The sequence below is a fragment of the Pelodiscus sinensis genome, chromosome 4, assembly GCF_052426305.1.
Source record: "Pelodiscus sinensis isolate ZL-2025 chromosome 4, ASM5242630v1, whole genome shotgun sequence".
Lineage (NCBI taxonomy): Eukaryota > Metazoa > Chordata > Testudines > Trionychidae > Pelodiscus > Pelodiscus sinensis.
The window spans coordinates 128,433,017-128,546,308 of NC_143055.1; the positions used below are offsets into that span (position 1 = coordinate 128,433,017).

Here is a 113,292-nt window from a genome sequence, read left to right on the forward strand (position 1 = left end):
CTAAGTCAGCACAGAGTACTACTAATCCAGTCTTACATTTATCAAGTGCCTTTTCCCCAGAAGGATCCAACTAAACTTTCCTGTACACCTTTCTCACACCCACAGATTTAATTAAATTTAATTATTTGAAATTAAATACATTTATAAATTATATAATTATAAACATATTTATACATTTATAAAATTTAAATTAAATTACATTCAATTACATTAGTAGCTGTTGGCAAATGTTGACCTTTATCAACAGTTACTACGGGTGGTATCTCAGATGCCGCATCCCTACACTCGGGGCAGGAAATAACTGCAGTAGCTCACGGTATTTCTGATGTATGGAGCTATGTGGTAATGGTTGGAACGGTTTAACTTTTTAATAGCCCCTGTGTATGGGTTTGGACAGACCGACTTGAACTGATTTAATCTGCATTAGTTTTACTCCTAAAATACTATAGTAGACGGGGGCACAAACATTTTCTTAGCATATCTTTCTATTAAGCTCTAGTCTCAATGGAAAAACGGTCTTGCCTCCCCTCCCATGACATCCCTGGCACATCTGCCACGATGTATGCTAATGAATGTGCTTTTACTCACCAAGGTTTGCAGTGTGGCTTTACTCTGAAAATATAGTGGCAAGCTCGTTCCCACTGAGTGACGGTCAGATCCAATAGGCTCTTTTTATACAAGTCCAAGTAAGGTTTTCTGGTGGACAACGCTGCAAACTTAAGACTGGGCTCCTAGAGCCAAGCTCTGTTCGTCCCACCATTGCAGACCCGCCAGCTCGAGGGGTTTTCCTTGCAGACAACAGGATTTCAATAGGTATGTGGGGGAATCTCCCAGTCTAGACCCTCTGATTCCCCCTTCCGCTGCCTGCTTTGCTGGGTAAGCCACAGGCTCACTTCTCAGGCCTTTGGTCTCAGAGGAGCTAGGAGGTGCCTTCTTCCTTCTTTGGCCTGTAATGGTGATAAGGAGTCTGCCATTGCTTCCCTTTCCCTGCATCAGAGGGCAAGAGAGGCTGCCATGCAGCAGCCCCTGTCTACGGGGGGGGGGGGGGGGCGAGGGTCTAAGCTCCCCGCAGACAGAAGCTACTCTGCATCCCATGGAGCAGCCTCCGTCCATGGGGAGCTCGGACCCTCTAAGAACAGGAGCTGCAGCCACCCCACACTGCTGCCTCTGTATCAGAGGCAGCAGCACAGGGCAGCAGGCAGCCAGTCTGCATGAGGAGCTGGTTTTTAAATTGGCTTCCCTCATGGACCGGCTCCCACCTGCCACCCTGTGCTGCTGTGTCTGATAAAGAGCAGCAGCACGAGGTGGCAGGGGACTCCCCAGGAGTGGGGCTGGGAGCGCACTGGCTGCTAGCCCCACCCCACAGGCAATATCAAATAGTTGTGTAACTGTTAAGATTTCACATGGTTACACAATTATTCAACTATATGATACCTAATATCCCTAATTTGCAATTCTCCACTCATGCAGTGTGACCCTTAATTTTACAGATTTGTTTCAAACCCTTGTTATTGGGCTTGCAAATTCATGTGCAGGTTCCTTTAATATTCTTGAACATCCTGAAATATTCTAATACTATCTGGCCCCCATGATTTGTTCCCATTAAGGTTTTTGCATTTGACTTTCACCTCAGATGTGGCAACCTTCCTTACAAGAGGTGAAGTAAGATTAGTTCTAGAGAAATTCTGCACTGTGTGTGCAGAATTCATGTCCCCCCGCTGATTTCTTTGCTTCACCGCAGAAAAATGTTCTAACAGGGAAGCTGCAAGAGCAGTCATGTAGCTCTCTCTAGCAGTGCAGGTACATTGTTTCAAGCACCTAGGGTAGCCGGTAGAGGGGTAAATCATGGTAGGGCTGGGGACACCATAACTCCTATCCTTAGTTGAGATCAGCTGCTAGTCCCATCTGGGCTGGAACCAGGACAGGACAGGACTTCCTCTTCCCCTACAAGGAGTGACTGGGGTGGTGTCAGATCCACCCCCAGAAACCATCCCCAGCTGCAGGAAGCTCAGCATCCTCCCCTGCTTCCTGCCCCCTTTGCTCCTAAACTTTTTTGGGGAGGGGAAGTGGGGGGGAAAGAGGTCACTGTATGGGGAGCTGCTCCCCATCCACCCAACCCCCATGCATCCAGACCTCCCTGCCAAACCACATCTGGTATATCCAGAACCTCCCCAGCCCTCCAGACCCGAACCCTACCCCACTCAACCCCTGCACCCAGATTCCTTGCCTCTGGACTCCAGCCTTGACCCACGCCAGGAGCACCTGGCATAGAGGGGACAGTGCCCCAGAGTGTTTCTGGAGTAGGCCCAGGCCTGCTGCTATGTCTAGGATGGGTGAAGCCTCACTGCTGAAAGCAGGGGGCTACAGGGGGATCTCTCACCTTCCTGCTGGCCTGCAGGCTGTCTGGAGGGGAGCGAGGTTCCAGGTTTGGGGCAGGAGCGGTCCTTACCGGTGTGCTGGCAGGCAAGATGGGAGCCTCAGCCCCATTGGACACTGTCTTGTCGCTTTCCTAGTTCCACCAGTTGCAAATCCTGTGTAACTGCATGGAAGTCATGGCAAGAACTACTGTAAAACAGGTAGAAAAAAGTGAAATAAAATAGTTACCAGCAGTTGGTCTGTTGCCTTTGGAGCAGTCAGAACCACGTCAACGTTTGGCTCTTGCTCCCTTGTTAATGCAACAGTGTATAATTTAAGCTGTAAATTTCATTCTAAAAGGATGGCAATTCTTGGAATATTAGAAAGACAAGGCGGGTAAGGGACCAACTTCTGTTGGTGAGAGACACAAACGCTTGAGCTCAGGAAAAGAAAGCTCTGTATGTGCTCAACAGCTGTTTTCTCTCATCTTTAGAAGGTATTACCCCACTCACCTTGTCTCTAATATCCGAGAATCTACACAGCTACAACAACACTGCATACAATTATTAGGATATGCAGACATACCTAACAACCCAGAGATCTGATTTCCATAACAATGCGTAGATGAAGACAAATGTGCTATAAACAGCCAGTGGTCAAAGAAAGATAAAATGTTCTCTACAAATTAAAAATGATCATTGCAATTTAAATGAATGGGGCGGATCTTCAGCAGGTGTAAATATGGAAAAGCTGTATTGAAGTCACTGGAGTGACAAGAATTTACATCCGCTGGGGATCTGGCCCACCGTTTACTTAATCTAAGTTTGCAAAACCACGATGCCAGGGAACACATCAGGCCCACACTTCACGACAGTGGCAGTTTGAATTCTGTTGCTTGATTATGCTAATAATACTCTAATACAAACCCTTCTGAAAAGGAATATTCATCCCTAATGAGAATTAAAACACTATTTTCAGTTTAGTCACAGAAAGAGAAAACAAAGTCTTAATTAGTAATGTTCTTTTTTTTTTTTTTGTTAGCTTACCTATGGCCTTATCCTCCAATATCTGGAGTACCTTGGCATGACTTGTCACTGCAAGCTGGAAACTTCTTTAAAAGCAAGAGGTTCTAAAAGCCAAATTGCTTGTGTAAATGGAGCCAAAGTGTTCTCGGTCAGGTTCTTGTGAAACAAAAGACCTTGCTCCAATAACTGTAGAGGGAAGAAAAAGAATGAACTTGATTTTAAATTGTTGTAGGATTTCAGAGTCATTAAAAATAGTTTTGGGTCTAGCAGGGGCAAAGTCCACTTATACAAGCCTAATACAATGGAAACTTCCACCAACTGCAGTGTTTGGGCTGACTGATCAGTCCCCAGATCTCTAATCAATCAGATCACTGCTTCCTGTATATGCATTGTCGCTGGTTGCTGTAACTCAGTTTCTAAATCTCAGTTTCTAAATCTTTCAAGTGCTACATTGTCCTGCATTTTGCTAAATCTATGACTAACGTTCTCCTTCAATCGATCAGTGTAAGTAACATCCTAATGTGCTGCTTTGACAAGACGCAGGTTTGTTTCACCAAAGCCATGGTGCCACCTCCAGGCAGTCTATAGTTAATGCAGTATTTTGACAGCTTCGTCACTCCTCAGATAGTTTTCCAGATCTTATGAATTCACAATTATTACAACTGGTTTGAACCATTCAGGGATTATTTCCCTTATTTTATTTATTTGTATTTCAAAGAGGAAACAAAGATCCACACAAAGACTCTAAAACAATGTTAATGACCCTACACACAATATCACATTCTGGAAGAGAAAACAATGTCAGCTAGTAGTTCCTCCCTGCAAAAAATCAATAGGAGTTGCACCCTTATATTATTAATTCCCTTGCTCGTAGCAGCACGTTAGGATGTAGAAACAGCTGTCAAAATAAAGGACAGTATCTGTGAGGATGGTGTGAAATTCTGGCTGATTTTAGGGTGTGCCCCATAACCAAAACTCTGTAGCACGTAGGAAATGTAGCGGAGATGAGAGTTTAGCATTTTCAACTTTCAATAAAATCGGGAGGGTGTTATAAGGAAGAGGTGCTGCCAGTCAGGGATGTCATTTAAAAAAAAATTGGTAGCAAGGAGGGAGATGTGTCAGCACGGAGACCATTAGATGTGATTTTATAGTATCCTGTTAATGGGGGGGTGGGGACTGAACATATAGGCCTATGAAAAGTTGGAGAGGCAGCAACAAATCAAGGCCTGAGAGGGATAACTGCCCCACTTGACTAGCAGCAGATGCATCACTTGCTATGTGACCAGCCCTGGTGATTTAAGGAAGCAGCTGCAGACCAACTGTCATGTTCTGAAGCGGGACATAGGTAGGTTTGGAAGGATTTGGCTTTAATCATTTATAAGTGTCAGTAAACATCGATTTCAACATATACATGCAAACCAATGAAAAAATATTTCCACCGATAATCATTAAAATTTACAGAGGTGAAGTAAGAAAAATGTTGCTTAAGAGTTTTATGTAAAGATATTTACTTTATTTTGACATATGATATTGACCGGTTTTGGTTTAGTGGGTATAAACCTTTAGAAATTCTGAATCTGAACATATATAGTCATTAAATAATTATTGTCTGACTCTTCCCTCGTAATTTCCCACAACGGTGATCAATGAAATAGGAAAAATATTGATTTATAATAATAGCTAAAAATAATAGCTCAATACCAGCTGCTTGAAAATAATTCTGCTGTATTTAGGCTCTTATGCTGCCCTCCTCACTGTAGTATCTGACTTCTGAAAACCCTCCATTTGTGCAAAAAGCAACGTGACTACCCACAGTGGTTTATAGTCCATTTTGCCTCTCAGCCTCTGCCTTCTAGCGCAGGCAAGACTCACCCTGAGGGCAGAAAACTACTGAAGACCTTAGAGTTACAACCTGGCCTTTGAATTTGCATTTGATAACACTGAATTTCTTCTTCCATTCTCCTAGGTTGGTTGCTAGGTTCTCCCGCTGAAGCTCTTCACAATCTTTTCTCATCTTGACTACCTCTCTGCAAATTGTCATATTTCTTCCCACCATCCTCTCCTGATAAAATCCAATGCAAATAAATCATTTAGCTTCTTAACTATGCTCTCTTTAATCTCTGATAACCTGGCAGGCCCACCGATTCTTTCCTAAACTTTCTGCTTGTGGTATACTTCAAAAATTCTATTTGTGTTTTGCTGTTACTCCTCAGGTGCCATTTTAGCCCTACTAAATTCCTTATGATATTGCCTGCAGAAATTGTGTGCCTTGTTTTGGCTTCACGTGGTTGAATTTCCATTCTCTGAAGGATCTCTCTTCGGCTTAAACAACTTCAAGCCCACTATTTCCTTTTGCAAAGCCCCGCTGGTTCGCACGTTACTCCTTAGCTATGTAAGCTGATTCATTTCTTGTACGCCTTTTGCTTTCTAATATAATGTATGAATTACAGATCGCAGGGGCATTCTTTGGATATGTTTTCTCACTACTTTATTAATTTACCCTGTTTTTGCAATTCTGGACAGTCTTTAAGGGTGTGTCTAGACTACAGGGTTTTGTCGACAAAAGTGGACTTTTGTCGACAAAACTAAACCTGCGTCTACACTACCGCTGAGTTCTGTCGACATAACGTCGACAGAACTCAGCAGTTTTGTTGACGCTGGTAAACCTCATTTTACGAGGCATAACGCCTTTTGTCGACAGAGTTCTGTCGACAGAAGGTGTTATTGCATCTAGGGTTGTGTCTAGACTACAGGGTTTTGTCGACAGAACTGAATATAGTCTAGACGCTCTTTGTCGACAGTATCTGTCAACAAAACTTCTGTCGACAAAAGCCTGTAGTCTAGACGTACCCTTAGTCTTTGCATGCATGTTGGTTGAGCTGTCGCTTAAAAAGATCTATGTCATTAGTGAAATCAAGATATGCCCATGTATCATTGTTCAGCCATATGATGTCTGTGTTATGTCCATTGACATGGTCAAATTCTGCACCAGTGAAGTTTTATCATTTACACCAGTGGAGCAGCATTGGATCCTATGCCTCCAAATCCATCTGGAAACACATCATGGGCCAAATCCTCATGTGGTGTGAAGCAGCCAAGCTCCACTGACTTCTATGAAGCTGTGCCAGTTTACACCAGTGAGGATCTGGCCTGGAAAGAAAAGACAAATTTGTTGATAGACAAACATTTAATATTTCCAGCCAGGTGCAGAGATTCATAAGTGCTTCCTTAGCAGATATGCTTCAAGAGTAAGAGGCAAAGTTTTCAGTAAGAGCATAGCAAAAGTGCTATAATGTCCTCAAGATGTGAATGATCAATGGGAGTTTTGTGCATTGTGAGCCAGGAGGGCCCGGGCACCAGAGGAGGCAGGAAGTGGGATACCTAGTGATGGGGCTTCCACAAAATCCCAAGGGTCTATCCCCCTCAGGCACAAAGGCACCTGCACTATCAGGAAGAGGCAGGGGAGGGAGAGTTAGAGGCACACATTTGAGGCATAGGCTGCAAACCTAGTGAAGAACAGGTATTGAATTTCCTCCTGCAACAGCAGTTAGAATCCACTGAATGAAACTTCAGAGAAACCAAACACTACATGCAGCTTCTATTGATTCCCGCACACCACATGACAGCTCCTAGAGGTGGGGTTTGTTTCCTAGGCTACAGAGCCAGCCAAAGGCTGGGGGCGTGGGTGAAGGGGAGGGCAGGTGCCTTTCAACGGTTCCTAGAGTTTAAGAGCCCCGGACTAGTTATCCGTGCCATGTGCAAACAAAGGAGCAGAGTGTGAACTGCCTCCGTATCCCCATAAGGAGAAGAAATCACAACACATGCTCGGGGCAGGGAGGTCCCATACCAGGGACAGCGGCCCCACCGCAGAAGGAAACAAAGACATTGCTCAGTTCAATATTTCTTTATGGCATGATGAGCTATCCAAGTGCTGCCAAAGAGTACGAAACAGACCCCACAAGTGCCTGTCAGAGGTAGGTATAATCTCTCCATAACGAGGCTTCATGCTGTGAGATTAAATTGTCATTAATGTCCAGGCCTGATGCAGCATCAGGCTGTTATATAGGTTGATGTTTCTCTGCTTTGTCACAGACTCACACACTATTTTTCCTCATCACTTTGTGATGAAGAGCCCTTAAACATTCCTGATATCATGAGGTAATAACTTCATACTCCCTCATGTCTGAACCAGTGGAATAGAAGGTGTGTCTATCTGGACAAAGTTTGTCTTTGTGTTTGTTTTTTTCCTGCGGGGGTACTGATTTGTACTACCACAATGTGGTGTAGTAAACAGCATGCTGGCGGGTGTTGTGGAGGTCTTTGTTTTCAGGTGGAGAATTCCCTCACTTCATTGATGGCAGCTTGCATTTTTCTTTCATTCTGAGGTGCAGCCCTTTCATTCTGGTTATATGGGTGCTTGCTTAGTTGAGGATTTCATACAAGTCTTCTGTGGCAATGCTGATGTTAGCTGCTGCTGAATTGCAGAGTGTGTTTACAAACCGTTCTCACATTTTTGTGACAGGAGTAGTCTATTATTTAAGTCTTGTCAACACATGGATTTCCTGGGTACTCTGTAGGGGTGCTCTGTGTTGCTGTTATTTGGTTTGATTTGTTTTGGTATAAGAGCAGTCAACTGCTACATTGAATGTGGTTTGGCTATCAGTACTTTGTGACTGAACTCTAGATAGGTGATGGAATAATTGATCACCATATTTCCAACTAGTTTCTGAATTTAAAGGCCTGCCCAAATTGCTTTCCAATGGAGAGTACGTAATCCCAGTCACGTTATCAATAATGCAAACTTTAGGCATTCAAAAAATATCTTAGGCACCTCTCGAAACATGGGATTACAACCAGGAAGAATTTTTTGGAAAAAGTTATTCATTGGACAGTTCAGGCTGCTTGTAGATTTGACATTTTGGGGGAAGCCAAATCACATTTGTGTGTGATTGTTTTGTGTTCAACTTTAAATAGATGACAACATGACAAAATGCAACCTGTCTCCCTGACTGCGCCCACGGAAATCCCAGTTGCCCGCTCCTGATCTCTGGGAAGGGGGTTCTCCCCCACCATCACAATCTTGCCTCCTTCCTTGTTCTCCTAGCCCCCTCCTTATCCCTTGCATCACCCCACCCCACAATTTACTGCTGCTCTCAAAGGCACCTTGTATGCTGCTCCCCCTCAGAGAGCAACAACCACAGAGGCACTCTGGGAGATAGGGGTTACAAGAGAGGCTGAGGGGACATGGGACGAGAGTCCCACTAGTAAAGGCCCCTGCGGTGACCCCGGCAAGGAGACTGTACTTACCATGAGCACCAGGCTCACGTCTGGCTTTGGGCCAGAGGTTCCAGCGCCCTCTCGTCCCCCAGCCCTCTGGCCTGCTCACGGAGTCGGAGGCGTTCCTGGCCGCCGGCTGCAGGACTTCCCAGCCCCGCCGCCGCCCGGGTGCTGAGGGAGGCGGCTGCCGGGGGGGCCTGGTCCCCAGGAGCCAGGGGAGGGGGCAGCGTGGAGACAGGGTGAGAAGCGGGGGCAGCAGAGGGCAGGGGCTGGCCCAGCAGGGCCGGGCAGCGTCAGGCAGCTCAGAGAAAGGCAGGTGGGGCAGCCCCAGGTGGCCTCCCCACATCCCGGGGGGGGGGGGGGGGCAGCAGGGGAGGCTGCAGTACCTCCTCCCCGCCACCGGGCGCTGCCCCTCGCTGCCAGACGCCGCTCGGCCTCCCCCTCAGGGACCCAGCGCCGCGCGGCAGACACCGCCCCCGGCCGGCAAGGTGGGAGCGCGCCCCCGACAGCAGCAGCTGGGCCCCCCCGGCCAGCCACCCGGCCCCTCCCCCGGCCCTGTCACCCGTTCCCCCCCCACACCCAGCCACCCTTCCCCCTCCACCCAGCCCCCCAGCCCCCTTCCCCACCACCTGGCCCCCCCCCAGCCCAGCCACCCTTCCCCCCTCCCCCTAGCCACCCTCCCTGCCCCCCGGCCCCCACATCCCCTCGCCCAGCCACCCTCCCCTGGCCTAACCACCCTTCCCCCACCCAGCCACCTGGCCCCTCCCCCGGCCCTGCCACCCTCCCCCTTTCTTTCCCCCCGCCCAGCCACCTGGCCCCCCACCCCGGCCTAGCCACTCTCCCCCCCCCCCCCCCGGCCTAGCCACTCTCCTCCCCCCCCCCCCCCCCGGCCTAGCCACCCTTCCCTCCCAACCTCCAGCCCAGCAGCCCTTCCCCCAGCCCAGCAACAGTTCCCCCAGCCCCTGGCCCCGGTCATTGCCAGACACCTCCCCCCAGCCCAGCAACCCTTCTCCCCACCTCCCCCAGCTCCTGCCCACTGCCAGAAATCTCCCAGACCAGCCTCCCTTCCTCCACCTCCACCAGACCAGCACTTCCTCCCTCACCTACCCCAGCCTCTGCCCCTTCGCTGCCCAGCTCCAGACACCCACCTGTCCCCCCACTCAGTGCCAGGCACTCACCCAGCCTGACATGCACCCAGACCCCTGCCCAGTGTCAGGCACCAAGTCACTCACCCCCATTCTGGACTCCACCCCACAGCACAAGGCATCCACTTGCCTTCCCCCCAGTGCTAAGTACCAAGCCAGCCGCACCCAACCAGCACCTAGCACAGCACTCAGCTGGCCCCAGCACCTCCAATCTGCCCCCCCCCCCCATCCCATGTACCCAGCTAAATTCCCACTAGAGTGCCTGGGTTCCTCCCCACTCTGTTTCTAGAAAGCAGAGAGCTAGGTCCCCTCCCACTCACGTCTGCTCTGACAGCTCCTGGCATCAGGGAGGGAGGAAGGGATCAGTGACTTTCTTTCACTTGTGAGAAACAACATTCATGAAGCAGCCCCATACTTGGCAATTCGTCTTGAAGGGGATTTAATGGCCTGATTCACCACTCAACAAGTGCATTGTGATGCCTGAGGAAGTGGCATAGAACTGCAGTAACACAGTGGTGAACTCCCCCGCCCCGACACCTAATGGGAAGGGCAACAGGGAGAGAAATACACAGAGCTAGGGAAGAGAAGAGATTCTGCTTCCCAAGAAAGAGAGATGGTGCCTCTAAAGTTGCCTGCAAGGGGGTGTAATGGAAAATCAGCCCCCTGCTGAGATGAAAATTAAAGACACTATTTTCCAACAGGCTATGACCATGTATGCAAATCAACTAACATACATATGAGCCTGAACTAAAGCTTTTTGAAGGCCTACTGCAAGCAGGTCAGATTCCTTTTTACTTCCTGTAGAGCCAGCAGGCTCCAGGTGCCTTCAGACTCTTAAACTTAAGCTTACTCTAGAACTTCAGCAATGAAGTGTGCACCCAGAAGGCACATGCCCATATCTGGAAAACTGAAAGGAGGAGTGATTCCCTCCTGCAAGTTCAGCACTGTGGGGTAAAGTTGCAAGTCAGCATTGCAGACTCCTTCCCCCCAGTATACAGAGAAAAAAAACCAAAGGGAGCTGCAGGTCCTCATCACCACTAAAAATCGGGTCATTTGTAATTTTGTATTTAGGCACCCAACTTGGACCTTCCGGTGCAAACCCAACTTGGACGTGTAGCATAGTCAGCCAGGTCAGCCTTCTTTAGTGGTTAAACTGGGGTTCTGGGTGGTAGTACTCCTGGCTTTTATTTCTGACCCTTCCGTTGCTTCATTAAGCACCTTGGACAAGCAACTTCAGTTTTCGGTCTCAGTGAAATTGGGACAATAATATTTATCCATTTGCATAGAACATACTTGGATAGTTTGGCTGAAAGTATTATACAATCACACATTCTTCATTTTCTTATATTCCTTGGGACAAACTCTGAACTAAAGGCAGCTCCAGTGTAGGTGGATTATGCAAGAGCTGATGTGGACCTGTTGTCTTTTTTATATTAATCCAGCCTCACAAGACTGTCTTAAAAATTTACCAGATCAGATACAAAAAAGTACTCACCCTCCATACTGAAGACACTTTACACACCCGTCAAGAAGAATTACTTGCCACAGGTGAGCAGATGATTAGAATTTTGCAAAGCTGAATAAAGCTTTAGATTTATTAGGGACAAGTTTTCAAAACTGGCTGTATAATTTATGCAAAAAAAAAAAAAAAAAAAAAAGAGTCTGTGCATAAGCCCCTCAATTTGAGCCATCCAGATAGGCTCTTCAGGTCAATGCATGCATATAAGCCTCTGTGCATATAGTTTATATGTGTAAATGTCCCCAGGACTTGTGTGTGCTCAAAGTCTGCATCACCAGTTTTGCTGTTGTAGTCTAGGCAGAGTTTTGACATTTTGACCTTTAGTGCTAATGCAGAGCATAATATTTAATACCTGACACCAATTGTGAGAAAGGTATGCAAAACTTACCATTTATTTTTGACTGGAAGAGGTATTTCATAGAAGGTGCCAGGGTCATATAAGATGGGTGCCATGCCAGATCAGGACTGCTAATGGCACAGTGTAGTTCTGAGAAACCCTGCCATAACTCCTGAATTCCTATTCAGGTAAATTACTTCCATCCAGAGTCTTTAAATAATATTCACTTTCTCCAGGGGCCTATAATTTATTTAGTTTAATCAGCTACCCCACAGAAGAGTTCCTTCTAAATCCCATCAGACTGCTCTATCTTTAACACTAGAGACCCACAGTCCTGCTTGTTGAACTGCGTTTATTTCAGACCTGCTTCTCCCCAGCTAGCTGCTCCCTTTCCCCTTACTGCATTTTTCCCTCGATTGGGAAACTCAGCAGGCAGCAACACTGCCTAGACTGGCGTCTCTAGGACTAAATTTCCCTCATCAAGAAGGCCTCTTTCAAGCTACCTAGTTGCTCTCTTTTTTCTTTGGCTCTCTGGAAGCTTCACATTAAACATCAGGCCTGGGCTGATTTTAATCACATGAACTACTAACCAATCATGGGGCTGCACTAATTTTCCCCACGTGGATGGAGGGTTTGAATGAATCACAAGCTGGGGCAGGACCAACTACTTCTTAAAGGGGCCAGACAGTTTCTTCATGGAACAAAGTCCCCTTCACAATATTAATTGCATTGCAAAACAAAACAAAACCTCCCTATGCAAAAATAAATAACTAATTGCATAATATTTGTGAAGGTATTTCTACACTGTTCCATTGCATCAGTTCAAAATTCATTTGATTAAAAGAGACAGTTGATTTTTGAAATGTGAAAAAAATAGATTGCTATTATTTTTTGCAGACACTGTTACAATGAGCAAGAATATCCAGGAATTAAGGTAGTGTCTGTCTTTTTTGTTTGTTTATTAATGACGTTATTTTTAAAATACCCCACTGTTTACCTTTACGGTGTTCACTTTGATTACTGACCATCAATGTGACTGGAATGTTAAAAGATAGTTTTCTTAGCAATAATGTGATCTCCAAAATAAGAAAGAAATGTATTACAAAGTGCACGTATATTAAAGCCGTTTTATGGAAAGGAATGAATTACATTGTTGATGTTAGAGCAATAGTTTGGCTAGGGGTATTTCCTCAAGCCACAGTAGAATTCTCACCGATGGCATTGGAACTTTGGCACAAAGATTTAAGGGTAGAATATGGCCCTGGGATAATAAATAAACTGTTGGGCCTGATTCTCATTTACTTATTTCCCGGATGGAGTTGATTTAAATAAAATTGATTTAAATCACTAGTAAGGAAAACTTGAGTCAATCATGGTTTTCTACATCCAAGTGAATTCTTGTTGGTTGTCATAACCTTAATACATATTCTTCACAACTCAGAGATGAACATAGGTTTCATTTTCAGAAAGCACATGCTATACATTTTTAAACAGTGATATATTTTGAAAACTTTTCAGATTATTTTTACAGCTATATCAGAAAACAAATGATTGTTTGGTTATTTCAGTTACCAAAGGTAATTGAAACAGATATTTATGAAGTCCTTGGAAGGTGAACTATCCCCAATTGAACAGGTTAATCATTAATACTTGGAAGATTTTCTTGCCATGCTGTATTAGGAGGAGATCATCACATTTAAATTGTTTTATTTAACCAAAACAGCAACGTTATGTATACTGGATTTTTTTCTTCAACAGCAAACATATACTATTTTAACAAAGAAGAATATGAATTTTTGGATGTACAGTAGTTAAACATTACAGTTTTTTAAAATCAAGTTTGCTTTTGTTAAAATTGTTTTTAACTAAAATGTTAAATGAAATATTTTTTTCAACACGAGAAACTTAAAATATTGGTTTCTATTCTTTGAACTTTTTAAAACTTTGCACGTCTAGAGAGAGGTAAGGGATTGACTCTGCGTACACAAATTTGCAGAAGTACAATAGGATTGAGGTCTGTTATTTCTCATCTTCATATATTATTTATTTATTTTAAAACATTTTTGCTGCTAACAAGCTTGTTAACTCGGGAGACACAAATCCACAGTTTGAGACTTCAGAACTAAGCATCTCTGATGGTATCTTCTGGACTGAGCACTGAGTCTCATTGATTATGTCTACACTATGGAGTTCTCCGGTATCCTGGAAAAACTCTGCCGTATCCAGGGAAAAACTCTGCCATGTCTGTTCTTCCGAAATTTTTTTCGGAAAAGCAGACGTGCTCTTTTGGAAGCCTTGTATTCCTCATTTTATGAGGAATAAGGGCTCTTCCGAAAGAAGAGGTTTTTCTGATATTTGGCTCCGTGTAGACGGGCCAAATGTCAGAAAAGCCTCTTCCGAAAGAACAATCGGAAAAGGCTTTTTCCGATAAAACCCTGCAGTGTGGACATAGCCATTGGGTAGATAGAAGGATTAACCTAAATAATCTATACAGAAACCTGTAGAACTCCATAAATTTGGGTCCCTAATCCATGAACTACTAGAATTCATTTACAAAACTTTTCTTAAACATTACATGGATTAGAATTAAAATTTATAATCCCTGTTCCATGATGAGATATCTTTGAGCTATGATGTATCTTTATTAAAACTATCTTTACATAGGTTTTTTCTTCAAAAAGCATTTTATCAAAAAATCTGATTGAAAAATCCAATTTTTATTTTTTTTAAATAATTGATTTTATCTACCCTGCTTATTTCTCACACTCTTACACTGAGGATCACTCCATGAAGTGAAAGTGATACAAGGCCCTTTTAGGAATCTTTCTGCCTTTTGTTTATTTGCAGTTCACTAATTTCTACACACAATTGTGGCAATTAAATGTATAGTTAGGTGCACAGTTACACATCAAATCATTGAAAGCCTTGCCTGAAAAGTATCACCAATAGGCTTCAGCTTTAACAACTGATTGAGATCCTTAGGTTGTTAAACACTCTTCAGGTTGGCTTTGCTAGTGCAGGGGCTTTCAGACTTTGGGTCATGGCTTGTAAAGGTAAGCCACTAGCTGGCTGCAAGACCCTTTTTTCATCTGAGCGTCTGCAGTCATGGCCGCTCGCAGCTCCCCGGGGCCGTGGTACAACGTTCCCAGCCAATGGGAGCTGCGGGAAGCAGTGCAAGCTGGGCCACCACTTCCTTCAGCTCCTATTGGCCAGAGATGCGAACCACAGCCACTGAGAGCTGCGAGCGGTCGTACCTGTGGACACTCAAGTAAACAAAGCATCTGAGGGCAGGCTAGTAGCTTCCCTTACAAGCTGCAACCCAGAGTTTGAAAACCCCTGTACTACAGGGTTCTGGATGCTTTACACCCATTCGGTGATGTAAGGCACATAGTATATTCATGAACCTAGTCCCAAGTTTATAAACTCCTCTGAAAACTTAACAACAGGCCTGGACCAATTTTAACCACATGACCTACCATCCCATCATGGGCTACACTAATTTTCCCCACATGGAGGGAGGGGTTTGAATGAATCACAAGTGGGGCAGGGCCAATTGTTTTACTTCAGTGGAGGGCTCCATCTGAGCATTTAATGTATCAGACTATTGAAGTGTGAGGTAAAGTCGAGGTGTTGTGTTGCAATATCCATATGGTGAATGAAGCACTCTCTAATTACAACTGAGATTCAGTAAGCTCAGGTCAGATTATAAGCATTCTGTGCAGCACCTGTCCAGCGCCACAAGTTTATGCAGAAGATTTAGGGATACAATCTTGCCTCCCACTACTCCAATTCTCTCACCGGGCAATGTGTACCCTTGAGGCCTCATGGAGGGATTTATGGGGTCTCTGGATGAGACAGAGGCTTGTTTGAAACTCATAAAGGAAGGGAGCTTCTTACTTCCCTCCCCTGTGCACTCATACCAGTGCCAGTAACAATCTGGCTATAACTGCATGGGGTTTTAGTCACACCCAGCACACTTAATTGCATATGCACCTATAAAAAGGCAAAGCTTGGCTGTAGGTTTTCCCTCCTGGCGCATTTTTAAAATCTAGTATTTTGTCCATTTTCATGTGCTCTATACACTTCAAAAATTAGAGCTTGATCTACATTTAGGAATATCTCTCTTCCTATTCTTTTCTCATTTTTTCCTTGCCTTCCTTGTCCTCCCTTCTTCACCAGATATGTGTTTTTAAGAAATGGTGTGCTCCCTAAGTGACTTCAAACAAATAAGCTTTTGAAATTCTGTGTTATATTGGTGATGTCATGCTGTGAGCTAGGAGTCCTTGTTTCTGTGCTGAAGATCACTTTACTTAATGAACCAAATGTTTTCTGTAGGGGTTCTTCCCTTTACAATCCTGAAGGGTCTTTACGTAATGTCTGAAAAATACAGACCCTCACAGCACTTGTCAGGATTCCGTATGAAATTTCTCCTTAACCCATTGATTGATTGACTGACCAGTTGACAAAAGCATTAACTCAATCAGTCATGCAAACTTTACACAGTGAAGCAGGATGCCTATGGTGCTGTGTCAGTAGATGGTAAGATGGTATTTTACAAGCCATTCAAGAAGTGGGGACAAAAAAAGGAGTCTTGTTGTGATATGATCTGTGCAGGTTGTTTTTATTTGTGTGATGGAGAGTTTTGTTTTGATGTATTTTGTGTTCAGCCCCCTCAGGACAAATCTTGGCTGGTTCAGTGGAGCTACACAAATGCACATGAGTTGAAGATCTGTCACTTTCTTGTTCCTGTGTGTGTATAATGTTACTAAATGGAGCCTATGAATGATTTTTTTAGTTATTCATTTCAGATACTATTTGTGGTGACACAGTGCAGATGGATACTCTTCTCTATTCAGACATTGCACTCTCAACAAATACTCACCTGTATGATTTTGCAGGGAAGCACTGGAAAGACAAACAAAAGAGACTCTGAAACTCCAAGAAGAAGCAACCAAATTTACCATGGAATCATTCACACATTCTCTAAGTCATGAAGAAACTTTATCAAGTGGTAATATGCCCAGTGGGGGTAAGTACTAAATATGTGTTAACAATATTGAGAAGTCATTTAACAGGCTATTTCGGGAGGTGCAAACTATCCCACTCCGGAGTTATTGTTAAAAAGGATGTGTAAGGCCTGACATTTTAAACTTAAGGTTGAAGCCTCTTTTTGCAAATATTCTCCTGTTGTTTCAAAACTGATGTCTTGAGAGAGAATCATCCTGTAGCCGAAAGACTGAAGCCACTGGGACTCAAATTACCCTGCACCTTGTGGCATCCTTTTCATCAGTGCAAACTGAGAGCATAGTGGGTTTAAAATGTTTCCATTCTGATGTTACAGTATCTGACACCCCTCTGCACTCACTTTGTACTGGTATACGTGGCAAGATGCATTTCAGGAATGGATGGGGCCTATACAACCCTTTAGAAAAAGCTGACTTCTAAAATACGTGGGCTTGGTTCTCTATTGCCTTGAAATCAAAGGGCAGAACGCTCCTTTGGCTCTCAGTTTGTACAGATGCCAATAATTATTTTTACATAAGGATTCTACTTGCAGGTTCTGCTAGCCCAACTTTCAACAATCAGAATGTATTAGCCTCTTCCATTCGCAGCACAGTGATGGAGACCTCTACCTCTGGTAGTGCTGGCAGTAGTCCACCCAAAACTGTCTTGTATTCTAAATATGAAGTGGACATTGATACCCAGAAGAGAAGCATCAATTATCCAGGGAAAGAGCACATTGAGAACATCTTGGAAGAGTACTCGCAGCAAGTCAGAGATCTGCAGAAGAGGCTAAATGATGTGAGTTGAAGATTTTGAGCCAGATTCATGGGTGTGGCTGGCATGGCTTTCATACATACTGGATTCGTGGACAGTTTGGTCACCAACATGTTTAGAGCTGCCTCTTGCCTGTTCCCAGCTGACATAGTTCCTAGGGTGCCTGTGAACAACAACTCTTTTGCCATGTAGTGCCCCCAAACACTCCTGCATCACAGCACAGAAAGACTAGCTGGGTACCTGAGAACATTAAAATCATGGATCTGGTTTACAAGTTCCCACATTGCTCTTAGCCACATTTATTTTTAATCAGATATTCAGTAATTACGTTGCTTTGTTTTTCCAGAACACTGAATTGCATGAACAGCAGAAGTTCAATTTAAGACAGACCATCATTGATTTGCAGACCAAACTTCAGGAGGTACAAATGGAGAGAGATGCTCTTGTGGATATCAGGTGTGCACACTTATATTGAAGACTGGTCCATTGAAGTGTACCTGGTAAATGGTACATAGCTCCTCAGTGGGCTTGGGAGGCACCGAAAGGACTCCAGGCGATTGAACTGGACCCCAGGTGCAAGGAGGGTTGTCCTGGAAAGAGCTGTGGGCAGCAGAAGTCATAGCAGAGTGTGAGGTCTGGCCTGTAGTTTCAAACATACCAGATTTCTTAATTTGCAGAAATAGCGTTTACAACCCCCCATATCTGACAGGATAAAAACAAACATTGTAGTCACTGTCAATATTTCTTAGCTGTCTTCTTCCTTTCTGAAATACAGACGAAGAGAATCCCAGAGCCAGGAGGACATCAAAATACAGCTACAGGCTACAGTTCATGAACTGGAAACAGCCAACCACCTTCACGAGGAGATGCTGAGGGAGGCCAACAGCCAAACTGAGCATCTGAAAAAGATGATGCATGGCCACGAGGAAGTGCTCCACGAATTGCGAGGCATCCTGGTGGACTACGAAGACAGCACAGGCAAGAGGGTGTATGAGCATGAGAACATCAGCGGTCTCCATATCCGCAACCTAGGCACAGCTTTTCGTAAAGTCCTGCGAGATTTAGACTCAGAGGTGTCGTATTTCAAAGGGAGGATTTTCCCGGTGAGTGGGGAGAATGCTGTTTTTCCTTTCAGTCAGTGGTGTAAGCTTCCAGCGGACTATCTGTTATGTAAAAACACTCAGAGCCAAATCCACAAGGCAGTGCCTTGCACAAGTAGCTAAGCTGTGCACTACCCAGATGAACGGTGTAGGCTGAAGAATGCTTCCCCCTGCATCAGAGTAGCTGAGGAGCCAGTTCACAAAGAGTGTGTCTACACAACAAAGTTATTTCGGAATAACTATGCGAGCGTCTACACAGCAATTCTGTTATTTCGAAATAATTTTGAAATAACAGATGGCTTATTCCAACTTCTGTAAACCTTATTCTACGAAGAATAACACCTATTCCGATATAGCTATTTTGAAATAAGGTGTGTATAGACGTTCCACTTCTGCTATTTTGAAATAGCCCCTCACCAGAGCCATTCTAAGTTATTCCTCCTGGGGCTCTAAATTGAGATAGCACATCTACATAACGGAAGCCTTCCTTGGACTAATTTTGAGGCTTCCCTGCAGTGTAGATGTGCTATTTCGAAATAAGCTATTTCAGAATAACTATCCCGGAATAGCTTATTCCGAAATAACTGTGCCATGTAGACGTAGCCAAAGGCTGCTTCAGAGTGCTGCATGATCCCTATGCACATCTCTCCCACCTCCTGCAGGCGAGAGCTCCACGGAATCCATGTCGTTGTGGATCCTCTTTCCTCTAGACCTGTCCACTCCACTGCTAGGAGTGGGCAGAGAGATTTGTCTGGGGATTGACTGCAAATACAGGTGCTGGGATATTGACTAGTGGGTGGGGTGGGTGTCTATGGCTGTCTGGGAGAGGAAGTTATAAAAAGTCAGGAGAAAGCCAGTAGACAGTGAGAAAAGCAGTCATAAGGATGGCCCTGAAAGAGCAGAGACAGCTCTTTGGGGCAAAGGGCTTGCTTAAAAGTAGGCTTGGAGATTGTGAGCAAGGAAACTGGCCACTAGTGTTTGTTCCTACAGGTCTTTGTATATATTCTTTGTTAATGGTATCCAAAAACATCAGGCTCCATCATCCATTTCGCTTCCTAATGGAAATAATTCTGTGACACCCCAAATACTGGCCAAACAGCAACAATGCTGATGAGTATAAATCAATATAATGGCCAGAATCTGTACAGTGATGAGCTCTGTAGTGTGTCAAGAGCCCTCAACTTCCATGGGCATTAGGTGAACTAATGTTCCCCTGCCGTTTTTAACTCAACCTGTTAACTTGGGTGAACACTACAAATGCTTTTACCTCAGGAAAAATTATAGTGAAGACAGTTCACTAGATTTAATCTTGCTTGTGTAAAACTTCACAATGCAAACTGTTCTAGAAATGAGTCTGGGTTTCTTAAACTATACTAATAAATTATTTAGATTGTGTTTTCATTTACTAGTGGGTAAGAGTGATTACTCACTATAAACAACACTGTAATTTACTTACAACAGTTGGAGGAACAACTTGAATCACTGAAAAAAGAATCACAGGTCAAAACAGAACTTCTGCTTCAACAACATCAAGATAGGTAACTTTTTTCTCCATTTAGTCACTAATAGAGTTCAGGCACTGACGCATCCTCACATTTCCAGGATGACATTTTTTTTTGTACGAGATGCTGATACTATAATAGGTGTGGGGTACAGCAGCAGTCACTATTATTGAGGGCTTATCTGTTTAAAGTCTAGCCTTGTGTTTTTAATTGCTCATAATTTCCTGACACATTTAACATGATCTCTGTTGAAAGGTCAATATTTTGAAAGCATCTGAGCAAAACTTTTCCCATTGTGTTATAGTTGGAGAATTTTCTGACTTTTGAATTCATTCCCATGTTGTGTTAATATTTTCCTAATATAGGCATGTTTGTTAATGAGTAGAACTAAAATCGTTTAAATCATTGTGTGGAGAATAGCACTATTGTTAAAGCTGGTTAGGATAAAATCAATAGCTTTCTAAGGGTGCATCTACACTGCACCCTTAGCTTGAAATAAGCTACGCAATTTGAGCTACACAAATTATGTATCTTATTTCGAGTCAATTTCAAAATATCTTATTTTGTAATTTGGTGCTTTCTACACAACACCAAATTTTGAAATAAACTACTATTCCGAAATGTCCCTTAATCCTCATATAATGAGGTTGACAGGGACGTCAGAATAGCGAGTCCGTTATATTTCAAAATTTTGAGATGAGGAATAGCTATTTTGGGATACCGGAAGTATCCCGAAATAGCACTGCAGTGTAGATGTATCCTAAGGTAAATGGAAAGTACAAATAACCAGAGGTATTTTAAATATTGCTGCAAAAAATCCTTACAGTGCTTTTTTGCTTTTTTTTAATCAAGGCTCTTTCCTTCACTCTGAATAAAATAAGTAGCTGAACTTGCTTTTTATGTAGCCAGTGCAGATTGTAGTACAGTTTGTCTGGTACATGGAAAATAACAATGGGTGGATGACACAACTTTTGCCAACTTTTATTTTCCTAGGATTTCCCCTCATCTCTTATTTTGTTTTGTTTTTTCATTCAGAATTTGGCCTTAGTTCAATAAAACTGCAACTTTTCCAACTTTATAAGGATACGTCTATACTTGCTCCCTAGTTTGAACTAGGGATGCAAATGTAGGTGACAGAAATTGCTAATGAAGTGGAGATTTAAATATCCCGCGCTTCATTAGCATGATCTCGCCTGCGTGTAATGCCATTCAACAGCTGATTCGAACCAGGTAGTGCTCTCCGGGACACGTTAGTTCGAATCAAACCTCTTGGTTCAAAATAACGTAACTCCTCATTTTTTGAGGAGTAACGTTATTTTGAACCAAGGGGTTTGATTGAACTAACGCGTCCCAGAGTGCACTTTCACTTTTGAAGCAGCTGTTGAGCGGAATAACGTGCGAGCGAGATCATGCTAATGAAGCGCGGGATATTTAAATCCCCGCTTCATTAGCAATTTCGGTCGCCTATATTTGGATCCCTAGCTCAAACTAGGGAGCAAGTGTAGACGTACCCTAATTGAATTATCTAGTTATGGCTGTTCAGCATCATCAAAATAAACTGTGGATTAATTCTTTACAATTGATTATGTTTGTGACAAGTCCCGAAATCTTTAAACTTGTGACTACTGAGAAAGATTTTTTTCCATATAGTTTACACAGTGAGGAAATCTCTTACCTTGTCTACAACTGTAACCAGTCTTTTTTTTTTTTTTTTTAACAGGATTGAGCAACTAATAAATGAACATGAACAGGAGGTGGCAGCACTGACTGAAAAAACAAACAGCGCACGTAGCCATGCAAATAGTATCCAAAGCCAGATGGAGATCATTCAGTATGTTTCTCAGTTATACTGTAGAACACATTAAAAGTAGCCTTGATTCTAGAGAGATTGCTCTCTCCTAGTATGCTCTGATAGTATGGAATGATTTCATAGGATACGTCTACACTGCAAGCATATTTCGGAAAAAGCTATTCCGGAAGATATCTTCCGGAATAGCTTATTTAAAAATAGAGCGTCCACTCTACAGGGAAGCCTCAAAATTAGTTCGAGGCAGGCTCCCCTAATGTGGACGCGCTGTCTTGATTTAGAGCCCCAGGAGGTACTGGGGAGGAATAACTTTAGAATACCCTGGTGAGGAGCTATTTTGACATAGCAGCAACGCAGCGTCCACACACACCTTCTTCCAAAATAACTTCTTCAGAAGAGGTGTTATTCCTCGTGGAATGAGGTTTACCAGTGTAGGAAAAAGCCCTCCATTATTTCAATTTTTTTTCAAAATAACAAAATTACTGTGTGGATGCTAGTATTGTTTTTCCAGAATAACAGCCGTTATCCCGGAATAATAGTGCAATGTAGACGCACCCTTAGTAACTTTATTTCAGAATTAATCAACCACTGCAGAAATCAGGGGAGGAGAAATCTAGAAAAGGGACTAAGTAAATGGAAGAGAACAGAGTCTTGTGCTTAAGGCAAAGCTCTGAGAATCAGGAGACACGGGGACTGACTCTCACTCATAAACAAAGTAGGTTGAATGAAATCACCAGAGTTACTCTGGTGCAGTTGAGAGGAGAATCAGTCCTGGGCTCTTTTCCCTACTGATGTAATTTTTATGTGTGACTTTGAGCAAATCTATGAGTCATGAATTATGAGCAATTCCCGCAACACTGCACAGTTGAGAAGGAGTGAATAAGAACATCTCCTTGGGGGATGGTCACAATAGAACTCCCTGAACTCCCCAGTGATGGAAGAGACTGTTTCTCTTCCTCTGCTCTTTGGGAAGTAGGGCTTCATAAAAGGGTTAGGAAGAGATGGGAACATGGCCCTGCTCACTCTCTCTCTCTCTACCACCAATAAAGCAGGAAAACATTTTGCACCAGCCTTATATAAATTAAGCAGAAGTGGGGCTGTTCAGAATGGAAAAGTTCCCAATGATTTACGTGTTGTCACTTGTATCATAAACAAAAATTGGTGAATTCTTGTGATGTTTATTAGCAGAAATCAATGACTCTTATAGAAGATCCTGTAGAAAAGTCACATATATGGCCAGTTTTGGCATTGCTGATAATTTGAGTGACTGGAAAAGGGCATGACAGTTCCCTGTTGATGGTCTCTTGATGGCTTGTAGGTCAGATGTGCTCACTTTACACCTTAAAAGATGAGTTTTCTATTTGCCAATCCTGCAAAATCAAGTTGTGGTCTGGAAGTCAAACTACGGTGTGTGTGACTTACAAATAATCACTCACTATAAACATTCTGAGAGCAGAATTCTGCCCAGAGTTCCACTTGTGTCGTACTCTGATACAAGTAAAGACAGACTCTGGCTCCCCAATTAGTTAACATGTATGTTGATGATGCATAAGCCAAAATTGTAAACAGAAATAAATGCACTAACACCTCGTTTTTCTCATTAAATGAACCACTTTGAATACACACAGAGCAGATCTGTTGAGTAAAAAAGTGCCTTTTTTATACTGTCCTATTTCAAACTATAACTACAATTACTACAGTAAACTCTAGTGATTGAATTCTTAGCATAGCCGTGACTATATCATGCTTTAGCTGTGCTCATAATTTTTTTTCTTTCTTTCAAAATTTTTCATAGAGAACAAACACGAAACCAGAATTCAATGTACATGCGTCAGGTCAGTCAGCTGGAATCCACTGTTTCTCAGCTGCGTTCAGAGCTGCGGGAAGCTAAAAGGATGTATGAAGACAAGGTGTGTGGGGGCTTTAGCGTTAATAACAGCACCCACTGAACTTGGTACATGGGCGTCTTCCTGAAATGCACCATATAGTTCAGAAAAGGATAATCATGGTCTCATTTGAAAAGATGTTTCAGAGAAATTCAATGGCTGACGAGGAAGATTGCTGTCTTTTCTGTTTTTCTTTCAAACCTATTGTATTGTCCACACCCTGTTTAAGCATAAGTTCTGCAGCACCCCCTCCTTGACATGGTTTCCATTATGTACAATTTGCAGTTTGGTCAATGGCTCTCAGCACCCCCAATATAAAAATTGTTCCAGCGCCTGTGTTTAAGAACAAACAATGTTGTTCTCTAACAAACAAATTAGAGGAGCACGTGGATCAAAATTAGAGGCAAATGATTTCATCTTGAAATAAATGCAGAGGGCCGTAGACTTTAAATGGTTTTAAATATATGGATCAAGAGTATTATCTCTCTCTATATAAATGATTTTCCTGCCAGGTGACAGAACGATGTCATCACACTCTCTGGCCACAAAAGTGCCCAGGGAGAGGGAGGTAGGCCAGTGTAGCCAGCATGGGACTCAGCCCGTTAGTGTCTCCTAGAAAGGTAGATAATATACCAAGAAGACCCAATTAAGCAAAAAATAAGAGCTTCTTGGGTGACTCATAGCACCTAAAACTGTCCTTCAGTAACTTTATTTCTTGAGAAATCAAAGGGAAAACTAATTTGCAGTAAACAGATCAAGAGACCTAATCTGCATCCGGCATGTTAATTTTTTTACCCATTAGTTAAAGGAAACTTGATGACTAAGTCAAATGAAGCTACTGTAATTGACTAACAAAGTGCTTTGGCCAGAGAAAGAGGGAGAGTAATGGCCACACCCAAAAGTATAGGCAGAGGTGCTTTGGTCCAGAAGCACCAATTACAGCAAATAAATTTGACCCAATCACCAAGCTTCCTCATTTTCTTTACAAATCTTTTATGCTGCTCCTGAGTCTTCTTCCAGTTGCTAGGTTTCATCTGGCTATCTGATAATGTGATAATCATGTCTTACCACAGGGGTTGTCTCAAAGGTTTTCATAGTGTTGGCTATACATCAAGAAAGATTGTGCTTTGACTTTGAGGCATCTGCCCTTGTGTCTTCCCAATCATGAACCATTTAGAGTCACATAAAACCTACAGTGGCTACTAGAGCAATTGCTTGTGTAAGGAAATAATATTAAGTATATCCAGGTTGGATATTAGGAAAAACTATTTCATTAGAAAGGTGGTGAAGCACGGGAATGGGTTACCTAGGGAAGTAGTGGAGTCTCCATCCCTAATGGTGTTTAAGTCTCGGCTTGACGAAGCCCTGGCTGGGTTGATTTAATTGGGATTGGTCCTGCCTTGGGTAGGGGGCTGGACTTGATGGTCTTCTAAAGTCTCTTCCAGCTCTATGATTCTATGATTCTATGATTTTGACCTGACCTAGCTAGAAAGACCAAGTATGTCAGCACCTGCAGGTTCAAGCTGCTTTTCTTCTTCATCCCAGCAAGTTTATTAGTACACTGAAAATCCCCAGCTCAGAATTTGTGCAGCAAATCATTTTCCTACACATCTACCTTTTGGTGATCAATTATCTTGGAAAAATGGAGAGAAGTTCACACCAGCCAATTCCCACTCCAGAATTTCACTCCATCTGTTCCCTTTTCAGATCATTTATTTTGTCTCTCCTCCCTACCTCAATTCCACACCCCTGTTTAAAAAATACAAAGAATGAATTCAGTGCCCTTCCTCAAATGACAATAGAATTGTTACTTCAGTGGTAATTGAAAGGGGTCTTATCATCATTATCTCCTCATTCTGAATTACATGGGCTCTACAAAAACTGAACACATCAAAAAAGTTCAGTTTCTGTGTGTTGATGATGGTAGCCCCTACAGTATAATTCTTTCTCTGGTTCCCAAAGTTATGAGACTGTACCCCTAAAGAATGTCTATTTCAATAATAACAACTAGTGCTGTAATCAAAAATATTTGAGGTTTTACATTAGGGGTGGGGAACCTAAGGCCCGGGGGATGGATGCAGACCCAGCTTGCCTGGATCTGGCCCCTGAGGCTCGGGGCTCCCCTCAGCATTGGGGAACCCATGCTGGTGAGGGGTGGGGTTTGTTTTTGTTTGTTTCTCACTCGCGTGCAGCCCCTGAGTGATGTTTTCTTTGGTCAGTGGCCCCCGACCCAAAAAAGGTTCCCCACCCTTGCTTTACACAAATGAAGACCAGTTCCCAGATTTTTCAGGATATGGGTGGGTCCCATCAAATATGGGTTGTGATTATTTCATGATAACTCATGTGGGTTCCAGTGTGGGCTGGTAGATTGCACAACTAGAGATGTGCAATCATTTCTCCCTTGCCTCATAACCGGAGAGGTGTTCATGGGCTCAAGAAAGTCCTGACAACAGCTCTATTGGCGCTCCACTGTCAGGGAACAAGGGACAGCTAGAATACCAGAGTCAGTAGAGGGCCTCTGTGCAGATGATCCTTGTCGCTTCTGTGTCCCCAAGCATCCAGAGAGCGCTGGTGATGGGACCATGGCTCACTGGGCAGGGAAACGCTGTCCTCCTCCCAAGATGATTTGGGACACTCAGAGGAAATGCACAAAGAGAACTTTCTTGCACAGCAGTAGATAACTCTGAGTCACTAACCACACATTTTGTGTGTCTTTTCTTTATAATTTCCATTTCCTTATTCCCTTCCCTAAGCATAGGCCTTTTGGTTTCTTAGTGAATACCGCTATGATTCTGAAATCTCATAATTATCAGAGGATAATTCCCCTTTTCCTCAGAGGCTGACCCGAAAAAGGCTCTCTGCTCCCTGTAAAATTAGAGCTGACAACTCATGTAGAAATGTCTGACTTCTGGAGTCAAATCCTACTTATGATACATGTCTCATTAACTTCGACAGCCTTCTACTTATTAATGGAAAGTTGCTCACATTATAGAGCTGCTGCAGGATTTGACATGGTTGTTATTCTCTGTTCAAGAAAGGCCCAGGAAGGGAATAGCAAGGATGTGATAGGTTAAGCTTGAGGTGGCATAATACAAATCTGTTAGGGTATGTCTACACTGCACGGCTTTTTCGGGATACCCCATATTTACACAAGCCACCTATGATTTCAAAATATTTTTTGAAATAATGGGTGTGCTATTTCACCGTCCCGGAAAACCTCGTGGCACACGGGTTAAGGGATGGCTCAAAATAGCACATTATTTCAAAATTTGGCTCTGGGTAGACATGCCAAATTTAAAAATAAGCTATTTTGAAATAGATTTGAGATAAGATACACAATTTGCATAGCACACGTTGTGTATCTTATTTTGAGTTTAGGGTGCTGTGTAGACGCACCCTAAGGCATTTGAAAGCCCACTCGCCTGCTCTTTGGCTCCACTTACTGCTCTGTTTTACATGCATCAAAATTCACACCTTACTGTTTCCAAACGAGCACCATAGATCTCAAACCAAACCCTGTTTGGGTCATGTATCTCTGTTATGTTCCATCTGTAGAAGGGAAGCAGTTTACTATGTACTTTTTCATGTAGATGATTTTAATAGAGAACTACTGCTCTATAATCTCATTGTAGAGAAAACAAAGTTTACTGCTTCTATTCTATGCTAATTAAAGGGAGGTTTTTGGGGGAGTGTGGGGTTAATGCAGAGAGATAATTCCATGATCTTGGTATGGCCAAGAAATATTTTAGATTTTACCATGTAGTTCTTAAAAAATGCTGCAGGTGGAACTATGTTTATTATCACACAGCAACTTCTTATCAAAGTACCTCAGTTTTCAAGTAAAATGTTGATTTAATCTAACTGCCAACCCTGCAACTAGCTCAGACATGACCAACATTTAGATCAGGGCTACTCAACTTTGGAAGCCTCAGAGGCCACATTGGCATTTATGGCACATGCTGAGGGCCACAACTTAAATGTGGTTGCATGTACATGCAAATATATGCAAATAGCTTCTTTCACACTAACGGGCATGAATACAAAGCACTTGCCACAACCCTGTACCTGTCTGTTCCAGCCAGCACGTCTGCTTGCGTCTGTCAATGCTCACCCCATCTGGGAGACACCTTGCCGTTGTGGAGCATGTTCCCAGTGGAGGCCACATTCAAAGGATCCTACCTGCAGGCCACGTGTTGAGTAGCCCTGATTTAGACTATAATTGACAATTCCCTTGATAAGGTGTAAGTGGGAATAGATTCCAACTCACTCTGCCCTAACTGTGGTGGTTATCCAGGACTAACAAGAGAAAAAAAATCATTTTAATCACTAAAGCAAGCAGATACATCTCTGCAAACACATAGCGAGCAGATCTGCAGAGTAAGGCAGCACCTTTTGTACATAGTCACTTTTCAGAGTAGACCCATAAGATAATTAGCACCAGATGTTACATTATTTTTTATTTGTGTGCATACTTTAGATAGAAGATCTGGAAAAGCAATTGCACCTGGCTCGGTCTGAGATAGCAGAGGCTCAAACTGAACGGGATCAATACAGTCAAGAATCTGGAAACTTGGATGATCAGCTTCAGCAGCTGCTGGTAGGAATTTGGGATATTGATAAACCATTGAAGAACAATTTATAGGGCAGTTCCATTTTAGTAATCAGATTGTCTAGCCATCAGCTGAATACATGGAAGAACTTTTGTTTTTATTGTTGCTATTGTGTTTGCCCTATGCTTACTATGGAAAGCTGGCAGCCTCTTTATAATTAAGATTGAGACTTATTATAAATATAATGATGATGCCTCAGAAAGGTCTGGCAAAGATAACACTCAATGCAGGCATGCCCCTCGTGGCTGGGCATGGCATAGCAGACTCTCCTTCTCTACTACCAGCACCAGCGCCTGCCTGGGAGAGGTCTAGGAGGCCCTGGGGCTAGGAGTCACAAAGCCCTTCCCTGAATGGATCCCGCTTTTCCACCTGTTTGTTGACCCCCTCAACTCTAGCAGATTAGTTAGGCATGGTTTCTCTTTACAGAAACGATGTTGAACTTTCCCCCAACAAATTATATTCATCCATGTGTCTCACAATTTTATTCTTCACTATAGTTAATTTATATACTTTGCAGAGTCCTTGCTTGCCTTATAAGATCCCAGATGTTTAACTGCCTTTTGAATGGGTGTTTCTCATTCACACTTCTTCACTCATTCCACAGATTACATACATATTCATAAGCTTACATTAAGCAATATTGTTTCTAGGCAAAGTCCATCCTTATGGCCTTAATGTAACGAAAAAGCTAACATAAATTATATGGGTTAACATAACAAGAAGACATAACAAAAAGCCTAACATAAATCGGATTGCTTAACATCTAAAATAAATTATAGCTAAGAGAAACAGGGTCAAGGGAAGGGGGGAAAACGGGTGTATCTCCAGCTAGCTAGACTCCAATGCTGAGGAGAGGGGTCGTGTCCAGCTGGCTACATATACAGTATTTCTTCCAAACATTGTGGTAATTATGTCCATTTCCTAATTATTGGGCTGAGTTGAGTCCTGTGTTTGAAAGTGTACCATTCCGTCCCCCATTCCCATGTTTAACTCTGACCCTAAAGCTAAGCTAGGTTGGTATCTCATCAGCCCTTCTTTTTTCCTTTCATATCTACTTTGTAAGATTTTTTTTTTTATCCAGGACTTTCCTTGACTGCTTTAAATGGTTCCTAGCTATAGACTGAAGACATCTTAAATTGGGGGGAAAAAACAAAAATAAAAACCCATGCACCTGTACAGCTTGCACAGATAGTAGCAAAACTGTGCATTAGAGATTACTGATTTCATACATACACCCCTTTTCCAGTGCTTAATGTAATACTTCATCATCACACTCATCTTTTGCTCTGTGTATGAGTTCTGTAATTTCATTATTGGGTTTTGGGAGATTAGTATGTGTCACTTGTGTAACAGGTAACACATGGAATGCAAAAAAGTGTTTTGCTTGATTGCAATCTGTATGTTGTTTATCTAATCTGGAATGTGTAAAATATATCCTTTTCTCTGAACTCTTTATAGCTATAGAAATCAGAATCAGAATCAAATATAGAATCAGGACAGGCACTATACAATTAAGAGTAAGCTATTCTAATTTCATGGTCACTGATTAAATGAAACTAGTAGTTTCTAATATTCTTCAAGGCATTGGGAGAAAAGTTAAGTTTGTTTCAATGCCTTGGCTGTGCAGGTTCATTCTTTTACTCCCTGAGCCTCTCATTTCATTCCCTTTTCCTTTGGCTTTGTGTAGTATTCTGCATGCTGTCTCCCCTTTCAAAATTTCAGCCCCTTCATTTTCTACTAAGAATTCTTCTAATGCCCTTTTTAAAATTATTGTTTTCCAAATTGCCTAATAATTTTGGTTTGTGGCTTCAGTTTTTGAACCTTTACATTCATTTCAGAGCTAAAAATGATTAAAAAAAGGTATAACAAATTGTCTGCAAATAGAGTAAATAAACCCAATTAATTACAGTTATTGCTGTTAAAAGTGGCCGATTTTCCTCTTTGGCATATACTGTAGTTGTATTTTGTTAACTTTTACTTTTGATACCATGCTGCTTTTTTCAGCCTCAGGCCCAGGGACCAGATGCAGCCCCTGGCTTGCCTGGATCCAGCCCCCGAGGCTTAGGGCTTCCCCCCAGCATTGTGGAACTCATGCTGGCGCTCCTGTACTGTCCCACCATGGGTCTGGAGCACACAAAATCTACTAGCTTGGCCTCTTCCTTGGCTCCGGTGTGTGTGAGGAATAGGGGGAGTGTCTTTCTCCTTCTCAGTTGGGGGCCAAATCAGTGAGGGATTGGGGGGTTTAAATGTTTGGGGGGCTTCTCACTTGTGTGCATCCCCGACTGATTTTTCTGTGGGTAAGCAGCCCCCAGCCTAAAAAAGGTTCCCCACCCCTGCATTAAAGGTTCGAAGTCTTGAAATGTTAAATGCTTTAAGATGGAGCAAGTCATAATACTAAGAAAAAGATTAGTTTAAAACTATTGCTCAATTGAAGGGAAGCACCTCACAGGCATCAGCCTAGTTGTGCACCAGAAGTCCCGGCTTTTATTAGGAGGAAAGATATAGTAATGATGACTTAACTATGTAACTGATTGTTATTAAAGAAAACAAACGGGAGGATGGCTTAAGGATTTAAAGAGGGAAACGACTGCTGTAATATCTTGTAGGCTGATCTCCACAAAAAAGAGATGGAACTGAGTCTGGAAAAGGAGCAGAACAAGCGGCTTTGGGATCGGGACACTGGCAACAGCATCACCATTGACCACCTACGGCGAGAACTGGACAACAAGAATATGGAGTTGCAGCGCATGGAGAACATAGTGAAGACAATGAAGAGTGAGTGTCAGGGACAAATGGAACGTCAGGTGAGGAAGCAACTGTTGGGCAGTACAACTACCACTTCCCATTCCCATACACTAGATATTTATTATAAATAGCACTGTTTTTGTTGCCTTGGTAGTTGGAACATGAGCAGCATCTATACTTAAGGTGCCAGAGTCTGTCATTCTATAGTCCTTGTTTTAATCACACACAACTTCCTGGAATTTTCACCTGCCAGTCTGACATTTGAAGTCCCAGTCTCTGGCCAAGAGTGATTTTATACCAAACCAGCCAGAATTTGAAATATGGCATGTTAATACACTTCATGTAGAAGTGACTTGGCGCATTCTGGTGAAACTTGGTTTGGCTTTGGTCATGTTGTAAGCCTCCAACAATCACATTTTGTCCATGTGCAGTAAATACAATTGCATGGGACTAATGGAAGCACCCGATGAGCCTCTTGTGGGCTGTTCTCTATGTTTCTTTCAAAACAGCATTTCTGGTGGCAGTCACTTCTGCAAGAAGAGTTGGGGAACAAGAGGCCCTCAGAATTGATCCACTCTACACAATATTTCATCTGGACATAGTGGGCTACGTCTACACTGGCCCCTCTTCCGTAAGGGGCATGTAAATTTCAAGAGTCGTCGTAGGGAAATCCGCGGGGGATTTAAATATCCCCCGCGGCATTTAAATAAAAATGGCCGCCGCTTTTTTCCGGCTTTTAAAAAAGCCGGAAAAGAGCGTCTAGACTGGCCCCGATCCTCCGGAAAAAGCGCCCTTTTCCGGAGGGTCTTATTCTTACTTCAAAGTAAGAATAAGACCCTCCGGAAAAGGGCGCTTTTTCCGGAGGATCGGGGCCAGTCTAGACGCTCTTTTCCGGCTTTTTTAAAAGCCGGAAAAAAGCGGCGGCCATTTTTATTTAAATGCCGCGGGGGATATTTAAATCCCCCGCGGATTTCCCTACGACGACTCTTGAAATTTACATGCCCCTTACGGAAGAGGGGCCAGTGTAGACGTAGCCGTGGTGTTTATGTCTGTGAGGGGGCCGACTCACCACTGCAGCGCCACCAGCCGTCTGTCCTGGGAATTAGCTCTTTCTTGCCAGCTAGGTGCCTTCCTTCTGGTGGTGTCTCCCCTCTTTCTTCCAGTCACGGCGTCCTCTTTGGGACACTGCCCTCCGGCAGTGCCCACATCAGTCTCTGAACCCCCCTTCCGGGGGTCGTTGTTTACTCAGTGTGCCATGTCTCAGGCCCTGCAGCCTGGGAGCTTACTCGGCCAGAGTTTCCCTAGCCCTGCTTTAGCTCCAGGGAGCCTCCTGTTTCCCTGGCAGCCAGGTCCTTACTGCCCTACGTCCAGAGCAGCAGCCCAACTTTTTCCTCCCTCCAGGAGTCCTTCATTTTATAGCCCCCAGTTGGGACCTAATCAGTGAGGCCTGCTTCAGCTGGGGCTTTACTCCCAACCCTTGCTCAGGGCTGGGGTTTGCCCTTAAAGGGCCAGTGCAGGATAAGCGCCCTGTCACAATGTCCAAGGCCTGATTATTAGGCTGAGTTAAGCCCTCTGTTTGAAAAGACTGTTGCTTTCAACAGAATAGACTCCTGGGTATCAAGCTCTGGAGTCAACTCCTTCCTTCACACTGCTGCATCCTCTCAAAAGTGTTTCGACTTCTAATAAGTAACCCAGGGCCAATCCTATCAGCTGCTGTTCTCTACTTTAGGTTAAAATAATTTGTTCATCGCTTGATTTCTTTATTTGCCACCAACCAAACAGCATCCACTTTCCTGCAACCACCCACTCTGTGAAAATTCCACCTTTCCTTCTTGGTATTTCTGGGTCTATTCTTGTCTTCTGCATCTGTACAGCACTATTGGCAGCACTCGGGTCATGGTGCTTTCAGGTGGAGGTTGTTCCGTGAAAGCTATGCACTTTGCTGACTAGAGCAATAAAACTAACTGGCTGTGTCTAGACTGGCCAGTTTTTGTGGAAAATCAGCCGCTTTTGCGGAAAAACTTGCCAGCTGTCTACACTGGCCGCTTGAATTTCCGCAAAAGCACTGACTTCCTACTGTAAGAAATCAGTGCTTCTTGCGAAATACTATGCTGCTTCCGTTCAGGCAAAAGTCCTTTTGCGCACAACTTTTGTGCAAAAGGGCCAGTGTAGACAGCTCAGATATGTTTTCCGCAAAAAAGCCCCGATCGCGAAAATGGCGATCGGGGCTTTTTTGCGCAAAAGAGCATCTAGATTGGCACAGACGCTTTTCCGCAAAAAGTGCTTTTGCGGAAAAGTGTCCGTGCCAATCTAGACGCTCTTTTCCGAAAATGCTTTTAACGGAAAAGTTTTCCAGAAAATCATGCCAGTCTAGACGTAGCCACTGTGTACAACTGATGCACGCATATTTCTTCTAGGATGTATTTGCTGTGACATTACACTGTCCAGGCCTTATGATGTTGAATGATTTAGACCTGTCTCCCCTAAATAATTCAGAGAGCTAATTTGTTTATTCTGCTTTTCACATCAGCCCTACATATTTTTTCTATATTTTACACTGTGTTCTCCTTACCAAGGAAGCTGTGAGATACTATAATGATGCATCCAATAGAAAATCCATAGATAGGTGGCTAGAAAGGTGAGAAGGTAGAAAAAAACATGGTTGTCCAAGTTGACTATTTTATTGTTTCCTTTCAGATGGCTGCAATTAAGGAAAAGAATGAAAGCATTGAGAGAGTCTCCTCCTTGACTGCCCAGCTAGAATCAACCAAAGAGATGCTCCGTAAAGCAGTTGAAGAGCTCACAGCCAAGAAGATAAATCTGGAGGCTTCTGAGAGAACAGTGTCTGACTTGACAGTCTGCCTGCAAGAGAAGGAGAGAGCCATTGAAATTACCAATGAGGAAATCAAGAAGCTCCGTTCACGGGTAGATAGTAAGTTGCAGGAGCTTCAGCATTTAAAGAGCGAAGGGGACTACTTACAAAACGTGCAGTCAGAGTGTGAGACACTGAAACTGCAGGTGATAGAAAAACAAAGAGTTATTGAGATCTTCCAAAAGCAAATTGATAACATGACTCAGATTGTGGGCCAGCATGGTCGAACTGCTGGTGCAATGGAGGTGGAGAAATCTCAGCTTCTGAAAGAAATCAGTGACAGGAAGCTGGAAGTACAAGAACTTAAGGTCTGTACATTTTACCATGTTCACCTCTCTTCAGGACAGTATGTTCATTCTATTTTAAAATACATATACTGATATGTTATGCTGCCTACGTTTGCAAGCAGGTCAGAAAATGGGCCTAGGAATCTATAAACATTTAGAAGACCTAGCATGGCTGGGAACATTATAATTAAATCAGTGTAATTTTGATCAGTTTGTATTAAATATAAGAGAAATATTTCTAAGGATACATCTAGACTACAGACTTTTGTCAACAGAAGCTTTGTCGACAGGTACTGTCGACAAAGCTTCTGTCAACAAAGAGCATCCAGACTACAGCCAGTTCTGTCGACAAAGCAAGCCGCTTTTTCGACAGAGAATCTAGCCGCTTTCTTTTGAAAAAGCAGTGTGTATGCGATGGCGCCTTTTGTTGACAGAACTCTATCGACAAAAGGCGTTATTCCTCGTAGAATGAGGTTTACTGCCGTCGACAAAACTGCCACGTTCTGTCGACTTACTGTTGACAGAGCTCGGCGGTAGTGTAGATGCAGGTATAGTTTTGTCGACAAAAGTCCACGTTTGTCAACAAAACCCTGTAGTCTAGACACACCCTCTGTCTGAAGTTAACAGATTATGGGTAAAATACTGGCCCCCCTGAAGTCAATGAGAGTTTTGCCATTGACTTCAGCACTGCCAGGATTTCTCTCTGTGCCTATGTGTCACAGTGGCAACTAAACTGGACTAAATATTAAAAAATGCGCACCTGAGTTGCTCATGTAAAATCATGCTTTTGCATACTTCAAAAGGATAGTTGCATGCAAATTTAAAAATGTGTGAAATTACCCAATTATGCACAACTAAATGTGTGTCTGAGTGCATAGCTTGGCTTTTTATTTTTATAATTATAGTTATTAACGGTTCACAATCCTACTGGAAAGGTATAACAAGTGAGGTTCTGCAGGGGTCTGTTTTAGGACTGGTTCTGTTCAATATCTTCATCAACGATTTAGATATCGATATAGAGAGTACACTTATTAAGTTTGCAGATGATACCAAGCTGGGAGCGGTTGCAACTGCTTTGGAGGATAGGGTCATAATTCAAAATGATCTGGACAAATTGGAGAAATGGTCTGAAGTAAACAAAGACCTCAGGGCTATAGGATACGCTCTAGATGTAACTAAACAAGCCCAATTTTTTCAGTCTTCCTTCATAGGTTATGTTCTCTAGACCTTTAATCATTCTTGTTGCTCTTCTCTGGACCTTCTCCAATTTCTCTATATCTTTTCTTGAGGTCTTTAAAGAGACATTCTAAGCTGCTGGCAAGATGCCTTAGAAAACAAAGGGTTGGTTCTTGGGGCTTACTCAGTTCCAAGGGGCTCAAATCTGTTGGTTCCCATAGTAATCATTTGTGCGGCTCAGCACTGGAGGAGCATTTGTGCCCTCTCCATTGATTTCTATTGGTTCAGGTTTGACGTCGGTCCAGCAGCCAGAGTTTTGTATGAGTCCTAAGAAGGAGTTTTCTACTGCATCATCAGATCCAGAGCTGACTCCCTAGTTCTCTTATAAGCATGGTCCTACGTCTGTTGGTATGGTCCCAGATCAGAGACTTTACAAGTGCTGTATCTGGCCCTATACCCCGCAGGTTTCTCCCTTCAGAGACTCCTATCCATGAACTTCCCACCTCATCTGCAGTAGCCATCAAAATGAAAGGACCTTGTTACTGAGATATTCTGATATACCTCTTCATTAGCTCTGTCTTCTCTCTGTGCTGGAATTCCTATGTTTAGTATGAAACCATCCTTTTCTCCTTGTACTTTTGCTGTTGTGTTGTATGTATGGAGTGCCAGAACTGAGCTATGACTCCTACAACCTTTGGAGCATGTGATTTTTTTGGTTTCAAGTGCCACTTTACCATGCATCTTCTCATAGTCACCTCATATAGATGGTATACTAAACACCTTCCCAAAGGCTCAAACCTAGTTTCCATCAACTTGGTAAGAAATCATTTCAAATCCCAGTTCATGAACAGGTTAAAAGGTGCAATCAATCTTCTTAGAAATCTTGTGAGTGCCTATAAGAGTTAAAACACAAAACATCCTTGAGTTAGAAATCTTGTAAACTGATTTAGCCACTAACTGAACTCTGACAGTGCATATGGCCCAAGCACATTTTGTTAAAGACAGAAATCAATTGGGTTGGCAGAGGTATAGCATAGGCTGCAATAATCTGTTTATGTATTTATCCCTGCCCATTTTAAGTAAACGTGTCTTTTCCGCCTTAGTTTTCATCTTTGCACCAATTTATTCCATGATAAAAATTAGATTTCAAATAATCCTGATGTGTGTGTATCTTAATTGTTAATTAATAGATTTATTCTAATTTATTTACATAAGTAGATTGTGATGGAGAAGAAAGAAGACAGAATCCGTGAAATGGAGGCCAGATTGAGTGAGCTGGAGCTGGAAAAAGTTAAATCAGTAAACACCTGCACTGAGAGGCTCCGTGCAGTAAAGGATCTGAAACTGGAAAGAGACCAACTAATGAATGAGCTGAAAGTCAGTCGCACTGAGCTAACTAACCTTGCAGGTAGGGAGCCCATATCAGATATCTGCTAAATCAGGCTGATGTTAAAAATAGAAGAGCTGCCTTCTCAATCCAAATACGGCTGCTAGTAAAGTCAAGGGAAAGGTTCCCAGTGACAGCGCACCCGTGGTCAGAGTGCTTCAGAGAGCTAATTCATTATTTGGATTTCTGCTATGGAATGCAGATGGCGTAATCAAGAGGCACAACGGTCAGTGCCTGGTGCAAAAATACCTAGCACAGCCTGACTTTCTGGAGGGCCCATATTAAAAAATCCTGGTAGGTCACAGAGTGTAAACTTTAGCAAGTCTTCCCTAGGTAATATACAGGGAAGCTGGATACTGCTATGTTCTGTCATTGAAATAAACTGATCTGGCAAATCCTATTCATGGTTGACTCTCAAATTATAGTGGGATAGGTTTTAAGTTTTTTTTGTGACTGGCATTCTATAAAATCTAGTATCTTAACTCATCAGAAATAGGACATTAGCAAATGCATTCCTTAAATGCTGTATGTGAAAGGAGCTCAGGATGCCAGGGACATACAGTGTGTGATATTGGCAGAAAGTGTCACCGCCGATAACAACCTGCTCAAAAACTCAAGAGTATTTCTTATTACCATGTCACCAGAACTCAAGGAAATCACCCAATAAGGCAGCATTAACATCCAGACCAACCACAATTCACATGCTGTACGATCCAGACATTGTAACAGCCACATGCATTCCCAGTTTCCCTCGTTTATTTCAGCAAAGACACACCCACAATACAAACGCCCAGCTCCCCATAGTCATGATCTGATGCACAGCCTTAACTGTGAGCTCAGCAAGATGGTGACCATCCACGTACTTTTACTTGGATAGTCCGTTCTCAGATTTTGTAGAAGATAATAACAGAGTTGAAGTGGCCTGAGAGAGTGTGGGAGAGGAGCATGAAATGGACTGCCCAGAGCTCAGGAGGGCACACTGTGTGGGAGCTAGAGCTGTAGCAGTTGTGTAGCTTTGTGGAGTGTGATAGGGGATGGATTTGAGGGGGATCAGAGCTATTTGAGGGATGAATTTGAGTTGGAACTGTGCTGGAATAGTTTTGCAGGTTGGGGGAGTGTAAAGAAGGGATGATTTATAGCTATGACAGGCCTGGGCAAAATACGGCCTGTGGGCCAGATGTGGCCAACCAAGCCACCGGATCTGGCGTGTGGAGGTAATGGGGAGCCCCATGCAGGCTTCCCTGCTTGCCCCGCACGCTGCTCAGAAACATGGCCACTGGGCCCCATTTCTGTTTCAAAACTGAAAGGGAGGGAAAGCTTCAGGGGCTGCCCCCCGCCCAAAGCACAATCCCATTGGCCAGTTTCTGGCCAGAAACTGGCCAATGGAAGCTGCCTGTTTGAATAATCGGCAGCCAAGAAGAACCATGCCCCCTCTCCTCACCTCAGTTATTCATACAAGCACATGGCTGTGCAGCCTGTGCATCTGCAGGGTGGGCGGGCAGGCTGGCTGAGAAACACTTTAAGCTCTACAAGCCTTAGCTCTACAGGCAGGCAGGCTGGTATGGCTGCTGGCTGGTAACTCTCCTGGCCAGAGCCTGCCTCTGGCTCCCAACCCCTCCCTACCCCAACCCTCTGCTCCCCCCAAATAACATACCTAAACCCTCTGCCTCCCTCTTGCATCTATACCCCCTCCCAGATCTGGCACCCCAATCTCCTGCCCCAGATCACAGTCCCCTACTACCTTAGGTCACATCCAAAACCCCTGCAGTCCAGTTCCTTGCCTAGGTCACAACTGCCTCTTTTACCCAAACTCCCTCCCAGATTCCATTCTTCCCCCTGAATCCCAATCCCTTACCCCCAAGCTCCCTTCTGCACCCAACCTCTATCCCAGACCCCACAGCTGGCCATGGAATAGTGCAGGCCTTGACCACTTTCCAAAATCTTGGAATGGCCTCCCCGTCAAAAATTATTGCCCACCCCCACTATGACAGGACATAGAGCGGGTTGGAGTTGTGAAAAAAAAACCTTGACAGCATGGGCACAGGTCAAATATTTTGTCTCGCTTATAGCTATGCCTACACCAGCTAGCGATGGGCAGTCTGATTCCTGAGCAGCACACAGTGAAGAAGTATAGCTTTACAGTCATACTGTAGAATGGTAACTTTAGAGAATAGCTAGGAAATGCATCTCATTTTGTTCCAGTAAAAAGCAGGCTTCTGATGACATCATAGCAATGCAATGGAACAGAACTTGTTCAATTTGTTAGCATCTTTTCTAGGTTAATTGCATGAATATTTCTTTTAAGGGATTAAACAGCCCATCTGTATAACCTTTGAGTAACAGGTGGTTGATTTGGAGGTTACTTTGCACTTTCGTTCAATTCAATGTGCTTACATTGAACAGAGGAATATGAAAATGTAAAGAGGAATTATCGAGACAAAAGTGAAGAGATGGAAGGTATCATAAGCAAACTCAGAATGCAATTGAAATCTGCCCAAGCTGAACTGGAACAAACCAGAGCCACTTTAAAGACTATGGAAGGATCCGATGGCCATGGTAACTTTGGAAGAGTTTTTAAGGGTTTTTTTGGGGGGAGGGGTCTTTTAAACAAGAGGAATATATACATATATTTATTCCTTCAATAGAACTTATTAATGGTATTTCAAATATTTTATAAAAGGAGTAAAAACAGTGACATATGCAGACACTTTGTTGTTTTATGGTTTACTAGGGATCAAATTAAGTCAGGAAATTTGGAGCTGAATTTCCTCAAAGTATGAGTTTAGATTCTACTATTTGTACTGATATCACAGTCACCATCTAGGCAAAACTCCTGTTGACCCTACTGGGAAGTTTGCTCACATAAGGACAACAGGATCCCAGCCCATAGTCCGTTTTTAGTGTATTATTGACAATTGATTTCTAAATAAGAACACAGAAAATATCATGCCTGTTCCATTTTGTTCATAAAGGACTAATCCACTGGGAAACTTGTCTTTTACAGCTATGAAAGTTGCAATGGGGATGCAGAAGCAAATCACAGCCAAGAGAGGACAGATAGATGCATTGCAGAGCAAGATTAAATTCTTGGAGGAGGCAATGACAAATGCAACTAAGGTCACAAGAGCTCCAAGTAAAAGTATTTAACTATATTTAGATAAATAGTTCCAAGTAGAGATCCAGGGCCAAATTCGGGGATAGTCCAAGAGAGACCAAAGGGAGTATTAGTTACACCTTCATTTGGCTTCCATCAGTTCTATGTTACATCAATCAGTCGGTCTCCAGACTTAGATTCCCTTAGACTTAGGGCCTAATTCTCATATGCACTAAGTTCTCTAGTGATGTAAAAGAGCCCTAAACTGGGTGTAAATATAATTTACTGCCAGAGCAGCTTAAGGTAACTTTGGTGTAAATTAGAATCAGGCCCCTAATTACTTATAAACTCTTTTAGACTCAAGCCCTATTACCAACTGACTTCCCTTTCTTGCACATCCCTCTGAATCTGGCCCTTGGTGCTTATCCTTAGTTTTACCTTCCAGTTTTGTTTGCTGCTGAGTTTAAGATACTTGCTCCTATCTGAAAAATCCACCCAAAAGTGATTTGGGTTTGTTCTACTCAGTAGCAGGCAATTATTATATTTATTAGCTAACATACCCTGATTGACAAAAATTGTCAGACAGCTACACTAACTTTTCATATTTTCTTTAAACATTATTGTTCATACGATAATGCCAGACCGGGTGCTTGCTTTGGAGACTGTTTAGCAGGTTTTGTCATAAATCAGATTCTCGGTATTTCAAGTTTTGGTAGGTTCTGCTTAGCAGTTTCTTAATAGTGAAGCTCTCTCTAGTGATTCCAAGACACATAAGTGATTTAGTAGAGTTGACTGGATAATCACGTAGAAGTGGTCACAGCAGTTCAGCCTCCTCTGCTAGCTTTAGATCTAGTCAGCTGTGTGGAGTTTGACAGGTTTTTCTTTGGTATTGGGCAATGGAAGAGCTTATAAAAGTGAACTGTGGAGCATGTACTCTCAAAACTTCAAATTTCTGATTTGAAATGGTTCAAGGTTCTGGGGGGTGACAGCCAAACTCTGAGGGGTCATTTTCCTCTTGTGAAAACTCCTGTTTCTAAGTACAATAACTGAGCTTCTGGAAAGATTCACTGAAAATTGTGAACACTATAAACTACTTCAAATCACTAATCTTATTGAAAAGAGATGTGTATAACGTTAGTAATCTCATATTCATGTTGGTCTGTATCTCTACAAATGCAGGAGAAGCATTATCTGAAAGAAGAGAAAAATAAGCTAAGCCAAGAACTGAGTTGCATTGCAACAGAAAATAACAAGATGGCTGGAGAACTGGAGATCCTAAGGTCACAGGATCGCCGCTTGAAAGAAAAGATTGCTAACATGGAGGCAGCTCTGGATAAGGTAGCTCTTGGTACCATCAGACTTTTTTGTACTACTTCCTATGAAGAAAGGGGATTGGCATTTTTATCCATGCTGCAGTAAGGAACCAGTGGGGTTGACAGAGGAGACAGAGACAAGGTGGCTGTCAGGGTGATTAGGATGAGGCACCTAGGGAGGGAGGGAGTTATTCACACAAGCACATGGCTGTGCAGGTGTAGGGCAGACAGGCTGAGAAACATTTTAAGCTCTTCAAGCTTTAGCTCTACAGGCAGGCAGGCTGGTTTGGTTCCTGGCTGGTAAGTCTCCTGGCCAGAGCCTGCCTCTGGCACCCCAGCCCCTTCTTTCCCCAACCTTTGCCTCCCCCCATCAACATACCCAAACCCTATGCCCCCCTCTTGCATCTATACCTCCTCCCAGATCTCCTGCCCCAGATCACAATCCCCTCCTATCCTAGGTCACATCCCTAGGGAGACTACAGCTGTGTACACTATAGGCTTTTAGCAACAAGGCTGTGACGACACAGCCCCCTTGCTAAAAGTCAGCACATGTGAATGCCATTTGTCAGCACTTGTGCAGACAAAATACTTCTAGCCCCCACAAGTGGCTTTCGCTTTGTCAGCAGAAGAAAGCTCCTGCCGACAAAGCAGCGTTCATATTTACAATTACCAAGGCAAAACTTTTGTCATTGGATGGGGGGTGATAAATACCTATGAATGACAAACATTTTGTTGACCAATTGCGAGAGTGGGGAAGATGGATCAGACTCACAGCTGACACTACAGGCATTGTTAATGTTTTTAGCACAGCTTTGTTGGGTGTAACAGAATATACATTAATAATACAGCCAACTAACAAAGGCGTAGGCACAGGGGAGACTGGTGCTGTCTGAAAGCGAGTGGGTAAAAACTAACTGTAAACAGAGTCAGAGCCTATTTAAAGCAGTGGGTAAAGATCACACAGATGGTCAGACAAGATAGATCGGCGCTATCTTACCTGCCCTGGAGTGCCTCCACTGTGTAGACATCATCCAATGTAATTGATCAACCTGCTGCTCATAAATTATTTCTGAGTTGAAGGTTGAAATGGAAACTACCATGCAAATAAGAGGCAGCTATTTATGGGTATGAACACACTTCACTGTTCTTCAGTGAACACAGAGAATCAGCTCCCTGTTTGCCATGTGGCCATGGTAAAGAACAACACAAAGAACCTCAGTTTCTTCTAACACTGAACAAGGAAATTTATTAGAATAATGAAAACACCCTTCCTAGAGCTTCCCCATCTCTCTCTGCCTCACTGTAGAGCAGGGGTGGGGAACATCAGGCCTGGGGTCTGGATATGGCCACTGGCTTTCCTGGATCCCCCGAGGCTCAGGGCCCCCCCCCTTCCATTGCGGAACTAGTGCAGGCACTCTGGCCACCCTGCTGTCCCATCACAGGGCTGGAGCAAACAAAATCAACAAGGTTGGGCCCTTCTAGGCTCTGGCGTGCAAGGGGAATGTGGGGGGTGTCTTTCTCCTTCTCAGGGGCCACATCAGTGAGGGGATTTTGTTTTTTTGCTTCTCACTTGTGTGTGGCCCCCGACTGATTTTTCTGTGGGTCAGTGGCCCCCCGATCCAAAAAAGGTCCCTCCCCGCCACTATAGAGCTTGGGCTCAGAAACTTCTCCAGCTCCTGTTGCTTACTTGCCTGCTACCGATTAAAAAACAAACAAAAAACCACACCAGGATCCATATTATCATATCTGCCCACATTTTGCTACTATAAACAATTTATTTAACAAGTTGTATTATTTAAGCGTGGAGATTCAAACAAGTCACTAACTCTACCCCCTCGCCCACTTCAAAGCCTGAGGAGGATTTGCCCTGTTAATACACTTGAATTACCAAATCCCGGAGGTGTTCAGGATTCTTTCCAACAGGAATACCACCTTTCGCTAAGATTGTTGTGTGGGTATCATTGTTACTATGGTCCTATGGCAATTCAGCAGTCTTTGGAAACTCTGCAGGGCCAGCATCTGGTCTTTTATTTCTAGAAAGCACCTACCACACTGGTGGCTCTGTACAAATAAAAAGTGTCTTGGTATGTCCCCGTATTCTTAATAGAAAGAAAGGATTTAAAACATTTAATAGAACACAAAAAAAAAGGTTAATTAAAATCTCATATTCTCTCTTGCAGGCATCTATGCAATTTGCAGAATGTCAGTGCATAATACAATGTCAGGAGCAAGAAGCTATGCGCTTCAAACTACAACACACTTTGGATGTAAAAGTAAGTTCTTTATAGCTAATATGTGGAATGAAAAGTATAGGCACTTCATCTTGATTCCAGTTTTAATACTGTCTAGTGCTATTCCGAAATAACTTAGTCCATGTCTGCACAGCAGGCAGTTATTTCGAAATAGTGTCAAAATACTGTCAAGCTGGAGACTTCTTACTCCAACTCCTGTACCCCGCATTGTATGAGAATAAGGGAAGTCGGAGGAAGAGTGCTCTATTTCAAAATAAATGCTGTGTAGACGCTCCAAATAAGCTATTTCAAAATAAGATATGCAATTGACGTAGCTCAATTTGCGTAGCTTATTTCGAGTTAAGCCCTGTGATACTCCTGAAATATTCTGACAGCTTCAGGTAAATTAGAATTGGAGAGTTTTATTGAATTATATATAAAATGTAATAATACACCCAGAACAGTAATGCTATTTAACTTGACATTAACATTTGGGGCAATTTTTTTTGTAGCAAGTCAACCAAATGCTGATTTCCCTGTCTTGACTATGCATCACTTCACAGGCACACTTCTCCCGTTAGCCCTCATCTGCAAGCCTGTAAGAACTGCACACAACTTTCATAGGGATGTGACCACACCCTGGCATAATAAGGGCTGGCTTAATAAGAGGATGATGCTTTTCCAGGTTAACATCACTCCTGCCTAGGGCTGACATAGTAGCAGAAACAATCTCTTTCTATATTACCCCTGCCTATGACCACTTTGATATCAGAAATAATTTTTAACCATGCCAGAGTCCCCAAATAGAGCCCTTCACTACATAAGAGTCTATATTAAACTCTGGTGTCTTCTCTCCTAGCCAGAGCTCTTATTCTGTCCCTGTTTGTTCTCACAACCCATCTTCCCAGCTCATCCTAGTTGGAGTTTAACCTTCCAGTACTGGCCTGTAGCTGCAGGCCCAAACTCCATCCAAGTTTCTCCACACAAGCTGCCCAGTCTCTGGAATTCTCTCCCTTCACAGCTCCCTTCATCTCAGGGTCATCCCCACAGGAGGCCTTCACATACTCTGCAATTTCGCTATGCTATGCTGTGCTCCCCCTCCTGCAGCAATCACCCTGTTCTCTCTCAGGGGTATCACTTTCTATAATCAGACCTGGCTCATCCCCAGCCTTTAAGGCAGGGGTGGGGAATCTCAGGTCAGGGGCCAGATGCAACCCCAGCTTACCTGGATATGGCCCCCAAGATTCAGGGATCTCCCCCCTCCCCCACATTGGAGAGTCTGCACTGGTGCTCCAACCTCCCTGCCACCCAGCCACAGGGCTGGAGCACACAGAATCTACTAGGGTGGGCCCCCCTAAGCTCTGGTGTGTGAGGGGAATGTGGGAAGTGTCTTTTTCATTCTCTGTCAGGAGCTTCTCATTTTGCTTCTCAATTTTGTGTGGCTCCCAACTGATTTTTCTATGGGTCAGCAGCCCCCCTCCCCCCCGACCCAAAAAAGGCTCCTCACCCCTGCTTTAAGGGATGAGCCACCCTGTGGCAGCTCCTAAGAATTGTTATCCCTGAGTGGTTCCCAGCTAGACAACAGATGGAAGCACCACAGCAGTGCATGGAATTGTGAGCACAAAGCAAATTGCTGGAAGCGTTTTCAGTGTGATTAATGGGGCTAAATGGGTCACTTTTGAGAATCTTGGACAACGGTCCCATTGTGCAACACACCGTAAAAAGCACCTAACAAAGACAATCCATGTCCCAAGTGTTTCATCTGTCACCATTCTTTCTGCTTGCACATGACTCCTGTTTTTCTTCAGGAGCTACAGGGCCCAGGATATACATCAGGTTCCACTTCTGGAAAGCCACGCCACATACTGCCACTTTCTCATCCCCACTCAACTGTGCCACCATCCCAAGCCTTTGCAGGCTTCATTCCGCACGTGAGTATCTGCTCTAGACTGTGAAGTTGGCATGACGACGAGTTGTGCTGAAGTTCAAAAACAGATGTCATTTGCATTTGGAGTTTTTCAAAAGAAGATTCTTCCCTATCAGGATTAACTAATTTCCTAGAATTTCTCTTATATTCTGGACTTCTTTGTTTTCTTTTTATTAAGCTAAGACCATCTTAAAAGCAGCTGGACAATAAAAACTAGCTAACTTTTTAAAACAAATATCCTTACTTCTTTCACTAACACCACTTTTCTCCCTTTCTGTTGTAACTCAGCACAAACAATGCAAAAAAGATTAATACGATTTCCAGCGTCCAGCCAATTGTGTTTTCTGGTTCTCATGCACCGGTAAATCCTGAAGTATTTGGACTGCAAATTCTGCAAAAGAATGTTTAAAATGTTTCTCCCTATACTGGCATTCTCTATTTTTTTCCTTTTCGTTTGGCAGGTTTTGTATTAATATTAGATTATGTAATCTTCCTCCCTTCTTTTTAAATACACCTAAATCATGGATTTAACCTACAACTTGTGCAGAAAATAATTCTCCATTATTTTCTGAGCAGTTTTTATAGGATTCTCCATAAAGGACATGACCCTTCTCCTACCCAGGTAAATGGGAGTCTGCATTACCTTTGGCAGCAATTGGATCAAGCTCATACACATTAAAACACAGCAGAGTGTGGGTTTATCAGTTGCTATGTGCACACTTTATTTTTTAATCAGTAAATATGTACTGAAGGACCAATTCTGTCCTCACACCGTTCCACTGATCTCAGTAGGAATTGCACTTAACTAAGGCCTTGAGCAACTCTCTGAATCTGCACCTGGCATGTCCCCTTCATGCCCAACTACTTTCATATGCTGGGAGGGCCCAAAAGTCACAGAGAAATCCACCTAGCCATGGGGAAATAGGAGGTACTGCCAAGAAAGTCTGCAGTAATTTTTTCTGTCTTGCTTGCCTTGGACATTCACATTTCCTACGGAGACAGCTGTGGCTCAGGGGAACCCCAATAGCACAGCTCCTATAGGAGCTATACTGTCCAAGTCCACAGATTTATGGGAGTGGGTAGCAGGCACCGGTGCCTAGAGGATGTGGCCTGGTGAGGCCAGAATTGGACCCTATCTATTTACAGTATATTCCACTTTATCTTTGCCCGGTCCAGTGTAAAACAAATGCTGACATTTAACTTTAAAACACTAATGCCCCCACTTTAGTAGCTCAAGTGCAAAAGGTTTTTATTGTTTTTCAGAAAAGAAATGGTTTGATCACTCTACATCAGGGCTAGTTTCCCTTTCACGCAGCTGAGAAAACATCATTACAGGATTATAATTTTGTGGCTAAGGCGTGTTTGTATACTCTAGCCTATGAATTGTCTGTTTGCTCTGTCCGTTGAATGATTGCAGAAACTGCTACCTCCTTCCGACTGAGTTTTCTCAGAACCGAGAGCAGATGGAAAATTCGAAATAAGCTTTGACCAAAGTTTAGCCTTCTATCACTTGCAGCCATTCACTAAAAAAGTTTTATTTACCAACTTCACTTGCTAACATGCCCCTTCTTCTGTATAGAAAGCATGTGAACCAAGTTTAATCAGTTGGCTCCAGTAAAATCAATGGAGTCATAGACAGCATGCAGTTGGCCTTTCTGAGTATGTCTACACTGCAATTAAAAACCTCTGCAGATCGGTGCCAATTGATTCTGCCTAAGGGGCTGTTTAAGTGCAGTTTATATGTCCAGACTCAAGCTTGTGCCCAAGCTCTGGTACTTTGTCCCCCTAATGCTCCCGCAGAGTCCCAGAGCTCAGGCTCCACCCAAGCCCAAATATCTACACTGCAATAGCCCCCTGAGCCCTCGCCAGCTGACATAGGCCAGCTGTTGGGCGTGTAATTGTAGTGTAGACGTAGCCATTCTAAGCAGGCTGGCAGCACTAGTAAGATTGTGTGACACTTCACATGATAATCTTCTATTATTAGAGGCTTATAATTTCACCAAATTGTAACCATTTAGGCTGAATATTTTTGTATCAGGTCTGTTTCAAGCTGACTTAAGGGGAAAAAATCCTTTACAGCCAAAATAGTTTAGCCATTGAGGCTAAAGAAAAATGCACTGTTGCGCCCATGTTGAAAAGAACTCTGGCAACCTTCTCTTTGGGAAGCACAAGCCCACTAATAGCATGTTCCTCATTTTCATAGTGCCTGACTTGAGCCCCGGGAGTCTTGGTTTGCAGAATTGCTGAGCATTATAGCTGCAGCTGAAGTCAATGGGGTTTGGGCTTCCAATATACACAGTTCTATACAATGCTAAATAATCTGAAAAATCTGATCGTAGGGGTCTCAGAATAAACACTATAATTAGAGGAAGCTTTTGACCTTGAAGTCCCTTTACCACTGCTCACTGTGTGTAACATGGAAGTAATACCAGCCCCCCATCTTACGGGAGTGTTGTGATAATACATTCATTCATATTGGTGAACACTCAGGCCTGGTCTGCACTGGAAGTTTAGGTCAAACTTAACCACATTAGGTTGATTTTCTAAACAGTGAGTCCACACCACCAAGCCTATTCTATTGACTTTAAGGGCCGTTAAAGTTGATTTAAGTACTCCCGCTTTTCACAAGGAGTAACAGTAAATTTGACCTTGCCTGGTCCACTTTAGGGTAGTGCAGACACAGCGCTGTGGAAGTTGATGTTTTGGCCTCTGGGAGGTGACCCACGGTGTCCTGCTGTGACCACTCTGGCCAGGACTTTCAACTCTACTGCTCTCCAGGTGCACAGGAAAATCCACGGGAAAATTTGAATTTCATTTCAGGTGTGGCCAGTGTGGCAAGCAGACCTCAGAGCAGGTTGCACACCTGAGCGCAGCACACCTGACCCATGAGTTCCATGAATTCCCAGGGTTGCAAACAAGCACCAGCATGGAGCAGGCGGGAGATCCTGGACCTCATTGCTGTATGGAGAGAAGAATCTGTTCTCACAGAACTACAACCCAGCAAAAGAAACACAGATATCTATATCAAGATTGCAAAGGGCATGGATGAGAAAGGATAGGCCAGGGATTCCCAGCAGTGCCACGTGAAAATAAAGGAGCCGAGGCAGGTGTACCAGAGGACAAGGGAGGCAAATGGATGGTCTGGGTCATCACCGCAAACATGCCAATTTTAAGAACAGTGTCATGGAATCCTAGAGGGGGACCTGACCAGTTTCCCAAGCCAGTTTGTGGATTCCTCCCAAGACACATCTCGGGCAGCAGCGTGGGGGACAGTGTGGATGAGGAAGAGTGGAAGGAGGAGAATGGGGAGGCATGCCTTATTCCATTCTCCGCGGTAGGACACCTTTCCATGCCTCCACGTCAAGCCAGCAGGAAGTGCTCTGGTATCACTGCAACACAAAGCATTGCAGCATACGGTCTGGTTTCTGGCCACATTCAGTCAGCATCCACTCCCAATCACTCTGTGCAATTTGGAGAAGACTGATATTGCACGTGGCAACCTGGATGAAGTAGGGAAACCTATTAACTGATGCCTCAGCAGTAAACCTCCTTTTGCTCATCCCCAATGAAGCATGGCTTGAGCCCCTGCCATGCCCTCACACCCAGCCCCCCTTCCACCCAGAGGCTCCTCAGTGTCCACGTGAGTCCACACCACCTGGACCTCCTCCCCTATCCTGCCCACATACACCTGCAGGAAGGGAAAGTTGCATTCTCCCAGCAAATAGGGGTGCTGAACTTTCGGTCACTGCCTGAGCCCCTGCCCAGCCTTGTCACCACACCAGACCCCATCCACCCTGTAGGCTCGAGTCCCAACCTGTCCTTTACCATGCCTGCCACCAAAACAAGTCCAGCTCCTCCCCTAGGATCCCTTTGGGATACCTGCTGCATAATGGGTGCTTAAATGCATAACTGTGGCCTTGAACATAACACATTCCTATGGCATTGAGACAGACCTCCCTTTAGGCTCAGAGATTAGGTTTTACACTCGACCGTTCATCTCCTGTAAAGTCTGCCCTTCATTTTTCATGACAGTGGGTGCGGCAGCACATGTGCTGCAGGCTCCCTGGCTCCTCCAGCTGTCCAGCTAGCACAAAGCCAGAGGTGAAAACACACTGGGGATGACATGTTCAAGGAGCAAATCAGTCCACCCACTTGGACAGAGAGCAGTTAAGTGAGTGGAAGAATGTGCTGCTGCAAGAGATGCGAACAGAGCGTGAGGACAGGAGAGCAAGCAGGGAGCCCGAAATGAAGAACCAGGAAAGTCTTGGCTATTATGGCAGATGTGATGACCCACATGGCAGACTTCCTGCACAGCCACATGCACAGGCATCCACACTCCCTCCTACCCAGATTCCATAGCCTCCTCTTCTAGGGGCCCTGGAACGCTGCAAGGGAATCAAGGGAAACCTCACACAACCCCACACATGCATCCTAGGGCAAAAGGCTGTCCTCCTCACACCTGTGATTTCTGCACAGGGGGATTATAATACGCCACTTTCCCTTCTCTTCCCCCCTCCCAAAGCTCTGTCCTGAATTCCTTTTCTGCCCCTACTTCCCTGTGTTCCCTAAATAAAAAAGCATGATTTCTGAGCAACGGTCTCTTTATTAAACTTAAAAAACAACAAATGGTCTGGTAGCACTTTATAGACTAACAAAATATATAGATGGTATCATGAGCTTTCCTGGGCACAGCCCACTTCTTCGGATGACCCGAGTTTTGAATATAGGATGTGCAGACCCAAAATAAATAGAGGAGAAGGGAGAGTGGGGAAGGAAAAAAAAGGAGGGGGGGGGGGTGGGAAACAAGGAGCAGAGGGTATAAAAATATCAAAGGGAAAAACAAGTAGGCAGAACTGGTCATCTATAAGCACCTGAAGATTGGATAGTTAAAAAGAAGCTGATCAAAGGATAGCAATAGCTAGGAAGAGTACTAACGCAAGAATCTACACAGACAAAGAGCTGTTTGCACCTTCATTGAATGTTAGGTTGATAATGTCCCAGCCATCCCTCATCTCGATGGAGGCCATCAGTGTGAGAATTGAACTTCTGGATGAATTGTAATTCTAACACCTCTCTGTGTATTTGACTTGTAGAATTGGTTTGGACAAGACAGCCACCTGGAAATCTTTTAAAGTGTGATTGGGTAGACTGAAGTACTCTCCAACAGATTTCTATATGTTCCCTTTACGTATATCTGATTTGTGTCCATTAATTCTTTCTCGTAGGTACTGTCCAGTTTGTCCAATATATATTAAAGTGGGGCATTGCTGGCATTTGATGGCATAGATGTGCAGTTGAATGATCCTCTGATTTGATAGCTTATGTTGTTGGCTCCAGTGATGAATTTGCTTGTATAGATATGAGGGCAAAGTTGGCACCGTGGCTGATTGCAGGGCTGGGTTCCTGGATGCTTATGATGTGATTGTGTAGCATGGTTACTGGACACTGTCTTTCCTCTCAAGCGGGCTGGGGAGGGAGGGGTGAGTGCATTCTGGGATGCTGACAATATGTACCCAGAACCATCCACTGCACAATTTTGGTCCCAGCATGCACTGGGAGCATAACCCACAATGCAAAGGTGCAGCAGAAACTGTAGGGTAGCTACCCACAGTGCATTGCTCTCAAAGTCGACGGTAGCCACCCCACTGGGGATGCATTATGTCAAACTATGTCAAACTCTTACACACAATGGGGACATGCACCTTGACTTTACAAAATCAGATGCTAGAAAACTGACTTTAATAAATTCAACCTTATCTCTCAGTGTAGACAAGGCCTCGTACACTGTAGTGAGGAGTACCTGAGAAAAGCTGATGAGGAAATTAATAATTCTGTCTTCTGAGCAGGGTTTGACTAGAGTTCACTAAGGCCTAGGGCCACACATTGCACAACCAGGAGAAAAGAAAATATTGAATTTAATAAAATGTAATAAATACAGAATTGACTTTTCATTGAGTGAAGGCAAAAATTTGCCTCTGTATGCAGTACTGTGTATATAATCATGCTGCATTTTTTTTCTTTACAATATTCTGAAAGAGGCACATGTTAGGATATAATATAGTCATATATATATATATATATATATAAAGTATTTTGATTAAATTTCCATATACCTTCCATTAAAAAAAGCTAAAAGAGCTAAATAACTAAGAGGAAAAAAGAAATGTCTGTCATTAGCTGAGTATATATAGGCTCTGGAAAGTTAAAATGCCATTTACATTTTTTTTTATGAATGAATATTTAATTCAGATGCCACCCAAGCCAGGCATTGTGAAGGAGGACCCACTGCGAGATTTAAAGCGGCTTCTCCAGGAATTGAGAAGTACGATTGATGAGATTCCCTCCATGGTTCTCAGTAAGGAAGACAGCGATGGCAGGCGAGAGTCACCTTTAGCTTCCTTGAGGAACACAATGTAAGAAGCATGTAAATGACTCTGGACTTATATAGCCTTCTGAAACTAAAATATGTCTGCCCAAATGCTCTGGGAGCAGTCCAAGATGCTACTCGACAGGAAACCTGGGTTTAGCACTGAACTCCAGGTACCCGGAGAGATTGGCCATATTGCTCAAATTCATTAGCCACTTTCTGGGAGAGGAGTAAGAGTATTTATAAGAGTGCAGAAAGAGAATGGTGGCCCAAATTAAAAAGATAGGCAAGGTATCTGCTCCATTGTCTACTGAATCCCTATCACAAGCTGATGATGAGAACAATGGCTGTGATGGAACTAGAAAATGACTGCATCCGTTGCACCCCAGTGATGCTTTGTTGATTTACATTTCATGTAAGCATTTCAGATTTTAATATAATTTGTGAGCCCCCTTCTTCTGTATTGCGGATGTATCCTTTCATTTGGGAGACAAGCAAATGGTTTCTTCATGCCTTAATGACGTCCATGATCATGTTAACTAACAAATCAACCCCGCAGCATTTCTTGTGAAAGCCTGATGCTCTGGCCAGAAACAGACAGTTTCTAAAGGTGAACATCATTCATGACTTTGAATTAGAATATATTCCTTATTTCAAAAATAATTCTCGCACAACATGTAAAATTGGGGCTTGTGAGACCAGTCATATATCCCATATATCATGTTCTCATGCTTTTTTGGTTGAGGGACTGTTTTGATTGAGGAAAAAAAATCAGCGTCATCAGTAATTCAGCATCAAAACTTCTTGAGAGTCTTCACAGTCATGTCAAGAGAAGAATGTTTCAGAACACAGTGGAATTAATGGTGTTGATTTTCCAATGTCTGGATTATATGATTGTTTGTGTTGTATCTTTCTGATGGAAGTGAGATAAACCACTGTTTTGTTTTTTTGTTACTAATTCAGCCATAAGTTAAAGAAATGGTTTTCAATATCTACCAAAAGGACCACAAATCTTTGACATTTTGCAAAGAACAGTTTCATTGGAAAGATTTGTCACTTTGGCTGTGTCCAGACTCAGGGGTTTTTTCGAAAAAAGTAGCCTTTTTTCGAAAAAACTTCCCCTGCGTCCAGACTCAAGCCGCGTTCTTTCAAAATTAAATCGAAAGAACACGGCTTTTCTTTCGATGGCGGTAAACCTCATTTCACGAGGAAGAACGCCTTCTTTCGAAAGTTCCTCTTTCGAAAGAAGGCGTTCTTCAATGTAAATAGGGCTTCTTCGAAAGAGAGCATCCAGACTCACTGGATGCTTTCTTTCGAAAAAGCAAGCCGCTTTTTCAAAATTTCAACGTGCAGTCTAGACGCTCTCTTTCGAAAGAGGCTCTTTCGAAAGTATCTTCGAAAGAGCCTCTTTCGAAAGAGGCTTGCAGTCTAGACATAGCCTTTGTGTGATACTTTTTTCCCCATAAAAGTTGACATGAGGACTGGAGATTCCTTTCTAGAACTAAATAATCCTCAGAAAGTGAAGGTATCTACCAACCCCAATAGTGGTGTTTTTTCTTGATATTGTTAACTGTGGTGTATTTTTCCCATACAGAGACACTGTGAGTAGAGAACCTGCTGGTACATGCAGCCTGCGACCAGATATTTACAGCCGGTAAGAAACAGTGTCATTTGACTGATAATGTCCTAGACTTTTACAAACAATCCAGGAATTGGCCTACTAGCTTCTCTGGAGTATGTTCAGTAGAAACAACTAAAGCTAAACATCTTTCAATTGGCAAGTCCAAATAACTTGCTTCCAAATGGTGTAAAAGAGCTGGCTTAGAAGCTCACTGAACCATCAATGTTGATTTTCAATGTCTTGGACCAATGGGGATGTTCCAGAAGACTAGAGGAAAGCTATTGTGCCAATTTTTAAGAAGGATAAAAGGGATGACCCAAGTAATTATAGGCCTGTTACTCTCACATCAATCCCTGTCAAGATAAAAAGAGTGGCAGACATGGGACTCAGCTAATACAAAGTAACATTATTAATGTCAGTCAACATTGTTTTATAGATAATAGATCTTAATATTGTGGGCAGGTGGCCCAGCTCTTAGTACATTTAAACTGCAGAGCCGCAAAGGGGGTAGGTCCCGGACCGAGCACGAGCTGGGACTGAACCAGGCTGCCTTCTCTTATTGAGTAATTTAGTAGTCGATAAAAATTCTATCGACTACTTGATTAGCCAATTAACCACATCTTGACATCCCTACTCCACATTAACAGAGCCTGCTTTGGACTACATTTGATTCTTCCCTGTAGTGAGGACATGTAACTTCAAATTTTTAAAACTGGGTGCCCAGAAGTTAAACTTAGTACATTAAAAATAATCTCCTAGGCTATGTCTAGACTGCAAGCCTCTTTCGAAAAAGAGCGTCTAGACTGCAAGCGGAACTTTCGAAAAAGCAAGCCGCTTTTTCGAAAGGCAGTCTGGATGCTCTCTTTTGAAAAACCCCTGTTTGCATTCAAGAACGCCTTTTTTCGAAAGAGCACTTTCAAAAAAGGCGTTCTTCCTCGTAAAATGAGGTTTACCGCCATCGAAAGAAAAGCCGCGTTCTTTCGATTTAATTTCGAAAGCACGCAGCTGCAGTCTAGACGCAGGTGACGTTTTTTCGGAAAAAGGCTACTTTTTCCGAAAAAAACCCTGAGTCTGGACACAGCCCTAGTGTAGACATAGCCTAACAGAGTTCTCTTCTCTCCTAAACTAGTTTCTTTCTCTCCCTTTCACAGATAGATCACTAGGTAGAATTGAGTTGCCAAATCAGGACCTGCTGACAAATAGCTGCTAGGTCACTGGCAAAGTTGATCCCAATTCCCCTTAAGAGCAAGTGCACACTGCTGTTGGGAACCAGCATGGGCAGGTAGACATGGGAGTTCTGCTCAAACTAGCATGCTAAAAATGGAAGTGTGGCTGGGGTTGCACAGGCCATGGTTTATTTAAATTTTTTATTTATTTACATATTTTTACCCCGCCTTTCTATTTAAAATATTCAAGGTGGCTTACAAGAACAAACAAAAAAAATACAAATATATATAAAAATTTAAAATATGAGACCTCAGAGGGACATAACCAGCTAAAAACGTATCGAGAGGAGGAACACACACATACAGACTCAAACATTAATAAAAGCACGAGTAAAAAGGGTGGCTTTAGCCTGACGCCGAAACAACGCTAGCATTGGCGCCGTGCGAATATCCCGTGGAAGAGAATTCCACAGCCTGGGAGCAAAAGCCGAGAATGCCCTGTTCAGGCTACTCACCCAAAATCAGGTAGGTTTGGACTTGGGTGCTGAGCCCGAGCTGCTGCCCATGCCACTATGGCTGCATGGCTGGTTTTGGCATGGTAGCTCAAATAGCTAATAGGTCTGATGAACGTGTATAACATGTTAGCAACTTTGTCTTCAGATCAGGATGTTGTACTGCTGCAAACTGCTACATCCTGGGAAATCGGCATTCCGATAGTAACATTCCAAGAGGTTTTAACTGGCGTATGTCTTTCCATACAGAGATACTGCCGTGAGAGATTCCACTCCTCAAAGCAGTCTGGGGCAGGATACTTTCAGCAGGTGAGAAGTGAAGAGACTTAACTGAGTTCCCTGCATGTAACCCCAATAGCATCAAGGCATTTATGTTGGTCTCATCTTTGTTATTTGTTTGTAGGAGGTGACCGCTTTGTTCAGTTGAGTTATTCTTCTGCTTTTTAGCTTTCAGACTTCTTGGAAACAGTGTAATAAACATGATCAGGCCAATTCAGTGCTGATTTACACCCGGTTCAACCCCATTAAAGTCAGTGCCACTTCAGGCTGTATGGCAGTATGAAGTTGTTGCAAAGCTATTTACAGATTATTGTTAGTGTGGTTGAGAAGCTTCTCATGGTGATTCTGCTTCAGAAACAGGCCCTAACAGTGCTTGTTATAGACTTAAAATGCCAAGCACTAATGATGGAATTGTGGATGTGCTACAAGTCCCATTTAAATCACCAGTTGCTCTGCCTCTCTGAAAATCAGACCATTAGTACCCTAGCACCAAGACACAGAAATCCAGAAAACTGGGAGAATCCAGAAATCATGAAAAAAAAATTTCTGGAATCCATTTAGGGCCAGATTACAATACTTTTCCTCATGTTAAGTGATACTTTACTTGAAAAGTGGTTCTGGTGATTTAAAAGTGGAACAGTATGTGGAGTATGGTACAAGTCAACATGACTTTGGATATTGGAATCTGGCCGTAAATCATAGCTGAGGGACAAAACAACGAATGAACTTTCCTTTCAAAATGAAACACTTGAATAATTCAATCAGATAACAAAATGATTTGATCTAGCTTTCCAGACACTGGTTGGAAGGCATGTTTTAGTCTTTCTTACCACCCCATTTGCAAAACAAACCCCTTATTCGTCAGTTGATATTAGTAGTACAGTAAATCAGTTCTCAGTCTATACATTGAAACATACCAGGAAATGATGGATGCAGTTATCTGCTTTCTCTGTTCTAATATCCACCACACATTGCTATTGAATAAAAAATCTCAGTGCTGGATTACAGGCTATATTTTTATCTCTGTAAATCCTTCTGGCCAGATTCATCAACTTATTTTCTCTGACAAAGCAATAGATTTTCCTCAGGATTTCCTTTTTTGCTGTCAAAAGGTCAAGAGAAAATAACTAGCAGTAGATTATCAATTGATAAAATGATCGATGAATATAAATGTACACGAGTAAAAAAAAAAACAGCCACTGTTTTGCATTTTAATGTATTGTAATTGAATTGCTACATATCTATGCTTCATGTAACCCCAACATCAGAGTATGCATGTTGATCTCACCATTTCATACCATGCAACCCTCCTTATTACTAGTAAGATAACGTTCCTCAAACAAGGAAGAATCAAAAGCAGGAGAGCACACCGAGATGTGAACCTGAACAGTTCTATATCAAATACACTGTGCTACAGACAGTCTGGAGTAAATTCAGGGCTGTTACACCAGGAATTGCATGTGTAGCCTACTAAATATAGTAAACTTATCATAAACAGAGTACTTGTCATTACTGCTTACTTAGAACGTTGACATACGTATGGAACAACTACCAGTGGTGTTGAGAACTCCATTCATAAAATGTGTGCCCTAATTAAAACTCAACTATTGCAGGTACTATTTATACAATAGCACGGATAAAGGGGAAAGGATTATCACTCAAATGCTGCCGATACCTAAAGCACTGAAGTAGCTAGTGCATAAATGTTGAAATAAGCTGCTCATGACAATATTTTGTGATGCTAGTATCAACTATTTATATCACTATGCTGGAGTTATACTGCTTTAGGCTCTGAGCAGCCCTCCCCACTTACAGTATGAATTCTACAGCAAGATTACTGCACAGCTCTGGCAGTTGTATTTCTGACTGGGTTTAACCCCTCAACTCTGCACAAAGACCCTGTTCCGGCCATTTGTTGTGTGTGGGCAGACCATTGGCAAAGCTCCATCCAATCCAATGAAGCTCCTTGCAGACTGACCCCTATTTTTGCCTGGCACCCCACTGACTTCAGTATGGCCTTCATGGACACAAAAGTCAGCCCATATAGGACACTTTGCAAGATCAGCACTGTAGGCTACATCTATGCTACAGCAGAAAGGCGACTTAAGCTATGTAATTTCAGCTACGTGAATATAAGTCCCTTAGGTGGAGTTACCACTCAGCTCCCCTGTTGACTTCCCTTACACTTCTTGTCTGGGGTAGACTAACAGGATTGATGGGAGAGCAATTTGCAGTCGATTTGGTGGGTCTTCACTAGACCTGCTAAATCAACCACCAATGAATCAATCTTAGGGTACGTCTACACTAGCCCCCTAGATCGATCTAGGGAGGCTAATGAGGGTGACCAAAATTGCAAATCAAGCCCGGGGTTTAAATATCCCGCGCTTGATTTGCATGTTCCCGGCCGGTCACCATTTTAGAAATTTACTAGCCCAAAGCGACTGCCTGCATCTACAGGTGGCAGTGAAACGGGATTCTGATTTAAAGCCCCTAAATCAAATCAGCTGGTAAACCTCATTGCAGGAGGAATACTAGCTAATTCGAGTTAGGGCTTTAAATCGGAATCCCGGCCGGGAACATGCAAATCAAGCACAGGATATTTAAATCCCGGGCTTGATTTGCAATTTTGGTCGCCCTCATTAGCCTCCCTAGATCGATCTAGGGGGCTACTGTAGATGTATCCTTAGAGAGTCAATCCAGGCTGTTGTGTAGATGTAGCCTTAGTCTTTACTCTACCCTTATGCAGCCAAAACTCTCCCTGGGAATTAAGAATGGAGTAAAACCTAAGCAAGGACTTCAGGGTTTGACTCACTGCTTACTCTCCAGGTAGAGCTTGTAGTGTGTTTTTCCTCACGGTTTGATGTTTCCAGTCTGTGGACTGAGTGCTATTATATATGTTAGATCTTTTATATAACATTAACCCAGTATTCTAAATATATGGGCCCTCTACGAAAGTCAAAAATCCCCATATTGTACAAGAGCACCCAAGAGTTAATCCAGCACCCACTGAAGTCAGTAGAAAAATTTAAATTGAACTCAGCTGGCACTGGATCAGGCCTTAAGTGCTTAAACTGAGGTACTAACATGGCTAAGAGTATGCAGCTTTAATTTGCAGTAAAGTCAGCAGAAGAGACTCTCAAATAGCATGTTTATGGTGGACATGTAAGTATGTGTATAAGGGCAGCTCATTGACCGTGGCAAATTTCCACGTCTCCCAGCAACATAAGCACCCCTTGCTCTCCAGGCAACGTTGCCCGCTGCTGGGCTACACTTTCTCACACACACAAACACTCATGTTCCTTTGTGGTGAGAGATATGGCCACAGTGCACCTCTTCAGTATTCTCCCATGGACTGAGCTACGTGCAAGTGTGAGGCCATACCATTAGTGTTTACATTATGCTAAAAATTGCATGATCTTTAAATGCCTGAGCACGCTACGGCTGTGATCATTCTTTCATCCCTCCAAGTCAGTTCATTTGAATCCTGCAAACACCCTGTACACCTTTCATGTTTGTGTATGAGACTTCTAATATGCATGTAATGCTTCACTTGGTCATTGTGGGGCAACCCCTCCACATGGCACTTTCAGAATGCTAGTCTTGCCGTTGTTCTGCTTGCAGGGAGCCTTTAACTTTACATGTTTCGGACCTTGAGCACCCAACTGTTACCATGTCTTTCACGTCCACTGGTAAGTTTTCGCTGGCTGCGCTAAAGAATGCGTGTTTCAGGTAGGCGTGGCTTGGGATAGAGCAGAATTGTATAGAGACAGGAAACGAGTGTTTTCCAGAGGTAAGTGTTACAATGTTTCTTAGCGGGAGCTAGTTACAAAAGCTAAAGCACTTATCAGAGTGCTTCTCCACATGCATTTTGTTGTTAATAGGTCAGCTCTGAGAGTGACATCAGCTTACTAAGAATGGAAAAGTGGAGGGCTTTGCAGTTAGCTATTGTCCCAGTTCTAGAGGAATTTCAGGAAGTTACTGTGGTTACTATGTTTTTTCCCATGACTCTCTTCCCACCCGACAAAAAAAATGTCCATAACAAGCCTTTGTTAGAAGTAGTGACCGTGTGTAATTACAAAGGCCAAAGTTTTACAGCTTGGGTGCCCACATTTAGGCACTACTCAACTACTCGCTTCCTCTCTCCCCTTGCTGCCTCTGTATCAGAGGCAGCAAGGGGGGAGCAGGACCCGGAGCTGGGGACTCTTACTACATTTAAAAACTGGAGCTGCAGCGGTCCCTGAGTCAGCATGAGCCAGCTAACACCCTTACTGACTAATCAAGTAATCAACGGAAATTAACCATTACTTAACGTCCCTAATAGATACAAGTAGCCAGTGGATGCATATTTCACCCTATTCACCTAGGGAAAAGGTACAAGCCATCTTCCAGTTGACAGTCCATGCAGCAATAGTACATGGGACTTGCAAAGGCGCTATCCCCTCCCACCCTCTGGTCTCTGGGATAGAGAGTAAGGTGGGCGCTATAGTCCTGGCTGCTGATGAAAAAGGGGAAGGATGACAGAGCGCAATGAAGAGAACAGGATTATGAAATGGTGGCATAGCAGAACTCACATTAAGAGTATCAGATGAGCTTTTATTGAAATTGCACTATGTTGATTTTCTAGCAAGCCCATCCATCTTCACTGCCACTCCTCAATATGCCTCTTCCCCAAAGAAGTTCTCCCAGGAGGAGAGATACAAAGACAGGTCTCCAGTGCACTTGCTGTTAACTGCTCCACTAGATGACCTGAAGGCTGGCCCTAGTACTTCAGCAGACCATCGACCATCTTTGAGGAAGGGAGGTGCAATGGAAGTGACAACTACAGCTGCCCAGAAAAGTAAGTTTGGCCCCTTCCTCCAGTCAAGAGAACTCTGCTGGCCTTTTTCTCCTGAATCATGACTGTAGTAAATTACAAACACTAGGCTGAATACATCTCAATTGTAACTCTACCGAGACCAGAGAAGCTATTCTGCCATACACAGATGTTGTGTTATATGGTCTATGACAGTGTTTCTCAATGTTTTTTTATAAAGTACCCCTTTTAAAAAAAGTTATAAATACCCCCCTTTTAAAAAAAGTTATAAATACCCTTTTAAAAAAATTATAAGTACTCCCCAGTACCTACAGTTTTCAGACACACACAATTTTTTTCTACCATTGCAACACATTTGTTTAAACAACTTAATCGTAGCCAGGCGGACGATGAAATTTTTGGGTGTAAAAAGTACAAAAATAATAAAGCGCTGTAAAACTTAACACAAAATTCAATTTTCTCCAAATTTCAGTTGTGTTGACGTACTCCCCAGACTTCTCTCGAGTACCCTTGAGCTTTCTTGTACCACTGGTTGAGAAACCATGGTCTATGAGGGCAACGTTTTTAAATGTTCAGAAATCTCTCTCATTTTTGCCTTTGTAATATTTAACCATTTAAATTGTCCCTTTTTGCTCAATATAAGCAGCGGCAATTCTCAAAATTACGTTTTTCTTTTTAAACAGGTGTCTCTTTCACTCCCAGTTCTCGTAAGTATGATTCCATTACGCACATTTGTTCCAAAGCTGTGTTCCAGAGTTCACAAACCTGCTCACCTTTCTAAAATCCATCTCAGTTATTACCGATTTTCTCACTTCACACTGCATTCATTTAAATGACAAAATGCTTCAACATTTAGGAAGTGCTGTATGGCTAGAGCCCATATGAAGAAAAACATTTCTTGTAGCGTATACACCCTGAAGTGCATCACAGCACCTGTTTAACAGTGATTATGATTAACATATGCCAGGTTAGGATAGAAAGTGAAGTACTATATCCCATTAAAGCTGCATGAGAAATTAACTAAACATTAACAGAACTGAAAGGAAACAATTGGGATGAGATCTTCAAAAGCATTCAGTGTTGGCCTAATTCTGCATCCCTGAAAGTAGATCCCGTTGATTTCATTGGCAGCAATTAGGCCAACATTGAGTGCTTTTAAAATTGCCAGTGACTGTATATAAGTTAAGTGCTTCTAAAACTAAACTTGACAATGCAGAATATAAAACAGATTTGAAGAGAAGGGGAGATAAACATAACTGAAAATCAACTATAGCTTTAAAAAGTCTGGACTACGTGGCCTTCCCTTATTAAATCAGAACAACATACAATTTACCAGGAACTCAATTCTACAGTCATTATCCAATCAAAACTCCATGCAAGAGATTTGCTGCCACATTCCTAAGACAGCAGTTCCTGAATACTTGAAGAAGAAATAAGTTACCCAAAAGATAATTTGGACAAACAGGTTCCTTCTCTCCATCTGGCAGAGAGCAGTTTTGGCAAATTCCTGTTGTGGCAGGTAGACAGACAATCCTATTCCTTCCTCAGTAGGAGCTGAGAAAACAGCACTTCCTTTGAGAGAGGCAAAAAAGAGGGCCCCCTTTGGCCAGTACGTTGTCATTGGACTTTTGAGGAGGGGTTGTTTTCAAAAGAAGTCCTGATTCTTCCTTTTGGCAATGAGATAAAAGCAAATGATTCTTCTTTCATCGGGGGAACATCACATACAAACACCCACCCCTCTCTCTCTACCTACCTCCTTGGTTGCAGGGCAATCAGTTCCACATCATAGATTTTAAGGCCAGAAGAAACCATGCGTTAAAGTGCAGCACCTTCCAATCAGCCCACTAAGCTAAGTCCCCTGACACATGTTTGTGGCTACATCTGAATGGCCAGAATTGGAGAACCCTTTCCTCTAGGCCTGAAAGTTATAGTATCATAGAATCCTAGGGCTGGAAGAGACCTCAGGAGATCATCAAGCCCAGCCCCCTGCCCAACTCCAACTAAATCATCCCAGCCAGGGCTTTGTCAAACCAGGACTTAAAAACCTCTAGGGATGGAGATTCCACCACCTCCCTAGGGAACCCATTCCAGTGCGTCACCACCCTCCTAGGGAAATAGTTTTTTCCTAATATCCAACCTAGACCTCCCCCACTGTAACTTGAGACCATTGCTCCTTGTTCTGCCATCAGTCACTACTGAGAACAGCCTCTCTCCATCCTCTTTGGAACCTCCCTTCAGGTAGTTGAAGGCTGCTATCAAATCCCCCCTCACTCTTCTCTTCTGCAGACTAAGTAAGCCCAAATCCCTCAGCCTCTCCTAATAGGTCATGTGCTCCAGCTTCCTAATTATTTTGATCACCCTCCCTCTCCAATGCATCCACATCTTTTCTGTAGTGGGGGGCCCAGAACTGGATGCAATACTCCAGATGTGGCCTTGCCAGTGCAAAAAAAAGTAGAATAATCATTTATCTACATCTGCTGGCAGTGCTCCTCCTAATGCATCCTATGCGGTTAGCCTTCTTGGCTACAAGGGCACACTGTTGACTCATATCCAGCTTCTCATCCACTGTAATCCCCAGGTGCATTTCTGCTGAACTGCTGCTTAGCCAGTCGGTCCCTAGCCTATAACAGTGCTTGGGATTCTTTCGTTCCAAGTGCAGGACTCTGCAATTGTCCTTGTTGAACCTCATGAGTTTCTTTTGGCCCAGTCCTCCAATTTGTCTACGTCACTCTGGACCCTACCCCTACCCTCTAACATATCTACCTCTCCCCCAACTTAGTGTCATCCACAAACTTGCTGAGGGTGCAATCCATCACCTAATCCAGGTCATTAATAAAGAGGTTGAACAAAACAGTTCCTGGAACCGATCCTTGGGGCACCCGCTTGAAACTGACCACCAATCTGACATTGAGCCGTTGATCACTACCCATTGGACTCGACAAACTATCCAGCTTTCTATCCATCTTACCGTCCATTTATCCAATCCATACTTCCTTAACTTGATGGCAAGAATATTGTGGGAGACAGTATCAAAAGTTTTGCTAAAGTCAAGGTATATCTCATCCACTGACTTCCCCACATCCACAGAGCCAGTTACCTCATCATTTGGCAATCAGGTTGGTCAGGCACGACTTGCCCTTGGTGAATCCATGTTGACAATTCCTGATCACTTTCCTCTCTTCCAAATGCTTCAAAATGGATTCTTGAGGATCCCCTCCATGATTTTTCTGGGGACTGAGCCAAGGCTGACTGGTCTGTAATTCCCTAGATCGTCCTTCTTCCCTTTTTTAAAGATGGGCACTACGTTTGCCTTTTTAAAATTGCCTGGGACCTCTCCCATCTCCACAAGTTTTCAAAGATAATAGCCAAAGGCTCTGCAATGACATCTGCCAACTCAGTATCCTCAGATGCATTAAATCCAGCCCCCTGGATTTTTTCTTTTTTCTTTGTGATCCCAAACAGATATTAGACAGGATCAGGATCACAAAGAAAAAAGTTTCTTGCCATTTCAACCAGAAAGGACACTGTCTCAACGACTTAATTACCTGCATCCTGCTTCAAAAGCCTTTTAAGACTGCACTTGAAAGAGAATCCTCTGAACTGTTATTCATGCTAAAATTCGACACTTTACACCTGAGTCTCAACAAAGGATCTAGTTATCTTACCCATTACAAAGATATCTTCCCCAATTATCACCTCTAATATCATTAGCTCACAGACATTTATCTTCCCCTCCCCTTCCCCCTTCTGTTCTGAAATTTGATTTGTCCTTTTCATATGTGTTCATTTTTTTAATTGTATGCTTTGGTATATATGGTTGTGACCATTTTCTTCCACTATTTGATCTGAGGAAGTGGGTCTGGCCCATGAAAGCTCATCATCTAATAGAATAGTGATAGAAATGTAGCCGTGTTAGTCTGGGGTAGCTTGCCATTTTAACCAGAAAGGACACTCTCTCAATGACTTAACCACCTGCATTCTGCTACAAAGACCTTTTACATCTGCACTTGAAAGGGAATCCTCTGAACTGTCATTCATGTTAAAATTCCACACTCTCCAAAAAGGAATGAACGAACACTCGAACTATCTTACCCATTACCAAGATAGCTTCCCCAATTATCACCTCTAATACCATTAACTCACAAACATCCCACTCTCCCCACCTCTAATATCATCAATTCACAGACACTTACCGTCCTTCCCCCCCCCCTTCCCCCCGGCATTCCCCTCCTGTTCTGCAATGTGATTTGTCCTTTTCATATGTGTTCATTTTTTTTAATTGTATCCTTTGGTATATATGGTTGTGACTATTTTCTTCCACTATTTGATCTGAGGAAGTGGGTCTGGCCCACGAAAGCTCATCACCTAATAAACCAGCTTGTTAGTCTTTAAAGTGCTACATAGTCCTGTATTTTGTTTCAGCTACACCAAACTAACACGGCTACATTTCTATCACTTCTGCCTACACATCTTAGGCAAAATTGACCAACTTTTCCATCCCATCACTAAACGGGTGTTTATTTTAACACCATTGTATCAGCCACCTGCCAGTAGCTCAGGTTGCCGGGCCTACTTTATTAATCTGGCATAAAAAAATCCCTACATAAATAGGGCCATTAATGAAACACCGATTGAGACTAACCATTGGAGTGAGCCCCGACTGCATGTTAGTTGCTACATTTTCTTTTTATGGTTTGTAATCCCTTCGAGGAGCCTGACATTATCACTGCCCTCTTGTCTGGCTGGAGCTTTTACATTTGCCAAACCTCAAGGTTTTCCCTGTGTGTTTCCCAAGCCAAAATAGCCGTGCTGGGCTCACTTCCATGCACTGAACACTCACATTGCGTTGCTGTGTCCCTTCCTGGTGGGCTAACCCTGTAACACCTTGTATGCTTATTGTTTAAAAACTAGAGTACACACGATCATATGCTGAATAAGACGCACATGACACAACTATGCTCATTGCTAGGGGACAGTCGGGCAAGTGCAAGTCCATTAATCCACAGAACAACACGAGCTTCTGCCACCGATGTGCTTCACCCTGGAAGGGGCTTCTCAGCTCCAGAAGCAATGAGTTGCAAATGTAAAGAAGACTGTTATGGGGTGCGCATCGCTGCAGTTGCAATTACACATAACCCACCACTTTATTTCACACAGACCACGGGACAGCCCGATGGCACTGAGGACATTCAGCTGCTGCCAGCGCTGGCTCAGTTCAAACCTGTAACTTAGAGAGGAAACGTTTCCCGGCCCATGCTGTTTCTATGTAGCTGTGTCTCCGCCTACCCCCATCTACCTGTCCCTTTCCCTCCTTTTGGAATCAGTAGCAGATATGAACAATGCAGCTCCTGACCAGAAGTCGTTTACTATGGGGCCAGCTGCAGAGTGAAACTACAATTGTGCAGTCATAAAAGCACTGATTTGCATGAGCATAGCACCTCCTCCATGTGCCATTAACCTGATAAAATGGGCTAGTCAAGGGCTACTGTACTGTGGAAGCCCCGGGACCACAATGATACTCACAGCACATGCCGAGGCCCACAACTTAAGTGTCGTTGCATATACATGCACATATATGCAAACAGCTTCTTTCACACTGACAAGCATGAATACAAAGCACTTCCCACAATGACATGGTGCTCCCAGCACCTCCTCCCTGGGAGCTAGAAATACTAACACCCTGTACCCGCCTGTTCCAGCCAGCCCATCCGCTTGCATCTTTCAGTGCTCACCCCACTTGGGAGACACCTCGCCGTTGTGGAGTGTGTTCCCAGTGGAGACCTTGTTCAAAGGATCCCACCTGCAGGCCATGTGTTGAGCCCTGTGTAAACCCAAACCGCACCATGGGCCACACGTTGAGTAGCCCTGGGCTAGTGTATCGTCCACCTCTTGATCTAACTGAATCCCAGACTGGCCAGCTACTAACTTGCTTACAGCTGTAACATCTGCACATTTCAAGTCTACTTCTGAACATCACTGTTCTGTCAGAGGCACTGTGGCCTAGAGGGTGGAGCACTGTACTGGTGCTGAGAAGACCTGGCTTCTGTTCCCATGTCTGCTACGTGCCTGTTAATGACCGTGGGCAAGACCCTTTGCTTCTGTGCCTTAGTTTTCTCATCCATAACATGGACCTCTTGCATAAAGAGTTATGAGATCCTCTAATGGAAAGTGCTGCACACAATTATTATTAAAGTAATTCTTATGCCTTCCCCTCTACACAACCACACAGCATGTTGGCTTGCTTGAAATAGAACTACTAATTACTAGAACTGATAATTATCTTGCCATCTCTTATTTTCTCTTTGATATTCAAAGTCGTCATATTTGTTTGAACTGTCTTAATTTTAGAACTAATTTTAAGCCTGTAATACGGAGGTTCCTTATACAAAGTATTTTTTGTACCTAATGATTAATCATTTTCTCAATAGCTTCTCAGCCTGTTGAAACCAGTGGGAGCACATGCAGGAAGCTACAGAACAAGATGGAAAGCCTACAAAACCTGGTGGAAACATTACAGTTGAAAAACCAAGGTACTGGAATTTATTCTAATGATAGCACTAGTATTTTTTAAAATGTGTTGATCTCCATTGTCTTTGTTGTACACACCATAGCTCCGGCCATGCTTGTCCATTTCTCTCTGTTTAGATGTGTCTGCTTTACTAAGAGCCACCTCGACATTATCCACCGCCTAGGAGAATAAACAGATTAACTCCTCAATGTACTCAGCCCCTTAACTCTAATGAGCTCTGAAATCCTAAATCTCTCAAACATGGCAGCTGTTCAGGGATGCAGACACTAGTTACATGGGGTTTTTAAAGAGCTGTTGACACTTTGTGGAAATTGAAAGATATTCTCTTCGGAGGAGTCTCCATTGAAAAACAAAATCCCAGTTTACCAGCAGTGACCGCATGGCCATAATGAATCCTCCTCCGCTCTTCCTTACTCTCAAAACAGGGAAATACTGTCGCCTCAGCCACCAATTGATTGCAGCTGTCATTAGGGCTAGGTCCTACTCCCACTCACATTGAAACCACCAGCAAAATTCCTCTCAACTTCAGTGACTGCTGTCTGCTGCGTTAGAGAATTCCTTTTGTCATTGGCCCTTTTTTTTCACTCCATGTTTTAATTCTCCTCCTTTTCCCCTTCACTTCTGTGCTTACAGACCCAAAAATGACTGCTTCCACACACCATACAATTCTTATGTGAAAGTCCTGAGTGATGGAAATGTATTTGATAAGACTCTACTGAAATTATTTACGTAAAATAAAAAGCCAAGTGGGAAAAAGTTTGAGCCAGCTGGATTGTAAATAGTCATTGATTTCAATGACCCCTCAGTATTTGCTCTCATTTATCTTCCTTGTTTTACAGCAGCATGTTTTCTGTGCCAGCATCCCTTCAATAATGCATTATACAACAGCTGCATCAGAGCTACAGAACAAATATATAACCCCTCTCATGCACATGAACAAACTCCACCTTGCAAATATTGGCACAAAGTCACTTACTCTTATGGGTTGTATTGAAATGGATTGAATTGTAATCAAAATTAATGCAGTTGTGCCCATTTACTTTCTGACTCGTAGTGAAGTTGCGCTGTTGGGTCCAAATGAACAGCTGTATGCCTCAGCTGAGGGGATATCCATTTATTATTAGGCCTCTTTTGTGTGTTAAACCATCAGCCTACTAAAATCGAAGCCACGTTTGTTCTGTTCAGGGCTTAGCAAGCACTGAGCATTGCAGTTGCAATGCGCTGGCTGACAGCCTAAAGCTGCCAGTGTCAATACCTGAGGCATCAACTGTTTTCTGCTCAATGTGATCTAGCAAGTAAACTTTTCTCAATGCTATTTTCAGCAATGTCTTCAATGATCAGATGTCAGGAAAAGAAGATTGAGAAAGTGAAGGAAAAGGAGAAAAAGCTAACAAAATGAAGAAACACTTTACGGTTGTGATCGTTTTAATAGACGCCGATTGTGCCCCATTAAATGTGATGTTTAAAATATAGGACACTGTTGAAGATTGATAATAAAGGTTCTTGTAGTTTTGTAATCTGTGTCTTGGACTAGAATACTAGCTGCATCTGCGGTTCTAAAAGAACGGGACATACTGCGACGTAAACCCAAGCCATGGAGCTAGTGGTGTTGTAGCTTTGATTGGCATATATTGGGAATAGTCACATATGCCAAGTGACACAGTTGAAAGAGAGTTATGCTAGTCATCCCAAATATAATCCAACAGAGACCTCACAAAACTGCCCCACACATACACAGCCTGGATCGGTCACATCTCCAGCAACTATAAAAGCTGTTAAATCTTCAGAAATGTAAAATGGGATGCCTTTTGATGGCCATCCCCTTCTGAAAGCAGTACTGAGTAGCTTTTTCTATACACAATGTCATGATAGTCCATATTTCAGAGGTAGAAACAAATGGTGCATCCCACCCCATAGGCAAACAGGGATCTTCCCTTTTCCACTTCTATAAACTAGCCATCTTCCACCCCTGCCAACTCTTGGATCCTACATCTGGCACTGGAGCAGGATGCAGCTCATGCTGCACCTCGTTTCAGTGTGATTGTGGCAGAGGGGCAGGGCCGCGAAGACACAGTTCCGTCTCAGTAGATAGAAGGTGCTTTGGCTGGCAGGATTTATTTTTAATCTAGTGGACACCTGGAGTATGTCTAGACTGCATCCCTGTGTCGGCAGAGGGATGCAGATTAGGCAGGTTGACATTGCAAATGAGGCAGGAATTTAAATATCCCATGCCTAATTTGCATAAAAATGGCCACCACGTTTTGCCAACTCAGCACTTTGTTGGCAAAAAGTGTCAGTCTAGAGTGGGATCTATCGAGAAGGAAAGCCTTTTTCGACAGATCTTGTAAACCTCCTTGCAGGAGGCATAAGGGATCTGTTGAAAAAGGCTTTCTTTCTCGACAGATCCCCTTCTAGACTGCCGCTTTTTGCCAACAAAGTGCGGAGTCAGCAAAACATGGCCGCCATTTTTATGCAAATTAGGCACAGGATATTTAAATCCCTGCCTCATTTGCAATGTCAACCTGCCTAATCTGCATCCCTCTGCCGACACAGGGATGCAGTCTAGACATACCCCTGAAGCTGCCATGCACTGGGACATCAGCAGTAACTCCTAAGGTCCTGAATTAGGGAGCAGAATGAAAATGGGAAAAGTGGGGTGGTAAAAACCTAATTTGAAACTACTGTTGTCTTCACTTCTGAGTAGTAAGCCATCAGTCAGATGTATTCACTTGGATTTGGCTGGCTAATTTAAGGTCCCATTTTTTATTTTTTTTTTGAAAGGGTGAGCTATCATCTTTATATCTTACTACCAGCTGAATTCACTGAAACACACAACACTGCATTAATGGCAGTATCTAAGGAAAGCGCCTATGAAGACCACCGTGGACCTGACCGGGAGCAATGCACATGTGAGGCATGTCTGTCAGACTCAGCGATTTATTTTTGAACTAACTTTTGACAGTGGAGGATTTTTGCATGAGTGAGCGGCCAGATGACAGAGCAGGTAAAGGTGCTTATTCAATCTGAAAAGGCTAAGCCGTGCTGCAGGAGGCGGCAGTTAAAGTAGTGAAAACCACCCTGACAGCATTGACCAGGCTAATATGTATAGGCCCAGTAAAATGTGACACAGCCACATAGGGAAGGAGTCATAAAAGAGAGGCACTTAAAACTTTAAAGCAACATCTGTATAACAATCAAAGCACCTTGGGGTAACATTTGCAAAAAGTGCCTAAGTCATTTAGGAGCCTCCATCTCATTTTCAATAGTGACTTAGTAGAGAAGGCTGTAGAGTCTACGGCAGCATAGCATCCCCAGCCCAGAGGTAGCATACACCAACCAGAGGAGTTTTTCTGCTGGCATAGTATTACCGCCTCCCCACCCTCTTCTGTCAGCATAGCTGTGCCTACTGTGATGCTTAAATTGGCATCACTATGGCACTAGGGAGTGGGAAGTTACCACTTCGGCCACCCGAGTTATGCCAGTATAAGTTAAGTGTAGACCAGGCCTAACTGTTCAATGAAACAGTCTCCCAAGTTCCTAAAACCGATTTGAATATCAGGACAGAGGCTTGGTCGCCACTTAAGTTTCATTGCAATAGTTAAATCAATCAGTTAGGGATGTGAATCAACCACTCCCACCCCCATCCTTCTGACCAACACAGTTATGCTGACCTAACCCTCACAGAAGCCCAGCTATGGCAAAAGAAAAGCGCTTTCGTGCCTAACGTCATTTGGGGAGGTGGTGTTTGTACACCTTCCGAAAAGACTCTTCTGTCAGCGTAGTCACAGCTTACACCAAAATACTTCACCAGTAGATTGCCCATTACCTAGAAATACCCTTCCCTTTGGCAAATTTTACCATGGGTCAGCTAAGAAGGTAATATAGGGGAAGGAAGGAAATGAAGAATAAGTCTAGTTTCTATGTGAGCATGATGCACCGTTCAGTTTTATAAAAGCCGTATCATTTGGAGGAGTGGCTCTTGGTAACCACAAAACATCTAACTTACTCTAAAATGTTTGGCTGGTCATAAAATAACATGAGACAATACTCAGGACAGACCAATCATCCAGACTTGCTCTGTTCATTGTCAGTTTCATTGGGGTTTGCAGGTTCCTTTATGCTTTTCAAAGACTGTAGTCATCGTCCATAGCAACGTCACACAAAGTCTCTCATTAGTCTCAATTCAGTGGCTCACTAGTTGATGCTTGTGACTCAGTAACATCTTGAATCTATTTCACAGGTCTTGATCATAATTAGATGCACCCCACCCCCATCAAGCACTTCTAACATCATGGTAACCTTAATATCAGTGCTTAAGTGATACCTGTGTTCTTGTTCTATAGTTCCTTTAATTCTGAAAAATGTTAAGTAGTAAAGGTTTTAGGGGAGAGGAAAAAAATCAATGCATTTTAACAGTTTAACACTCTCATTCCAGAAGAGCTGGAATGATCTGTGCCACACCTTTATGCACAGGAGGAATGTTCATAAGTTCATTTCCCTTTTACATGGGTTATCTGCAGAACAATTACAGAGCAGGAACTGGTAGTGCAAGCCTCTGTGGACTGCTCTACTGACCCGCCGCTCGGCTGCCAGAGAGGGAAGCCAAGTACAGACTTGGAGATTACTAATTACAGCGCGGGTGGGCCAATAACCTGATCCATGAACGTTAATTCATATAGGCCACTCCTCCCAAAAAAAACAAAAAAACAACCCACTCAAAAGTAACAACTTCTAGACATTATTAGCCTAGGGAGGGTTTGAAGCAGGGACCTAGAGTTCAATGGCCTTCTAATCCAATTTGCTGAGCCATCACACACGATAGCTTGTAAGACAGTTCTGAACAACTCTGGGTCAGGCCTTTTGCCTTCACAGCAAAGTTGCCACACATTTACTATGCCAATAGGGCTAAAATGGTGCATAACCTCCTCAGTATGGATGCAGTTACACAGGTATGAAGGTGCTTCTATCAATACAGCTTACTCCATAGAGGAATAAGTTATACCTTTACAAAGGACCATTATACTGGTCACCTGTGGTATTGTTTAAGCACGTATAATCTTATCATTGTGAAAAGAATCACTATCCCAACTAATAAAGGGACAAAATTGTGAATCAACTAAGATTTTGGACATTGAAATCTAATGGAATTCACTTCATCATACCATTGATGTTAGCCTGTTTGCTTAGTGCGGGGCTGTTAGTTAAAGAGTAATATCCGTTTGGGGTTCTTCTTCTGCCTACAGGGCTGGTCTTTGATCTCACAGCTGGTAGGATTACATCACATGCCATTGCAGAATTCTTGCTTTATCATTAACAATGGGTGTTGGCTTCTCAACATGGCTGTCCTGTCACTTTGAGGAGACTTTACTCCTTACAAGGGCTATTGTCTACTTGAAAGACATTCATTATCATATTAATTGTTCTATTCTAGTGATGGTTAAGTGGCTTTCTGGTGAACATCTTACTCTAATGCTGCAGGTTTTAGATTAGTTTAATCCTCTTGGACAGGCATCCAATGTGTCTATAAATCCATTCACAAACCTCAAGTCTCTACTATATATGCTCCTTTAAAATTCACAGTTCATCACCATTTTACCATTTAGTGACAATACATTAAAATTGCTAGGCAACTTGACTCAATATGTACTGAGCTGCACTGCTGGGTTAATGATGCCTATAAATACCTTCCTCTTTCAACTGTGTCCTTTGGGAGTGTTGGTCACTTTCATGACCAGGGTTTTTTTTTTGTTTTGTTTTTTTAAAGCTAATAGAGACACTGTTAATTAGTTACATCATTGCACAAAGTTTATTCTGCCTTGAATCAACTGGGTACATAAATTATTGCTTTAACCCCAACTAAGAACCCCAGCCTATTTAATACACAATCTTAAGTACTGGTGAAAGGTGCCAGATTAGCAGGCTTTAGAGCCTTCTAATTATATACTAGGGAAAGCAGAGTCATCGATAAATAAAAAGGACATGGTTAGGATGCACCAGAGCTGCCCAGGAATTGAAGTGAGCTTTCTATGATCAGCTGTTTCTCAAACCTATCCACAGCTTCCCCAAATCAACTATGCCATCTAGCCTATCAACTGAGCCTTCATCGCCCTAATCCAGATATCCTGACAGCACTGAACCAGGAGAGGGGCCCAGCTGACATTACCATAGCTGCTGACTATGCCTAAATTCCAAACACCACCTGCAGCGTGACTCTCACCCTGACCCCTTTTGTGTAACCTTTTCCTTCCCCACCTTACATCTATTCTTTCCTATCCCTCTAACACCAGTCTGGCTTAGCCAGCCAAAACTATTTTGAACACTAGTGTAAACCAGTGACCAGGAAGCCAGCTAACAGCAATGCCCTAAACAGCTCAACATTAGTACAAGTGTGCCAGGTTTTGGAGTGGCAGGTAAGATCACAAGTGCACTGGTTTTGGAGTGGCTCGTCTTTCTAGCAGTGAAGTTGTAAAGAAGAGTCCACACCAGGGTCAGAAGGTACATTTTTGTTTTCACTCTTTTCTTTCCCTGGTTGTGGGTGTCTCTTGTTTTTATCTCTCTCCCCCCCCCCCCCCCCATCCCAAAAGGACAGTTTTCTTTACCACTGTTTAAAAAAAGACAGTCCAAACAAAGGTTCTCCATGTTGCGGGGGGGGGGGGGGGGGAGGGGGAGAGGAATCAAGCAAGCTGAGGTCTTTATAGAACCAAACCTTGTTCAGTGTTTGACAGTAACTGGGTCACAACACCTTTGACTCTTTGAACCCATATATTCCATTTAAGTTAAGACAACATACCTGTGAGCCTTCAGGTGGTCTTATTTTCTGAGGTTGCATAAGGCAAGTTCAGCCCAACTTTCAGGAGAGCCAGAGAATTCTATTCTTCTCCCAGGTAGGTCCTTTGTCACATGCTGGATGTAGACAGATCATTCTATTTGCCTAGAACCAAGGATGTTTTGATCCTCTACAGTGCTGTGAGCACAGGCATGTACTCGGTGTGGCTCACCCGTTCCCAACCCTTGCCCCTTCTGCGGTGTGAGGGAGACCCTGCTGCATGTGTCTTGAATGTGCCAGATTACAGCCCCTTTTCCAGTTCCTCCAGAACTTCTTGTTGAGGTTCTGGCTGCACTTCTTCCCTCGCCTAGTAGTTTATGTGCACCCGGCCAAGACCCCCGCAAAGTCATGGGACCTCCTCAACCACCTCCTGCTGGCTTTAGTCAAGATGTCCACTGGCTTTAGTCAAGATGTCCATTTATAAGACTAGGGAGCAGAGGTTGGCTGAGGGAGGAGCCGATCTCCCTTCACGTGTCTGGGCAGAGTTCCACTGGCTCTCTCAAAGACTCCAAGGGACAATGGGCCTGTCCAGGGTTTTCTGCTCCATGTTCCCATCCAGTTCCCTCATTTTAGCCCTTTGACCTCCTCACCTGTCCCTGTTTTCCCTTCCCCCACCCCAGTCATTGGGTATTTCAGGTTCTGTGGCTCCTCCCCATAGGCTGGGGGGAGATCCTTTAACTGTGGGCAGGTATAAGCGTAAGCCTACCCACCTCTCAGACTCACATAGAACCAAGGATGATTTGAAATACGGCTTTTAAAGAGGGCTGAATACAGCAGAAAAATACTTAATTGGCTAGCTAGAGCATGTCTCCTTTCTCCTCTTTAAAGGAGGAAGTTGATGGTTCAAGAAACTCTGCTTTTCTAGATGAGATCTGCACCGGCAGGACCTTTCAACTTATGGCTCACCTTTGTATACTATGAAGTGCAGGTGGTCTGTCTTCAGCTATAGAAGAGTTTACTCGGCAAGCCACAGTCCTCAAGATGGTACAGGTAATTCTAGGCACTACAGGTTGCACCTCTCTAATCCAGAACTCTGGTGCAGAAACATCCCTGGTCAAGAACGATTTCAGTGAGCCAGCTGTCCACTTTTCATAGGTGTGGCCAAGTTTCCCATAGTCCCATAAAGTTTTACAGCCCCCAGTCCTGGCTCAGTGTTCCATGCTGATGTTTAACTCCATTTACCCCTAAATATCCTCTAACTGCCCAGGAAGCAGTGGAAGTATTGGTAATGCTGCTAGATAATATTGACCTCCTGTGGTGTGGAAAATTCTCTAGGTCGGAACCGGTCAGATCCAGAGGGTGCTGGGCTGGAGAGGTTCAACCTGTAGATGGAAACATTTTGGTCTCACACAGAAAAGTCAAGTGGCAGGATGGCAGCTCCCACCTACCAGACTGGAAGTGCACCTCGACTTTGTTCTAGGGGGGTTACCAACCTAGAAGCACTTTTTCTGCTAGCAAATCAGTTGACTGGTGAGCAGGTACCAACTGGAGCAGAAGAGGCCTCAGAGCTTCTGCATGGAAGGACCATCTGAGCTGCTCACATGAAGGTTCATTTATAAAGAATGAATAATGTTAACCCAAGTATAACAAAATGAACTCTGCATTTAGAGCCACGGCATCCAACCAGTTCTGAAGCAGTAGCCACTAGAATGGCTACTGCTATAGCAAACTAGCCACTCTTAACCGGCCAAATAACAGCATTGTTCATGGCCAAATAGCCACACGTGGCTAGCAAGTTGGACACCACGGATTTAGAGTGAAATCCCTGCCTTATTTAGCCTCTAGAGCAGTAGATGCTCCCTTTGTTTTAAGTGCAAACACTGCAGATTGTTACCTTGGGTAGTGGGAAGAGAAAATTACAAAGTTCGTTTGGAAATCCCTACCTGCTCCCAGTGAAAGGAAAGTCACTTATTAATCATGTCAGGTGGTCACTTCTGAACTTTGGCTTTCTAAGGCTTCCCTGCTCATCTGAGCTTTCAGGCTGACCAACTATTCCCTTTTCCCAAAGCAGAGTGGAGCTGAAGTCAAAGGGGGAGGCTTGGGGGAAGAGGGGGCCGGAGAGGGAGAGATCAGGCCTTCTTTCCTCTAAAAAGCCACAAAGCCTGTCAGGGAATACCTGGCACCTCAAAAGGAAATAGGTCCTGTTACTCTCAATTAACCTTTTAAAACAACTCAGGTTAGGTCTCAAGATGTGAAGGACAGCCAATCTGAAAATATATTGTTTATTGTTTAATTGTACAGTAAAATAAATTAAAACCATTCATAGCAAGTCACAAGTGCAGTGTAGTTAGCTATACCTTCTCTGGCTTAAGGTTGGACAGCTGACTAAATGCATACCAGCTCATCCCACTGCTGCACTCATACCAAGTCAAATTTAGGATCAAGACTTAACTTTACAGCTATTGGCGCTGTCAGAAGTGCTGATCTTGTTTTCCTATGCACCTTGGTATCAGATTGTCAGCTAAAGTCAACTCAAAGCCTCCTCCCATAAAGAATCCCTTTCTAGAGAAATAGCTACTCCAGCAGGGGAGAGATCAGTGGATCAGACCAGTCTAATGGGGAGATTGCTATATGATGTACATTAAGTCTACAATGCGGAGAATGTTCTGCTGGAAGCTGGAATAAAAGAAGGGCCCCCCATGCTTCATCTAAGCATTTTTTTTTTGGGCGAGGTCAGGAGCTTCTACAGAGATGCCGTTCAATGATATCCCCACAACTGATGGGCCATTCTATCTTCGTGTTCAGTCATTAGGGTTCTGTTGTCACATTCTTCCCAACGTGTGACTTTTCCATTCTCCACCAAAATAAACTTCCACTCTATTGTGGTATCTGCTGGTAAGATAACAGTGTCAGACCAGAACCCATCCTTGTCACACTTGAGTGGCACATAGTTGTGCCACTGACCAAGACACTCATGGTTGCCAGTGACCGCAATCAGCTGGGCATCCACGTGAGTGATGTAGTGGACACGGAAGTTCACGTGGATGTTCTGTGGCATCGGGGGCACAGCTGCGACCCTTTTTGCTTTTGAATCCGCCTCAAGGAAATCTACCTGTTCCAGTTCCTTGTTGTCTGGGCCCACGCTGGCATCAGAGTCATCTGCACTGCTGTTTTTACTAGCATCCCCGGACAATGAGAGTTCAGGAACAACTTCCCATTCCTCATGATCAACCAAGTCCTGATACTCAAGCGTCTGACCTGGCTGTTCTTCCCTTTTGTCCTCATGCGTGTTACTTGAAGGAGATGCTTCTGCCAAAGCATCCCCACTTTCTTGTCCCTTGACTAGTTCTGATTCTGTGGCGGAAGAACCAGTAGCTTCACTGCTTAAGTATTCGCAGTAATTCATTAGCGGGGTGGAAGGTTCTTTGACCAGTGACTCTCCTGAAACAGATTCTCCAAGAATGCCATCATCACTTTGACACAGGACATGTTTTTCTGGTGTACTTGCCAGACTCTCCACTGGCTCCTGCAGGCTGGACAGGGCGCTGGTTTCCAGCAGGACTCGCTCTTTGCTTTCCAGGAGAGGCTCTAATTAAACATAATATTAGAATACTTAGTTAACCAGAAACATACAGCCTCTGTCTCAGGCAACTGAAAGCGTTCCCAACTCACAAGAGTAAAACTACTTTCTAAACAGCTGTTAGGATTTACTAGGCAACTTCCTATAGCTGAAGCAAACTATACACCCCTTTACTACAGTTACATTAGGCAAGAGTTCTTACAGGTCCAAAGTTTACCCTGGCTCTTTAAAGCTTGATTCAAGAGCAGTACTCCATGCCAAGGCCTCATAAACCCTCTCTCTACAAATCAGTATGTTTACTAGACCGTACCGACATCAAATCATCCACTGTACTTGTGGGAGTCCCTTCCTTTTTGACTTTCAAGAGTCACGTATTCACAACCAGTTAGACAAGTTGTTTGACAGCCAGCTCCTGAAGCGCTGATCTTTATAGTCACTATACAAAAATCTTAAAAGACCACTTTCCTACCACATCAGGAGGGTGGAGCCCACGAACGCTCATGATACCCTCTACAGTTTTGTGTTAGTCTTGAAGGTGCAGCGAAACGATTTTGTTCTTTAAGTTTTTCAGCTGTAGTATCGTTTGTTCCCTGCCCCTCCCACCATGCTTTTCATTTTCCAGCCCTATAGATATTGCGCCGAAACAGTCTCTAGCCACTAATGCCATTTTCAGTAGTGTCAGATGTGATCCGGGGCTAGTCAGCTCCTCTAGAGTACAGGCTAGCATGGGTTCCCAAACTAGGGGTGTGCCCGCCTGGGGGGGGGGGGGGCATGCCAAAATTTCAGGGGGGCACAAAGCAACCCAGGCACACCCCCCCCCCCGTCAACCCCACCCTACATTTTGCTGCTTTTTGGGGGGGAAAGAGGGTTTCTCAAAAAAATCAAAAAGGGGGCATGAGGCTGAGAAGTTTGGGAACCCCTGGGCTAGAGGCGCCTAGAGGATCGTGAGGCCCCCAGTTACGCTACAAGGGTGAGCTGCTCTGCCTGCCAGAGGCGAACTATGTCCCCAGCCCGCCCTTAGGGAGCCGCCCCCTTTCCCCGGCCAGTGGAGCCCCGCGGAGGGGGGAGCTGGCAGCTCGGGACGCGCTTTCGGCGGCAGGGCTGGTCCGCAGCCCGGGGGGCGGGCGCGGCGCCTTGCGGAGCCCGGCCGCCTGGCGAGGGCCGCGCCGCATTGCAGCAGCCGGGCACGGGGGAGACACGGACCCGGCCGGCGGACCCGGGACCGCCCCGCGCTGCTACCTGTGGCGGCTCCGCAGAGCTCGGCGCCCGCGGGCGGCTCCGCGCAGGGGGCCCGGCCGCTGCTGCGGGGCTCGGCGGGCGGCTCCGCCCCGCCCCGGCCGTACCAGAGCCAGGCGAGCACCGCCGCCACCAGCCCCACCAGCAGCGCCGGCCACAGCTCCGGCAGCGGCTCGCCCTGGGCCATGGCGGGGACGCGGGAAACCGCCCGCCCCCTGCGCCGCCTTATATCTGCGCCCGGGGCGCGCTCGGCTTCCCGCTGCCCCGCCCGGGGAGGAGCCTCCCCCGCCCCCTCCTGCCCCAGCGCTGAAGTCCCTGCAAAGCCCTTTTACACTGGGGGGAGGCTGAAAGGCCCCCCCCCCGCCAAGAGGGGTGTTTGTAAAAGTTCCTCTGCCCCCCCCCCGCAAAGCCCTTTTACACTGGGGGGAGGCTGAAAGCCCCCCCCCCCCGCCCAGAGGGGTGTTTGTAAAAGTTCCTCTGTCCCCCCCCTGCAAAGCCCTTTTACACTGGGGGGAGGCTGAAAGCTCCCCCCCCCCCCGCCCAGAGGGGTGTTTGTAAAAGTTCCTCTGTCCCCCCTGCAAAGCCCTTTTACACTGGGGGGAGGCTGAAAGCTCCCCCCCCCCCCCCGCCCAGAGGGGTGTTTGTAAAAGTTCCTCTGCCCCCCCCCCCCCCGCAAAGCCCTTTTACACTGGGGGGAGGCTGAAAGCCCCCCCCGCCCAGAGGGGTGTTTGTAAAAGTTCCTCTGCCCCCCCCCCCCGCAAAGCCCTTTTACACTGGGGGGAGGCTGAAAGCCCCCACCCAGAGGGGTGTTTGTAAAAGTTCCTCTGCCCCCCCCCCCCCCCTGCAAAGCCCTTTTACACTGGGGGGAGGCTGAAAGCCCCCCACCCAGAGGGGTGTTTGTAAAAGTTCCTCTGCCCCCCCCTGCAAAGCCCTTTTACACTGGGGGGAGGCTGAAAGCCCCCCCCCCGCCCAGAGGGGTGTTTGTAAAAGTTCCTCTGCCCCCCCCCCTGCAAAGCCCTTTTACACTGGGGGGAGGCTGAAAGCCCCCCCCCCCCGCCCAGAGGGGTGTTTGTAAAAGTTCCTCTGCCCCCCCTGGAAAGCCCCTGGGCAGAGCTGCATTATGACTTGCGTGGGCCCCAGGCACTTTTACCTGCGTGGGCCCCTCCCACCATCATCATATCAACATTACAATGATTGTGGATATAACTTTAAATGCTTCAGCCTTGTATTTATTTTTTAGGCAAAATGGAATAGGTTTCCGCGGGCCCGAAAAGTGTTTTTTTCCCCCCCTAAGGCGAGGAAAACATTAAAACATTTTCTTGGACCCTAAAAGTTCATTTTTCCCCCCTTCTGAGTTTAAAAGAAATTAAAGCATTTTCATGGGCCCCGAAAAGTATCGTGGGCCCTAGGCACTGTGCCTAATGGATAAGTCGGCCCTGCCCCTGGGGGGCTGGAGGGGTCGGGCCGGGGCTCTTTGCACTTTGCTGCTTCTGAGTCCAGTATGGCCACAGCCAGTTCTGCCCCTCGCAGTGGGGTCCGCGGGGGAAGGCTGCCCAGAAAACACTGCTGGGAGTTGCATGGAAGTTGGCTCGCAGGGCTGGTTCCAGCACAGCCCCTGGAAAGGCACTTGGGGCTCTGGGGTGGCCCCACTGCCAGGCCAGCGGGTGGGGAAACAGTCAGGGAAGGGAAATAGTGGCCAAGCTGAGTAAAATGCTCAGTGGCTGCTGAATTCAGGCCCAGGCTGCTCTCCTAAGGCTTCAGTAGCTGCTAGGCCTCAACAGTGTGAAGATCAGACCCCTTCATCTCAGGGTAGGCACTTGTTTTGTGAAACTGTGGCTGTCTAGAGCACCAGGGAATGGAGGGGGTGAGGGAGACTCAGGGGACTAGTGGATGGAGCTTTCCTGGTTCACGGTGAGGGGGTGGGGTTGAGAGGAGCCTTGATGTCCCCCAGCCAGGTCTGAGGTAAAATGGAGGCATCTGGATTTTCACCACAGAGCTCTCAGAGCCTCAAGCATTGCCAGTTAACATCAGTCGGGGTAGCACTGCTGAAGTGCCCACACACAAGGGCTATTTTTTTCTCCTGGCTACTGGCTTGGCAGCCCTTGTGCCTGGGTTCCATATTTGATGACTGGCTGCTGCCTGTGCGTTGGATGAACCCAAACCCCCGCATCACAGATCGCCGCCTCCCTTGCACTTTGGGACGGTTCAGAGCTTCATTTGGAGCCAGAATTGTGCAACTTGAGCTCCAGCGTTAATTCCAGTGTAAGGGATTGTTTCGTCAGCCAGAGGTGTTCGAGTAGAGCAGAGGTGGGGAACCTAAGGCCTGGGGAACGGATGTGGCCCCCGAGGCTCAGGACTTCCCCTTCCCCCAGCATTGGGGAGTCTGTACTGGTGCTCCAACCCCCCTCCCCCACCCACCCAATTCCCTCATGGGGCTGGAGCACACAAAATCTACTAGCCTGGGCCCTCCTAGCCTCAAGTATTCAAGGGGAATGTGGCAAGTGTCTTTCTCCTTTTGAGTCAGGCCACATGTTTGGGGGGGTTTGTTTGTTTGTTGTAAGTGTTTGCTTCTCACTTGTGTATGCCCTCCCCCACTCATTTTTCTGTGGGTCAACAGCCCCCCGATCCAAAAATATTCCTCACCCCTCGAGTACGGATATAGAGACAGAGAAAAATGAAGGAAGTGTGGTATATTAAAAACCTGAAGTTGGGCCTAGATTGCATCTGTATTGGAAACTCTCCACTCTGGGAATTTCAGATCTGGTTTAGCATTTCCTTGTTTGGACATACTGCAGCAAGAAGGAATTTGACTTACCAGACCCTACTTTCCTCAAACTCAGAAGAAATTTGGATCCAGATGTACATCCAACCAGTATGAGCTCATCTCTACATTGTCTGTTAGGGTGTGTCTAGACTACATGCCTCCGTCAACGGAGGCATGTAGATTAGACAGATCGGCAGAGGGAAATGAAGCCGCGATTAAAATAATCGCGGCTTCATTTAAATTTAAATGGCTGCCCCGCTCTGCCGATCAGCTGTTTGTCGGCAGATCGGGGCAGTCTGGACGCGCCGCGTCGACAAAGAAGCCTTTCTTGATCGGCACAGGTATGCCTCGTGAAACCAGGTTTACCTGTGCCGATCAAGAAAGGCTTCTTTGTTGACGCGGCGCGTCCAGACTGCCCCGATCTGCCGACAAACAGCTGATCGGCAGAGCGGGGCAGCCATTTAAATTTAAATGAAGCCGCGATTATTTTAATCGCGGCTTCATTTCCCTCTGCCGATTTGTCTAATCTACATACCTCCGTCGACGGAGGCATGTAGTTTAGACGTACCCTTAGTGTTGCTTTCTCCTGTTCCTCTCTCCAAGATTTACTAGTAGGGAAAGCCAGGGAATGGATCTCCAACTCCTTTCCCCTTCTATTTTCTATCACCTTCTATTACCTTTTCCCTGGTTCTAAATACAGTAACTCTCAGGAACACATTTTACATCAGCTCCTCTGTATTCAGTTATAAGTAGTGCATTCTGTTCCTGGATATAGGTGGCACTCTATTCAGCTTTAAGTCTGCAAGTTTAAGATCTTTGTGTGGCACTGAGAACAGTCTCTAGGAATTTCCCAAATACTGCTCCCTTGCTTTGATGATACAAATAGTGCCCAGTATCAGTAAGTGCAGCTTAATTGACCTACTTATACCACCTACTTATATCAGAGCTAAAGTGCTCCCTTGGAATGTAATCAAAGAAGCTTTAAAATAGAAATGTGAAAGTCCACCACAGGTTAAGACTTTCTCATTGTCCAGCCTTTTCCTTCTATCATTTTTTCCTTTTCTGTTTTTTCTTCTCCCCATTTGTTTTCTTGTCGCAGTCTGGTAAAGGCTGGTCTGTTCCGTGCAATAAGGTAGTAGCTAGAGGTGTCACTAGCAGCAGGTTATAAAGTGTTTTCTAATTCAAGGGACAATTTTAACATGGAGAGTTATGCCATGTAAAAACTATATCGGCTGAGAACTTGCATTGTGTCTGCAGTGTGGAAGGGTTACCCCCTATTCACTCTTCTGATTAATGAAGTGACCAGCAGCATATTTCATGAAGGTTAATTCCAGTAACTTCTGTAGCATAATGATTTATATCGACACTTCTTAGCAGGCGAGATTTAAGGCTGTCAAATTTGTTTTTCTACTTGCTAGTATTGTTGAATACAGATTGGTTTTGTTTTCTTATTTCTTCTTTTAGCAGTCAGATAAATTTATTACTCTTTTTGTAACTTCCGCATTGTACACTAATGCTCACAATTGGATTTCTTAACATGCCCTTCCTTCTTTTGTGTTCTGCTTTGGAGGGTTTTTTTTTTTTTTTTTTGGCTTGGTAGGGATTTCAGATCCCATTAGCACAGATTAGATTTGACAATTATTTTGATTTAATTTAATTTTGTTACCCAGTTTTGGGTCTCATGAAGTGGTGAGGATAGCTTTTAATGCAGGATTAAAGGATTATACTGATAAAGATTAAACTAGCAACGGAGGTAACTCCGTCTAAGAATTGTGGATTTCTATGGTAGATCTTTGATCCTAGTTTGACAGTCATTAACACTATCTGCTATAGACTATTGATTAGCACCAGACAAAGAATTTGGAAAGATATCTCTTGGGAACCAGTTTTTAAAATCACTTCTTTTTATCCTTACCTACTTCTTGTTGTTTGAATTTTCTAACCCATCAATGAAATCTTATTATCAGCTATCTCATTAGAAAAGAGAATGGCTAATTGGATGTCTGAGACAATCTATTTCCAGTATGCAGTGTTCTTAATCTTTTAGTGTCATTGAGAGCAAGACTGTGTCAGCTTAAGAGGACATAAAATGTCATTTAAATTTATAGAAGCACAACTGTACAGTCTTCATAATGGCTGAAGTTCCCTGGATGCCTACATAAATACCGTGAATTCATATTCTAAAACGGGTTTTCCCTTCGATACACATGATCTGTGCTAACTTGGACAACTTCACTGAGAACCTAGTTCAGCACAGCACTTAGGCACACAAGCTTAACTTTAAACGTGTACTTAAGCTTTGTCTTGTAGGCTTTGCTAGATGGGGTGAATTTAAGCTCATGCTTAAAATTAAACACACACTGAATTAGGCCCTGCATGGAAAGAGCCGCCCAGCCTGGGGCCCGCTGGAGGGTCTCGGCATGATTTTCGTTGTGTACATTGTCTTTGTTATCATAGGAGGTGCTGAGAGGAGATGTGTATGTGAGGGGTTGAATCACAGAAATCCCCTTGGGATTGTCCCCTGGTGTTTTGATCATGCCACTGTCACCCACCTTGTTGCTCTTTTGAGCTCCCCACCATGCTGCCTGCTGGGCCAGAAGCTCAGCAAAGGCACAGAATTGGGATTACCACTCCCCTCCAGAGCAAAACAGATGCTGAACCGGCTCAGGAAACCAACCCCCAACAGGGACCAAAATTCCACAAAAATCCATTTTACTCTGTGTAAAAGCTGTACCCAAAGAAAACTCAACTCATGAAGTCTGCCCCCTTTATCAGTGAGAGAGAGAAATGCCAAGTGGTAGCTCCCCCTGCAGGTGACAATTATTTACACTGGGCTTGATAAATAAACAAGTACTTTTATGAAGTACAAGAGGTAGGATTTAAGTGGTTGCAAGTGAAAACAGCCAGATCAAAGTACATTGCTAAATTAAAATAAACAAAGGGTGTGTCTAGACTACTGAATTTTGTCGACAAAAGTGGACTTTTGTCTACAAAACTATACCAGCGTCTACACTACCGCTGAGTTCTGTCGACATAACGTCGACAGAACTCAGCAGTTTTGTCGAAGCTGGTATACCTCATTTTACGAGGCATAACACCTTCTGTCGACAGAGTTCTGTCGACAGAAGGTGTTATTGCCTGAAGGGTTGCGTCTAGACTACAGGGTTCTGTCGACAAAGCAGCTTGCTTTGTCGACAGAACTCAATGTGTCTGGATGCTCTTTGTCGACAGAAGTTTTGTCAACAGATACTGTCGACAAAACTTCTGTCGACAAAATGCGGTAGTCTAGACGTACCCAAAACCACCAGCTAGTTCTAATTACCTAAGAAACTTGTTACATGCAAATTCTTACTCTAAACAGCTGTAAAAAGCTTCAGGTCAGAGTTGATCTTTACTCTTGTCTGGGTCTATAACTTCTTTAGAATTGTTTGTATCCTCTTAGGGTGGATCGGGCAGTTTCAAAGGCCAGCTGAAGACAAAGAACTGATGGCTTCTCTTTGCTTGAATAGACTTTCCCCCAGGATGGGAACCCTTTATTTGGCACCCCCATCCTCATAGAAAAAATACCAGGTTCAAGAAGGATTCCAGTACTAGGTGACATGGACACATCTTTGCAGGACCAACCACAGTTTGGGCTTATAGGACAAACTTGACCATTCATAGGTCGTTGGTTTGAGAACCGAATCATTAAGATCCAGAGCATCAGCAATAGCCCTCATTTGCACATTTAAAACTATAAACAGATCCACTCTTCATGTTTCTAACTTCATATAGAATAATACATGCACAAACATAGGATCTGCACATTCAGCAGAATGCAACATTAAAATTGCTATGTTGCATGAGCTATTTTGTCTAAAGCTTCTTCGAGTTATATATATTCATATTCACAAAGAAAACTCATAGGCTGCGTCTAGACTGGCAAGTTTTTCCGCAAAAGCAAATGCTTGCCAGCTGTCTACACTGGCCGCTTGATTTTGTGCAAAAGCACTGATGTTCTACTGTCCGAAATCAGTGCTTCTTGCACAAATGCTTTGACATTCCTGTTCGGGCTAAAGCCCTTTTCTGGAAATGTTTTTGCGCAAGAGGGCCAGTGTAGACAGCTAAAAACTGTTTTGCGCAAAAAAGCCCCGATGGCAAAAGTGGCGATTGGGGCTTTCTTGCCCAAAACCGTGTCTAGATTGGCACGGATGCTTTTCTACAAAAAGTGCTTTTGCGCAAAAGCGTCCGTACCAATCTAGATGCTCTTTTCCGCAAATGCTTTTAATGGAAAAACACTGAGAAGCAATAAACATGGGAACCCATAAAGCTGTATTTACAGAATCACTTTTTGTGAATAGCACTGCATGGAAAGCTGCCATCTAGCCATTTTGCTGGGGAAAAGCAAGACAGGGAAACTGTCTTTAGAATAAAACATTTCCAAGTTGTTATAAGGTAAATGCTGACATAAATACAGTATAGTTAATTCAAGAGATACTGAAGCAGTTGTGAAACGACATACTTTGCAGTAATGTTTTTGTTTGTTTATTTGTGTTCACATAATTGAGCTTATCACATAACATCTTTCAACTCCTTGATTCCAACTAACCTGATTCTTTCAAGTTCGTCTTGTAGGCTTTGTCTACACTAAGGATCGCGCTCAATAATTTCTCCCCATTGCTGACATCACTGCAGATGAAATGATGCTAGCGAGACTGGTGTTATTGAGGGAGAACATGAATCCGTTTTGTGTTGGTGCAATAACGGAACCTTTTGGTTTAAAGCAGCTGTTTAGCTTGCATGCACCATTCATGATAGGTGCTTCACATTCATAAGTGCCCTATGTCTGCCCAGAGCCATTCATTTTTCTTTGGAATAAGAGTTTAAATGACATAACCACCTGTTATACTCTCAGGATGAATCTCCTGCTATCTCCTGAAATCACCGCCTGCTCCTGAGTGAGATCCTGCAGAGAAAGTCTCCTTTATAGATGAGAGTGACTTCACGAACTGCTCCGGGATTAGGTCTCCGTGTTCTGGGAAGCATGCTTCAACATATTTTTTCCTGCAACCTCCGACCCGTGCTAGTTCTGGGCCTGAAGCCAAGCGACTGGTTCACCCCTGCATTACGTTTTAAACCACGATAACTCCACACTGATTTTTTTTGGTGGGAATCTGGCTCCTGCTCTGTCCAGTGCTCTGTGAAAGGCCAGCAGCAAGCCAGCAGAGTTCTCACAGTACAGACGCTGCATAGCGCTCTCATGGGCAGTCCCGTGCAGGCTTCCTTGAAAACCCTTGCCCCAGCATGGACAGGGAGTCCCCGTAGTCTACATACCGGATCCTTGGCAGTGGAGCTGCCTGGAGGCAGCCAGGAGGTGGACGTTTAAGACAGAGCAGCTCCTGATGAGTCTAATTTACACTGACACCACAGTGGCCCCCAGAAAACCCAGTTTAAAGGCACCTTTGCCTCCTGTCCCCCTGGCTGCAGCTCCTGGGAACCACAGCACAGAGTCCTGGCCAAGGTGCCTCCATGTCATTCATGAAAGTATTGAGTGAGGATGGGTCGAAGCAAGCCTGCCGCAGAAGGCTAATGAAGTCAGGAGCCCATATGCAGAGTGAGGCTCCTACTGCAGGTAAGAGAGGGATAGTAATACTTTGCTCATCTAGGGGACTGTGAGCTCCTTGGGGCAGAGAATGTCTCTTATTCTACATCTGTACAGCACCTAGGACAATAGGACTGGAGCCTCGAGCAACTACGTCATGCACATGGAACCCTTCTGCCAGGTGGAGCCAGCAACAGCTAGGGGTTCCCTCCATCCATCCAACAGAATTGGCTCATACCCTCCCCCTCCCGCCAAGTAACCACCTCTGGGCACCCATGAGTGACAATACTTCCCCACTCACAAGCACAGAGTCTGAGCGTAGAAAATAAACTTTTAATAAAAGGGGGGAAAGAAATGTGGCATTAATTTGGGAAAACACCATGGAGTTCACAAGCAAAACCATGAGTAATAGCCCCATCCCAAGTAGGCTGGGCAATGCCCTTTTTCTCTCTGATTCATAGTCCAGCAATGTAAATGTCCTCTTCACATGCCTAACCCTTCTCTGCACCCAGCTCCCCGTTGCTGCCCTTGGTCAGGGCAGATCCGGAGTTCAGAGGTTCATCCGCAGACTTCACCACTCATCCTAAGGGGAGGAGGGTAAAGAGGCATCTTACTCGGCTGATCACTTGCCATCTGACTGCTCACTGCTCTCTGGCACCGCCCTGCTGGCCATGCATCTCATCCCTCCACCATCACCCTGCTGGCCATTAATCTCACCTTTCCACCACCGCTCTATTGGCCATGCACCTCACCTGTCCATCACCTCCCTGATGGCCATTCATCTCACCTCTCTACCACCGCCCTGCAGGCCATGCATCTCACTTCTCTGCCACCGCCCTGCTGGCCATGCATCTCACTTCTCTGTTAGCACCCTGCTGGCAATGCACCTCACCTCTCCGTCACCGCCCTGTTGGCCATGCACCTCACCTTTCTACCACCCCCCTGCTGGTCATGCACCTCACCTCTCCGCCACCACTCTGTTGGCCGTGCACCTCACCTCTCCGCCACCACCCTGTTGGCCATGCATCTCAGCTCTCCATCACCATCCTGCTGGCCATGCATCTTACCTCTACCACCGGCCTGCTGGCCATGCATCTCACCTCTCTACCACCGGCCTGCTGGCCATGCATCTCACCTCTCTACCACCGGCCTGCTGGCCATGCATCTCACCTCTCTACCACCGGCCTGCTGGCCATGCATCTCACCTCTCTACCACCGCCCTGCTGGCCATGCATCTCACCTCTCTGCCACCACCCTCCCAGCCACTCATCATGCTGCCACCACTGGTGGTTGCTTATTGCATCTCTCCAGCAGCCGCCTTGCTGGCTGGCCACTCGCTGCTCCCGGTAGATTTGGCTTCAGGTGAAAAACCAGTGATTTTAGCTGTTAGCACAAAGCACAGTCTAGCCACAAGACATTTCAGCCTACACTAGGGTAAATTTAAAATAATAAAAGAGACTCCTTACAGAGCCTATTTTGGCTCTTATCATTGAGATAGCAGGGAGAAACAGGTTGAACCAGTCTTATAGCTAATGCTTGGAGGTCACATAGCCTGCTGATTGAGTGTCCTCCCCTCTTATCTCTGGCGCTGGAGCCCTTGTGCATCCAAGGTCCTTTAAACTGACACTTTCAGAGAGGTAGCCGTGTTAGTCTGTAATAAAAAAACTTAAAAAACAATTAATAGTCCAGCAGCACCTTAGAGACTAACACAAAATGTAGATGGTATCATAAGCTTTCGTGGGCATAATCCACTTGTGGGTTGTGTCCACAAAAGATCAGGATACTATCTACATTTTGTGTTAGTGTCTAAGGTGCGGGCAGGACTATTTGTTGTTTTTAAATTTTAAATTGATATTGTGTCTCTCTCCTTTTGAAATGGGTTAAGCACAGTCTGTCTTTTCTGTATTCCCACAATAATTACAGACATTGCAATTAGTGGTAACATAATTAGTGACCCACCATCAGCCAAGTTGACTACAATAAGCAAAACATCCGCTGAATATTTGACAACAAACCTACGCAAAGCAGGAGCAAACTGGGTCTCTCTCCACTTCCAGCTCACTGTAAGTGACGCATTCCTTCAGATCCTGCTTACACATGTAATAAATAACTGTGGCATGCTGGTTAAAACTCCCCGCCAACACAACACAGCAAAGACAAGCTGAAATCTTTAGAACTCCCAGCACAGCTGAGCAGCTAGGCCGGCTGACCTCATCTGGGATCCACTGCCCCACACGCAAGCCTTTCTGTTTCAAATATATTTGAGGAGCAATTGCTGAGGAACGTACCGGAAAAGAAACCAAATCAACACTGCTTAGAAATGCCCCTTGTGGGAGCCTTCAGAGTGGTTTATTTGGAAGAAACAAATATGAGTTAACAAAGTGAGAGTTCTGCAGTTATTAGCGAGTGTGGGAGGAAATCCTGCTCCGACCTCTTTGCGTCTTTTTAAGGTCTTTTGATGTTCCCTCTTTCGCTCCTTTATCATCCTTTGCAGCCAGCATCTGCAGAAGAAACTAAAAGAAAACATAGATATAAAGCACAGTTACTAGGGATGTATTTAAATGGCCAGCGGCTGAGCACAAGAAATAAAAGAACATGTCACAGAGGACCAAGATGTCAACGTGTTTAGTGCTTTAACACAGAACTTTTTTTTTAATGGCAGGAGTGTAGAGCGGTTGGAAGGTGCCTTATGGCAGTGTCTCCATAGCTACCACATGGGCAATGGCAAGGCAGGCTTTCCTGACAGTCATGTGCTGATCCCATTTTGGCCTAGGCAGAGCCTTTTTGATACGTGAAGGGCAGCTCAGCTCCCGTCGCTCATCCACTCTTTGCTCTCTCAATTGAAATCCCCCCACGAGTGATTTCAGTGACATGGACAACGGTTCACTGGGAACAGGGCTGAGAGCCTCTAGCGCCGTGGTCCCCAACACGGTGCCCGCGGGGGCATTTCAATGCGCCCACCAGGTGCTCGGGGCTGGCCTGGCCCCAGGCACATGGCACACGGGCGCTTGCGGGGGGAGCACACTTGGCGGGGGGAGCGCATGGTGCGCGGCACTCGGTGGGGGGGGCAGGGGCGGGCGCCGGCCTTGGGCACGCGGCGGGGGGGAGCGCCAGCCCCGGGTGCGCGGCGGGGAGAGCGCTGGCCCTGGGCGCGCGGCACTCGGCGGGAGGGGGGGAGTGCCGGCCCCGGGTGCGCGGCACTCGGCAGGGGGGCGGGGGGAGCACCGAGCGCGTGGCACTCGGCGGGAGGGGGGGAGTGCGCGACACTCGGCAGGAAGGGGGGAGCGCCGGCCCCGGGCGTGCGGCACTCGGCGGGGGGGGGGGGAGCACCGACCCCGGGCGCGCGGCCCTTGGAGGGGGTCCTGCCCCCGGGCGCGTGGCTATGGGGGGGCCCCGCCCCCGGGCGCGCAGCTGGGGGGGGCGAGTGGCAAGGGGGGGGCCGCCCCCGGGCATGCGTCAAGGGGGGGGCCCGCCCCCGGGCGCGCTAGTGTCCCCGCCCCCTGGCGCCCGGCGGGCAAACGGCTACGCCCCCTGGCGCCCGACAACCTCAAAAGGTTGGGGACCACTGCTCTAGCGCCAACGGGCTTTGGCCCAGGTCCAGCCTTACATCCTGCTTCTCTTTACAGGGAGTCAGAGCCTCAAGTCAGGAGAACTAATCAGATCTCTCTGCCCATGGCAGTGTCCTAGCAAAACACACACGGAGAGTTTCCCCAGAGGCCATTGCTTCTCTGGGGAGGGGTAGGAGCCGTGCGACGAGGAGACAGCAGGGCCTAGCCACTCAAATGCTGCCTTACTTACCATGGAGCAAAGCCAGTGGCTGCTGGGCCCAGGCAGGCAAAGGACCAGGGATGCCATTTAGGAGCATGGGGGGGGCTGTAGCTCCCCCACAAAGTTGACCCCTTGAATTTCATAGTTGAGGTCTGACCCCAGACCCAGCTCCTAACTGCCACAGAGCTTGTGTTGCTCCCAGCTTTGCCTTTGGGGCTGGTAGCTTGTTTATAAACAGTAGGGCTATGTCTACTCTGGCATGATTTTCCGAAAATGCTTTTAGTGGAAAAGTTTTCCGTTAAAAGCATTTTTGGAAAAGCGCATCTAGATTGACAGGATGTTTTTCCGCAAAAGCACTTTTTGAGGAAAAGCGTCCATGGCCAATCTAGACGTGGTTTTCCGCAAAAAAGCCCCGATTGCCATTTTCGCGATTGGGCTCTTTTGCGGAAAACAGTACTGTGCTGTCTACACTGGCCCTTTTGCGCAAAAGTCTTTCAGAAAAAGACTTTTGCCCGAACGGGAGCAGCATAGTATTTCTGGAAAAGCACTGACAATCTTACATGAGATCGTCAGTGCTTTTCCGGAAATTCAAGCGGCCAGTGTAGACAGCTGGCAAGTTTTTCCAGAAAAGCGACTGATTTTCCGGAAAAACTTGCTAGTCTAGACACAGCCTAGGAGTCAGTACGATTAAGATAACAAAAGGTTTGTCATTCAAGTAACTAAAGGATCTTTAGATGATCATAAAAACACTGCCAGGTACTCCACTTAAAAGATCGGGGGGAAAGGGTTGGAATAAATAGTGGTATGCTCAAGGAGTCTATTCTGGAATCAGTGCTCTTCAACTTACTCATAAATGATCTTGAAAAAGGGGTAACCAGTGAGCTAGCAAAATTTGCATGATACAAAATTACTCAAAATAGTTAAGTCCAAAGCTGACTGCAAAGAGTTACAAAGGGATCTCACAAAACTGGGTGACGGGACAACACAGTGACAGATGGAATTGAATGTTGATAAATTCAAAGTAATGCACCTGGAAAAATGTAATCCCAACTATACATACAAAAATGATGGAGTCTAAATTAGCTCTCAAGAAAGAGATCTTGGAATCGTGGTTAGTTCCCTGAAAACATCTACTTAACGTGCAGTGACAATCTAAAAAGCTAACTGAATATTGGAAAACATTAGGAAAGGAAAAGATGATCAGACAGAAAATATCATATTGCCTCTTTAAAAAGTCATAGTATGCCCACATCTTGAATACTGCATGCAGGTCTGGTCATCCCATCTAAAGAAGGATATATTGGATTTCGAAAAGGCAACAGAAATGATTAGGGGTAAGGAACATCTTCCATATGAGGAGAGATTTAAAAGACTAGGATATTCCACCTTGGAAAATAAATGACTAAAGAGTGGGGGATATGTTAGAGGTCTAGAAAATCATGAATAGTATGGAAAATAGAATAAGGAAATGTTATTTACTCCTTCACTAATAAAATACAAAAAGGTCACCCAATGAAATGTATAGGCAGCAGATTTAAAATAAACAAAATAAATTATTTCTTCATGGTCAACCTATGGAACTCTTTGCCAGGAGATAATGGAAAGGACCAAACTGTCAATTTAAAAGGATTCCAATAAGAATGAAGTAAGTTTCAGGAGGATAGGTCCAGCAATAGTAACTAGCCAGGATGGGCAGGGATGGTATCCCTACTCTCTGTTTGCCAGAAGTTTGGAATGGGTGATGGGATGGATCACTTGATGGATCATATTGGCCCAGACAGTCCAGTATTTTCTGTTGTTCTCGGAGGAAAGGCCGCTTAGGCTGTGTCTGGTGGGGCCAGGGGGAAGCGTGGGGTTTAAAGGCCCACCGTGTCTTTTTGTGTGTGTGTTTTGTTTTGTTTTTGCTCAACAACTTTTCCCCCCCCCCCTCGTTTTTTTTGCTCAACCAATTTTTCCCTGCCATGTTCGGTATTTTTTGTGAAAGTGTCTGGCAATCCTACCTCATTCAACCAACCTTTTCTGTGTATTCCTTCTGAAGTACCTGGTACTGGTCACAGTTGAAATGTAGGATATGGTGCTAGATGGACTATTGGTTTGACACAACATGGGCATTCTGACGTTCTTATATAGAACCCAGATGTATCTGCCTCCTGCTACCCAGTAGGCCTCACTTTCCCCCAGAGCCCAGGAGTCCTGATAGTCTCTCTCTCTCTCTCTCTCTGCAGATTTAGTAGTGAAATAAGAATATACACTAAAATGTTAATACTAGTGTCCCAGTGTCCCTTAATGATTTACCACAAGATTTCAGAAGACGTTAGTATTAGAGTTGAGTAGATCTAATAGTTATTTAATTTTCTTCCTTTTATATAGGAATTAGATACAGTGCTCCTGTCAGCTAGTTGCTAAGTTATCTGCCAAAAAACTAGAGTTTTCAAGTGCCTTAGTAGCCTTTGGAAAGAGGTGGTGTGTGAGTGGAGGAAAGTGGACAGGGTCAGTCCCCCACACCTCTGATTTGCTTGTACTAAGCATGCTTAATAACACTGCTGAAGCCACTGTCCTCACTCTACCCACATCCCCTCCACACACACTATCATGGCATGCACAGGTCCCGCCCTCCCCCCCCCAAAATCTGAAATAGTGTCCCTGTAAAGGACACCATGTTGTTTGTCCTATTTTGGTTGAATGAGGTAGGGTTGCCAGATACTTTCACAAAAAATACCAAACATGGCAGGAAAAAAATTGGTTGAGCAAAAAAAAAGGGGAGGGGGAACCAAAGTTGTTGAGCAAAAAAAAAAACTTGCACACACAAAAAAAGACGAGCTGGGCCTTTAAATCTCCACTCTCCCCCTGCTCCCACCAGATGCAGCCCAAGCAGCCTTCCATCCGAGAACAGCAGAAAATACTGGACTGTCTGGGCCAATACCGGACACCTGGCAACCCTAGAATGAAGCCCAGCCCCAAAGAGAAAAGAGAGAGGTGAAAGACAGCACAAAGGTTAGGGGAAAAGGGAGCCACCACCAAGACACCCTCTGGTTTCTCAGCAATCTTGCAGTTTTCTCTGGTGTTTGTGGTTCCATTTCTCTCCTTGCTTTTCTCCTTTCCTGGCCTTGTTCTCTGTTGCTTAGTCAACATAACCTGGCTCTGCTCCTGCTGAGCCCACAGAGCAGTGTGAAAGGGCAACCATGTCTGATCTGCTGAGTCTAATGAGGGCCACCTTACTGCCCCAGCTGCAGCCCACCTTCTCCTGCCACCTCATGCTGTCTTCCCCACACCTAGAGACTCACATCACCCTCTTCCTTTCTCCCCCTGCATACTGCGGGCTGCCAGGACCACAAAGCCTCCTGAGGCATCGCTGCAGGCTTCACTCCCCCAGTGCACCAGAACAAGAAGTTTTTTGCTGACAGGGTGTAGAGAAGGACTCTGGGGCTGACTGAGATGAGGGGGCATGACTATGGGCAGGAAGACGCGGCTTTAATGCATGAGCTAGGTAATAGAACTTACTCTGGTGTGGGACGGGCTGAAAGGGAAACTCTGCCTCCGGATCAGAGGATGAAGGGGGAACAGGGAGACTGACCTAAGGGAGACGACAAGAAAGACTCATCTGCAAGCAAGGAGCCTGGGCTAAGGGAGGAGAAACCTGGAAAGAAGGAAGCTCACTCTAAGGGTACGTCTACACTGCACGGTTATTTCAGAATAAGCTATTCCGGAATAGAATGGCCCTGGTGAGGGGCTATTTCGAAATAGCAGCAGCGGGGCAGTGGAGAAATAGCTATTTCAGAATAGGTGTTATTCCTCATGGAATGAGGTTTACAGATTTCAGAATAAGCCGTCCATTATTTCGAAATTATTTCAAAATAACAGAATGGCTATGTAGACGCTCGCACTGTTATTTCGAAATAACACTAGTGTCACTAGTTATCTTGAAATAACGGTGCAGTGTAGACACACCCTTTAAGAGAGGGAAGGTGAGTAAAAAGGGGATGAATGAAAGGATGCTAAGGCCAAGAAGAAGAACACAATGCAGCCCAGGGAGACCCAAGGAACACTATGCTATATTTGGGGTGAGGGCAAAAACATGCACGCCAAACCATCTGGACCCTGGATGGTGTGAATATCGCTTATTTACATAGGTAATAAGGAGGGGTTTATTGACAAATACAGGGGAGAGACAATCTCTGATCTGCAGCTCTCTTTCTATCTCCACCTGCAGTTTTTCTAGCTTTGCTTCTTCCTGTCTGGTCTGCCACCCACTTCTTCTTTTTGTCTCCATCTCACCATTCTTCTGTGAGTGATTTGGGGATATTCGGTGCCAGGCTGTCACACTGTTTGGCCAGGGGTCAGACTTAAGCTATCGTATATAAATTTGTACAACATGGTCAAAATGAGTGCCAGGCACCAGATGACATCCATAAGCCCAGCATTTCTGGGAGTCTCAGACACCTCTATAGGGGATATGCCATCTTTGCCTGTTGACTGTCTCATGTCACCAGTTTCCACAGAGCAAAACACTTCGGCTGTGTCTAGACTGGCAAGTTTTTCTGCAAAATCATCTGCTTTTGCAGAAAAACTTGCCAGCTGTCTACACTGGCCGCTTGAATTTCTGCAAAAGCACTGACGATCTCATGTAAGATTGTCAGTGCTTTTGCGGAAATACTGTGCTGCTCCTGTTCAGGCAAAAGTCTTTTTCTGAAAGACTTTTGCACAAAAGGGCCAGTGTAGACAGCAGAGATTTCTTTTCTGCAAAAAAGCCCCAATCGCGAAAATGGCGATCGGGGCTTTTTTGCGGAAAAGCGCGTCTAGATGGGCCACGGACGCTTTTCCGCAAAAAGTGCTTTTGCGGAAAAGCGTCCTGCCAATCTAGACACGCTTTTCCAAAAATGCTTTCAACGGAAAACTTTTCCATTAAAAGCATTTCCGGAAAATCATGCCAGTGTAGACGTAGCCTTCTGGTGCTTCCTCACCCATCTATCATGACCTCCACTGGAAATCCAGCACTTCGAAACGATTCCACTTTCAGCCACAGCATGGAAGCTGTGGAGGACACTGCAGCCAAAGAGCTAAGTGGAAATGGCAGTGAGTGGTGACTTCAAAACAGGCCAAAAGACCTGAAATAAGTTACACCGCATGTGAACGCCCGGGCACGTCATGGGTGCAACATTAGGCACAATGAGCCAAAGGGCATGCTAAAGTCCGGCCTTCCTTGCTGCACTCTGAATGAACGGCCTAAGAGGAGGGCTCTTTGGTGGGCTGAGGGCGGCTATGACAAAATATCTTGCTGTGTGTTCCGGTGAGGCGTGTTTCAATGCAGTCGTTGCCAGCAGGGTGCTAGCCGGACCAGTGTGAGTTGTTCTGAACAAGAACTGGCCTACCCACATCCACTTGACAGTGAAGAGGCCAAATTCAGGCCCAGTAGGGCTGGTGTTCGGCTTCCACGAATTTCCTGCCATTATCAGGAGTGAATTTGGCCCCAGGGCTAAGAGCACAATTCAGTAGCATGGTATCCTGACACTGTGCTAGAAACTACAGTGCTTAAACCAAGGTGCCCTGAGCACAGCTCTGTTCTCCATGGACACAGGACATTCCGATCAGTGCTGCTGATCATGTCAACAAGCCTGTTACTCTCTCATTGACTTACCTCAGGCTTCCGGTAGCCCTTCTTTTCCAGGAATTCATTAAAAGCGTGCGTTCCATGGAGCTGCACTGCGTCTGTCTCCTAGGACAAGTCCCAAACCAAATTAAGGGAACGCTCCAGAATAACTCTCACAGATGTATGCTTTTTTTCATGCCTTCATTCATACAACAAGCCGACAAAGCGAGAAAGGGACAAGGAAGGTTATTTCTGTGAAAGTCTCACACATACGGCAAGTTCCATTTCTAATTAATCTCATGAACTGTAGTTCGTTCAAGAGATAATTTGTGATTTGCTATTTTTATGGCAATCCCAGTGTTTCATAAGGACTGAATTGCGATGGGACAGTGTGTCATTTTCCAGTGAGTGTTGTAGCAAATGACTAATTACTAGGGATGGTTTTGTAAAGCTGTGGTAACCAGCTGGAATTCCTACCCAGCTTTTATCACAAAATACACACATGGGACAGGGCCCCAAAATATTCCCAGTCTGGGGTTTACATTTATTGTTAACCGAAATAATAACAAAAAGACAAAATTTTCTTCTGAGCTTGGTTGTTTCTCCGTATCCTCCGCCTCCCCTCTTCCTGCAAACTTTTTTGCCTCTGCCAGACATTCATGCCTTATCATACTACTGGGTTAGGAATAATAGAACTGAAATGATCCAAGAGAGTGAGTCCACAGAAAATCTTTCTTCTAGAACCTGCCACCTTCTTACATTTTAAAGCAAAAACAACGGGACTGATATTTCTTTACTGCAGTTCTGCAAACCAAAACTAGACCACCACCCTAAATTTAATGGGCATTGTACTCCTGTTTATTCTGTCTATTGAAGTGTATATTTTCTCTAACTCAGAAAGTAGCGCCCTGTGGTTGGGTGAGAGCGTGTGTCAGTTTTAACTTCTACAATCTCAGGCCTTTGAGAGGCTGGAGTTTGTCTTTCACTCCTGTACTTATTTGTGAGAACAAAAAGGGAAAAAACTAAACAAAGAAAAGGAAAAGGAAATGGTTGCAAAATTAATAAGTCTCTGTTTATCAATGGAATAATGAATATATACAATTATCTATATATCTATCTAGATATATCTAGATACACAGATAAGATATATTTTAGAGAGTTTGTGCATCTGTCTGTCTGTGAGTCCCTCTGTCCGACCATTTGTTCAAGAACTCCTCCTAAATGGTAAGAGCCAGGGTCACCAAATTTAGTTTGCAGCTTCCTCTTCTCGTAACTTAAAGCAAGGTCAGGGTTTGGTTATGCCGGAAAATGGGATGTGCCTGGAATTCGAGTCTTTTCCATAACATGGAAAGGGAAGGGTCTGAAGGGAGGGCCAGTTATGCTCCACTATGACCACTGGGGACAGTTATACTGCAGAGTGACCACAGAGGAGCGGCTGCACCAGGAAGTGAGTGGCCAGATGGAGCTGGGGTGCTCCACTGCCCCCAAGCCACTGGACCTTGGACACAGTGACAGATGGAGGGGGGAGCCCCACTGGCCAACAGCCCCGGCTCCACCCGTGGCCCCCTGAGGAGCTGCTGAGCAGCCGAGCTCCAGCTCCAGCTCCACCCATGCTAGGAACTGCCCACCTTCTAGCTGTGGGGGAGACCAGGCAGCCCAGCATCACCTGCCGTGAGGAGTTGCTGGGGGAGAAAGCTAGCCCAGCCCTTGCCCTCCCCTATCCCATGAGGAGCTGCCAGTTGGAGGGGACGGGCATCCCTCCCTGCAATGAGCTACTGACTGGGGGGCCCAGCCAGCACTGGCCCCCCTCCAGGAGAAGTTGCCAGGGCAACATAGTTCTGGCCCCCTGGAAGGAGCCACCATTGGAGCCCTGACCCATGATTGGCACCGCCAACTGTCAGTCAACAAATAATCAGCCATCATAATGACAGTCAGGAGGGTGGGTAATCCAAATAATTCCCCTCCCATTGTGACTGGGATGGGTAGCATATGGTGTGCCCACGTCCCAGGCTACGTCTAGACTCCACCTCTCTGTCGACAGAGAGATGTAGATTAGGCACGTCGAAATTGCTAATGAAGCAGGGATTTAAATATCCTGCGCTTCATTAGCATAAACATGGCTGCCGCTTTTTTTCAACACGGAGCTTTTTCGAAAAAAAACAAAACAAAACGGCAGTCTAGATGCAGATCTGTCGAAAATAAACCCTTTTCCGACTGATCCTGTTAACCTCATTTTTTGAGGAATACAGGTTCTGTCGAAAAAGGGTTTATTTTCCACAGATCCACGTCTAGACTGTCCTTTTTTTTTTCTTCGAAAAAGCTCCGTGTCGAAAAAAAAGCGGCGGCTTCATTAGCAATTTCGACATGGTTGATTTGCATCCCTCTGTCGACAGAGAGGTGGAGACTAGACGTAACCCCTGTGACAACATGTGCTCTGACCTAGGATGTGAATTTCCCCACAGAGATTCCAGAGCTGCTTACAATACCTTTTCACTAAAGCGCTTCCTTAACTTCAGCAACCTTTCAGCTGCTACTTTTGGATCTTCTAAAGGCTCGTTTGCTTTTAGTTTTCTCCACGTTTTAGGGTCAAGGTACCAGGCTCCGTACCTGAACTTCTCCCATTTGGGCTGGTAGAGACCCTGCAAAATAAAACCCTCATCATTCAGAATGTCTTCTAATCATGTAGGGCTGACTTGCCTCCCACGTCTATGCGAACCACTGCCTCCTAATGGATGGGATGTCCGACTTGATCTATCGACGCGGTCAGGTGCTCAGGTACCAGAATAGTGACTGCAAGATGGAATAATTTGTGTCTCTTTCTGGAGCCTAGAGCGAGTGTAAGTCCTGTTACTGCTATATGAGTCGGAGGTGTTTCACTAGCTATCCCTAGCAATAGCAATATAATGAAAAGTACCGACTCTTCTACTATTTATTATACTTCAGATAATGAAATCATTCTCTCCATGTTCTGCCACCTAGATCTCTGTGCTAATGAGTTGTTCTCTCTCATAGACAAAGAAATAGACAGGAATTTGGGTTTAACTAGAAGCAGCCAGCTTTCCTTGGAAAGTATTCCTCAATAATAAAAAGCAAAACAGAAGGGGTAATCTGGGAGTGGAAGGAATGAGGTGGAGAGAAGAAAGAACACGTGGAGCTGTGGGAATTGAAATTATTTAGGAAGGAAGACAGTTATAATTTTCCATTCACTCTCCTGTACTCATCTATATCAGCAGAAGGGCTGCCCAAAGGCACAGGCAAAAATAGAGGAACTCCAAACATCCCAACACCACCATTCAGCCTGCAAAACTCTTTATCTCAAACACTGCAGCCTCTGCAAAAACTTGCACTCAGGTCCTGACAGAGTCTTTGGGAAATAATACTGTCTGTGCCCCGAGACTGTCTGACCACTGATTAAAGCTGTGGTTCTCAGCTTTTTCCAGATCGGGACCTGCTGCTCATTTAATGACATAGCAAGGGCAGGACAGAGTCAAGCTTAGAGACACACGTTCACGTTGTAATAGGTTGAGAAAGCATCCTCCTGCAGAAATAACATATTTCCTTATCACAGTACTTTAACAAATCAGGCCATTTCCAAGGATTATGGATCTGAATCCAGATACCATTCCTCCTCGTGCAATGTTACAGAATGACCAGCAGGTGGCATTTCAAGAGCATTATTTTGCATCAAAAGCTCTGCAGAGTGGAAAGAATATTTCTTCGGGGTTCTGTAAAATGGGCTTTTGAGGATCAATGCTCTCACTTCGCTTGGGCCCCAATTCTTGCCCCAGGAGAAAATTGCTAATGATGATCCCATGAAAAGGAAAGGAACAAACACATGGAAACAGAACGAGCAATACTTGAGCATTATAAGCAGCATAAACTCTGGCAATCGTCTCCCTGGGGCTAGATGATATTCTTTGTGTTCTGCCGTTAAAAGCTAGGAGGTGGCTGGGACGGTCTTTTCTCATGGTGTGTGTGTGTGTGTGTGAGAGAGAGAGAGAAAGAGAGAGAGAGAGGGAGAGAGAGAGTGTGTGTGTGTGTGAGAGAGAGTGTGTGTGTGTGTGTATGTGTGTGTGTGTGTGAGAGAGAGAGAGTGTGTGTGAGAGTGTGTGTGAGAGTGTGTGTGTGTGTGTATGTGTGTATGAGAGAGAGAGAGAGAGAGAGAGAGTGTGTGTGTGTGAGAGAGAGTGTGTGTGTGTGTATGTGTGTGTGTGTGTGAGAGAGAGAGAGAGAGTGTGTGTGAGAGTGTGTGTGTGTGTGTGTGTGTGTGTGTGTGTGTGTGTGTGAGAGAGAGAGAGAGAGTGAGTGAATGAATGAATGAATGAGTGAATGAATGAATGAATGAATGAGGAGGACGTAAATAAAGCACAAGACAAGGCCTTCCACATGGCTAGTGGGCGTCCTTTCAATGGCCGAAGACCTACTAGGCATGTGAAACACACAGTGAGATAAAAATAATTTACAGTGGGCACTGAAAATTCCCTGTGGAAGCCCAGTAGAAACAGCTCAAAATAAGAGAGATCAAAGCTAGAGGAGAACCTGATCTGCATGTCCTGCACTTTCTGCTGAATCAGACATTTCTCTTCCTGCTCGCAGTAGAAAGTACCATTTGGGGGGTCATTTCTTGGAAGTTGCTTTAGAGACTTACTGAGAGTGGTCCCAAGCCTGCCTTAGGACAAGGGCAGTGTTGCATGCAGTAGAATGGAAGGATCACTTCCGACTGTGCCAGCGTATAACAGAGAAGCAGAACAAAATACTGGCTAATACTAGAAGTCATAGATTGTTACACCAATTGCATTAATAATGGAATATAGAATTATGGATGTTGCTATTGACTTGATGTGGAAGGCAATATGAAACACCCAGACTAAGACCGTGTAGCGGTACAAAATAGAGGGCCAGCTCCTGAGTGGTGCTGAGCACCTTGAACTCCCATGAATGTTAATAGGAGCTGCAGGAGCAGCTTGTTTCATTTCCCCTGGCCTCCTTACCTTAGAAAGACTCCTTACAACTTTCGGGGAGAGTGAAAACTCCAGACACTGTTTCAGCTCTAGTGGCACATTGTTTATCTCCACAACTTCGACAGTCTTAGCCAGCGTGGGCTTGGTTACATAACCAGCATCAAACAGCCTCATGATGGTATCTTCTTCAATGTTATAACTTTCTCCTCCCTGCAACAATAAGCCAAAGATAGGAGGTAGCAGGAGGCCGTTTCTGGCCCTGTAAAATGTCCCCATATAATTATAAAATAAGTCAATTGGAATGGAAATATTGTCCTTCCATTTCAGAGTACAGTGTGTAGAACAGTATAAACAAGTCATTGTATATATGACATTTGAGTGTGTACTGACATCACTAGTACTTTTCATGGGGACAGTTGTAAAACTAGGCAAATAACTAGAACCCCCTAGAAGACCTCTGTGTGCCCCCAAGTATAGAGAACCAGTGTGTTAAGGGACTCAGGAGTTAGCCTCACCTATGTCTAGTTTATCTCAGAGCAGGCGGGTCATTTGATGAGGGAGTAGGTGACTAAGAACCTGCTGAGATGTCCCCAACTCTCACTGACTTTCCATATGATTCAGGTGCCCAACTCTTTTGCATGCTTGTGAAGATCACAGCCTCGATTCCTAAACAACCAGCAAACAGGCAGAAAGTGACTTCTCCCGTGCCCCACAATTCACATTCGATTAGAAGAGCAGGGGCTCACAAGAACTGAGGTCACGTCTTGCACCATGCGCATTGGGACACATCTTCTTGCTGATGCGAAGTCACCAGGCCCCCTCTTCGAAACTGTTCTCAGTTCCTCTTTGATTTCCCAGTACAGGAATTCAAGAAGTATGTCAGAGTTCCCTTTACCATGTGCTGCTCTGATCAGAAAAGGCATAAAGTTTCCCCCCTTTCCTACGCTACACACACTCAGATTAGCTATAAAGCAAAAGAGTGTAAGACTAATGAGTCAGTACATAACAGTGCAACACAGGGGTCAAAGATTCTGTAACTTCTGGTCTGGTTTTTATTTTTAAACAGGTCAGTGAAGACCACTTAATACAGTTCCTGAGACTGACAGGTCTAGCGCCTGCCATGGTTTTCTCTTAAAGGGCGGGGACAGGGCGCTGCAGGGAAGGAAAAGAAGATTTAGCATCTGAGCCCTCCTTGTCAGGGTGGAGGTCAGAGTTAAAATGGCCAATGCAGCCCACATTTCTCATGTAACATTTCCCAGTCCTGCTCCCTAATACGATCCTGTCCACATCAAGCCCAGTTTTAAAGCAACAGCACTTGGCCACAATGAACACAGAAAACATCAGATGACAGGAGAGCCTCTGTCACAAGAAACAATAGGTTAGTATGCCCGGAAAGTGACTGCATTGCTTTGTCACACTCTTACTCTGCTTCATACAGGGGGTGGAGTAAAGAGCCACTGGAGATAACGCTGCTGGGAAACGCAGCTGCACCGCTACATGGATGATGGACATCTGCCCTTCTGGAATATCTATCCTCCAGCCTGGGCTAAATCCTGGAAAGTGCTGAGCTGAAAGCACTGGGGGTTGCAGGTGCTTGAGGTATTAGAGTTTCCTGTTCCTCGGAAACACCCACGGATATAGGCCTAGGAAAGGGCAAACTTGGCTATGACCCCCATGAGGGGGCTCCCAAAATCAGAGGGGACATTGGCAGGAATCCTAACTCCTGTAGCAGTAATGGGATGCCCTGTAAGACTATGTCTGACCTGGGCTCCACAGGACAGAGAGATGACTCTGCACCCAGCACTCAACAGATCCCAAGAGCCACAGGAGTCCAGGGCTGTGAGCAGCCAACTGACTCAAGATCTCAGGGGTTCCTGGAGCCCCCTCATGAGTCTATGCTCCCACGGCCTCCTCTGGACACAGATGCCCTCAGGAGGTTCCCCAGCAAAGAGGAGCTCTGTGTGACGACGCAGTTGGGGTTCCCCCATTCCTGCACCCCTATAGCAGCAAGAACAGACTCCGCCAGCCGGTAGAATCGAGGGGGTTTATTGCTTCTCCAGGATACAGCACAGCATAGACGTGATGTGTTTACAGGAACCTGGGCCAGAATACCTCAGACCCCTTGAGATGGGGTCCTTAGGCCCCTGGATTCCAGCCCTCTCCTTAGACTGGTTCCTCCATGATTCCAGCCCAAGACTGACTCTTCCCCCAACCCCCCAGTTCCTTTGTACAGCCTCTTCCCTTAACTTGTAGAACTGGTTTTAGCCACTGCCCTGGGGCGGTAAGGCGCCCCCTGCTGGGCCGTGCTTACAGACAGCTGCCAGTGGGGGTCACCCACAGCCCACAGCCCAAACAGAGCAACCAGCAAGGAACTTACACTACCCCACACTCTGTGTCAACAGTAATTCAAGGTGGGGCTTCATTACCTCTTCCTAGATTATCTGCAGGGCTGTGATCACAAAGCACCCCCAGCCCAAACCCCCAAATTTGCCTCGATGAGGCTCAGTTCATAACCCCATGGGGAGCCTTTTGAGGACCCTGTAAGAAGGGTGGGACGGTGCTGAACAGATGCCATACCCCACTCCTCTGTATACAGAGCAGGAGGAATCTGTATACAGAGAGCCCTCCGTGCGCACAGTTCAGGGGCACGTTATGCTCCAGGCTTTGGGCCTGTTCCCGCTCCCTTTGAAGTCAATGACAAAACACCCATGATTTGATTTTCAGAGGCATTGAGGGCTCACAGCTCCCACTGAAATCTGTGTTTGGACAGCACCAATGGGGCCTAGTCCATGAGTGGAACGCCTCCGCGCTACAATAATACAAGTAAATAATAACCACAGGGCCTGTGGGTGCTCAGTACCTCAGTGCTTTCTGTGAGGCAGGACTGTGCTCCCAGCAAAATGGCTTCCCGGGAGCCATTTCAAATGGACTCACATTAGAACAGCTCTTTGGCTGCTCAGTTTTGGAGTCAGAGCTCCAGAGAGTGTTGAGCCACCGTTCCCTCCCCTGCCCTGATGTTTTGAGTGAGCTCAGTGCAGTCAAGAATGGAGGGGGATAGTTTAGCATTTGTACCTATTAAAGTGACGCACATCAATCAAGAGAAACACCACTGGCATTGTCTGCAGCAGAAGAAATGCATTTCTAGTCAGCTATTTGAATGACTGAGAAAATACTGGTACAAACAAGGCTAGCCTCCAACTCTAATTAAAGCCTTCAATTCCCATGACGTACGTCAGACACAAAGGAGACAGTTTGGTCTTTGACAGAAAATGGACTATTGAAACAAGGCAGACACTGGTCTGGAGACTACTTCCCACTGAGCTCCACAGATACAGATAGCCACAGTGAGAAGATGTTGTGAAATCCCTGGTTATTCAAGACCTCACTGTACCAAGTGGCACCCTAGGAGAAGATGTCTGAACACCATTGATGTCCACTGCAATATGGACACTAACTTCAGTGAAAGCATAACCAAGTACCTCAGGTTTGGAAGTACTCAGGGTAGGATTTTCAAAAGCACTCGCTGTTGTCCTAACTCAGTTCCCATGACAGTCCATGGGAGCTTTACCATTGACTTCATTGAAGGCAGAGTTAGGCCAATAAAAAGAGCTATTTAAAGTCCTAAATGTGACATGTGTAATACATGTCAGATGCATTCCGCAAACTCTGCCCTATCTTAAACCCATCCAAGCCCCGTGACTCTAGCGGTGCTCCAGTATCACCCAAATTAGAATTTGCCTCCTAAAGAAAGGGAATGTGCCGCTATTTATTTGTACATTTTTAACCGGTGTTCACTAAAACCAGAGCCTATCAAAACCAGTGACAAAACTAAACCAGATCAGTGTCAATCAAAAAAACATGGCACTGATTCAAAAATGAAGCAGTAAAATCTAAGCGAGGGCTACTCAACATCTCAACATGTGGGCCGCGGTTGGTTGGTTGGTTGGTTGGTTGGTTGGCGGCCTACAGTGCAGTTTGGGTTAACGTGGGCTCAACATGCGGCCCACGGGAGGGAGCCAAAACACAAAAGTAGTCAATATAATGATCTTCTTTTGATATGCGTTTTAGTAGTTAAATTCCTGGACGGTCATTGCTCATTGAAAGTCCTTTTATATGGGTGGAAATTGGGTAAATATTGCATGTTATTAATATCAGCAGAACTGACTTAAATGGAGCATGCATGTTGTCCAGTCTTGCCTTAATCTTTGTATTCATGCCTGTCAGAGTGAAAGAAGCTATTTGCATATATATTTGCATGTATATGCAATTACACTTAAGTTTCAGCCCTTAGCATGTGCCATGGATATCATTGTAGTCCCTGGGCTTCCAAAGTTGAGTAGTCCTGATCTAAGCAATAATTCTTCCCCCTCCCCTGCATGCCTCTCTAAGGCAAATGCTTGAGCAAACAGATGGACTTGGCAGGATTATGCAATAAACTAATTTGTGATTTGCTTTGCCTGTGGGATACTTCAATTAGGAGGCCTCAGGTAAGGCTCCTAAAGCCATATGTAGGCTGGGATTTTCCAAAGTGACTAAGGGAGCCAGTGACTGCCAGCAGAAATTGGGCACTAAGCAGCCTATATCTTTCAAGAGGTGTTGAGCATCCTCATCTCCCATTGAAGTTCATGGAAGCTGTGCTCAGGACACTTTTACTGAGGGACCTACTTAGAATGTAGATGTCCAAGCTGAAAAACACTGGCCACGTCATTCTTGGACTGCTGGGATTAGGAGAGTTTTGCTTTTCACCTTACCCAAGAAGCAACCCAGTCACAAAACTCCTTGGTCGCTCGCTTTACGTTCTCATCAAGGGGAGGAACGTAGCACTGCATGGCTGCCTTTTCCCTTGCTGCGACCTCTTTCTTGGAAAAGTATAAGTACGGATTCTTGCTTTTTGTCTGCTTGAGGCTGCAGAGATGGAAGGGACAGAGTTATTCACAGTCTGTACATGGTTCTTATCAGCATACAGGCAGTGGGGTAGGAATAATCGTCTCTGTGCCTGCTGTGCCCAGCTTGAAATTCTGACTTCCTGCTGCAGGGAAGAAGATACTGCTGCTGTTTCTACCGAGTTCCTTTATTATTGAGCTGGCTGCCCTCCGCAGGCCGACAGGACAGAGAGATTTATATGCAGATCTTTATGATCTGCAGGGAGACCAGCAACGAGATCCTGAAACACAGCCCACTGGAGTCTATGAGAATCTTTCCATTGGTGTCAATGGCTTCAGATCAGTCCCTAAAGACTTATGTGCTGTCATCCTATTAAGCCAGCCAGCCCTCGGAAGCCTTTTTGGTATGTCTCAGAGGAACCAGGCAGAAGATTTAAAAGTCGACTGAGCTGGCTCTTCTGTTTAGCCAGAGCAGAGTTACTGGAAAGGCTGGCCTGTCCCAAAAGCTTCTAAAGCTGATCTGGAGTGGGGGATGGAAAACTGCTTCTTCAAGACATGCCCAACAAGGAAAATAACAGAACACCATTAGTCATCACCTACAACCCCCAGTTCAAACCCCTCCAGCGCATCATTAACAATCTACGACCTATTCTCGAAAACGATCCCTCATTCTCCCCGGCCTTGGGAGATAGGCCAGTCCTCACTTACAGACAAGCCCCTAACCTGAAACAAATTCTTTCCAACAGCCACACATCACGCCTCAGATACACTCACCCAGGAACCTAGCCCTGCAATAAACCCCATTGCCAACTCTGTCCACACATCTATACAAGCGACACCATCACAGGACCACGTCAGCCACAACATCAGAGACTCATACAACTGCACATCCTCTAATGGGATCAGTGCCAGCAAGGCCCCTCTGCCATGTATATTGGCCAAACTGGACAGTCTGTACGACAAAGGATAAATGGAGATATCAGAAATGGTAACACACATAAACCTGTAGGGCAACATTTGAACCTGCCTGGGCACTCAGTCATGGATTTAAAAGTAGCCATCCTTCTACAAAGGAATTTCACAAGCCAACTACAGAGAGAGAGAGTGGAATTGATCTTCATATGTAAATTTGACAATTTCCCTGGACCTGAACAAAGACATTAAACAGATGGCCCGTTATAAAACCAGCTTTCCATACATTTAATACCTCATTGACATCAAAAGCTCAATATGGGACATTTCCAGCCCACTCAATTAGCCTCGTTGGCACTGCCCCTACAAGTGACAGGTATTTTTTTCTCTGTTTTTTCTGTTATAAATTCTGAGAGTCCCCCTGTTATTATCCACTCAAACTCATCTGATAAAGTGGGTTTTGCCCATGAAAGCTCATGATACTATATGGCTGTGTCTAGACTGGCCACTTTTTCTGGAAAATCAGCCGCTTTTCCGGAAAAACTTGCCAGCTGTCTACACTGGCCGCTTGAATTTCCGCAAAAGCACTGACGAGCTCATGTAAGATTGTCAGTGTTCTTGCGGAAATACTGTGCTGCTCCCGTTCGGGCAAAAGTCCTTTTGCACAAAACTTTTGCACAAAAGGGACAGTGTAGACAACCCAGATTTGTTTTCCGTAAAAAAGCCCGAATCGCGAAAATGGTGATCGGGGCTTTTTTGTGGAAAAGCGCACCTAGATTGGCACAGACGCTTTTCCGCAAAAAGCTTCCGTACCTATCTAGACGCTCTGTTCCGAAAATGCTTTTTACGGAAAACGTTTCCGTTAAAAGCATTTGCGGAAAACCATGCTGGTCTAGACGTAGCCTGTATGTATATTTATTAGTCTCTAAGTTGCCATAGGACTGCTTGGTTTTTTTAAAGTTACAGACTAACGCGGCGACCCTTCTGAGACCCACCCACAGAAACATTCAACTCCTCTCTTTCAATACATTTCATTTCAAGTGAATGAGACTGAACTGCTCCCGGGCCCGGCAGCTGACGGTGGATTCAAGCAGCTGCAGGTGCTGTTTGCCCAGTACTCACAGTGTGGATGACGTGAGGCTTATTTCTTTACTTGTCCCGTCCTCCAGCTGATCCGGCACTTGCTGAGGAGTGTGTCTCTCCCAGTCACGATCCTTGTCTCCTGCTTCACTATGCAAGCACATCTCCGGGTCCAGGATGGCCACGACCTCTTCGAAAAGCTGAGTGCCAAACAAGAACACAGCACCTGTCCAAAAACACCTCGCTACAGCGCAGCTCCCCCCGAGACAGCCAAGGAGACCCCATTACAGACTCCTGCCTTAGCTTCCCCCCCTCCAGCATGTGATGAACCATTCCGTGACTTCATCTCACCCCAAACAGAGCCAAGGCCCCTTATCTAGCCTCGAATTCCAAGGGCTCTCCTGGCACAAAGAATACATTGGACTTCATTGTCTTATTGCTTCTTAACCTTTGACCAGTATGATCCTCCTCAGCACTGTGCCACCAAGGATGAATATACTCACTCTGAGTTCACCAGGGCCCCCAATACAAGGCCTGCCATCTCCCTGCTTCTGGTTCCTCTCTCCCCAAAAGCCCATAATAACCTTTCCCTATTCCACCTCAGAGTGAAAAGCTTAATGCTTCCCTCCCAGCTTGTTTGCACCAAGTCCTTCAGTGTCAACTCCCCCCCCCCCCTCCAAGCCATAAGCATGGGTGTGCACTGACTAGGCCCTGCTCTTTCCCAACAGAAGAGAGGTTGGGAGGGACCTCAGAGCAGAGGAAGGCAGGATTCTGGGAGAGAAGTAGATATTCTAGACTCAGGCCAGGATCCAGGTAAGGTCAGGACCCACACAAGGTAAAACGTTGGCCAAGATTCCAGAGCATCTTTCAATTTTAACGAAAGAGAAGGACATGGGCAGGCCACAGGGTTACAAAAGAGTAATTTTTTGTCCAGCCTGCCCACATCTAAAGGACCTCCCCCGGCCTATGGGCAGGGTCCACAGAGCCCAGAAAACCAACTCATTACTTGGGACAAATAAAGAGAAAACAGGGACAGTGTGAGGGTCAAAGGGCTAAAACGAGGGAACCGGATGGGGACACTGAGCAGAGAACTCCGGACAGCACCCACTGCCCCCCAAAGATCTCAAGAAAGCCAGCGGATGCTGCCCAGTGGAACTCTGCCCAGATGCATGAGCGGATGCAGGAACGGAAATAGTCCCCACAGTCGTAGGCCCCTCCCTTGGCCAACCTCTGCTCCCTGGTTTTGTAAATTGTACAAAAGAGTAATAAAAGGGAGGTATATGAGCCTTAGATTGAGTAAATCTCTGTTCCCAGAGTAACTGGCAGGGGCTAGTCCAGAACCAGCAGACACTTGCCAGAGTTAATCAGGCCTGTTGTGCACCTGGAGCTAATGAAGTGGGCTCACAGAGTCAAGTGAGCCTAGGCTGGTTAGAACACCGGGGGCCAATTAAAGAACCAGTTGAGACTGGTTATAAAAAGGCTTCTCTGCAGTTAGTTAGTGCATGAGGAGCTGAGAGGACAGAGGAAGTGCTGCAGGGACTGTAGGAAGAACAGTCATCAACAAATACCAGGAGGAAGTGCCTGAGAGAAGGAAGATGCTGGGGATGTAGCCCAGGTGTCTTGCTGCTGGTGTTGGAGACTCTTATAGGCAGCTGCTTTTACAGCTCCCTGGGCTGTAATGCAGAGTAGAGGGTGGGCGTGGGTTCCCCCCAGCACCCACTTCTCCATTTCCACTCAGGGAAATGACTGGCTGGGGAAAAGAAAGGGGTTTACCCAGCACGGTATCATTTGGGGGTCCACCAAGACTGGAGTTTGGTTTCCCGCCATACCTCATGCTGGCCAATGAACAGAGCAGCTCAACAAACAGCAAGCTGATGCCCTACATGTGGTGCTTAAATTGAGGGCTGCTGTGAGCCTCTGAGGCAAGCAATCCGCCCGAAAGCACAAGACGCACCAAGGTTGAGTAGGTGCTTTGTCAATCCATTCCTTGTCCCCGAACACCCACTTGGAGCCAGAGCGTGCCCAATGAGGCGAACCAATGGCTCACTGTGCAATGGACCAGCTATGGAACCAGGTGGTAGACTATTAAAGAAGTCCATTTCTGCATAGTGGCTCATGTGTTTGCTGACTGAACCCGAAACAGTGTGACAAATCTCAAACTATCAGCAGGGTGTCTCAGAAGCCTGGAGGTGACTTCTGTCGCTTCAGAGCTCTCCCTGTCTTTATGGTCACCTTCCCGTGACAAGTCAGACTTCGTAGATGCTCTTTTTGTAGGAAAGAACATTGTTTTAGGTCACCTGATGAGAGAGGCTGTGTTCTGGATTACTTTGATATTTAAAACATGCTAAAAGGGTGCTCAGCCTTGGGGAAGAGCAGGAGACCCCATAGAGACTTTACCTCTGGAGAGATGCTTTCTTTCAGATGAGGGTAGAGCACGAGAGGGTGTTGGCTCAGGCAGTATTCTGTCTTTGCAATGTGATCCTGCCTGGCTTTCTGCAAGGGACTGAGCCTGAACTGTCTTGCAAATATTTTCCCTGCTTTCTGCTGGGCCCCACGGGAAGCATCAGGTGCATTGTTGGGCAGAACAATCGGTAAAGGCCCCTTTGGGCCACGGATGATGATGTTGTCAGATGGAGCAGGGACGCCGCTTCTGAAATCATCCAGGCCGTTTTTCAAAAATCTCCAGCGCTGGTTGTTGAGAGAGCCTGAGAACGTCGCTTTGCTGTGCCGTCCAAAGCACTTACAAGACAATTTCTCCTTGTACCTGAGACCAAACACTGCTGGTCAGCGCTTAACGTAAGTGGGAGGAGTTTTAACAAAGCACAGTCGTGTCGCTGCCCCCTGTCCAGCTCAAATCTGAACTCTCCATTCCAGTCCACTGCCAGGCTGAGACTCTACAAAACAACAGGGTGCAGGTGGGGAGGGGAATCTGCCAGCCAGAGCCATGTGCTTGTGTTCAAATAGTCTGTCCTAAAATGCAGACCCGCAATTGTCAATGATGGTGGCCTGATTTTCAGAGATGATGAACAGCCAGGGCTCCAGCTGAAGACCCGGAGAACCGCAGCTGTTCAATGGCTCTGAAAATCAAGCCCAAATACTCCATGATTAAATAATTTGCTATAAAAAAAATAAAGACTTTGAACCAAATTCCTACTGGCTGGGCACAGGTGTGATTCCATTGACATCTCTGGTGCCACACCAACTCACTCCAGTTGGGAATATGGTTCCTGATGTATCCCTAAAAAACAAGCACAAGTCTTATTGTTTTAGCATTGATCAAACAAATCGGACCAAAGAATGCAGTGATCTAATGTCTTCCCCATGTTTTTCCGTGGCCTTTGGGATACGTGTTAATGGGTGAAAGACCCAAGTAGCCACATTTCAAGGGACATTAATTTGGCATCCTTATGGGGATTCTCATCAGGGAGACCAAACACTGGATAAACAAGGAGACTTGCACTGCAACTGCCTGGGTTATTATGGATGGTAGATGAACCCAAAGAGCATGCCGATCCAATAGGTCTCTCAGTCTGACATGTTACCTACCCCAAAAGTCACTCACTACAAGCACAGTGAACCAAACTCATGCCCTTCATACATGTTAATAGCTGGCTAGATGCCCTCAACCTCTATCTCCTTAAGAGATCATAAAACATTTTAAAGCAAGGTAAAAACCACTTTCCCATTTTAAAACAGATTTAAGTATCAAATAAGCCCGTGCCAACAAAGGTCCAAGGATCACGCATGGATCATGCTTAGTTGAGGACAGTCCTACATATTCCTAGCACGATCCCAGCCGGGGCCCCTCTATAACGATGTAAGAGTAGGCAGAGTCCTATGCTGAGAACACAGCATGCCACATGGCAAGGCCCTTGACCACGCCAGACGGAATGGGATGAGTGTTGCTAACAGCACGCGGCCCAAGGTTTGCCATGTCAGCGCCATTGTTTGCCACCCACCCAAATCAGGATGGCACATGGCTCGCAGGGCGAGCTTCTGGAAGGGGGCTACCCGCTGCACAACCAATGTGAATTGGCCAGCGGGATGGGCACCACTAGCCAACGACACACACAGGCTCCCCACAACCCCGCTCACCATGGGGCTGAGCCCATCCCTGCAGGTAGGAGGCTGCTGCGAACCGTTGGCGGGACAAGGCGCTCATCTGACAAGGCAGAATATTCGGGCTGTCTCCGTTCCAAGCATCGGCTCCAACCACCTGGGCATCGGTCCACAAGCTGGTTGCTAGGAGACCATGGCCAGAGTGTGCGTACAAGAGCAGGAGAGGTTGTTGGGCAGAGTAACTGTCACTTAGGCTTTGACTGACGCCTCTCCGAGTGTATCTGCCCCCCACACTCCCTCTCTTCCCCACCCCCATCATGCCTGTCTTGTTGGCTCCAGTGCACCACAACTGTTGGCCAGGTTTCCCCTCCACATTGTGGCTGCCAGGCCTGGCCTGCGCCTAAGAGCAGTGCGGCCACAAGGCCTACCACGTCCTGTGCCTTCATGGCCTGCCTCCCACATGGGCTTTTCCAGGTTGGAGGGCTCCTCCAGTGGCACAGTAGATAAGGTACCTGCCTCTGGAGCCAGAGGTCAAGGGCCCAAGCCTCCCCCATCCAACATGGGGTCACCCCCCCCCCTTGGTAATGAATGCACTTGGGACATAGGACAGATAAGAGGGGGTTCCTCCTGGCACAGCAACTCCAGGGCCTTCCTTCCCCTGGACAGTGTAGCAGTTGCTCCCCTTCTCACACTGCACCTACAGGACCAGCCTCCTCACACCCCTGTTGAACTCACTACACAGTGTCACTGCCGAACGCCACACCAGCCCTGACATAACTGCTCAAGTATCTCAGCCACATAATGAGGAAGAGTTGAGGCCACACTATGGTTGCTCCCTGCGAGGGTGGAAATCTGTAGGCAGAAGTGGGTCTGCCTGGTCTCACAGCTGTCTCATGGGCAGCAAGTAAAACCACAATTTGGGGAGGCTAGCACCCCCATCCCTTCCAACCCCTCACCTGTGGAACCCCAAACTCTCCACCCAATGCAGCTAGAGGAGCCAGTGTCCCCCCAAGTCAGCCTGAGCTCCGGGCTGTTGTCTGAAGCTGAGGCTGCTCCAGCTTGCCGGGAACAGTGGCAGGAAGGGAGCCTCTTGCAGAGAGGGAGGTGGGGAAGAGAAGGGACTCACCAGGCCTTGGGAAAGGGCAGGAAGAGGCAGAGCCACCAGGGCTCAGGCAGTTGGTGGCAGGGTCCACGGTAGCTTCACCAGGAGGCTTATTATAGCCACTCCCCATGACTGGTGCCCTCCCAAGAGTTGAAGCTACACCACAGAGAAATCAGGTTGAGAACAGGGCCTGATTAACAGAGTAGCGCTAGGCTACTGAGCAATTCCACTGCTTGCTTCCCTGCCCTTTTGTCTGTGGGGAGGGGGGGATGTGCCATTCAGCAACATGACGCCGATTTAGGTTGGTGAAGCTTTTGCTGTGGGTCGGTTCCCACAGCACTGCTGCATACGCT

General features: G+C 45.0%; 3 protein-coding genes and 1 long non-coding RNA gene across 5 annotated transcripts; 1 reads left to right on the plus strand and 3 right to left on the minus strand.

The window, feature by feature from the left end:
- Positions 1 to 2,385: 2,385 nt before the first annotated feature.
- LOC149524584 (uncharacterized) lies at positions 2,386 to 12,173 on the minus strand. Its single transcript, XR_016349506.1, has 3 exons — positions 11,710 to 12,173; positions 3,402 to 3,566; positions 2,386 to 2,565 (listed from the first exon to the last, which is right to left on the minus strand). It is a non-coding gene; the product is annotated as an uncharacterized LOC149524584 (long non-coding RNA).
- Positions 7,099 to 68,167, plus strand: CCDC158 (coiled-coil domain containing 158). Of its 2 annotated transcripts, XM_075929437.2 has the most exons (27): positions 7,099 to 7,354; positions 11,245 to 11,350; positions 12,556 to 12,592; positions 16,557 to 16,687; positions 17,216 to 17,460; positions 17,783 to 17,892; positions 18,212 to 18,539; positions 19,998 to 20,074; positions 21,759 to 21,869; positions 23,641 to 23,755; positions 28,209 to 28,328; positions 30,948 to 31,145; positions 33,784 to 34,266; positions 36,640 to 36,829; positions 39,212 to 39,364; positions 39,813 to 39,925; positions 41,082 to 41,240; positions 43,396 to 43,488; positions 45,255 to 45,377; positions 51,623 to 51,786; positions 53,335 to 53,394; positions 55,289 to 55,348; positions 58,940 to 59,007; positions 59,943 to 60,155; positions 60,815 to 60,838; positions 66,560 to 66,661; positions 67,983 to 68,167. In XM_075929437.2, the coding sequence occupies exons 1-27, from the start codon at positions 7,202 to 7,204 to the stop codon at positions 68,057 to 68,059; spliced, it is 3,813 nt and encodes a 1,270-aa protein (XP_075785552.2). In that variant the 5' UTR covers positions 7,099 to 7,201; the 3' UTR covers positions 68,060 to 68,167. The 2 variants fall into 2 exon arrangements, with proteins under 2 accessions (XP_075785552.2, XP_075785553.2); XM_075929438.2 differs by lacking the exon at positions 60,815 to 60,838.
- A 7,525-nt stretch (positions 68,168 to 75,692) lies between these two features.
- Positions 75,693 to 78,458, minus strand: STBD1 (starch binding domain 1). The gene is made up of 2 exons (XM_075929432.2): positions 78,246 to 78,458; positions 75,693 to 77,014 (listed from the first exon to the last, which is right to left on the minus strand). Exons 1-2 carry the CDS (start codon positions 78,427 to 78,429, stop codon positions 76,185 to 76,187), a joined length of 1,014 nt encoding a protein of 337 aa, XP_075785547.2. The 5' UTR covers positions 78,430 to 78,458; the 3' UTR covers positions 75,693 to 76,184.
- Positions 78,459 to 88,907: 10,449 nt separating this feature from the next.
- Positions 88,908 to 112,024, minus strand: FAM47E (family with sequence similarity 47 member E). Its single transcript, XM_025190052.3, has 8 exons — positions 111,874 to 112,024; positions 110,176 to 110,542; positions 107,821 to 107,978; positions 105,655 to 105,808; positions 100,934 to 101,113; positions 98,429 to 98,581; positions 95,991 to 96,068; positions 88,908 to 89,100 (listed from the first exon to the last, which is right to left on the minus strand). Exons 1-8 carry the CDS (start codon positions 111,888 to 111,890, stop codon positions 88,987 to 88,989), a joined length of 1,221 nt encoding a protein of 406 aa, XP_025045837.3. The 5' UTR covers positions 111,891 to 112,024; the 3' UTR covers positions 88,908 to 88,986.
- Positions 112,025 to 113,292: the final 1,268 nt, after the last annotated feature.

Bases quoted from the DNA above. Each gene is read 5' to 3' on its own strand.
- CCDC158 (XM_075929437.2), top strand. From the start codon at position 7,202: ATGCTCGGGGCAGGGAGGTCCCATACCAGGGACAGCGGCCCCACCGCA. The intron at 31,146-33,783 runs GTGAGGAAGCAA...GTTTCCTTTCAG, and splicing joins AGGGACAAATGGAACGTCAG to ATGGCTGCAATTAAGGAAAA. The intron at 55,349-58,939 runs GTGAGAAGTGAA...TTCTGCTTGCAG, and splicing joins GGGCAGGATACTTTCAGCAG to GGAGCCTTTAACTTTACATG.
- STBD1 (XM_075929432.2), bottom strand. From the start codon at position 78,429: ATGGCCCAGGGCGAGCCGCTGCCGGAGCTGTGGCCGGCGCTGCTGGTG. The intron at 77,015-78,245 runs GTAGCAGCGCGG...ATGTTTAATTAG, and splicing joins GCTCTGCGGAGCCGCCACAG to AGCCTCTCCTGGAAAGCAAA.
- FAM47E (XM_025190052.3), bottom strand. The intron at 107,979-110,175 runs GTAAAGTCTCTA...TTTGGCACTCAG, and splicing joins AAGAAAGCATCTCTCCAGAG to CTTTTCGAAGAGGTCGTGGC. The intron at 98,582-100,933 runs GTAAGGAGGCCA...TTTATTTTGCAG, and splicing joins TTGTAAGGAGTCTTTCTAAG to GGTCTCTACCAGCCCAAATG.